Consider the following 102769-nt stretch of genomic DNA (forward strand, 5'->3'; position numbering starts at 1 on the left):
GCTCTGGGCACACAGGCAGGAGACGGGGCTTCCAGGGACCACTTGCTGGAGGCTGGAACCAGAGAGGGTCCATCTAGGGGAGGGGCAGCCCAGCACAGTGAATGACTGCAATTCCTATGCTTTTCCTTTCTTTCTTTGTTTTTTTTTCTTTCTCTCTCTCTCTCTCTTTCTTCCGTTCTCTTTCTTTTTTTGTTTTGTTTGTTTGTTTTTAACTCATGACCCTGAGATCAACACCAGAGCTGAGATCAAAAGTTGGACATTCCACCAACTGAGCCACCCAGCTGCCCCCATTCTTTTTCTTTCTATGATTAAAATAAGGCATGCTCGATGTATTAAAACTGTTTTGGTTGCAAAAGAAACTCAAGCCAGGTTAAAAATGGCAAAAAGGAATTTAATAAAATGCTACAGGGGAGTCTCTAAAATCCAAAGCCTGGACCCAGGACCCAGAAAGGTTACCAGGCGTCTGCAGGGCTTTCCCGCTGTCTCCTGCTTCTCTCCATGTGTCTGCTTCTTTTAACAGATTCTTTTTTTTTTTTTTAAAGATTTTATTTATTTATTTGCCAGAGACAGAGGGAGAGAGAGCAAGCACAGGCAGACAAAGAGGCAGGCAGAGGCAGAGGGAGAAGCAGGCTCCCTGCCGAGCAAGGAGCCCGATGTGGGACTCGATCCCAGGACCCTGGGATCATGACCTGAGCCGAAGGCAGCTGCTTAACCAACTGAGCCACCCAGGCGTCCCCATGTGTCTGCTTCTTACTTGTCGTGGTCCTCAGCCCTTGGCAGCAGCAGATGGCCCCGGACAGCTCCCAGGTTCACACTGAGTCTGGGAGTCCGTGGTCACCTTTCCAAATTTCTGGGGAAGACATTCTGATTGGCCTGGCTTGGGTACCAGTGCCTGTCCTGGTCCAATCAGCAATGGCCATGGGGGCGGGGTCACAGGGAGGCCAGTCAGCTTGTCCACCATGCCTGGGGAGCATAGCCCATGGATTTTCGTGTTGGTGTTACAAAACCTGCTGAGACCTACAGAAAGTATTAAAGTGCCCCTTACTGTTGAATTGTAAAGAAATTTTTTAAAAGATTTATTTATTTATTTATTTATTTATTTATTTATTTATTTATTTATTTGAGAGAGAGAGAGAGCAAGCAGGGGAGGGGCAAAGGGAGAGGGATAGAAAGAATCCCAAACAGACTCCCCACTGAGCCAGGAGTCCCATGTGGGGTTCTATCCATGACCCTGAGATCACGACCTTTGAACCAAAATCAAGAGTCAGCCAGCCACCCAACCGACTGAGCCACCCAGGCCCCCTGTAAAGAAATTTTGATGTTTCTTTTCAGATTTTTCTATTTTGGTTGTCTCTACTGTTATTGTTAACCTAAATGATGCCACAGCAAACAGCCTTCCCCCAGTGTCTCCTGGGGATGATTTCCCAGAGATGGCAGCTGCCTACTCTGCACCGACCCAATGACCCTGGCTGATAAGGTCCCTTTACTGCACCCTCCCCAGCCCCCCATGCCGTCAGTGGGCAGTAGGTGCTGGTATTTTCTTAACTGATTGTTCTCAACAAGGTGAACCTGCATTGAGGGTTTCAGAAGGAGAGGCCAGTGGGCCCCACGGCTGACTAACCCCTCTGTGGCTTTATTTTGCTTTTCGGCTTTGTGCATATTTATTTGATTAATTATTATTGGATTATCTGATTCATTATTATTCCAGACCTCAGTAATCCATTAAGCAAAACTATACAGACAAAGTCGAGGCGTAATTAAACAGAACTTTGACCTCCGTTGGGGGAAAAGGAGTTTATTTAACAGGAAGGTAAAATAGATTGTGGCAGCCAGAAGGATGATGCTTTTTCTTCCCAGTTTTTATTATAAGACCTTTCAAAACATAGGGAAGTCGAAAGAATTGTGCAACGAACATTCATGTACACTCTATCAGGATTCAACAATGATTCATGCTTTGGTTTACCTGTCTCTCTCTTTCTCTCTTTCTCTTTCTTTATATATGTAATATTAAGATATTTGATTATAATATTAATATTATATGTTAATATTAATATATAATTAATATTATTCTATATAATATTAATGTTAATGTTATATATATTTATTGTACATGTGAATTTTTTCCCCTGAGCCCTTTGGAAGTAAGTGGTAGACATCACAGCCTCTCACTCCCAAACTCCTTTTCATTTCTTAAGATGAAAACATTCTCCTGCATAATTACAATACTTTCATTATACCCTCCCCAAAATTTACAATTATTCTATCATCCCATTAAGCATTTCAGAGGGACTAATTCAAATTTCAGGGAAACCAACTGCTGTTGATCAGCAGTTTCAAGGAATAGCTAATATGCATCCAGTAGGAACTTAGTAAACTTGGTCCATGAACTTTCCATCACCACCACCTTTAAAAATAAGGTAATTCTGAGCAGTGGCCTCCATGTGAGGCCATGTCTGAGCAGCGTGGCCGGACCACTGGAGCTCCAGCTGGGGTTCCCCGAGCTCTCGCCAGCAGCCACAAGGGCAGACACGGAAGGCAAGAGGAAAATTGCTGGAAACAAAAGACAGAGTCACAGGGCGCTGAACTTGGCCTCAGCAGCCTCTCGGTAATGAGTAATGGCGCCAGAGAGGAGATCCGTGCCAGCCAACACCGCTCAGCCACGACGTGGCAGACAGAGCCGGGCTCCTGGCCGGGGTCCCTCCACTTACCAGGGCAAGAGCGGGTTTTTTTTTTTTTTTTAATTGTTTTCAAAACAGATTTCATGTGGTCCCAAAATGAGACCATGATTGTAAATTAAAGTGTAATTAGCCTTTACGCTTTTATATTCATTAACTCTTCTCTGTTAATGATGCTAGGCTACAGCAGAAACCCTGCATTATGAAACCACATCCAGGAAATAAAATAGTGATTTAGATAATGGCCACAATGTATTGCTACTTACACATAATTAAACAAATGCTCCATTTAAACTTGGAAACATGACTGAATGTTGATTAACCGTCGCCCGGCGATTCTGTTCGGAACTGGGGAAGGGGAGGCGCCGTGAGCTGGTCCGGAACTGAGCGTCGGGGCCAGCCACGTCCGCAGGACACGTCCGCCAGCCACAGACCTGTGCAGGGCAGGCACAGGTCTCGTGCCGGGGAGCGTGGCCACCAGTGGCCATGGCCATGAGAGTGATCCTGGGACCACTTGGGAAAACACCACCCCACGTGGAATAAGCCAGACACAAAAGGGTAGGCAGTGTGTGAGTCCCCTTCGATGAGGTCCGCGGAGCAGTCGAGGTCACGGAAACAGAAAGTAGGATGGTGGCTGCCAGGGCCTGGGGGAGGAGGGAATGGGAGGCAGTGTTTCAGGGGTACGAGTCTCAGACGAGAAGTTCTGCGGACGAGTGGTGGTGAGGGTCACAGGATGGTGTGAATGTGCTTCTTGCCCTGACCTGTGCACTTGAAACAGCTGAAGAGTAAATTGTATGTATAGACACATATTATGTGTCTATACCACGAATTTCTTGGTTTCTGAAAAGCATAAAGAAGAAGAAGAAGAAGAGGAGGAGGAGGGGGAGGGAGGGGGTGTCCCCATCGGGCTCTGCTGCCAGGCATGCACTGAAGCCAGAAGCTGCCCTTTTCCTCAGGTCAACTCACTCTATCCATTGGTCTCCTGAGACCTGACTCTGATTTTTATGGGCAATTTTTTTTTAATTACAATAAAGAATTATTTAAAATGTAAATAATTCAGGCCTATTGAATAAAAAGCCAAGTTTCTGGTTCTCAAACCCATCCAGAAAACCACTCAATAATTTTCCGTGGGTCACTTCCCTGCCCGTATCCTTTTGCAACCCTGTGTCCCTATGCTGGGGGGTTCCCGCAGAAACAGAGCCCGAGTCGGGAACCGGAAGGCAGGTGCGCGGTCTGCGAGGTGACCCAGGCAAAGCTGGCGGGGAAGTAGAGAAAGAAGGTAAAGGAGGAGAAACAACCCATAAACGGGCATGTCTGTTCCGCTCATTCATTGCTCTGTAACTGCCCCCAAGTCTAGTAGCTTAAAGCAGGGATCATTGTTACTTCTCAGGACTTCCTTGGGTCAGGAAAGCAGGCTGCAGGTGCGAATGATCTCTGCTGCCCAGTGTCTACAGCCTGGGCTGGAAAACTCGAAGGCTGGGGCTGGAATCATCAGAGGTCACTCGCTCACTCACACACTGGGTAGTGGATGCTGGATGTCCCCCCGGGGTCCTATTAGGGCTGCCCACTGAAGCCCCCACTCGTAGCCTTTCCGGGTGGCCTGGGTTCCTGAAACATGTGGTTGGGTTCCAAGTGCAACCGTCGAGACTGACAGAAAACGATTCTGCTGCATGTCTGAAGTTCTGCCCGACTTCAGGGATGGGGGTATGTCAACAGCCCGATGTATGTGCGGAGGTACCCTCTGCCACAGTCACCTGCCAAGTTTCCCTGGGGTACCACTGGAACGCAGTTGCCCTGGGGGCCTCCGGGAGGTAGCCTGCCACGCTGACATTTATTGAGGGTGACCCTTGTAGGCCTGTGTCCCGGGCTCCTGCGTGCCCGTCCCCTTCCTGCTGGGAAACAGCAACGCCACGGCCTCGGAGACACACCTGCTGAAGAGGTCAGATCCTTCCTGAGCCCGGGGCCCCGAAGCACCACGGGGAGGCGAGCCCCTCTCCGCCTTTACTCAATTCATGTCCCTCCCCAACCTGGCACCGGGACTCCCGGCAACAAACGTGTGCGGGTCTGTGTGTTATGGCAGCTCCGTCTGTTCTCGGACAAGGGCCTCCTCTTGGCTTGAAGCATCTGAAATTGCTGTGTTACTGCTTCGTGTAACTCAAAAATGGCCAAATGTTAGCAATTTCAGATGACTCAACAGAATATATGGAACATATTCTTTTCCCCCGTGGGTAGTGCCCACCTGGGGATGTACGTTCTCTTATTTAACCTCTGTCCTTTGGATAAACATCTGTGTTGTTTCCCAGTTTGGGGGGGGGGTTGGGTTTTTGTCTTCACAAATTATGCTGCAGTCAACACTCTTCGATATTCATCACGAATTTGTACAAGTGTGTCTGTGATTGATTCCACAAAGCGGCATTGTTACTCATTTAAAAGTTTGATAGGCAGAGCGCCTGGGTGGCTCAGTGGGTTAAAGCCTCTGCCTTAGGCTCAGGTCATGATCTCAGGGTCCTGGGATCGAACCCCACATCGGGCTCTCCGCTCAGCGGGAAGCCTGCTTCCCTCTCTCTCTGCCTGCCTCTCTGCCTACTTATGATCTCTCTCTGTCAAATAAATAAAATCTTTTTTTTTTTTAAAAGTTTGATAGGCGCTGCTCAAATTACTCTCAAACATTTTCTGACTATCACTTGTGTATGTGTATTTGTGTGGGTGTTTAAGCACTTGCTGATGTAGGACTTAGTATGTGCCAGTCACTGTTCTATGTTCTTTACAAATATTAATTTATTTAAACTTTGTAACAGCCCTGTGCGGTAGGTACTATTAACCCATTTTACAGATGGGGTAACTGAGGCCAAGAGAGATAACTTGCCCAAGGTCACAGCACGAGTAAGTGGTGGAGGGTGGAGCTGGGATTTGAGCCCAGGGACGCTGTTCCAGAAGCGTCCTTATGACCCCTGTGAGGGGGACGCTTGCCCTGAGAGGCCCTCTCAGACTCCAAGGTGGCCCCTGGGCTGGGTCCTGGGAGGCCCACTCTCTCCCTTTCAAGAAAGGCAAACGGCAGCAGGGGCACTGCCATAATGAGCCCTGGGCCTGCCCTGGGGTAAGGGCAGCGTGCGCTTAATAAAAAACAATTTAAAAATTAGTGACTCAGGGCACCTGGGTGGCTCAGTGGGTTAAGTGACTGCCTTCGGCTTGGGTCATGATCCCAGAGTCTCAGGATCGAGTCCCGCCTCGGGCTCCCAGCTCCATGAGAAGTCTGCTTCTCCCTCTGATATTTTCCCCCTCTCATGCTGTCTCTCACTCTCTCTCTCTCTCAAACAAATAAATATCTTTTTAAAAAATTTTTAAAAATGAGTAACTCACAGGAGTCTTCCCTTGATTTCCTTTCTTCTTACTCAGCGCACGGCTTCCTGTGTTTATTGGTCCCTGGAATCAGACCGAGCTGCCCATGAAATCTGGCACTGCCACCAGCAGCCTTGTGCCCTTCTCTGAGATTTATTCTTGTGTCTAAAAAGTGCGGGTAATAACTGGAGAAGTTAGCAAAAGCAGTGCAGTCTCCCTCGTCAAGAAGGCCTCACTTTCGGGGCGCCTGGGTGGCTCAGTGGGTTAAAGCCTCTGCCTTCGGCTCGGTCATGATCTTAGGGTCCTGGGATCGAGCCCCGCGTCGGGCTCTCTGCTCAGCAGGGAGCTTGCTTCCTCCTCTCTCTCTGCCTGCCTCTCTACCTACTTGTGATCTCTCTCTGTCAAATAAATAAAATATTTTTAAAAAAAAAAAGAAGAAGAAGAAGACCTCACTTTCACATGAGAACAGCGGCCCCCAGGGACAGCTGCTCCCAGAGACCGTGGACACATCCAGCTCCGCGGGCTGCCCGGGGGAAAGGCTCCTTCTCAGACCTCAAGGATCCCTCTGGGCCTTCGTGTCCCGTTACCCTGCCTCACAGTCATGCCAAGACTAATATAATATAAGCATAATAAGTCCCTGTCCCATAACAGTCACAGTGACTTTCCTTCACAACCAACCCCGGCGTGGTAGTTACTGGCCGTGGCCACACTTCAGAACAGAGAACCTTCAGGATGGGACTCTGGCATTGGTTCTCTGCTCTGAGGAGATGTGGTGGCATTATATGCATTCCAGGGGGTGCAGAGGACTCTGGAGATCTTACAGTCAAGGCCTATGGCGGGGTCTGGGTGACCAGGCAGATGCGGGCCTGGCCTGGGTCAGTGGAAATAAAGGGAGGGCCCATGGGGCTTCTTGGTGACTTCTAAGTGCCCTGGAAAACAGAAAAACGAAGATGAGCTCCGAGCTTTCTAGAGCAAGGTCTGAGTAAAGAGCCACGTGTTCTCTCTACGCCTGGAGAAACCCTAACGGCCTCTCCTGAGGAGGTGAGATCTTCCGCAAGACAATCTCCCTCTACCCCCCTTATTTCTAGATGCTTCTCGATGTAGAACCAGACTCAAGACCCAGCAAGTTTCAGGGGGTTGGGTACAAGGTGTGACCCATGAGGAGGCACGGGGGCACACCAGTGCCTCACAAGATGTTGCGGTCTCACGTCAACAGGAAAATGTGTATGGCAATGGACCCCCAATTCAAGGGGAGACATGTCCAAGCATGTGTGGCCATATGTTGAGAATACTGCAGAAAATCACATTGGGTCATTAGGGTCACTTGGCTGAGCTCCAGCTCTCGGGGACCCAGTGGGTCCCTGGACAGAGCTCAGGGTTGTTTTTCCAGTTTGGGAATGCACAGCTGGAATGGGTACCTTCAGCCATGGGCGGCTCCTTACCTGGGCAGCGAGGGCTCTCGTGGGAGGCAGGGCCACATGGAAACCCCAACCCTGCCAAACGGTAAAGCGGAGGCGAACTGCATTCCCGGAAGGACGGCAGGGACCGGGTCCCGCAGGGGAGGCGCGCACGAGGCCGGCGGGCTTACCCCCACTGCGTCCCCTTCCACTCACCTAGGACAAATGGAGCTCGCGGGACGGCAAGAGGCATCGTAAACTCGCTCAGGTGGGGCCTCCAGCTGCAGCTGCCGTTCCAGATGTGGTTCTTTGCTGGAGCCGCTCGGGACATCTGGCTCCTTCTCTGATCGAAGCAGTTTACGCTCAGTTGGCAGGGCCAGTAACATACCTTCCCATCCACCTTCGGGGTTCTGCCGACCACCCAGCCCCCTTTCCTAAACTAGACGCCAGGGACCGGGAGAGCCTCTCCCTTCCACAGACCATGGCACGCGTCTCCTGAGCCGCCCGGACTACCGCCCCCCAAGGAGCTCAGACGGCAGGCGGCAGGTGGGTTGCAGCAGCCCCCCGCCGTCGGAGGAGGAGGAGCCCCTCGTTCCACTTGGCGTGGACACTGATTCCGCGTGTGGGTTTCTCTGCCTAAAGCACTATCCGCTCATAGCCGGAAGGGAAATAAACATCACCCCTATATGAATGAAGGGGACTTTGTGTGCCTCGTGTACCCTGCGGCCACAGACCCCCAGAGCGGAGCCCCCCATTAGCAGCAGCCCCGTGTAGACTTGTCCCTGAGTGTCCCCTTTGCAGCCAACAGCTGCTGCTGACCGGTCTTCAGATGGGCTGGCCGGGGTCCTTTGGGACCCTCCGGTTTCTCCTTGAGGGTCACTTTCCCAGGTCCTTCCACATCGTGTCAGGCCTAACTGTATGTATAAACCTCTTAGCCCGTAGCACTCTGGGCGGCTCAGGAGGGACCCTGATGGACTCCAGGGACCCCTGTGCCAGGGCTCAGTGGTGAGAGACGGACAAGGCAAGTTCTGTCTGCTCCTAGAGTGGAGAAGGGCAGCGGGGGGGCAGCTCCGGGGGAGGAGGCAGAGAGAGAACATTATCTGCGTGAGGAAACTCATGCGACACGGCCCCATGCCACGAAGGTCCCCCGCCCACCCTGCCAGCCCTACCTGCTGTCCCCCCGCCCCCCACCTCTGTAGACCTTCAGCCAAGCCCTTTCCCTACCTGTACACAAGGGGGCAGGAAGGCTCACCCACGAAAACGTTTCCAGCTTCCAGACTTTCTCTTTCCGGAAGTATCTGTTTTGGGGGGAACAGTGCCCCCCATAAAAAAACAAGAACAAACAAATGACAACAAAGCAGGTGTTGGGGCCTCGCTACACCTGACTCAGATCTTGGCGAGCATAGCTGGCGCCCTGGCCCCACCACGGCCGCCGCCACCACCACCGCAGCCTGGGCCCTGCGCCGTGGCCTGGAAGGGGTGGACAGTGGCGTCTGGTGGCGGCTAAAGGACAGCAGGGCCCAGGCTAAGCAGAAGGGGGACACTTCAGCTCTAAACTTGAGGGCACGTGGTTCAGTGACATTGGGAATAGCCTGCGGGGTGGCTGGGCGGGGACACTCCCCACCTCAGCACAAATGAGGAGAGCCAGGCTCCAGGAAGTGAGTAACTTGTCCAAGGCACCCCAGGAAGTAATGGGGGGAGGACCCAGGGTCAGCCTGGCCCCCAAGCCCTCCCCAGGGCAGGCAGTGCGGTTTCTGCGGCTGTGGTAAGTACCACAAAGAGGATGGGGAACCGCTGAACCTTACTATCCCAGCACTGGTTCTGGAGGCCAGAAGGCTGAGCTTGGGGTGTGAGCCAGACTGATTCCTTCCGGCGGCTGGGGGCGAGGGGGGGGCCTCTCCCCAGCTTCTGGTGGTTGCTGGCAATCTCTGTGGCCCTCAGCTGTAGAAACACCTCATCTCCTCGTGTGCTCTCCGTGTCCAAATCCCCCTTTCTGTGAGGACACCGGGCTCCACCAGTCAGATTAGATTAGGGCCCAACGACTAATGGCTTCCTTATTCGAGGACGGGGTCTTTACAGAGGCTATCAAGTATTCTAACCTGAGGTGAGGCCCCTTGCACTGTGACTCTGGGAGGGAGGGCAGAGGGGAGTGAAAGAATCGGGGTTTGCGTGGTGGGTGATGTGAGCCAAACCCCTGGTGGACCAGCCTGGGACAAGGGGCCTCTGGTCCCCAGGGCGCCCTGGTGCTTCTCATCCCAGGACTCTCCAGGCGACCTGTAGATCAGCTGAGATCCCTCGAGATCAGGCTTCCTCTGGGAAGAGTGGTCAGGGCCGCAGGGCCTCAGGCCCGGTTGCAGGGTTCTCTAAGCCACCCCCGCCGCTCAGTCCCCCCAGCCCTCCCTCCCCCAGCCCCGCCGTCAGGATCTGCACTGCCCCTTCCACCTTCCCACATTCATAAAAGGAGATTAAAGATTTTATCTTGATTACCAGTGTAAAGACCCTGTCCCCAAATCAAGTCACATTCGGAGGTTATGGGGGTCAGGACTTCAACATGGGGGGGCAGAGGATGAGAGATAAATCACACCCCTAAGAGTGGCTGAGAGTCTAGATTTGCTACCCGGGCGCTGCGCGGTCCCAAATCTTGCCTGGAGGGTCCCGTTGTTACACTCACAGCAGGCTGGTCTCAGTGCGTTCACAAGGCAGACGGCCTGGCTGCGGGACGGCCGGGCTGCGGGTTCGGAGCCGGGTCTGGGTGGAGCATGGTGGCCTACGGCAGCCGCTGCCCGGGGGGTTTGATCTCTCAGCACAGCAGCCTCCTCCCTCCTAGCTCAGCTCTTATGAGGGGCCTGGCCCTGTGGACCCCTCCCAAGCTCCTGCAAGGTGGGGATAAACTACTCCTATTTTACAGAGGAGGAAACCAAGACTCAGAGGAGGGAAAGCCCGGGTCCAGGGACAAAGCCCTGGACGCCAGCCCCGGGCAGGACTCAGCGGCCAGCTGGACCAGGACCCGAACTGCCTCCCTAGCTCTGGTGGGCCGGCCTCCCCCTCCAAAGCTCTGTCTTGCCACGGGGCAGTAGGGACAGGAACTGCACATGCTTCCGGCCGCTGAGAGGCTCCGACAAGATCCAGCGGGACAGCTGTGTGCTCCCTGAGGGCAGGGCCTGCTCCTGTGTTGCCCCCTTTTGGGCCTGGCGGAGTCTGGCACACTGAGGGTACTTAGGGAGAGCCCAACAGAAGACGCACAGCTTCTATAAAGGTGGGTAATGAACAAAATCAAGGCTTCTCTAAGCTCGGTAGGGAAGCATCTGGCTCGGTTTCGGCTCAGTTCATGGTCTCAGGGTCGTGAGATCGAGCCCCAAGTCATGCTCCTTTCTCGGTGTGAAATACCCGGGAGCTACAGACACAGGGGAATTCATACCCACTCACAGGCTCACCTCCAAGCACGTCATCTACGCTCACAGGAAAGATTGGGAGCAGGGCGAGAGGCCTCCTAGATTGCCAGTCCCTGTGGGAAAGGCATAAAGCCTTTTCCACCCTCTCCCCTATGAAACAAGAGCCTTAAGGAGCTGAGAACAGAGCAGGAAAAGCCCCCAGACCCACTGCAGTTGGGGGAAGCAAACAGAAAAGCCCACCAACTCTGGGGGAGGGGTAGAAATCATCCCGGGAGTGGTGCCCGGCTGGCTCTGTCAGGAAGCATGTGACTCTTGATCTCTCGGTCCCGAGTTCTAGCCCCATGCTGGGTGTAGAGATTACTTTAAAAAAATAATAATAAAAAGTAAAAAAAAAAAAAAAAGGCTCCTGGGTGGCTCAGTCAGTTAAGCAACTGCCTTCGGTGCAGGTCATGATCCCGGGGTCCTGGGATCCAGCCCCACATCGGGCTCCCTGCTCATTAGGGAGCCTGCTTCTCCCTCTCCCTCTGCTCCACCCCCTGCTTGTACTCTCCTTCTCTGTCAAATAAATAAATAAATAAAATCTTTAAAATAAAATAAAGAAATAGAAGAAATACATCCTTAGCACAGAGGCATTAGAAAGTGAAATGACAGCCTGCAGAAGGGAGAAGACATTCGCAAGCCACATATCTGACAAGGAATTCATCTCGAATGTATATGAATGAGTGCATATATATATATACATATATATATACACATACACACACACACACACACACATATATATATATATAAAATCAAACTCAACAACAAAAAAAACCAAACACCTGATTCAAAAATGGGCAAAGGACTTGAACAGACAATTCTCCCAAGAAGAGAGCCACCCGGCCGATAAGCACGTGAGAAGATGCTCAACACCATTAATCACTAGGGAAATGAAAATCAAAACTGCGGTGAGATACCACTCCACACCCATTAAAACAGCTATTGTTTAAAATACACAAAATACCCCAGAAAATAACAAGTGTTGTTCAGGAAGCAGAGAATCTGGGACACCTGTGCGTCGCTGGTGGAAGCGTACAACGGTACAGCCACTTCGGGGAAGGTGGAAAGTCTCTTCAAATAATGAAACACGTAGTTGCCATATGACCCCACAAGCTCGCTTTGGGGGCTGCTCTACAGGATGTAAAGCGGGAACTTGAAGACACGTTCGGACATACTCACAGCAGCATTATTCACAACCCCTAGAAGGCGGGGTCGAGTTGATCCCAGGAAGGCTTTCCAGTTCGGCCATTTGTGGCTCTACAGCTGCCTTGGAAAACAGGACCCCAAGGGCCATCAGATCTGGTCCAGCCTAGGACACGTCATTACAGTGTGGCCCCCGCAGCCGTGCTGCCCTTCCAGGCTGTGCGAGCGGGTCAGCTCCCTGCCTTCCAGGACCGGCCAGGCCTCCAGATGCCCAAAGAGCTGGGCCCACCGACAGGCTGTTTCTCCAGCCACAGACCCTCCGCGCCTGCAGCCACCACCCTTCCCAATCTCTGCAGAAACTTTGGAAATGCTCTTTCCGCCTCAAGGGAGGTCTCCCGTGGGGGTGGGAGTCAGCTCACCAAGCACAAGGGCAGGATAAAGGCCAAGAAGAGCCGGTGTCCTCGAAAGTACAAGCAACCCCACTCGGGGAGTTTCTGGGGAGCAGCAGGGGGACAGTGTCGCTAGGACAGTCTCAGGGAAATTCCCGCCCCAACAGATGGTGGGAGTTGACCTGGAGCAGATGAGCACACTTGGGACACGGGGACTGTCGGGGCGTGCAGTGATGTCCCGGTGGGAACGGCCCTCCGAGACAGTCCCGCTTTACAGGCTCCACCTGGAAGAGGTCCCTTCTCCCGCTGTCTCTATCCCTCCGTTCCTGCCCCCGCAGTGTCTTCCGGCTCAGTGCTTCTGACCCTTGGTCAGATGAGTTCATCAATCTGGAAGGCAGGTTCACAGAGAGCTCCAGAGCTAGGAAAGGTCTAGAAGAGGGTCCAGACCAGTGGGAAAACAGCATGAAGTCGAGGTGAGGCTCTCTTGAACTTGGAGTTCAGACATGTGTCCTATGTGCACATGTGCGAGTGGTGATGTGTGTGTGAGAATACGTGCTCACGCATCCGTACACATGCTCGTATGTGCACGTGGACACGTGTGCGTGTGTGTGTGTGTCCGACAGGAGCTCCATAAGCCAACTAGGCCCATCTCAGATGGCTTTCCACCCCCAAACTTTTTGCCCAGGAAATGTGATTAATTTAAACACTATCCTACCTCCTTTCTCTCCCCCAGTCACTACTGATCACAACCACCCCGGCCTCTGGTCCTCTGTTTGGAAAGTCTTTCTCAGCCTGGTGCTCACCAGCTCGTGAACAACTTCCAGGTAGAGTAAAGGATTAAATGGAAGGCACAATAAGAAGTGAAACAATTAGAATTTCTGCCTCATTATCATGGTAATCTTATCAGTCGGATAATGAGGTATTAATGGAGATTTAATGTGCATCTCATAACAGAATCCCTTGGAGAAAACACACAGGGAAATTGCTGTAAATCCACTTAATGATGGAGAAGTCCCAAAACACCATATTCCAAAGGATGAAAAATGCAGGATGCAAATGAGAAAGAATCAAGGTCAATAACACCATGGGGACGGGCCTAATGGCAGATTTGGAGATATATGTAATAAAAATTGCATGTTGCTTTTAAACCTCACCCTCTGTTTTCAAATGTGCATCCCTAGTAATGAAACACAGAAGTGCAGCCAGAATGATTTGTATGTTTTGGAAACCATAGGGGGGATGGAAACATGTCTCACAACCCATCAGGTCCCCCGAGGGGAGCCATAGGAAATGGGGTGTTTTACTGAGAGGCTTCCAAGGGAAGAGGGTGGGGAGAGGAAGAGCCCTTTGGTTGGCAGAGGGGGATGCGGCCTGTGTGAGTTCAAGGTCATTTGGGAAATGTGCGTATTTACTTCCGCTCCTTCATTCCACCGTTTTGTGGGTTGCCTGCCGCGTGGCTGACCACAGGCAACTCGGAAGGACGAAGGGCACACTCAGATACAAGCCAAAAATAGGAAGCCTCATTCAGAGAACACCAGCTCTGTGCCCCATATGGCATTACTGAAATGCTATGCATGGACGATCTCATTTAATTCCCACAGCAAGGCTGAGACATAGAAACGACTAATATCCCCATTCCTCAGATGAGAAACTAGAGGCTCAGAGAAACAGAGCGTCTCCACCTGCTCCGTTTCTGAAAGTCACCACTACTGTACCCGGCTGAGCCGTAAGAAACTGCCCGAATCCGACTGGGAGGGATTCATGGAGAGGGTAATCTCACATGGTGCAGGTTAATCTTTTACTCTGGGGCAAAGGGACCCTTTCTAAGACACGGAAGCCTCTGAAAAAGGCAGAGGGAGGGACAGAAACAGCACCCTGAGCCCAGTTGCGGATTCTGAGGATGCATGGCCTCACAGAGGACCAGGGCCAAGAGCGTGCCACAGCCCCTGGACTCCGATTTCCCACATCCAAATCTGGGGGTTCAGCGAGTGGGTGCTGAGTACATGGAGAGGAAGCCCCAAAACACTCATCCCGTAAATTAAAAGCACTTCGTGAATTGGAAAATGTTAAGCAAACATTGGCTGTTTGGTTCTTGTAGTTTACTAATGATAATAAATAACCTTTGGGCTTCCCAGACGTTCGCAAGGCCTGAAGATAAAGCTAGGTGTTTTTCACTGATTTTAGGGCACATCGCTAAGGAGAGTTTTGTGGGGTTCTGAGCACAAGAGTGACTAGCTGTCTGGGTTTGCCTAGAACTGTCTCAGTTTTAGTCCCCCAAATCCCACATCCCGGGAAACCCTTCCGTCCTGGGCAAATTGAGGCAGTTGGTGGTCACCGTGCCCTAGAGGGACAGCTGGACCCCCAGGGTCATGGGTGGGAGACGTCAGGCCGGTTCCATCCAGCACTGGGAGGGCAAGCAGCCCGGTATACGGAGGCAGAGAGGGAAGGAAAAGCAGGCTGTCCCCACACGGCTACGGTCTGAGCTCTGAACAGCCCCTGAATATCCATCACCTCCTCATTCCTCAGGAATCCTGACACCCAGAGGGTCATGAACCCACTTCGCAGATGAGGAAACTGAGACGCGGGCTGGCAAAGGGACTTGCCCAAAGTCCCAAGTATCCAGCGAGCGTCCGAAGGGCTGAAGAAGGAGGATGAGACCCTGCTTGAAGGTGGAAAAGGCCCCCAGAAAAGGGGTCAGTCGAAACCAGGAGAAGGCGGGTATCAGGCAGCATTTCTGGAGTCTTGCAGCTGTGTTCCGTTTAATCACAGACTGCAAATTGAATGAAGTTAAGACAGTGTTGCCTCTTTGAATTTCCCCCAGGCCCTTTTTAATGAATAAATAGGCATGATTTGTAATTAGCTTATCCATTGTGCGAATCTTCTAGAGCACCTGAAGTGAGTTAAACATGCCCCCTGCAATTTTGTCGACAATATTAATTCGCTCCGCAAACCTTTCCTCCTGGTCCACCTTGCACGCGACCGAACGATCACGTATTGCTCTGCGGTGGACATATTGAGAAAAATTGGGATTTTTCGGCCTGGAAAATGAAGACACAGTGTCCTCATCAGCCCTGCTTCCCTGTGTGGGATTTGGAAGCTGACAAGTTTGGTTTGTTTTCATCAGCAGACACGAGATAACCCGCAGGACAATCTCCCACGTTCCCCCTCAAAACCAGCCTTCAAAATTCCCACAGCCGTGGCTCGAAGGTCTTCTGGTCATTAACACCGCCCCACTGAGGGCCCCGAGGCAGGGGCCAGCCGTGGTCACCTATCCGGGCTGCCTTTCTATGGAGCAAGCTGTCATCGCTTGCGGGGGCCGCTCGGTCCCCGCCCGCCGCCGCTGTCTGAGTCCGCTAACTCCTGCCAAGTTCACGGGCGGCCTGTATCATTTATCCTGTAATTGGGGTCGCTTGTCACGAGTTTTGCCTGGTTTCCGTGCTAACCACGTGGCCGCTGCTGAAATTCCGAATCCTAACATTTTCCTGCTCAGAGCTGGTGGGAGGGCCCCTCGGCGAAGGTAGCATTCTTGATTGCCTCCACATTTTCCAGCAAAGGGGTTTCCATTCATCTTCATCATGGGCTCAATCTGTGCACAGAGAGGAGGCGGCCGCCCTGGTGGGTCCTCTCCACCCAGTCACCTGGAGGCTCTCTCTCATCTGTTCCTCTGCGTTCACGGCCGCATTTATATTCCGCCCGCCCTGCTGCTTTCTCAGGGGTCTGCGAGGGGTCCCCAGCAACCAGGCCCTCTCCCCCCGCGGGCCCTGCATGGGAGTCCAGGTGCTAGCCTGTTACAACAGAGGAGGCGGCGAAGGTCACCCCTTCTTCTGAACAAGGCGAATGGGGAGGCGGAGACGCTCCCTCTGTCCTTGCCGTGGCCTTGACTCTGGGAAGTGGACTTGGCTCTGTGTGGGCAAGTGGGGAGGTGGGCTTTCCTGGCTCCAGGGAGCCCTGATCAGCCCCATCTGCTGGTGGCCGCTGGGTGCCAGGCTTCGTGCTGGGCATGGGGAGGCCACCCGGCAGCGGGGTCAGGATGGTAAGGAACGATCCTGGGTACCATACTCTACAGTTTGCAAAACTCCCTCTGCTTCCACCCCATAGGAGGGCCCCCTGCCCCTAATCCTGTTGGGATGATATTTTGCGGAGCGGCAGACAGGACCCCTCAGTAGCTGAAAACAAGGACTTGGGAATCCGCCAGACCTGGATCAGCTCCGAGCTCCGTCATTCACTTTCTATATGGCTTTGAACAACCTCTCTTCTCTGAGCCGCAGCTTCCCCATCTGGAAAATGGGGCTCATTGCACTACCTAGCTTGTGTGAAATAACGTGTGTACAGCACTCAGCACTGTGCCTGTACATGAACACAGTCCCGGAGCTCCAGGTGCTATTGTGACACGTTGGTGGTTCCTTCCTGAAGGATGGAGTGCGAAAGTCCCCATAGTTTGGGAATTAGACTGTCCAGCGAGGCCGTCTAGCCTAGAAGCCTGTCAGAGCTGGGCGCAGGTCCTGAACTGGTTCCTCATTGGCTACATGACTCGGGGCTGCTGCCCCATCTGTGAAATGGGAATAATAACCATGCCCTTAGGTTGCTATAGAAACGCCTTCTAGGGGTGTCTGGTTGGCTCATAGGTGGAGTGTGCGAGTCTTGATCTCAGGGTTGTGAATTTGAGCCCCACATTAGTTGTACAGATTACATCAAAAGAAAAGAAAAACCCTTTCACTATTGAGAATAATGGTTATTATTTGCTGTAACACTGGGCGGGCAACGAGGAAGCCCGGCATATGTGTGTATCGAGCGTTGGGGGCGTGCATGAGTCCCGGGGTCTGTCTAGAACTGTCCCAGTAAAGAGGTGGCTGAAAGACCGATGGAGGGGACTGGTTGGTGCTTCCCGTGTCCAGGAACCTAGCCGCTCTCCTGGGCATGGACCCGTCCTCCAGAAGGGCCTGACCGCGCCTGCACCAGGAAGTCTATTCCGCCGATGGTGTGTACCTGTCCTTGGCCACAAGATGTCACCCAAGGAACAGCAAAGCAGGGGCCTGGGAGGAAACCGGCCCGCCTAACACCAGCCCAGGAAACAGCAAATCCCAGTCCTTCTCCAGGGCTCCCACCCCGGGGAAGCCTCAGAAGAGCCTGGGAAGGCAGGCATGACACTGTTGGCCCACTGCTTTGTAGCCCCTCACCCGGGAGTTAATAGATATGGTCCTCCCCAGCGCACAGAGAAGGACTGACCAGTGCCCAGGGAACGAGGCCCCGAGGAGGGTTGTGCAAGAACTTGGGTGTGAGCGGGCTGGGCAGGCGCTCAGCAGGGTACCTGACACCCTCCATCCCGTCGGGGCGCATGCCTGAGAGGTGACGCTGTGGCCTATCCTCGGTCCCTCAGGGCATCCCCAGGCTCCCTCTTCCTGGTAACTCCATCAGCCCGTTGGTTCAGCTCCACGCGGCCCAGCAGGGCCCACCCCAATTCTTTGCGTGGCAGCCACCTGGCACCTGGATTTGGAACAGGAAGGGAAGAAGTGGGAGGAAGGGCACGACCCCAGCCCTGGCGCCCCTGGGACAGCCCCAGGGGAAGCACCCCAGTGGCGGGCAGCCTGGAGCCGGGGGACCCCATGCCCAGCCAGGGGTGAGCCGCAGGAGACATCGAGGCCCAGCCAAGTGCCCTGGTGTCTCCAGACTTGAGGACCAGCTGCCGCTGGGGAACCCAGGTGTCCTGGGCCCCAGGCCTGATCCTCCAGGGACCATAGACATTGACCTTGGCCAGGAAGCTGAGCATACAGTCCGAGTGCCTTGCAGACACTTGGGTGTGTCCACACGTCGGTGGGTGTGAGGCTCCTTATCAGTTCCTCACCAGCTGGGGCTACAGAGGTGGAGGCCAAGGGTTTTGGGGTGAGGTGTCTTCCCAGAGGATGTGAAGGTGGGGGAGGGGGAGCCTCTGTCCCCATAGGGGCTGAATTCGGGAAAGAAAGACAGACAGTGAAATCCCCCTGCCGAGGAGCTAACAAGGGCCTCTCCTCTCCTCCACCCCCACCTGCAGACATTTGGGGACACCTGCCATTTGGGGTGGGACAGTCCCCTAGGACAGCATGGGCTCCAGGGAGGTTGCTACTTTGCAGAGAAGTGTACAGGGGATGCGGCCTCCCTGGGGATGGAGGGAAGGATGGGGGCATCTGGGGAGTCTGCCTTCCTCCCTTTGAAGCTGGAGTGGTAGTGAGAGCCGCTGAGACCGCAGGGCTCAGGGAAGGCGGACACCTGCAGGCGGGCGAAGCGTGACAGTTTGGGGCAGAGGTGAGCGTTTCAAGGCCCCAGGTGCAGCTGGAGAAGAAGGACAGACATAAGGCTGAAAAGTAGGTTGGAACCAAAATAGAAGAGAGGTTTTAGGCAGAAGAGGATCTGATCAGACTTAATTCTAAGGGCACATAGGAGAAAGGCGGTCGTGAGAACAGAGGTGGGGGAAAGCAGCTTGGGCGGTGGAGGCACATTCGGGAGAAGTTGCTCAGGAGACCTCAGGAGGTTTGGGAGACACGGAGCTGGGGCAGTGGAGACGAGCCCCAGGGGCAGGACCACAGGGCACTTACCGACTGACGACGTATCCAGACCCGGGAGGGTTCAAAGGGAAGCTGCAGAAACTGTTCTGCGGTCGTTAGTATTCATGACCACGGCACAACAGATGTGGGTTCACAATGGAGCCTTTCAGTTAAAACTGGGTTCCTTTCGCGTGGTTTCTGGGCTCAGAGGCTGACTGTGCGTGTCTGGAATGTTTAGGGGCCCAGCCTGGGCTGCCCCCTTTCCGTGACCTCTGCGGTCTGTGCACTCTAACTCCATCCCTCAGTGAGAGGACAGCACAGAACTATTTCAAGATTTTTTTTTTTAATTTCAAGATTTTATATATATATATAATCATAATATACACGTGACCGAACCAGAGACTGGAGGAGTTATTGAGTAATAGAGCTCAACGCAGGAAGAGGTCACCTGCCTTGGGTCTGGTTAGAGGCAAAGCTAAGATGGGAGCCGTCTTCAGGCTCCCGGACCAGGTACTGGTCCACATGCCATGATGTACGACCAAACACCACTCAGCACCATAGCTTTTCAGAAGGTGCCAGGAGTCTTCCCGGGAGGGAGAAAACCCTCTTCGGGCTGGTGGGTGTGGTCCAGCTCTGTGGGGGAGGAGATGCTGGGAGGAGGTCATTATCTCTGCCATCTGTCCTGTCCCTGCACACTTGCCTCCATCCCCCGTCCACGGACCCACTCCCCACTCTTCCGTCACTAGCATCGCCACAAAAGAGGGACACGGGGTTGTTGGTGATCAGGAAGTGAGGTGGGCAGGAGGGAGGAAAACAAATCCAGGACTTGGAAGCCACAAAGTGACCGCGGGGCCCCGAAATGGGGGAGGAGAGAAGTGAAGGTTCTCTCACCCCCAGCAGGGCGAGGCCCAGGCTGCTCTTTGGGAGCAAAGGTCCAGTCAGAAGGCAGGGGCTGCTGGAACCGATGCCGTCACTTCACATGGCGACCCCAGTTACGAACAGAAACAAAACACAAAGAAACGAGGAGACCTGAAAGTGAGGGCAGGGACGAAGACCAGACAAGTATTTTTTTTTTTTTGAAACGAGAGTTGAACATTGGGATCCTCTTGGGTATGTTTAGCCATTTGAGGTTTGGGGAAGAGGGTTTTTACATAACCACACGGGTTGTGAGTAAAGAAAACACCGGGGCTTCAGCAAATAAAGAGCTATCCTCCGGCAAAAGCTCCTCTCCATTACAAGAGCCTGCCTTCCTCACAGCTGTGACCCTCGCAGGACTTGAAGCCAACCCTTTAAGAACTGAACACTTTTTGCCGTGGATCCCAAATTTTTCCGAGCACCAGCCACATGGAGGACTTGCTACGAATGCTGATTCCTGGAGGCCCCCCTCACCCACCCCAGAAATTCTGATTCAAGGGTTAGGGGGTGAGATCCCAAGGTTATGGACATCCCCAGGTATGTGGTGCAGAGGGGCCCCTGGTTCACGCCTTGTGAAATGCTGGCTCCCCGAACTTCCATAAGAATGTCACCTGGAGGACTTACTTTTGTTTTTCTAGAAAATACTTTTAATTCTTGCCCTTAAAAATTATAAAGACTATACATGATTTGGAAATGAGACTACCACACAATGGTCAAGTAAAAATGATCCATTCCATGCCATTTGCTCACTCAGAAATCAGCGAGGACTGTGGTTGCTGGTCACCTTCCGTTGTCCATATCCGTGAGCTCCCCATAGCCTACTGTCCCTTCCACATAAACTCCAGACCGTCCTTCCAATACCAATAGGCCCATCTCTGAGACCTGCCTGGAATGATGGTATCTGTGCCACGTCATCTTTTGACTGACATCACCTCCTTGGTACACTTCAGGATTGCCTCAACGCCCCATCTCATCTGTTGCTGGAGAAACTACCGTGACTGGCTGTGTCTCTTCCACCTGTCATGACGGGGTCCTGACCTACCTGCCCCGGTGAATGCACACGATTCCCAGATCTTCCCAGAACCAAGCTGCCAGCAGTCTCAGACTCATGTCCTTTTTTTTTTTTTTTTTCAGACTCACGTCTTAAAAGCTGATTGAGTACCTGTAATACAGGTCTTTGAAAGGTGGCTTCTAGGTTTCTTTTTTTACGTTGAGTCTTTTCCTGACTCTCTAGCTCAGACAGCGAGAGCCACGTGATCACTCAAAGATGTAAAGATTCCTGGTTCCATCTTTAATAAACCTGGATTTACAAACAAGAGTCCTAGGTGATTCTCGAGGGAAGTTTGGACAACAATGGTTTACAGAACTCCACAGAGCATAATTTTGGGTCCCACTCCCAGAGAAAGTCATTCATTTGGTCAGAGAGAGTCAGGACAGATTCCCTGACTAAATTCCCCAGAAATGGCAAAGAAACATCAGCGGCTACATATATGAGTCAACAGAACAGCCTTGCTTACAAAGCTTTTGTCAAACCTACAAATTAAGAGGAGTAAGGAAAGCTGAGGTGAAAATATCCTATTTTTTAAAAATCACATGAGAAGGGGTATCTGGCTGGCTCAGTCGGTGGAGCACGCAAATCTTGATCCCAGGGTCGTGAGTTTAAGACCCACGTCGAGCATAGAGATTTCTTCAAAAAAATCACATCAGATACTCTTTTCACAGGAACATAAAATTTAATGTTTTTGGCCAGCAATATGCTGAATTCCTAGTTAACAGAAATAAGTCTACTGTGGTTTTCATGTTCAGCATCTACAACAGGTTCAATGACTCGGAACTGAGAGCTATTCCCAAATGTGGAAGATGTTTTCAGGATCCCCACGGCCAGAGATTTTCTGGTCTCTTTGGTCAAAAAATTTTTTTAAGTCTACATACTGCATTTTGGTACCCCCAAGAAGATGGAAAACGATTCTTCTGGAATGAAATGACTGAAGCAAAAGCTCTTCAATGAATCTTTACATCTCTAGGCAGAGGACACATTCATAGCCAAGAGGTGCTTCTGAGAAATGATCTTGCTTCTCAGGATCATGACATGTCTTACAGGCGGGCGGCCCTACAGGAAAGCCTAGCTCAACAGTGTCACAGCTCAGCATCCTTCGGGAAAGCATATGGAGCCACTTACTTGGAGAGAGGGGTTGAGTGGGTACAAATATAACAGAAGTCCAAGCACACAGGTAATGCCAAGTTGGCAAGAAAAGCTGAATTCAATTTTCAGTTTTAGGCAAGTGATAGCATTAATTTTAATACTGAGCAGACTGGATGCAAATGGAACCCCCATTGAAATTTTTTGTTTCCTTCTAAACAAGGTGTGATCAATATAGGGCAAGCACCTTTCTGACAGTGGAGGAAGCCTGCAGAGTCAGCCTGTGACGAGGGCTCCTGGTCTAACAGCACCGCCCCTCAGCCGCAAAGGTGAATAAAGGCTTCAGGGAATACCGGAACGGGGACTTCTGCTCGCAGAACTAGGGCTGATGAGTAGCTACCAAACACGAGGGTCAGATACGAACTGTGTGAAAACAGTAAATGTTCACCATCGCGTTAGTAACCGTGAGTTCACGCGCATTCCCTCCTGGACCACACTTAACAAATATCCTTAGAGGTTCAAATGAAAAAGACAAGTGTGAATCATCATGGAGAAATTAGTAACATTTGAAGTCAAAGAAACTTTCGAAACTACTTCTGCATACAAAATAGTTAATGGAAACATAAAATCCAGGGAATTCTACTGCTCTCCCTTTTTAATCAGCTTTACAGAATGGTACCATACATTAGTCGTCACATTGGAAGACAGGAATTTCCTATACATATACAAGATTGTGCAAGCTCATTAACTGAGGCTTATAGAAGGTTTTATCAGTTTCAAGGAGAGGCAGTCCGACGCTTTTTAATACAGGCGAAGCACAAGAATCCGTTAAGTAAGACAGCGTATCCGCTCGGCAGGGTGAATTCTTAAGGTGCATGGCCACTGCCCACGCTGTCTGCGCTGTTAACCCAGGAGAGAGGACTTCCTCCCTCTTGAGCTTAACCTTTGCTGAGCGTAGGCCGGTGGGACACACCAGCCCCACGGTGACTCCACACCAACCATGACACTGAAGCAAACTGTTTTCCATTCTCCGAGTGTTCCCAGGAGTAATGGAGCTATTCCTGGTCATCCTACTTCTTCAGTAACCTACATTCTAAAACATGTTAAGTATTAATCTGGCAAAGTTCTCAAGCATTTTGGCATTCAAAATATCTCGAATATGTCATCACTGTTCATCTACTAAAAATTCTGTGAGCGTCAATAAGATTGTTTCTGATCCCCACCCCCAAATCATGGCAATTATGTACAGAATAAACCCACCAGACTTAAAAGAACTAAAGACCGCAAATATAGACTTTTCCTTAAAGAAATAAAGGGGATATGGAGAGACAGGAAGAGAAAGTCTAAGACACACATGAAGGAAGCTAACCCCACATTTCTATCATTTCTATGCAATCCACTAGTAATTTTGAACAAGTGTGGTCCGACTTCCCCTTTCCATACCCAATCACATCAGAGAAAGGAATCTTTAAAGCCTCCCCCATTTAAAAAATGGAGTTGACCTTGACTTGGCCCAAATTAGAATCCCGACAGCCGTGAATTAACAGTGGCACTGGACAGGCATGCGCAGTCGGCTACAGGGTCTCGGCACAGCCTCGCTACCATCCGGGGCGGTGTCTGTTCTCTTGCTCACGCACCTCGGCAAGACACAGACTGAAAGTCTGCAAAGGCTTCCAGGTCACAACAGGAAAAGAAAAACCATGCAATATGTCTATTTTCAATCCCTCACAAAGCCTAATTCTCTTACTACAGCGATTTAAAGTCTGTATAAAAAAGCTTCCATCAGCAGGTTTTTAAAGGAAAAATCAGAAGAAAGCAATTACTGCGGCTGAGATGTGAACTAAAGTGGAGAGAGAAAACGAAACATTAACCAGGTTGAAAAAGAAAATAATTTCACAAGGAAAGACAATCTGTATTCCTATTACTGTTTTCCAAAAACAGAACATTAACACACAAGTGAACTGAGCCACTCTCTCTCCATTTAACATTCATTATTGCTGCAAATTCCATGTAATAATCAGTGGCTACTGAATGTTTTCCTGTGGGTGATTTTATACTTTTGCACAAATCCTTCATACAGGTCCTGGGAGGAAGTGTCATAAGAACCAAAGAGCTACTGTTCTTCATTCCTGAAGGAGCGAAATCAAATCACTGCCTGTCCCAGGCTCTACCACGGCCAGGCCATTACCAATTCCTCTACTCAGAGACAACACTGGGGTTAGTCATGCCCCATCACACCGGCAGCGGGGAATGCTGGTTTGTCCGTGCTCCCCATGGGGGTTCCAGAGGGAAACGTCACTGCCCCTTAAACAGCGGGGCTGCGCTGCCCGGCCAGCACCTGAGGCGAGACCCAAACCCCTGCCTGTCTGAGGTATCGTCTGGCGCCAGGTCTATGGGCTTCTACCCTCGCCACTGGTTCCAGCACCGCTTGGCTCGTACCTCTTGCCTCCAGCGCAACCAGACACCCAACTCACCGCCTTCTCCTCCACAGAAAAGAGCCCTGTGCCACATCCACAGCTTCACATTTATTTCCATAGTGATAACACAGCAGAGGTGTAGCAACCATGTGGAGAAAAAAAAAATCTCTAGGAAATCCCACAATAATGCATTTCAACTATTCCAAGTCTTCTATCAACTTAACATTTATTGAATCAAATGCTGAAGTAAATGGACTCCCCCTAGGTCTTAGAAATTGTGTCAGACTGTTTGTTTGTTTCATAAAGTAGTTATGATAGGATTTGACAATCTAATGCCTAGGCAAGTTTGACAGTCCACACAGAGTGCTTGGCCTAACATTCCAAAGGGCATTCTGTAGTACTAGTTGAATTCTGATCTCTCTCTAGAGGGCAGAAACCACATCCCACGCTCCTATGCAACTTGTTATTTTGGTATTTTTAAATAAATGAATGAGAAGAGGTGGAGGCATAAAGAAAATCTGGCTTCTTTAGGCACAATTAAACACAGAGGTCTTGGAGAGAAGTAGACAGCCTCTGTACTCATCTGCTCAAGGCTGTCTGTCACAGTTCCCTTAAAAATGCCTCGAAAGGCTGCCCGCAACAAGGGACTCAAAGTATAGGACCAGGTGTGTTATAAAAGCAGCTCCCCATGTTTAGGAAATGTACAAAGTGAAACCAGTCAGTCGTGACTTATGTACAGGACTTGTGCTTGAAGCTTTGGTGTGCCTCCATGGCCAATTTCTCAGACACCAAAACCCACTCCTGATTATCAATATACAATCAAACCAAAATACAGAAACATAGACTTTTGTTCAGAAGAGGGAAATAAAAGGCACAGAAACCTGCCAAAATAGACTTTTTTCCATAAGAATAATATGGTTGGTTAAAATAGTTTATCACTAGTAAAACCTGTATCACTAGAGCAGACAATACAAATCAGTTTTTAAAAAAATGACATTCACTGAATTCCTGGTCTGTCATTCAATGTGAATCATCATCAAAAATATATTACAATTAAAGGTTTGAAAGGAGTTCAGTTTGGGGTTTCTACACTGTATCTAGTATTTCAGATAAGAAGTACCACAGTAACCTATTAGGTGTCTACTGTTCCTTCATACGCAATTTGTGGCGATTAAAGGGTCTACCTCCTTCCTCCTGTGGGCTCAAAGACGTCCGTGGTGAGGAATGTCTAAGTGAGTATACCCTCATCAAAGGCAGTCTTGTGCATCAAACTCCACACCTAGAAAGTTCAAGAAACTGTTTTCCACTTTAATAAATATTTCTGTGTCTTTGTTTGCTGCTTTTAAGCTCAGCTTAAACTTTGTCCAGGAAACCATTTCACAAGAGGGTACATCACAGCCTACTATCAGCAATACTCCTTGTTTATTAGAATCTGAAGATGTCCATATTACATCAAATATAAATATATATTATATTTACACTTCCTTCTTAGCTTTTCATCTCGGTGAGTGTATTTATAGATAATGCCACTAATGTCACCACCATTATCATTCTCAGTGCAACTGGTATCTTCCTTCCATTAGATGCATATAAGATTAGACAGCATCTAAAGAGAGGTGTACTGTTCTTTTTATTTTTTTTAAATAAAAGGAAAGAATGGGTATCCATGAGTGGAGATCTAGGAATTTTCTAGATTTTGCTCTGTTTTTTAATATTTCAAAATACCTGAAAAATGTGGTCCCTTTTTGCAGTACTAATTCTCTACTTGGGACAAGAAAATAACCAAATATGCAACAGAAAGGAAAAGAGCCCAAAGAAAAGAGAACCTGCTTGTTAGCTCATTAATCTGTTTAGTAAAGATCTGTTTTAAAATGTCTGAATGCTGTACAATATTATACAAAAACAATCTTCAGCCTTCAAAGCAGCTGGTACATTTTCTAAGAGATCTGTTTGCCCGCCTAACAGTCTGAGGCCTTGGTGGGCCTTGGTCTTGGTCACTTTCGGTCATCGATAGTTTTAATGAATTCCACTGCTGCTGTGAACTGCATCCACCAATAGGATTCCTCTCCAGACAGACAGCTGGCGTAAAAACTACTGATATACTGGACAGTGGAGAGCAAGCAGGGCGGATTTGCCTAGAGAAGTGAAAAATGAGAGAGTCAAATACTCAAGATGTATAGCTCTGCAAAAATCATCTAAGTGAACATCTTCAAATGTTTTTCTGCGAAAGAGATGCCAGTCCTTTTTGAAAATAATCCCCAAATTCTTCTTTGGAAGTGATGAAACACCTAGCCACTAAGGGCAACACTGGAATACTAGAAAGGTAACTCAGGTTCAAATGCCAGCTGGGCTATCTAGAGCTTTCCAACCTTGTAAGTCACTGAAGCTTACTGGTCCCGAAGGAGGCTGAACTAATCCCAGCAGACTTACTCAACATCCCAGGATTCCAAAATGTTAGATAAGGAAAAAAATGCCATATGGCAAGTGACTTCTAAGTCTGGATAGAATCAGCAAAGAAAGAAAAAAACTAAAAAGATAATATACCCTCTGTTGCCAGAGGTAACACAGAACATCTCTCACTTTTTCACTGTCTTCCTGTGAAAAGAACGGACATGGGTGTTTTAAGTGGCTGGGAGAAGGCAAGGCCTGTGCCTCAGAACACGTCCCAAGGGGCCCTGCACCGAACTAAGGCGCCCCACGTGGAGGAGACAAGAGCGAGGCCAGAGCTGGAGTTACGAAGGCTGAGCGCACACGGCCCCTGGGGGTTGCTGCCTGAGCTAAGAGTTCGGATTGCAGAAATACCACAAATAGGGGGAGCCTGGGCGGCTCCATCAGTTGAGTGTCCAACTCTTAATTTTGGGTCAGGTCATGATCGCAGGGCTGTGAGATCAAGCCCCACGTCAGGCTCTGTGCTCGGTGCAGAGTCTACTTGAGATCCTCGCCCTCAGCTGCTCCCCACTCATGCCCCCCGACACTGCAAATAAATAAATCTTTAAAAAAAGAGAGAGATGTCAGTATGTTTTAAAATAATATGGCACAATTATAAAACAAGAGCCCTTATTCTTCCTTCCTTCATTCGCTCAGTAATTACAACCAAGCCCCAACCAAGAACCTCAGGCACCTAACAGCTGGAAACGTTCATCTAGCAATCTGGTCCTCCTATTCTTTCTTCTGAAAACCGTAACTTCTGGACAGAACAAAACCTCGCACAAGACTCTTTCTTTCTGGGTAACACAGAGCTTGGGACTGGAAGAGCTGAGGTCCCTGGAGTGTGCGGAGCCCTGCACCAGCCTGCTCAGAAATGCCAAATAAATTCTTCTCATTAATAAGAGCGAGGGGCCCACCTTTATCAACACAAATACCAAAACAGGCACGAAGTCATCTGCTCCGGGGACAGAGTCCTCGTTGGCCAGACTCAGGAGGTTCATGATGGTGGAGCACATGCGCAGGATACACTGCACTTTGTCCCGGGGGGTCTTATAAGCACTTATTGTCCTGATTTCCGACTGTGCAGATGGCCAAGGGGCTTCCCGAAGATAAACCTAAGTGGGACCAGAGACAGACAGGCAGATCGTGAATCCAACAGCAACCACAGGAAGCCACTATAGCAACCCGGGTGCCAGGAAGCAGAAGGACAAGCGTGGTGCCTTTTCCTTTCTTCAGTAATGCCAGACTGCTGTTCCTTCCTCTCCCACCGAGATTAAAGCTTAACTTCTAAACTTTTAAATAATCTGCTTTGCATTGTCAAATAAAGTAACCCAGATATCCATTAATGGAAGAAAGGACATACAATAACACCAAATCCAGAATTCAAAGAATTTCAAATAATTCCTAAGTAGAATGGAAATTCTCTACACGTAGTAGCTGATTCTAAAAGCCCAAACAAGCTACTTCTGAAAGAAAAAAATTTTAAAAATTTGCACATTGTTGCAATAGCTCTAAAAATAACAGACTCAAAAAAATCAAAAAATAATTTAAAAACTCATGCTAATCAATATTTCATTAGTGGAGATTTTAATAAAACAACCAGAAAGCTAAAATACCTGAAATTTCCCTATTATTTTGTAAAAATTGGATGACACTACAAGGTAATTTTGACATCACATTCAGATTTAACTTCTTCCCCTGGAATAATCGTTGTCACACTCTGTGGAGTGTCACCAGATCCCTTACTCAAATGGGACTTTTCTGCAGAAATAGGACTACAAAATCATCCAGGGAGGGGGCGCCTGAGGGGCTCAGTTGGTTTTAAGTGTCTGACTCATATTCTGGGTCAGAGCATGACGTCAGGGTTGTGAAATCAAGACCCGAGTCCGGAGCCTGTTTAAGATTTTCTCTCTCTTGGGGCGCCTGGGTGGCTCAGTGGGTTAAGCCGCTGCCTTCGGCTCAGGTCATGATCTCAGGGTCCTGGGATCGAGTCCCGCATCGGGCTCTCTGCTCAGCAGGGAGCCTGCTTCCTTCTCTCTCTCTCTCTGCCTGCCTCTCAGTGTACTTGTAATTTCTCTCTGTCAAATAAATAAATAAAATCTTAAAAAAAAAAAAAAGATTCTCTCTCTCGGGGCGCCTGGGTGGCTTAGTGCGTTAAGCCTCTGCCTTAGGCTCAGGTCACAATTCCAGGGTCCTGGGACCAAGCCCCGCATCAGGCTTTCTGCTCAGCGGGGAGCCTGCTTCCTCCTCTCTCTCTGCCTACTTGTGATCTTTGTCTGTCAAATAAATAATAAAATCTTAAAAAAAACAAAAAAAAAAAGAATGAAAAAAAGAAAAAAAAAGATTCTCTCTCTCCTTCAGACCCCTCCATCATGTTCTCTCTCTACAACAAACAAACAAACAAAACACATCCGTGGGGAGCACTGTGGCGGGAGGCCAAGTGGCTTCGGGGCCCTCCACACGGCCTCCGCCTCCTCATCTCCCCACTGACATGCCGTTCCATGCCAGACAATTTTAATCCTAGACCTTTGAGAATTTTATAGTTAGAATTACATCTAATGCAAACTGTGTTTTGTAATTTACTACACTGTTTCCACGCATAGGGTATATGGACCAACTACCAGCACCGCCCAGGCCGTATGCACCTACATTACCTCTGGTATCTGAAGAGCTCTGTGATTTGCAGTCACTACTTTAGACAGTCTCTGAATATGTTCATGAAGAACCCTGCAAACCCCCAAAACACAGACGTAAATACATATTTCACATAATAAGGCACACAGAGTCATAACTGATTTTTTTTTTCTCAAAACATTTAAAACATTTAGACTTGCTTCAAGATAAGAGATTACAATTACAGCGGAGAGTATCTCTTAGCTGTAAGTATTCCGTCTTGTCAAAAAAAGATTCACACTTCGGCTCTGCTTAGAAATGCTAAGGGAGCTGTGTGGGGACAAGAAGAGCGAAGCCCTTCCTTCCCAGCCAAGGACAGCATTCCAAGGGACAGAGAGGAGGCCCAGCCCAGAAGCCACCGGGACACACTAATCAGTACAAAGCACGAGGAAGCAGAGGGATCAAAAGCCAAAAACCGAAGATCACAGAAGATGAGAGAGAGAAGGGGCTCTTGAGAACACTCAAACTCTCTCTCATTTCATAGATGAAAATAATTGGGCTTAAAATGGTGAAGGGTTTGCCCAAGGTCACACAGGGGTTAGAAGCAGGGGCTAAACCCAGTTTTCTTGGTTTCTACTGTTCTTTCCAAAACACTGTGTTAACTGTCTGCTCTATAAAACGTGCAGAAGTGCTGTGGAGGAGAGCATACAAGTAATCCGCTTCAAAGCTCCTCTTTGCAGTAAATACAGTGTGAATGTCCCTAACTGTTCATTCCGTTCTGGAAGCCCAAAACTGGTCTCTGGAGAGAAAACAGGTCCCAGTTGGTGAATTAAATACAGAAGCTTGGCTGTACCTCTGAGAGCATGAACCAGTGGGAGAGGCGGACTGGAACAATCCTAACGCATTCACAGAACATACATGCAAAATCTTAGCATTTCCATGAAAGAAACCATCTATAAACCACTCGTGAGTCACCCCAAGGTCTTATCACGTGGACCCCTTGAGAGCCCCTGGCACAGTAAGCCAGTGTTACTGCGGGGTGTGGGGGGGGGGAGCAGGGTGGGAGGGGCACAGAAGACACTTTGCTGGGGGCAGAAAGAGGGTACAGCAGTGCTCCAGAAAAATGCAAAAAAGGGAAAATGGAAAATACGAAATCATCCCCAGTCTCATTATCCAAAATATAATTCCCGTTACCACTCCAGGTATTTCTTCTCAGGACTTCTTTTTAGGATTATTTTTTAAAATCAGCTTTATTGAGAACCATACATTTCCAGATATTTTTTGATATTTAAACGTAGAGCTTTTCATTCCTAATAAAGAGGTATCGAGCATACAGAAGTCAGGCGCTGTGCTCGACGAGGGGAGAGCGCAGTGACTGTGAGCGGGACACTCCTGCTCTCACCAGCCGATGACGCCGCGGCGCCGGAGGACGCTCGCCACACAACCGCACACAGCGGGCATCAAGCAGGCGGTGGTTCTGCCCCCCCGCCCCCGGGGGACATCTGGCGGTGTCTGGAGACATCCTGGTTCCCACAGCCGGAGGGTACTACTGGCACCTGGTGTGCACAGACCGGGGACACTGCTAAGCACCCCGCAAGGCACATGGCCGCCTCCCACATAAAGGATTATCTGGCCCCAAATGTCAGTGATGCCACGCTGAGGAGGCCCGACGGACGCTACCAAATGTACAAGCACAACTGAGGCAAGTGCTAACGACAGGGACACAGGCCCAGGAGAGCCCTGCCAGGGAAGGGACCGGGTCGGAAAGGTCAGGGAGGAGGAGCTGCGGTCCAGACCCGAGGGAAGAGGAAGGAGGCGAGCGCGGCTGGCGGGGAAGAGCAGCGGACAGTGCCCGCCGCCCGCCGTCCAAGCGGACAGTGCCCGCCGCCCGCCGTCCAAGCGGACAGTGCCCGCCGCCCGCCGCCCAAACAGGCCGCGGCGACTGACACGCCCGCAGCCTCATGCCCACTGCCCTGAACAGAGCGTTATCCTTCCTTCTGCTCTTGGGATTAGACAGGTGAAAAACGGTAACACGTGCTGCCTTCATGGTCACATACTAAGTCTCAGCACAGCTTGTGTCAAACAAGGGACTGGCTGATGTACCCCTATGTGATCAACGGGGACGCAGTAAACATGGGAGTGCTCACTGGTCACGCAGTATGTCACCGTCCTGGTTAGGGTAGAAAGCAAGCTTGAAAATCCGATTCATCACACTGCGCTCGATGGCCAGCTGGGCGTCCTGAAGCTGCTCCTCGCTCGCGTTCTGCCATATGACGTCCTGGGCCATCGCACCATAGAGGAACTGCAGAAAATCTTCTACCTGAGCAGTTTTATCATCAGCTGCTGTGAGTTGCTGAAAGTCTCCAATGCAAAATAATAATTTTTTAAATACACTATCTGGATAATTTTAAAAAGGAAATTACAGAAATCATTTTAATAACTAGCTATGCAGATACTGTTCTCTTAAAGCCAAAAGTATCTAGAAACGGTTTACTTTAGAAGAATATGTGGCCAAATCATTAAAATTATGAGAAAGGTTAAGAAATATGAAATGCAAAAGTAGAACAGCAAGGGGCTTGTTATAAAAATGACATACTTGGACTAATGTATAGAATTGCTGAATCACTATACGATATACCTAAAGCTAATACGACACCATACATTAATTATAATGGTATTTTAAGTATAAATGTTAAAAAATAAAAATTTTAAAAACTTTAATGATACGCTTTATTTTTAAATATGAGAAGAATTTTGTGGATCCAAAACCTTAACCAATTTTCCCAATTTCGTATAAACTACAGGTATTCGATCCACGGTAAAAATGAAATTTACTGGTTCCACATCAAGATGATTAAGAATCCATAAAACATCTGGGAATTTAAGGGACTACTCTTAGACATGCAACTACTCAAACCAGCAATACAAAAATTTCCAAATTTCCCCACTAACACATGGCTGAAAAGATGCTTAATCTAAAGGTCTTCAGTTACCGTGAATGAATTCCCTGATCTTCTTTTCTTTGCTCTCAAGCAGCAACCTCACACAGACAGTGGTGAAGTAACGATTGGCCACCTCTTTGTCCCGCAACACCCGCTGAAGTAGCCTTTCCAGGTGGGCCTGTGTGGTCTGCAGTCCTTGCCGACAGCGAGTGAGATAAGCAATATAGGGCGCCCTTTTCCTAAAAGGAAAGGGGCTTTGCAGGACATCACATACATACAGTGCACACTTTCTTAGAGACAAAGAGTCCTAATTTTTCTTAAAGAAAGAATATGACCTCATAGACTTTGGTTTTATGCATTAGCCACATCAGGCTGCAGACAGCTGTCTTAAGGGCTAATTGTGCTGCCAGCTCAAGGAACGGAACCATTCTGAATGTTGGTGAAGAAGAACACCTACGGGGTTAAACGCTTAGCTGCCTAACTCACGACATGTTACGAAGTCCCCTGGCATCCTTGATCTATTTCATACTGGCCCATGGTCTCCCTGCTGGCAGGACCTCACACTTCACAGGAAACTGATTGCTACAGAAGACTAAAACAACAAAATACAGGTTAATATGCCACTAGATCATTAAACGTATCATCGATAATTTGCTTATACTCTAATTGTAGCGATCACTAGAGCACCCATCCCCTCAGCCTGGGGGCCTCATCGTCCCCTAAGAATCTCACTGACGTTCTTCTCCTGAAGTGTTGGCAACGGGCAGGCAGCAGACAGGAGGCAGCCATTTTTAGGCTACACTTGCTTTCCTGCTCCAGGGAAGTAGTTTTTCTGGTCACCCCCCAGAAAAGGAGCAGGATATCCTAGTTCTCCTGGCCTCACCTCTGCAAACACTGCTTCTGTGCAAAGCTGAAGGAAAGTGCACTTCTTTGTGAGAGCTGCTCATTCACAACTACATCTCCAGATAAATAACCAAATGTGTTCCTCGGAAATCTACACCCAGGTAAATACAGCCCAGGATGCTGCCGTAAGCCTAGATTCACTTGTGAAATAAAGACAGGGAAGAAGATCCTTGCCACCGGGTCACAGGTGCAGGAGGCCGGGGCAGTTACCTGTAGTCCTCAGCGATAGAGGCCAGCAGTTTTCTGCAAGTTCTGTTATCAAAGCGGCACACGCAACGCATTGTTTCTTGAAGTTGAGCCATTAAGTTCTTATCTTGTAAATTAATTGCTTCAGCTATTTGAACTTTTAAGAAGCATACAATTTCATTGTCTAAACAAAAAATGAGAGAGAGAATTGTTATTGCCGACAACTTCCACTGCACGCCAGCCCTTAGCCTCTGGGATGTCCGTTCCGCTCTACCAGGGATCAGTAGAACTAAGGAGCCCTGCCCCTCACTTTAATGAAGCATCAGGAATCAAAGTGCCCTTACCTGATGCTAAAACAAATATACTGATGGAACCACATGGAACTGCTACATAGCTTACATAGGTTGAATACAGGCAGTCTCACATGGTTCAACCCATAAATACAGGAAAAACCTACCCTCTGGGTCTGTATGGTCCGGTAAACCGTTCCTTGTTGAATGGGTGAGCACTGGGAAAGCAACAGAATCCGCAGAGCAAAGAGCAAGTCTCAGTTTCTTTTTTGCGTCTCTGAAGAATGAGTCAAAAGTACATTAATTTCTTCTTCTTCTTCTTTTTTTAAAGATTGTTTATTTGAAAGAGAGAGCACAAACGGGGCGCGATCCCAGGAAGGCAGGATCACGACCCAAGCTGAAAACAGCCACCCAACCGAATGAGCCACCCAGGTGCCCCAAAAGTATGTTAATTTCTTTATGCAGAAAACGGTCACACTTTATGAACACTTACCATATAAATTAATATGCTATCTCAGGACTCAAGTGTTTCAAGAAGTCATAAATAACAGCTACTTTTTTATTTACTGACTCCTCACTTAAAGGAAGAGGCTTTCTGGTGACCCAAGGAGCAAGGCCCTGGCAAGGCTCAAGGCTCATTCTGTCAAGTCACCACAATCAGTCAAACAGCAAATCCTCTGGACCCTGTAACACACACTGCGTCTCTATGAGGGCACTATGAGGAGAATGCAAAGGGGGCCTTATGCCAGGGTCTGCAGGGGCCACAGAAGTCCCCAGAGCCATCTCCTCACCCACACCAAGAAGGCCCTCCGTCACATCTCTTGAGAAAGGCTGATCCTGCCGCAGACAAGCCTGACAAGAGCCCTTCCTACCGCTCGACCATCTGCCACGGCAGCTGACCCTGCCACCCGTCCAGTCTCCCCCAGCATTTCTTGGTGTGGGCAAAGGGACGGCCACTTGTGTCATTTAAATCACTGACATGACCCCTGAGGGCACATGAGGAGATTGTTTTTTCAGCCCTGAATTAAAGCCTTTGCTACACGGCATCCAGAGTGCAGCAGTCTCTTCCGGATACAGCATTCCATCCTTATCTCTCTGCTCTAGACAGTCACCCGGTGGCCTAATGAATCATCTGACTTGAAGTGACTGCAGTGGTGATGAAAAGCCCAGAGCCTCAAATTCAAAATCCTGTCAAAGAAATACCTGTACGAGAAAGCAGAATCCTGGGGGTGGGCCGCCTGGCTTGCGGAGTCCGGGAGGTCGTCGGCGGAGATGTTCTGCAGCGTCTCCTCTCGAGGAGAGTCATGGGCGCTCTCACCGTCGCCCATGACCTCTGCACAAACCCACCCCCCAAGAGAGGACAGAAGCGGGTTAACCGGGAAGAGTCTCACACGAGGTGTTCAGAGCTACTCGACCATAAATTAGCACTGTGCTTTACAGTCAGAGTTCTTCAAAAAAAGCAAGCAAGCAAGCTCGCTTAAAACAGCTGACAGCAGATCACGAGGGCAGGTGTCACAAAGAGAATGACTTTTTTACCTTCTCTACCAATCTTAACCCAAGGCGATGAAAGTCTGTGACTTAACCGATAATGCTTTAATCAGAACTGCCGCACCATAGAACGAAGAAGGGCCTCACAAATCATCTTACGTAACCACCTCGTGTTACAGACCTGGAATCCTGCCCCAGGAGAAAGTGGCCTGCTGTACAGCCCTCGGCTACCTGGAGGCCGAGGTGAACCCTGCCCTCAGCTCCCCCGAGCTCTTTACTAGGGCTGTTCCCACCACCCAAACGATGAGCTGGGACCGACTCACAAATGCAGCCACAACAGACCTGTGGTTCCCACAGCTGTTTCTATGTTTTTAATTAACCAATTTAGAGAATACACTCGTGTATAAAATCAAAAGGAATAAAAATTCATTACTATAATAAAGATACTGTGCTTATGTGGGACAACTATCTTTATTAGGAGACCATTTCAAATGCTTCCGGGAAAAAATATAGAGAAAATGCAGCCAAACGTTAACAACTGATAAAGTCCCAGGTAGAGGGAATACGGATCTTCACTGTACTAGTCAACTCTCTGTCCTTTGAAACTTTTCAAAATAAGATGTATGGGAAATTCACCTCTACTCTGGCTGCCCTTTATGCTCCCTTTAAATTCTCCCTGAAGCCAACTCACATTACCAGCCAGATTCTCCCAGGGACAGTCCTGCGCACACAAAAGCAGAAACACGTGCAGGGCACCTGGGTGGCTCAGTGGGTTAAGCCTCTGCCTTCAGCTCAGGTCATGATCCCAGGGTCCTGGGATTGAGGCCTGCATCAAGCTTTCTGCTCAGTAGGGAGCCTGCTTCACCCCCCCCCCTCTGCCTGCTTGTGATCTCTCTCTCTCTCTCTCTCAATCTCTCTCAAATAAATTAAAAAAAATTTTTTTTTAAAAAGAAACATGTGCAGTATACAATTTATGCTTTTATATACTTCTCTTTCCTCTTTATTTTAGGGATTATACTGTATTTTTCTGACAGCTATTCAAAGTAGTCAAAAAGCTACTTATTCCGAACACTTCTCACTGTGATACCAAAGGTAGAAGAACACTTGACCAGGAAACACAGGTTTGAAATGTGTGAGTCCACTTATACACTGTTTTCTTTCTTTCTTTCTTTCTTTTTTTTTTTTTAAGTATTTTCTACACTCAACGTGGGGCTTGAACTCACAATCCCAAGGTCAAGAATCATTTGCTCCTCTGATTGAACAAACCAGGCACTCCTACGTGGAATTTTCTTTTTTCCAATAAAAACATGCAGTATAGTCAATGTCTTTTTCTCTTATGACTTTAACAACATTGGCCTTTCTCCAGCTTACTTCACTGTAAGAACACAGTATATAGTAACATATAACATGCAAAATATGTCTTAACTGATTGTTCATGTTGTTAAGGCTGCCAGTCAACAACAGGCTATCAGTTGTTAAGTTTTGGGGGAGTCAAAAGTCTAACTATGTGGGAGGTTGGTGCCCCTACCCACTCACCCCCACACCCCCCACTTCAGGGTCAACGGTATTCAAATCTTTATCATGATGATCACCTGTACTTTCATAGCTCGCCATTGCTCCTTCACTGGGGCTGGTTCGCTTAATGGCATTCCTGTATTTGTCCAGAATATCCTCAGCGACCTGAGCTTGCGCACTGAGTCTAGGGCTGGGATCATCTGCAGGGAAAGGAGAGTGAGAGAATCAGCTCCCCTTGGTTTGTAGCAATTCTGATGTTAGTACGACACCAGTAGCATAATCCCAAAGGCGGATTAGGAGGTAAGACTTAAAAAAGAGCACATATCTCGGTGTTAAGAGGCACCATGCAGCTGCCTGCTCATCCCGCTTCGCGGTCTCAGGGCTTGCCCAAGCACGGAACTGGGAGGATTAGCTCCACCTTCTCATCATTGCCAAAATTCTGCATGACAGTGTCGGGAAGCTCAGCGCAGACTACATGGGTGATGGGTTTCTAAAGCGCTTCCGCTCAAGTTACTGTTATTATCAGTTCATGCTGACAGAACTTCCAACAGTGCATCTTTATATGCAGATTCATGTATGCAGACATCTCCATGCTAAAGGAGGGGGAAGTACCGAATTTAGAATTAAACCCTTTTAAATAGTAATTATTTTTTTTTAAATGCCTTCCTCCATTCTTCCTGCATGACTCTCTTTCTACACCACATTTACAGCTCCGGGTATCAGTACTCTGTCTTACTGAATCTCATGGTGGCACTGCACCGGCTAGCAGAGCGTGCGACGGTGTGAGAGGCACTCCGAGAGAATCTAGCCACCGCTGGAAAGTGCTGGAATTGTACCCAGGGTACACGGAGAAAAAGTTTACCACCATCACAGATGTAGCACTGTTTACTGTCAGGACCATTATCCTGTCAGCAAAATCGGTGCCTCAAAATATGTTCCTGGAGTCTAAGATGTTAAGAGCCATCAAGGCAAAGGGCTGCTACAGATCTATGGGACAAAATCAAGTTCTGTAGTGAAACGCAAACTCCTCAGGGAGATGTAGACCAAGTAGGTAACCACAAGTGTCCACATGCTGGTAGAATCCCATTTTTCAGAAAGTCTAAAAACACATTAAAAAAAAAAAACCACTAGATTTTGTGTGTGTGTGTGTGTGTGTGTGTGTGTTTGTGTGTGTGTGTGAATAGCAGCTAAAAATAATGGCAGCTAAAATTTACTGAGCACTTATTGAGCACTTACCACGTGCCAGGAACTGTGCTAAGCACCTTATATGTACCATCTCAATTAATCATCACAACGACCCTACAGGGAGGTATTGTAACCACCTCTATTTATGGACGAGGAAAGCAGGTACAGAGAGGTTGAGCAGTGTGCTCATGGGCTCTTCTGTTTCCATGGGGGAAAAAAAATTTAGTATCCATGTCTCTGTAAAACTGCAGTCAACTGTAGAGAGAGAGGATTTCCAAACTCATTTAATCTTTCTGCCGTAATGGTATTAGAATGCATGAGAAGAGAATCCTAATAAAATCCGATCTTTAAAATGTAAACCGATAAAACTTTTCTATCATTAGAAAATCTTTCTTTGGAGGGGAAGTACTTTTTTGCTATTGGTTTTGAGTGCTGCTGAGCGTTCTGAAAAAGGAACAATAAAATTTGGCTAACCATAGGGAATGCCATAACGTTGCTTACAACCTTTATTTCTAAGTCATTAATAATTTTATCCCAGAAAAGTAATGAAAACAAAATATGCTATATATACGAAGCTGTGAGCAATATTTTCATCATAAAAAAACTGGATACAATTCAAGTATCCAAAGGCAAGAAAACATTCACAATGTTATCAAATCATATGACAGGTTATTTGTGAGCCAATACAGATTATTAAAACCAACCATGTCGACTAGAAACTGGAGAAGGTTTATGAACTAACATTTAGTAAAAGAAGAATATAAAATTACACAATACTCTGATTCAATCATGAAAAAGCCATGTACTGATATGGAAAGATTGGGAAAGAACATGAAAAAAAGGATAGGGTGACTGCATTATGGACAGACTGTTAAGAAATTTCCTTTCATATCACTTAAAAGTTGATTTAATGATAATCTCCAACAAGTCATTAATTAAGACTGGGCAGAAATTTCTGCACTAGTAGGGAAGCTAAATTGCCTGAATCAAACACAAAGAAAATGAGATAAGTAACTTATGAAAAAAACTTACTCTCCTTAGCTCCTAGATTAGGCACCAAGAACCAAGAAAAACGTTTGCCCAAAGACGCAAGCAAAAAATTAATTTATAACTTCCCCAGTTATTAATTTAACATTTAAAAAACACGAGATTTCCTTAAGAGTATTTCACTCCATAAACACTGGTGAACTCATAAACACTAGGAATGTGGTATATGTTTCCAACTCTTTTCAATCAGACCGTAGGCTCCTGAAGAAGAGGGGTCACGTGATTTGACTGAATAACCACAACACTTAGCACAGTGCCTGGCATGAGTCAGATGTTCAACAAGTATTTGCTGACTGAGTAAGATAGGCTTGACGGCTCTCAGCAGGGAACGCTGGCCTGGACACAGCTCCTTACCACCCTTCATTCCAGGAGAGTCACGGCACCAGACAAAGCAGGGATGTATGCTAGAGACCATGGCAATATATCCAAATACATGCAACCAGATACCAGAATAACATGCATTAAAATGGGATTCTACCTGTACTACGCTGAGCTATTTGAGGAGGATGTTCTTTAGAAACCTATACCATTTTTTAATAAAAATCTTCATTTTAATGTAGTAGGATAACATAGTTGAAAATCAAGATAAGAAAAAAAGAGGTGAGAAATTAATTTCCAGTCTAGATGCTCTCCAGCCATCGGAAACAGTACAAAGCTATCCAACTCGAGGTGGGGTCACTAACACTACTTCTCAAACTCATTCCTATAAGGCTACTCATTCATAATGTGCCAAACAGAAGCTGCAAAAACACAAATGCTGAGTAAGGTAAGAACCCAATCCCTAGCTGTGTCTTCCTTGGGTCAGATAGCAATGTTAAAATGATTCAAGCCATAAAAAATTAGTGAAGTATATAAATTTATGGTACTGTTTGAACAGTTTATCACAAAAAAAGGAAATGATTAGGTAGAACGAAATTTCACTGTGATCCTGAATAATCAAGAACTACAGAAGGGAATAAATTTAGAATTCTATGACGAATGTGAGAGAAAGCTATCTGACCAATGATCCAAAGACGGGGCATGCATCGCACTAAAACCATCACCACTCTTCCCTAAGAGGCCCCATGTGGCATGGTCCCACTGGGACTTCGAGTTGTAGGGTATGCCTAGAGGCTCAGCAGCGGGGGCCTCATCAGAAACAGAAGTTATGATAATGAGGATGAGGATGGCGGTGGCAGTCTGCAGGAAGAGCACACGGAGGTTCCCTGCGGCCACCACCAGGAAGCCACAGAGCTATGAAGAACACACTCCCCACTGCACACACACAGACACACTCTTCTAAAAAGGCAGCGCTTACGGCGCCCAAGAAACAGTGCTATGAAATATGTGCTCTGGGAATGAAGGAGCCAGGAAGTCCACGGTCTACAAACCTGTGAGTGTTGAGAATCTGTCAGGCCCCACATCATCTTTGTCTTTTTCTTGTTTTTCTTTCTTTCTAAATGGTATAGGAGCTGGAAATTAAATAAAGTCAGTAGCGTGACACATAACATACTGCACTACTTGGAAGACAGCAGTCATTTTGGAGTACTAACTGGTGTGCCAACATTTCTAAGTGAAAGGAAGGTGAAAGTTTAAACGCTAAGAAATCCTGAGTGTCAACGGATAACCATTCTTAAAACAGCACTGAAGGTTCTTAAAGAAGCTCTCGGGATCTGCTCTGGGGTCACGGGCCATAGGAAGAATGATTTAATTCGAATCTGTTGGGACTCAGTCAAAACCACTGCCTCTTCACCTCTGCTGGAAAACACCACATTCAAAGCTCCGAGCCTCAATCTCTCATCAAGGGGGCTTGAGTGCAGCTGAAAGCAGTGCCCCTCAGCTCCCGAGCGCCACGGTGCCGAGAAGAGGCCTGCGGGAGTAGTCCCCAGCCTCGCTCCTAGATGATCTCTCCTTGCAGAAGAGATGCTTTTGCCAACTCAAATCTCAGTATCTACTGCTACAATGCCAGGCTAGTCACCGACCCCCCCCCCCCAAAAGCAAACAATTTTATACAACTGCCTTCCAAAATAAACACTTACTAATATTCAAAATAAAAACATTCTCAATGAACACAAAAAGTTGTTTACTCCAGGAATGTAAAGGATGAATTTTCAATGTTTAATTACCAATAGCATCCCTTTTTCCTGCAGTAATCATTAGCAATTAGTCAAAAGTCCCACGTTTATTTAATGGCATATGATATTTAAACAACCATGACCTGCCTGATTTCCATTTATGAAGCCACTACCACTTCCTGCAAAGAACATGAACTATCATTTCTAAAGGTCTGCCTTTAGCATTCACCTGAGTGAAACCATTTTCTATGCTCTCAAAATGGCTACAAACTTAGGCCCAGCAAACCTCACAGATGAGGTGACATGCTGGCTCTCTGGAAGAGATTTGGGGGCTTTGCTTCTCGTTGCTCATATGACTCTAATATTTTATAAAATTACCTTTAGGCATGGCAGAAACAAAACGTTTTCTCCACCAAGGTCTGTTCCTGTCTGATTTCTCATCATCGCTATCTTTGCGTTCTTCAGTCTGTAGAAAAAGTTTGATGCTTTATTTGGAGTTGGACAGCAGGATAAATTACTAGGGAAAGGATTTCAGTTTGTCTGTGAAAATCAAAAACCACTCTTGCTTGTCTTAAAAGAAAAACTGTTCTTATTGCTGTACAGGAAACTTCTGAAACATGGAAGTATACCTTTTAGGCACCAGACTTTGATCTGCTTGAGGGTAGGTACTATCACATTAAACTAAATCACAAGTAAACCAAAACCTTAACACAGAGCCCAGCACAGAGTAGGCGCTCAATAAACACTTCTGAAAGGAGTAAGCTCAATCACATGAAGTCTGGAGGGGTAGCAGAGATGAGACAGTAGTAGTAATAACAAAACTGAGTATGGACTGTGTGCCAAATACCGAATGCTGAGGATACATGTTATTTCATTTAAACCTCACAATAGCCTTAGGAGATAAATAATACTATTAAGTCCTTTTATAGACGTGAAATAAGGGGCTAAAAAAAGCTATCTCCCTATCTACCCCAAAGTTCTCTAGCCTGCCTGTCGCAGAGCTGGGACTCAAACCCAGATGCAGACAATTTCACAGTTCATGTTTTGATCTCCAATTAGAGTGAGTTATTAAAATCACATGTCTGGGGCGCCTGGGTGGCTCAGTTGGTTAAGCATCTGCCTTCGGCACAGGTCATGACCCCAGGTCCTGGGAAGTCCCACATCGGGCTCCCTGCTCAGCGAAGAACCAACTCCTCCCCCTCCCTCTGCCTGCCGTTCTGCCTACTTGCGCTATCTCTGTCGAATAAATAAATAAAATCTTAAAAAAAAAAAAAAATCAGGGGTGCCTGGGTGGCTCAGTGGGTTGGGCCTCTGCATTCGGCTCAGGTCATGATCTCAGGGTCATGGGACTGAGCCCCACGTCGGGCTCTCTGCTTGGTGGGGAGCCTGCTTCCCCCTCTCTCTCTGCCTGCCTCTCTGCCTACTTGTGATCTCTGTCAAATAAATAAATAAAATCTTAAAAAAAAATCACACATCAAAGAAGTGAGACCATAGTTCCTTTACTAGCCTATCAAGTGACCTCAGACAAATCATTTAATTTCTCATCTTGGAAACTGTGAGGTTTAAATGAAATTATATACAAAATTGCTTGGAGAAAAGTTCAAAGTGTCAAAAAAATGCAAAATGCATTACAAAACCAAAATAGTATAGGTTTCCCATGGGTTACCATTGGGGACAAACTAGACTGACAGATCATCTTTTAAATCATGACCGCTGTTCACCCTTTCTCTGAGATTTATATATACCGTGTTAATCTAACATATCAAGAGAACCTGGCTGATAGAACATTAAAGCTGACCACAACCAGCAAAATTCTTCTAGATGGGCTGTGTCCCGTACCTCTCCTCTTGAGGAGTCCTTACTCGGGGATGAAGATGATGAGTGAGGTGCAGCCACCAAAGAAGTAGCACCAATGGCTGCGGCTGGAGGGAGTTCTCGCTCTTCATTCCCTGGACGACGGTTCCAGCTGGGGTCACTCATGGGTCGCCGGACAGATGATACTATATCAGAGCTCCTGCTGCGAACTAATCTCTCTGGGTAAGAATGCCTTTGCTTGAATGCCTCCATTTCTGCTGCAGTTAACATATGGGAACCAAAGTTCGGCAACCTGGCCTCATTTCCTCCCACAGCTCCTTCCAGGATTGGGGGATCTGGTGGTGGATGCGACGGCCTGGCATAATGAACCTTTGGCCTTACCACAGCAGAAGCTCCTAGAACACAGGGGAAAAGAAGTTTGCAACTGAGATATAACTGATTCAACAAAGGCATCAACAAAGGGTTAGGAGTCAAAAAGCTCATCTGACTAGTTTACCTTCATGTGAAGACAGCGGATCAAACATGGCAAGTACAGACTCGGACTGGGAAGGAGGAGAGGTCAGCTGGTGGGCGCCTAAAATAAATAGGCAAACTGTAAGACCAAATCAGAACTCATCACTCAGTAAGAGTTTCTACATAGTGATAAAGGTTCTAGCGTTCTTCCAGTTTTCCTTTCTTTTTTTTTTCATTTAAGATTTATTATTTGAGAGAGAGAGCACACACAGTGGGGAAGGGGTAGAGGGGGAGAGAGAGGGAGAGAATCCCTGGCAGACTCCATACCCAGTGCAAGCCCCATGCAGGGCTCGATCTCACGACCCTGAGATCACAATGTGGGCTGAAATCAAGAGTCGGATGCTCAACTGAGTGACCCAGGGGCTCCCCCCGATTTCCCTTTTCTGATCAACAGAACTTGAGGGGCATGTCAGAAAAAAAGAGAATCTAATAAATATCATATTCTGATAACTTCACATTCATGGTATGTTTTTACCTACACACATGGATTTTAATGACACATAAGTGGTCTAGCATTGCATGTTATTTAATGGCCAAATTGTATTATAGTTAATGCAAAGAGCAGAGCCAAAATACGTAGATCATCAAAAATTTCAGAATGTCACAACTGCCCTGAGGCTCACCTTCTTTCCACCTATAAAGATAAGGACAAAATAATAATAATAATAATAATAATAATAATAATAATAAGGGCGGGGGTGTCTGGGTGGCTCAGTCAATGAAGCGTCTGCCTTTGGCTCAGGTCATAATCCCTGGGTCCTAGGATTGAGCCCCCAGTCAAAACTGCTTTGCCCTCTTGTCACTCCTCCTGCTTGTGCTCTCTCTTTCTCACTCTCAAATAAACAAAATCTTTAACAATAATAATAATAATAAGGGCAATATTACCTAGAAGGAGTATATGTGCTCGCTTCGGCAGCACATATACCTAGAAGGAGTATAAATAAAAAGTTGTAGATTTTGAAATTTTTTTTTTCTTTTTTAAGATTTTATTTATTTATTTGACAGAGATCACAAGTAGGCAGAGAAGCAGGCAGAGAGAGAGGAGGAAGCAGGCTCCCTGCTGAGCAGAGAGACCAATACGGGGCTCAATTCCAGAACCCTGAGATCATGACCTGAGCCGAAGGCAGAGGCTTAACCCACTGAGCCACCCAGGCGCCCACCTGCAATACGTATTTTGACTGAAGTATATGAAGCTGGCCTTACACAGATATGTAGTTAGAAAAGGGAAGATATTTTAATAGCCTTCTCAGATAACTGTGCACATTCTTCTATGATACAACACCGAATCCTGATTAGTATTTTAAGGTTAGCTACAATTAGGAATCAGAAACCAAATCAATGAACTTTTACTCTGTTACATTAAAATTAATTGGTCTGTCTTCTACTTTAAATGATTTCTATAACATCATACATTGATCACCTGGAAAATACTGATTCAATTAGATACGCAGATCTTCACATGTTGACACACTTCAATATATAATATCAAAAAATTATATTCTCATCAGAAAAAAAACACCAGTCTCATCAGAAAAGTCTTTATTTTATTTTATTTTATTTTTTTTTTTTGGAAGATTTTATTTATTTATTTGAGCGAAAGAGAGTACAAGCAGGGATAGCGGTAGAGGGAGAAGGAGAAGCAGGCTCCCTGCCGAACAGGGAGCCCGATGCGGGACGTGATCCTAGGACCCCAGAATCATGACCTGAGCTAAAGGCAGACGCTTAACCATCTGAGCCACCCAGGCACCCAGAAAAGTCTTTAAATATCAGTAAGCTGTCAAGCTCATGAAGGTGAATACAAATTTTCTACAATTGTCATTTTTATCTGAAAGCCTGAATTTTATCACTGGCAACAAACTCTGCCAGTTGTTTTCCTTGAAGTGATAAGCTTCCTTGTTTAATTTTCAAGAAATGCCTGCCAAATACCCAAATATGAGTAACTACAGTTTGTCAGTCCTTCTTTCAAGTAAAAATGGTGTGTTGTGAAAGACAAGAGAAGAAACAGCTAGTTAAGCTCACAGCTCCAATAAGCATCTACGTGTTTCTCCTTGAGATACTTCGCATTTCAGACTGCAGCAGAAATGCATTAGGAGGGGGCCCTTGGGTGGCTCAGTGGGTTAAAGCCTCTGCCTTCGGCTCGGGTCATGATCCCAGGGTCCTGGGATCGAGCCCCCCATTGGACTCTCTGCTCAGTGGGAAGCCTGCTTCCCCCCTCTCTGCCTGTCTCTCTGCCTGCCTCTCTGCCTACTTGTGTTCTCTGTCAAATAAATAAAAACAAAATCTAAAAAAAAAAGAAAGAAATGCATTAGGACTATTTCCTATTTCTCCAGAATTTTAAACAGATGTGTACTCAGGGTTCACATGTGATTAAATAATTTTTATTGCTTCATGAAAAATACTCATACGTAAAACTTTCTTTTTTAGCTGGGAGAGAATATAGTGACTGCTCGCTCTGCTTCATGCTCAGGCCTGCCCCGGCCAATCTACCCACCTCTGCTTGTGCCCCATCAGTGCAAATGTCAATACAATGAAAAGGACAATAACCTTTTACTACTATGAAAAGAGTTTTGTGGGGCGCCTGGGTGGCTCAGTGGGTTAAAGCCTCTGCCTTCAGCTCAGGTCATGATCCCAGGGTCCTGGGATCGAGCCCCACATCGGGCTCTCTGCTCCTTGGGGAGCCTGCTTCCTCTTTCTGTCAAATAAATATAAAATCTTTAAAAAACAAAACAAAACAAAACCCATTTTTTATGAGAAAGAAAAAGTATCTAAAACTCAGCAAATAAAAACCACTGCCAGCATTCTGGTATTTCTTTCCTGTGCTTTCTCTACGATAGGTCTTTTATCTACTTTTTAATTTTTTAAAAAGATTTTATTTATTCATTTGATAGACACAGTGAGAGAAGGAACACAAGCAGGAGGAGTGGGAAACAGGGAGAAGCAGGCTTCCCGCTGAGCAGGGAGCCCAATGTGGGGCTCAATCCCAGGACCCTGGGATCATGACCTGAGCCGAAGGCAGACACTTAGCGACTAAGCCACCAAGCGCCCCTGATAGGTTTTTTAGTGTTTTATTGTATTACATATGAAATTCTTCAGGATAGATTTCCCAAGAGATACTATGTTCTAGCATTTCTAGAGTTTCAAGTTATTTCATATGCTTTAAAGGATTTAAAAAAAAAATCCACAGGGACGCCTGGGTGGCTCAGTTGGTTAAGCAGCTGCCTTCGGCTCGGGTCATGATCCCAGCGTCCTGGGATCGAGTCCCACATCGGGCTCCTTGCTCAGCAGGGAGCCTGCTTCTCCCTCTGCCTCTGCCTGCCATTCTGTCTGCCTGTGCTTGCTCTCTCTCCCTCTGATAAATAAATAAATAATCTTTAAAAAAAAAAAAAAAAATCCACAAAACAGCCACATAAATTATAAGTGGGTACATCAAAATTCACTCAGCAATTCTATTTTTCAATCCTTAGGTTGTTTCTCACTTTCTGCCAATAGGGAAGCTATGAAGAACATCAATGTAAATGCTACAAAGAACATAAGACCTTCTGCATACACAGAACTGTTTCCTGATGACTATTCCTAAAGTAGGCTAACTGAACCAAATTTAGTTTGTGAATTTCCTTTCTTTTAGGGCCTGAACTCATGACCCTAGATCAAGACCTGAGCTGAGACCAAGAGTTGGATGCTTAACCAACTGAGCCACCAGGCACCCCGGTTTATGAATTTTCAAGGCCTTACATATGCACTGCCAAAATTACACCCCAAAGTGCTCTACCAACTGATATTATCACAGCAAAATTATAAGACTGCCAGTTTGAATGTGATCATTTTTAAGTCATTCTCCTTTCCCCTTCTTACCATGAGTTACTTCATCCATGTCTGGACTAGTGACAGAATCTTTACCCCCAAAATCAGAGCTGCACTCGGATCTCAGGTCTTCAATCTTATTGGGAATATCCTCAGAGGTTGCACTTATGCCTTTAAATAAATAAATAAAGTAAAAAATAAACAGCAAGAAGAACAAAATAACCACACGAAAAGTATATGAAGTTTGGAGAAATGTAAATATTCTCAAAATTTTTATGTCCCAGTGCTATACGTGCAAGATGTTTGGTATCAGATCCTTTATTGTACAACTGCCTACATATGCTTACCTTGATTTGTACAACACAATCACAAGTATCATGTGGTATCTAAATACAGTAGCAGAGGCCACCAAGAACAGAATTAGGGAACACACACAGACTGTCTGCCAATTACTTCAATAGGCTCTATAAAGCCACACGTTAAGTTCTCAGAGATTTAAGGTTCCATGGAAATAATTTTGTTTCCTGGAATATTCCTCAACTCTTAAATAAAACATATCTCTTTGTTATCAATTTTATAAATGGAGAGGCGGGAACACACCTTGCAATCCTTATTCCTTAAAACAAGACAGACATACCCGACACAACACTGAGGCCTGGTGTGCTGGGGCGGGAACTGACCTCCCTGACATCTGTATCATCAGACGTGCTACCTAGTCCAGAGCAGCTCTCCAGCTCTTGTAGACGCTCCTCCTGCTTTAGATCCGGGGCCTCTAAACAGAAGACATGAGGTGCCACATTAGTGATTCTATTAGCATGCCACAGTTTCAGCTTGTGACCCACATGAGGGAAGCTACCAGAATGTGAATGAAATCATTGTAAACAGATTTCTAAGTCTGGGCCAGTTAGCAAAGTTGGTTAGATCGAGTGTTAAAGAAACTGAGGTTGTGATTTTCATTTCAGTATAGGCCAGTTGTTGTACAAAGGTGAAGACTCTGCCTATAGATCACTAATCTCATAAAATATGCTATTGGTTAAGAAGTAAACTCAGTAAGAAAATACAAAATAGCTTAACATTAAACCAAACATTTTCTAAAAAGTAACTTCTACGGGCACTCAATAGACAGTAAGCTAATCCTACTGTCTCCTTATGTAAAGGGCAGCATATCTGAGTCCATTAATACTATAAAATATATCAGAATCACTTAATTATTCTTGAGCCAAGTAAATCAGATAGAAGGTTATTCAGACACACAGTTACTTAAATTTGCAATCTGGTAGTTGACATTTCATTGAAAGAAAAGGTTTATCTTCATAATCAGGATACAAAATAAAGGAGAAATGTAATTTTTAAGAAAAGAGAAAGTACAAAACACTTTGTATACATTTATAATAATCCTGTACAAAATAATTCTCAAGACTTGAGAGTCTCAATTTCAGTACATTTCAAAAATATATTAGCTATCTTTTAAAGGGTCAAGTTCTCCCTGGGATGAATCTAGGCATGCTTACCAAGCATCCAACCGCTCAGGGTTCAAGTTGTACTGCTATTCCTATTTTGTGATGAGTTAGTGCGAGATACTGAACTGAGGGTCCCACACAGAACTCTGGTGAGTTGCTACCAAATACTTAAAAATAACTGAACACACAGTCAAAAAGCACCTGCCATCTTAGCCTATGCCATCCAACACTGCATTTTTTTCTTGATGGACAGAAAATGCCCTAACTGTCCACCTGAAATTCTTAGTAAGATGGTTGTGTCACACTTGACAAAAATGTACAGAGTACAGAAATTAAGATACCTTATATTTAAAACTTCTGTGCAAATCAAAAAGCAAACAACGATGGCATACTAACCTGAATCACTTGGCAATACCTCTACACTCCAAGCTTCGCTTGTTGTCTCTGATATGGTAGAACCAGTGCAGGGGTCAAGAAGCACTGACCCTGAACCTGGCAGGCACAGTAAACTGCCTAACATGTTCTCTGCTGCTGCACCTGTATAACCAGTGGGGAGCAAAGGGTTAACGAAGATCCTGATGGAAAGAGCAGTGATAATGGAGAAGGGCCAAACACTAAACTAAGGTCATCTCTACTCTATCCACCAGAAGGAAGCCAAAGTAAGTGTAATTTCAATCAATAGCACCACTAAAAACAAATTTCCCACTTTGGTCACAATGGCACAGCTTAAGCTCCTTTTTCTCCGTTTCCTCCTGTTCACCTTGGACTCTCCATAGAGAAAACATCCATCATTAGGGTCAAGTCATTTCAACCAGCTTTCATCTGGGTTTTGTAGTACATTTTTACATGTGTCCCTAAATACCTAAACTATATAGTCTTCACAGGGATTAAAAACACTCAAATGGAGATAGTTAACCACAGAAAGTTATACTGGCCAAATATGTTTTCTTCCAGCACATTAGCCACATATTTAGAGCAATAAAATATATTTGCAGGGAAAAAAAAAATATTTGCAGGAAAATACACATCTCTGTAGCACGGATTCAACTGCAAATACAGCTCATTGCTCAAACAGCTTTCTGCCAGGAAATATACTACTTTGGCCCCTGAAACAAAGTAATGCAAAACCAATGAAGAAATCTGTTTACACTACTTATAAAGACAAATAGAAAGGATTAAATATGATTATACACCCGTGTTAGAAATACTCAATTTCAGGATGCTCCACGACATCTAACTATGCCTTTCAAAAGAACATTTCTACTGTAGTGCATAGGAAACTTTTGGCAAAAGATTACTGGTGAAAGTTACCGTTTAAAGATATATCATAAAATAATTACAAATAAAATAACGTCTGGAACTTGCCTAAACATAACAGGGGGATAGGGTAAAAGGGTAATGGGAAAAGAGAGGAGACAAAACCTGCCACACGTCTACTTGGGCTAGTTGAAGCTGAATGACGGGTACAGAGAGTTCAATCTTCTCTCTTGGATTTGACTGAAATGTTCCACGATTTAAAGTGAAAATGAACATGCTGCTTATAGGACTGTATGAAATCTTTCAAAACTCACAAAACAGCAGTATCCTAAAGACGGTGAGTTTTAAAGTATGTAAATTGAACCTCAATACACTTGACATTAAAAAAAAAAAAAGAAAAAACTATAGTCCCTCTTTTGGAACTGAATTAATCCTTCCAAAAGAAAATTCTTTTCTTTTTTTTCTTTTTTTTTTTTTTTTTTAAAGTAAGCTCTATGACCAACATAGGCCTTCAACTCACAACCCTGAGATCAAGAGCCACATGTTCTACCGACTGAGCCAGCCAGGTGCCCTACTAAATTCAATTTTTAGAGAATCTCAGTACTATATTATTCTGAAAGACTTTATGGCTATAGTCTATAAGAATTTTCATCTTCAGGTAAGGTATTTAGTTTCAAATAGAATATCATAAGAATATATACTATGCCCTGAAAACAAGAAGCTAATTCAGAAGACTGTTTTTTCTTTTTGGCAGGGAAGGGGGAGTTAAATGCAGACAGGGAAAAACACTACCTATATTTAGGTAAAGAAAGAAAGACACAAGTGCCTTGTTACATACAGTTATCTCAGCTTCCCAGTCTGTCTGTCGGAGGCTGAAGTCCCTGCCCATGAAGGGTAGGTGGGTATGAATAACTAAACAGCAATCTTGCAGAAAAATTAAACAGCAGTTACCTGCAATTTCTTGTAAGCGATCTTCATCAATGTTAGGGTCAAAATCACTTCCCAAGACATCTGTACTCCAGGTCTCACTCACTGTTTCTGATATATCTCTGTCATCTGTCAGTCCCATCATGTCACGTATTTCAAACTTCCTTAGCTTATCATCAAGATTATCTTGTGTTGTAGCTATCAAAAACAAAATTACGCACTTTAAAAATGGCAGCACAGCTATTTTTTTTTAATCAACTTTAAAGATACATATTTTGTCATGAACACTGAGCATGCAATACCAAGGCACTGAATCATCTCCCTGCGGATGTACTACTTCCCTCTCTGAACAAAGTTCAGCATATGGACCCCCATTTCTGATAGACTAACTGAGGCAGTGTGATTCTGATAAAAAACTGGGATATATTTTCCTCTCCATGTATTTGCACAGGCTTTGTTACTTGCTTTGGCCAAAAGAGTAAAGAAGTGTGCCAGTTCCAAGGCTAGACCTCAAGACCCTTATAAACTTCTGCCCTTTTTTTCACCCTTGGTTCTGCCATGAGAACAAGCTTAAGCTAGCCCACTGGTGGATGAGGGACCACAGGGAACAAAGCAAAGGTCATCCTAGAGCAGCCACGTCCTCACTGAACAACCGTCCCCCAACTAAGACTGGCAGAGCTCCCTTCCCAAGCGCCGGTGACTGCAAATACATGAGTCAGTCTAGTCAAAATCAGAACCACCCAGCTGACCCACAGACCTGAGAGCACAAATAAATGTTTGTTGTCTTAAGTCACTAAGTTTTGAGGTGGTTTGTTACACAGCAATTACTCCAGCAATAATGAACTGATAGAAAAATATTTTTTTCATTTGCCTTGAATACATTCCCCTGATACTAGAGTTTTCTCTCTTCCCTGGACTAATGAGTAAAATAGTCTGTAATTTGTCTCAATTTATTAACCTCATGTTCACAAAATGGAGACACCAACCACCTACATCAGAATCACCTAGAGGGCTTGTTAAGTGATATTCTTTCAACTTCTGTCTTAAGCTATTATTTTAGGTTTCTTTCTTATTTGCAGAAAATTTAATCCTAACTAATATGACAAACTAGTCCAGTAAAATATACTACTACTTTTATTCAAGCCACACATATCCCAACTGGCAATGCTCTTTTCCTTTCTGAAAATGAACTGCACAAGGATTCCTAGAAATGAGACATGGGAAATGGCTTTCAGTTTCCCAGGTTATTTTGATGCGCACTCAGGTCTCAGAATATTGCCTCTGACCCAGCTGATCTGCAATCTACCATCAACACTCCCTTGAAGTCCACCAGTGATCTTTAAATCAACAAATCCAAAGAACTTTTTCAAATTCATCTTCCTAAAGCACAACAGGGATCCGTCTACTTTTCAGTCCTGACCCCATGTCATTCCCCTACTTGGCAGTTCCTGAGTTAAATACTATGGTTTCCCACTTCCCTGACCTGCTTGTACTATTCTATTCCTTCACCTAGAATGCCCCATCTTTAGTTTCTGCCAATGCAATGCGAGCCGAGGTTTAAGGCTAGCATTTTCTTCCACTAAGTTTTTTCCTACACTTCTAACCACCTGTATCTCCCACTCAGAATCGCCAAGGCCCTTTTATAACACTTTCAGACATTTGTATACCATCCTCTCCCTATTCCAAGTGCCTTTAACCCCAAATATTTATCTTTGTATCCCTTAAAATTTCAGTATTACAGAATTGAAATGCCAAATATTATAGAATTCAAGCAATTCATTTTAATTATTCTATGTAACTTAAGCCTAAAATAATTCATTTACCAACTAAGTATTTTTTTAAAGATTTTATTTATTTATTTGTAAAAGATTTTTATTTATTTATTTATTTAACAGGCAGATCACAAGTAGGCAGAGAGGCAGGCAGAGAGAGAGAAGAGGAAGCAGGCTCCCCACTGAACAGAGAGCCCGACGTGGGGCTCGATCCCAGGACCCTGGGATCATGACCTGAGCCTAAGGCAGAGGCTTTAACCCACTGAGCCACCCAGGCGCCCCTTATTTATTTATTTGACAGAGAGATCACAAGTAGGCAGAGAGGCAGGCAGAAAAAGAGGGAGAAGCAGGCTTCCTGCTGAGCAGACAGCCTGATGCAGGGCTCCATCCCAGAACCATGGGATCATCACCTGAGCCGAAGGCAGAGGCTTATTAACCCGATGAGCCACCCAGGCGCCCCCCAACTAAACATTTTTAACTGAAAAAATTTTGAATAAATGCAAGTTTTCTGGTCGTTAATAAGCAACCTACATTTATTCTTTCACTGAACACAGCCAACCGACATGGAAACATGTAGTTTATCCTGCAGCCGGGCAAATTCTTTGCTACTTGAACAAATGTGTTCAACTTCACTTTACCTTGTTCATGCTCTAATAGCTGGAGAGCTTCAACTCCATTACTCCCAGAAGGTCCTGCTCCAAGTTCTGATACAGACTCTCCTTCCAGGTCTAGAGAGGACACTGAATTAGAGCGATTTGATGGACCTAGAGAAATGTTTATACTGTGAGAACGTTTTTTAAAAGTCACAAGCCACCATGCAACTTTTCATGCCTTGGTAACAGACTGAAAACTGAATAAGGTGCATTTATTTATTTCTATGTATATATTTATTTTAGAGAGAGAAAGTATGCGAGCATGGGGCACAGGGAGAAGCAGAGGGAGAGAAAATCTCAAACAGACTCCCGCTGAGCATGGAGCCAGATGTGGGGCTCAATACCACAACCCCGGGATCGTAACCTCAGCTGAGATCAAGAACCAGATGCTTAACCAATTGAGCCACCAAGGTGCCCCAAGGTGCTTTTATTCATGTATTCATTTTTACTAAGGTGTTTTTTAATATTTTTTTATTTATTGTGGCGGAGGGACAGAGAAAAAGGGAAAGAGAATCTCAAGAAGGCTCCACGTCCAGCATGGAGGCTAACATGGGGCACAATCTAATGACCCTGAGATCATGACCTGAGTCAAAATCAAGAGTGGGATGTTTAACCAACGAGGCCACCCAGGTGTCAGGGTGCTTTTAATACTGCATCTGTACCTTAAAAATACACATGCCCTTTAAGCCAGCAATTGTGCTTCTAGGAATTTATCCTAGGAAACAACTCAAAAATTCACCTAACATTGCTTGTCGAAGGGCTTTTTATAATGCTTGGAAAGTAAAAACAATCTATATGTTTAATCATACAAGAATGTTTAAATAAATTATGCCCACTTTAAGTTAAAGAAAAAACCATTAAGAACCTAAGTTATTTAAGAAAGGGAAGTGTCACCGCTAGACTGTTAAACAAAAAAGGGTTACAAAACAACATAAACCTACTCTTGCTATAAATAAACCAAAATGCTGCTATTAATAGAATGGTACGGCGCCTGGGCGACTCAGTCAGTTAAGCATCCAACTCTTGATCTCAGCTCAGGTTGTGATCCTGGGTCAAAAGTTCAAGCCCCCAAAAAGTAGAACAGTGAAATTACAATGATTCAATTTCATTTCTGCATTTTCTAGAATGAATGTACATTACTTCTGTTCTAAAAAGTCAGAGAAAAAGGAAAAATTATATTTGGTTAAAATGATAGTAAACTCAACTTTCTTCATTAAAAAAAGTTTGTCCTCATACATGAAATGACAAAATCTCACTACACAATCTACAGTTTTAATTTTCTAATGTTATTCCCATTTCCACTGTATCTTCCTACTTCATAAAGATGTGTAAGTGAATAAAGAAATACAGAACATTTAAGGTATACACAACATCCTAAAATACTAGTGAGTCCATTTCTCCCATTTAGACATGCACTCTATCCCTCTAAAGGAGCTTCATAAGCTTTGGGATACCTTAATTAATACTAGAGAAACTTGGCATTATTCAAGTCTCAATAAAGACCTTTATCTTCCCCATTTTATATGATCAAAGGTCTCTTGCAATCTTTTTCTTTTTAAATTATTTTCTTGCAATCTTAGTTTACTCCAGAAACAATCCTATAGCCAACTCTTCAAGATCATTAGAGGAAAATTTCATTACTCTCCTCAGGGAGAGGAACAGATGGTATAATTATAATTTATAAGGCTCCTTTAAAGATCAGAAGACAAAGTATTACTTGAATCACATTAACTCTTTGAATGAAGTAACCCTTCACCTTCAGATATTCCTTCCAGATTATCACTGCAGAGGGAAAAGCGCAAGGTTTTATCAGGTTTACCGTGGAGTTTGTTTTCATCGACAGGGACATCTCCTTGTCCTCCATCCGAAAGCTGCATGTTTAAGACCTGAAAAATAAAACGCCACTGGTTTATCAGAACTGAGAGGTTACTGATATGAAAACAGAACAAAGTAAATGCATATTTAAGTTCTTCTTAATCTTAAATTTTCATTTTTAACAAAAAACCCATGTACGGCTCTATGCTGGGTGTAGAGACAAGCGCTTAAGATTCTCTTGCTCCTGGGGCATCTGGATGGCTCTGTCGGTTAAGCATCTACCTTGGCTCAGGTCATGATCTCAGGGTGCTAAAATCGAGCCCCATGTCAGCCCCATGTTCAGCGGGAGTCTGTCTCTCCTTCTGCCTCTGCCCCTTCTCCCCTCCCCCTGCTGTGCTTTCTGTCTCTCAAATAAATAAAATCTTTTTTAAAAAGATTCTCTTTCCCTCCCTTTGTGCCTTCCCCTACCCTCACACTCAAACAAATAAGTAAAAATAGAATTATTTTCCTATCTGCTTGAAATTAAATGCAGACATAAAATTTTACATTTTGTATTTTTAAGATAACTTGGATCTTTAAACTCACAGTGAGCAATGTACAAAGAATCTTCAGGAAAAAATCTATCTAAATGCCTAGAGAACGGTAAGGTTAACAGCAAACAAAAGGCTCATACCACAAGGAAGAGATTACCCTGCACAGAAATGCAGGCTGCTGCCTTCAGGACTGCCAGAGCTGGGAACCCGGGGAAGGTTAAGCAGGGAAGGTAAAACGCCACAGCTCCCTATCTGAAATGCAGCAGTTGCTTTTCCTCATCTAACATTCCCCATATGTTTTAAGTTTATTACATTCTAGAGTTCCTAAAAAGTTGATTCTGACAGTTTTTGCCAGTTCATTTGTGTGTGTGTGTGTGTGTGTGTGTGTGTGTGTGTGTATGGACAGAGTTCTGGACTTGGCCAGAACTCTTTCCTAAGGGTCATGGCACAGATCCAAACACAGCTGTACCAACCACTATCATCACTTCATTGACCACTGTAACTAGTCCCTTTATCCCAAGTCATGAATAGGTTTTCTTGACTAATAAGCAGTCCCTGTTGAGTATAAAATGATGCTTCTTTTTGATTTCTTCATTCTTTTTGCCTCTGTTCCAAGCTCTTCTGTATACGAATATCTTAAAAGTGATGCCCACACCCCAAGTCCATTTCTTCAAAATATTTTCTTTTCTTAGTTTTCTTTCTTTCTTTCTTTAATTTTTTAAAGATTTTATTTATTTATTTGACAGAGAGAAATCACAAGTAGATGGAGAGGCAGGCAGAGAGAGAGAGAGGGAAGCAGGCTCCCTGCTGAGCAGAGAGCCCGATGCGGGACCCGATCCCAGGACCCCGAGATCATGACCTGAGCCGAAGGCAGCGGCTTAAACCACTGAGCCACCCAGGCGCCCTCTTAGTTTTCTTTTCAATTCTGTCTACCATTTCTTTCTAACTGACCAAAAAACAGAGTATTTCTAAAGAATGTCTGGCTCGGGCACCTGGGTGGCTCAGTGGGTTAAGCCACTGCCTTCAGCTCAGGTCATGATCTCAGGGTCCTGGGATCAAGTCCCACATCGGGCTCTCTGCTCAGCAGGGAGCCTTCTTCCCTTCCTCTCTCTCTGCCTACTTGTGATCTCTTTCTGTCAAATAAATAAATAAAAATCTTTAAAAAAAAAAGTCTGGCTCTTTAAAGCAGGAATACCACTAGTATATCATCAGAAAAAAAAGAAACAAAAAAACATTTCCTACAGGTCAATGGAAAAGTCTTTTCAATTTCCATACTACAATTTCCTCACTTCCTGTCTCTTTAAGACTATGAGGAAAATTCCTTTCGGTGTAGCCCTAATCACCAATGATTGTACTATCAATGCATTAATGTGAAAGGCCCCCAGAACTGTTCACAGGGAGTTTGGCATTTAATGCACTCATAGAAGCAAGAGACCATGAATTAGAGAAAAAAAAAAAAAAAAAAAGAACCTAATTCCTTAATATTGATGGCTCTAAGTTAAATGTAACAATACATTCATGGGGCGCCTGGGTGGCTCAGTGGGTTAAGCCGCTGCCTTCGGCTCGGGTCATGATCTCAGGGTCCTGGGATCGAGTCCCACATCGGGCTCTCTGCTCAGCAGGGAGCCTGCTTCCCTCTCTCTCTCTGCCTGCCTCTCCGTCTACTTGTGATTTCTCTCTGTCAAATAAATAAATAAAATCTTTAAAAAAAAAAAAAAAATACATTCATACCTCATTTTCTGACATCATCCCTGGAGTGAGCTGGGGACCTGTCCCTAAGGAAATGACCAACACCTCTTCTGGCTGTACTTCCTGGATGGTTTCTTGAGATGATCCTTCATGGTCCATATGTAAGTCCATTAGCACATTGGTGCGGCTTCTACTTCGAGCTGCTAATAAAAAATTTTTCAAATATAATTTAGAGAACAAGACAAGATGAAGAAAATGGTACAGTAAATACAAAAATGTATCTTCTAGGACTTTTGCGCATGCACAAAAAAAAGAGTGGAGAATATGAATTTTTAAAAAAAACCCTACATCTTCCCCGTTACTCTACTAATGAGTGACATAGATTCTCCTTCAAAACTGAAACAATAGGGGCGCCTGGGTGGCTCAGTGGGTTAAAGCCTCTGCTTTCGGCTCAGGTCATGATCCCAGGGTCCTAGGATCGAGCCCCACATCGGGCTCTCTGCTCAGCAGGGAACCTGCTTCCTCCTCTCTCTCTGTCTGCCTCTCTGCCTAATTGTGATCTCTGTCTGTCAAATAAATAAATAAATCTTTAAAAAAAAAAAAAAACTGAAACAATAGTCTATGTGCACCTGACAGTGAGCGACACACAGACGAGCGCACCTGCAGGAACAGCAAACACATCTCTCAGCTTAAGACTTGGGGGGACAAGAAGAGCACTGCCTTATTTCTTATCAAGATACCGTCAACTATTTCTCCTATGATTTAACTGCCACTGAACTCATAAGCGTCAGAAAATTTCCCATAGCAATCTTTTAGCCATATAAAGTAATATATGCTAACTGGACAACCACTGACAAAATCATAATCAGTTTTTTAAAACATGCTGATTTTCCTGAAATGTACTAATCTCTTTCCAAAAATGCAGAAAAAAAAGACTTCCCTATGTTTGAATATTAAGTTTCCCTTCTGCTTTATAGAAACATTCTAAATTAATGAAAAATATAATTACTTGGGGGAGCCCTTTTCTGTAAGTAAACAAGTTTGTTTGTTTGTTTTTAAACAAGTTTTACCTTTAAGTAAAAACAAGTAATACTTTTTTTCTAAACTAACCATCCCACACACATTACAAGAACTTTTGGATTCTGAAAGATTTAGATAGTTTGACAATTTCTCTATGAGTTTAAGTCTTCTGTGGTAAGTTTCAAATTTCTTTCAGAGGGCAATAAAATTCAGTATAACTGGAATCCCAAATACAAATTCTACTTCAGTACAAAATAATCAAAAGTACAGAAATAAAGCAAAACAACTAAAAATAACAAATGTCTTTCAACTTCTCTTTGAGTGAAAGCTGACCTACTTGAACACAAATATAAAGAATTCTCTTGGGGTGCCCGGGGGCTCAGTTGGTTGAGCTTCTGACTCTTGGTTTCTTGGTTTTGGCTCGGGTCATGATCTCAGGACTGTGGGATAAAGCCCCATGTCAAGTTCCGCGCTCATCGGAGAGTCTGCTTGAGATTCTTTCCTCTCTGCTCTTCCCCCCATGTGTGCATGCATTCTCTCTCTCTAATAAATAAATCTTTAAAAAATGAGAGGGAATATGAAGAGTCCCCTACACAATGCTGTAGATCTGTTCATCAATTACTCTTACTTTCAAAATCCAGAGCACACTTCAATTTCCAAAAGTTGAACCCAGGCTCACTCCCACCTTTATTTGCTAAACCCTCACGCACTGTCTTCTCCTGAACTGGAAACTTAAATTCCACTTCATGAATAACTACGTGAATCTTGAGCAACAAACTTTATAATTTATAAAAATGCAAGTAACCAAAATCCATGTAGCAATTTACATAAAGCAAAAGCAACATGCATATGGAGCACATTTTCATATACTATTTTTTAAATGAAAGTTACATAAGAAGAGGAAGAACAGCCTATTACCCACCAAATGGGGTTACTAGAGTAATATGAGCAGTAAGATTGGTGACTGAGGAATCCCAGGCAGTGATGGCTGCTAACTGTTGTCCTGGGTTGCGAAAGCATTAAACAGAAAGAAAATCAACCCTCTGAAATAATGGACACATTTTTTTAAAAATATGAAATAAATTCAATGGCCAGGTCATAGGACTATACGAACTAACAGTGCAAACAACTGAAATTTACTTTTCACTATACCCATACTTAATGTTACTTCTAGATGACAAGAAGTGAAAGAACTAACAAACAAGAGTGAATAATGGAGGGGGAAAAAAATCCCTGATTTACTAAGAATCATTTAATTCTTCATGTTAAAAAAATGCAAACAGTGGGTGCCTGGGTGGCTCAGTTAGTTAAGCAACTACCTTTGGCTCAGGCCATGATCTTGGGAGTCCCAGGATCAAAACCCAAATCAAGCTTCCTGCTCGGTGGGGGGTCTGTTTCTCCCTCTGACCTGTCCCTCCCATGCTCTCTCTCTCTCTCTCTCAAATAAATAAATAAATAATCTTTTAAAAAGAGAAAAGTACAAACAAGCTTTAATATTAAAAATAACTGTGGGGGCGCCTGGGTGGCTCAGTGGGTTAAAGCCTCTGTCTTCGGTTCAGGTCATGGTCTCAGGGTCCTGGGATTAAGCCCCGCATCGGGCTCTCTGCTTAGCGGGGAGCCTGCTTCCTCCTCTCTCTCTCTGCCTACCTGTGATCTCTATCTGTCAAATAAATAAATAAAATCTTAAAAAAAAAAAAAAAATAACTGTGTGTTGGGCACCTGGGTGGCTAGTAGGTTAAATGCCCAACTCTTGATTTCGGTTCAGCTTATGATCTCATATCAGGCCCACACTCAGTGAGCACTCTGCTTATCTCCCTCTCCCTCTGCCTCCTGCCTTGCTTGTGTGCTCCCACTCCCTCTTTCTCTAAAATAAATTTTAAAATATTTTTTAAAAATCACTGAGTGTCAAACTTCATCCTTTTCTATTTTTAATTCTGAAAACTGGTATTTTGGGATGACGAAAGCCAAAGATTTGAAGAACATGTTGCCATATTTTTGTTGATGATATTATTTCGTATTATGTTAAATGTAAGATGGATTAATTTTAAGAAACTGTCAGTTCTTAACAAATCAGCTCATAGAAGCTTAAAAATGAAATCCCGTTCTTCAAAACGTGTAAAATAAAGTAACTATTCATGTTCACTAACTGGTGCTGAGCTCCTCATTTTCATTAAAAAATTGGCACTAAAACACTGTTCCCTTGGCTTAAACACTCTTTCTCTCCCTCTCTGGTCTATTTTGTCTAACTCCCACTCATCCTTCAAGAAAAAGTATAAGCTTCACTGTCTCCAGGATCTTCTCCCGACACCATCACCGCCCAGCCAACATGGGTGCCCCATAAACTTCCATGAACACTTATCTCCATCAAACACAGTATAATGACGCAACTGGACTCCTCTTACTCTCCCCAGTTAGACGACCAGCAACTACCAGAGCAACAGCATATCCTAATGGTCTTTGTATCCCCGGTGTCTAACAAGGTGCACCCTCCATGCAGGATAGTGATTATACCTACTCTTTTTGCATGAATTAAATGAAACAACATCTATAAAATGCTCATCCAGAGTCTGGTACAGAGTACATGGTAACGTTCAGTGTGTGTGTGTGTGTGTGTGCATGTGTGGGTAACAGATGTTTACTAAGTGAATAAAACATAATTAAACCCAATTCTTAAATAAGCTTGACAAAATAAAATGAAATCTTTGTTTTATAAAATAACAGATACCTTAGCTCCTTGACAAAAATTATTAATAATAATAATGGAAAAATTATAACTGTATTTTCATATTTACCAACAGAAACCTCTAAGTTATTATTTTCTTGTATTATTTAGAACTTCGAAGAAATGACAGGGCTATATATTTCAAATGACACTTCCAATTTTTCCTTAAAAAGTTACTAAAATATGAACAAAATATACTGTAGGTGGCATGATCTCAATTAATTGTGAAAAGTACATCTAGATAAAGCTAAAACCTACTTAAACCTTAACTGGTACAATTTTTAAAAATTATATTGGTATCAGTAAACACAAAGAGAAAGGCTTTCCCAAATTATTTAAAACCATATTCCAAAACACTGAGCGGTATTAAAGGCCAATTAAAAACACTAAATTTAAGGGAAAGCCCGAATATGAGAAATGCTCTTTACCTATAGGCAATCGATTCTTTTTATTTGCTGGAGTGGTTGCTGGAGACAGCTGAGGAGTATTATACGGGGTCATTTCCAAACTGCTGCTTTTTCCCGGCTTTGCCTGGGGCAGGTTTGCCAATAAATTGTCAAGAGCCATCCTATCTTCTCTCAGCTGATCTCCAGACATCACACTCTTCATAAAATTCACCTGGCAAAGGTAAAAGGACATTAGCTAGTGAGATCCATTTTTCACACACAGTATCTATGTCTCACACAATGTACTCATCTATGACTCTGCCCATGCTTAGATAAATGACTTTTGAGAAAATCCTATTAAAAATAAGGCCATTACCAGAGTAATAAGCTGACTATACGTTATATAAACCACAGTTCTGCTCAATCCTTCCAGAAGATTAACGGAGGACATTGGAGGGGTCTCCACTGCACGGCCCCCAATCACAACATCAAGAAAGGCAGCAACACAGCTCTGTTAAACAGGAAAAGATCACAATGAAATATTTCCTCTTTTAAATAAGGGAACAAAATTTCTAATTAAGGTAGACAAGCGCACAAAAAGTTTTTCTTCTTGAAAATTATATTAAACCCAACGATGAAAAAATTAAAATTCTTTTGAATTGACACAGAATTGTCTCCATGAAATTCTGGTACATGAAACAAACATGACACAGAACAGTCCACACTACCCTACCATTTGTGAAAAGAGGGGGCTGGGGTGACTGGGAAAACATATGTAAGAATTTGCTTGTATACATATAAACCTCTTGAAGAAAACATGAAAAACTGAGAACATCAAGAACCTTATGGGGAGGAAATAAAGGTTAGAGATCAGAGGTAAAGTGGAATTTCACTATATAACCTCTGAATTTTAAATAAGGCAGAATATACAAACTATTCAAATATGATTAAAATCTAATTTAACTGAATAATGCCATAAAACATATTTATGAAATACACTTAAAATTATATAATTATTATTGATTTGCTTTAGTGCTTTTTTTTAAACTAAACTATTTATTTAAAGATTTATTCATCCATTTTAGAGAGAGCGAGTGTATGCACGAGCACACACGCACTCAGTGGGGAGGGACAGAGGAGAGAAACAAATAAAGAATATAAAGCAGATTCCCAGCTGAGTGAAGAGCCTGACCTGGGCCAATCTCAGGACCCTAAGACCATGATCCAAACAGAATCCAAGAGTCAGACACTCAACCAAATGAGCAACCTTATTTATTTAAGACTTTTTTTTTTTTTTTAAAGTAATCTCTACACCCGGGAAACATGGGCAGCTCATCGGACTCATTTCTGCTCTGGTAAGGATCTTGAGGTCACAGGATTGAGCACCATGTGGGGCTCTGCACTTAGCATGGAGTCTGCTTGAAATTCTTTCCTCCTCCCTCTCTCTCTGCTCCTCCCTCTGCCTGCATGTGCACGCTCCCTCTCTCTAAAATAAATAAATGAATAAATAAAATATTTAAAGTAATCTCTGCATCCTACGTGGGGCTGGAACTCTAACCCCAAGATCAAGAATTGCATGTTCTACCAACTGAGCAAGCCAGGCTCCTTATCAAATTTTTAAAATAAAATAATCTTAATAGCTCTTTGGCTCTCATTACAGTGACATCTCCTCAACAGTTTAACAAGTAAGAATTAGGGCGCCTGGGTGGCTCAGTGGTTTAAGCCGCTGCCTTCGGCTCAGGTCATGATCTCAGGGTCCTGAGATCGGGTCCCGCATCGGGCTCTCTGCTCAGCAGGGAGCCTGCTTCCCTCTCTCTCTCTCTGCCTGCCCCACATCTACTTGTGATTTCTCTCTGTCAAATAAATAAATAAAATCTTAAAAAAAAAAAATTTAAAAAAAAAAAAAAAAAAAAAAAAAAAAACAAGTAAGAATTAGTAATCTTTACTGACATCTTCCTTTAAATGCTGCTAATCCAACACTGTATTCTCTATAGCTATACTAAGCGTAACTGAAAAGAATAGTTTATTCTCAATAAATTAAAGGACAAGACTTAATAAAGACAACAGTTAAGTTAACTAATACTTTGGGAATATTTTCTATAAACAGTATTTCTCATGAGATAGTATTCTTACTTTGTCAAATTTTCCAAGGCTGCTCTTTGTCCGGGGATCTCCCTCTTCAGAGCCGGTCATTGCCAACTGCTGCAAAAGGCGGCCAACCTGCAACCCAAAGCAGTGGTCGGGAGACGTGGGCTATAGATACTTAGAAATTGTTCTCGATGAAAGTGCTTTCATTCTAGTCTAAAAAGCTGTTTCATAATAATAGTTATACCATCTGACCAGGCATGCAAAGTAGGGTCCCAAATTAAATGTGTATCTTCTCTACATCAGCTTTTACTATATTTAGATGAAGAGTCATAGACAATAGAAAATTTTACTTTAACATTACATTGACGATATAAAATAAAAATAAAACACCTTTGTTTCTGATATTATACTTTTCATACATTTAGATATTTTAAAATTCACTTGCAAAACTTGATTCAAATTATCTAAATGAAGTTAATATTAAGTACATTTCCCTTTAGAGTTCACAAAATACTTAAGGTAGAATTTTTTTTCTGGATTTAAAAAATCCTACTGAACAGAGCTGCTTGGAAAGTAAATGTTAATTCACACAGCAGGTTCCTTACCGGTAAAAGAGAACTGTTAATTTACTCTTACTTTTTTCCTTATGATTTATTTATTTATTTATTGCAGAGGAGGCAGAAGGGACAGAGGGAGAGAGAGAATCTCATGCAGACTCCCCACTCAGCATGGAGCCCAACATGGGGCTCCATCTGATAAACCTAAGATACTGACCTGAGCCAAAATTAAGAGTTGGATGCTTATCGTCTGAGCCACCCAGGCGACCCTAATCTACTCTCTTTAAAGACACTTTGGGGGAAGCTAATACCATACAGTATCATCTTAATATCTGGTATAATTCCCTTTTTTACTCATTTTGACAATAAGTGATTCAATCTCTACTAGAATGATAAAAATAAAAACCTAGAACTACACTATATTAAGAATAAATTTAGTGTTTCAAAGATGATAAAAATCTTTTAGTTTTACTCCAGGGATTTTTATATAGTTAATTGCTAAACATAACATAACAGAAATGACCATGGGAAAAAAAAGCTTGTCATTAAAAAAAAAATCATCCAAAGATATATTCTAAATAAACTCAGTTTTTTCTTCATAGTATTTCTGGGGGACAGGATATGATTAAAAGATTCCCTTAAGAAATAATAACATGGGGCACCTGGGTGGCTCAGTAGGTTGGGGGACTGCCTTTGGCTCAGGTCATAATTCCAGAGTCCCAGGACCGAGTCTCGCATTGGGCTTCAAACTCTGTGCGGAGTCTGTTTTTCCCTCTGGCCTTCTCCCCTCTCATGCTCTCTCTCAAATAAAAATAAATAAAATCTTCAAAAAAGAAAAAAGAAATAATAACATGGAGGTGCATGAGTGGCTTAGTCAGTTAAGCATCTGACTCTTGATTTCGGCTTAGTTCATATCTCAGGGTTGTGAGATCCAGCCCTATGTCAGGCTCTGCACTGGGCATGGAGCATGCTTAGGATTCTCTTTCTCGCCCCCTCCCTCCGCCCCTTCCCCCCCTCAAAAATAAATAAATGAATAAATAAATAAATAACAAGATTTCAGTAGTTCTCATGATAAAGGGGGAAAAACTGCTAACATAAATCCAAAACTCCTCTTTCCGGAACTCTGAGGACCAGAAGAATTTCAATTTCAAAATTTGAAGATTTTAGAAAGGTTGATTAGTGCACACATGTAACATAGGCAGTATTAAGGGAAGCATCCTGTAATCAAATGTATTCACCATTTCTGCAGCAAAACCTGAGTATTCATTAGCCCTAAAAGGAATAACTAGCAGTGATAAACAGTCTCATGTTAGTTTAGGTCATGTTTTGCTACCAAACAATGTATAAAAGATATTTTCAATCACCCTGGTTTTGAAATCATGGTAAAGAGATGGTGGCCCTGTTCTAGAAAATCTAATCAACTAGGGGTGCCTGGGTAGTTAAGTTGGTTAAGTGTCTGCCCTCAGAGTCCCAGGATAAAGCCCCACAGCAGGCTCCCTGCTCTGCAGGAAGTCTGCTTCTCCCTCTTCTTCTGTTCCTCCCCCAACTTGTGCTCTCACACTCTCTTTCTCAAATGAAAAAAGAAAAGAGTAAAAACTAACACAAGGGCACTTGGATGGCTCAGTTGGTTAGGAGTCTGATTCTTGGTTTTGGCTCAGGTAATGATCTCAGAGTCCTGGGATCAGGCCCCATATTGGGATCCAAGCTCAGTGGGGAGTCTGCTCGAGGATTTCTCTCCTTCTCCTGCCCCTCCCCTCACTCTCCCTTTCTCTTTAAAATAAATAAATAAATCTTTACACAGGAAAAACTAACAAAATATATTTTTTAGGACTGTATTTGTTTGACAGAGAGAGAGAGAGCGCGCAAGCATAAGCAGGTAGAGTAGCAGGCAGAGGGACAGGGAGAAGGAGGCTCCCTGCAGAGCAGAAAGTCCAATGCGGGGCTTGATCCCAGAACCCTGAGGGATCAAGACCTGAGCCAAAGGCAGATGCTTACCAGACTGAAACACGTGCCCCCAAAACTAATATTTTATGACAATGGTATTTTTAATCCCAATTTAACTGCTTTTCTTTATTTTTTTAAATTTATTTCAGAGAGAGAAAGAGAGAGTGAGTGTGTGTGTGTGTGTGTGTGTGTGCACAAGGGGGTGGGGGGAGGGCAAAGGAAGAGACTCTCAAGCAGATGCCCCGCTGAGAGTGGAATTAGACCGTGGAGACAAAAGCAGGGCTCCAACCTACAACCCTGAGATCAAGACCTGAGCTGAAACCAAGAGTGGGACACTCAACTGACTGAGCCACCTAGGTGCCCCGCAACCGCTTTTATTTCTTAAGAAGCAAATATTTAGGGGCGCCTGGGTGGGCTCAGTCATTAAGTGCCTGCCTTCTGCTCAGGTCATGATCCCAGGGTCCTGGGACAGAGCCCCACATCAGGATCCCTGCTCGGCGGGAAGCCTACTTCTCCCTCTCCCACTGCCCCCCTGTGTCCCCTCTCATGCTGTGTCACTGTCAAATAAATAAATAAAAATCTTTAAAAAAAAAAAAAAAAAGAAAGAAAGAAATATTTAAGCCAGTTTGAGGAAACAGAATAGTAAGAATGTAAACATGTTGCCATCGTATTTTGTTCACACCCCACTACTCATTCAACCGACTTTCAACTGAATGCCACATTAAAAAGCGTACCTGCATCAGATTAAATCTTGCTACCTCATTAATAGGAGCATCAGAAATTATTCCATACTGTTCTGGATTGACAACTGCGGGACAAATGAAGCAGGCCAAGAGGAGATCAGTACACATTGCCCTGACCTCCCCAACTTCCAGTCTGTCTACACAGGAGAGGGTTTTGTACATCTGTGACACAATCCACCTCAAACTATGTGGAAAGCAGTACGTGTTCTGTTTGAGATAACCAATAAACTTGTTCACCAGAGCCACCAGTTTGGCCTCATTGGAATCTACCATCTCTTGAACCTTTTGCCTGAATCTCTCTGAGCCTTTCTCTCCAAAGAGCTTTTCCTGTTGTAATGGGGAGAACCTATCGATCAGCTTGTTTGGATCTGTCTCCAGGTGGTCTTCATCTTCAACAAGCAGCTGCATGATTGGCTCATGTAAAGTGGCTGTGAGGAAAAGTTTGGCGGAAAACAGTCCTTCAGAAAAAAGTTTAAATAAGATGCTGAAGGCACAGGTTCCTCTCCTCAAAAGTCGCCTGGGGTTGTCACTTTCTTTAAGTTCAAATTCAATCAAGTATCTCAAAACCTGAAGGAGGTAGCTTTCATCTTCTTGCATGATGCAGTTGCCATAAAGGGAGGTAAAAACTGTGTATATAACACTTTGTGTGTTCTCCTGATTCAGCTTCTCCCCAGCAACCAAAGAGGAGGCAATAAGACGAGGATTTTCCCTTAATCGACTCAAGAATTCTCCATAAGCAGTCTCCTGAAATCCCAATTGCTTGTATCCATCAACAAACTGTGTATCTTCCAAAATCTTGGCATGTTGGCAACATTCAGCAGGGGAAGCTTCAGCACTAAAAAATGAGCAAACAAGCAAAACAATAAAAATCAATAACAATAATATGGTACCACTGAAACATGGAAATGTAGACTGATTATAGTCCGAGTAATGAGATCACTCCGAACTGCTCAAATCTTTCAGCCCACCGACACCTGAACATGCGAAGAAAGGAGAAAACCGAAAAGTACAAAGGAGGACAAATTCCTCCTAGGTCATCAGGTTCAATGAAAAATATAAAAAAATAACCATTATTCTGATTTCTGTTATGAAAGATCAGCCCTGCTTTTTTTCAGCTTCACATAAATGGAATCATACTTCTCTGCATCTGCCTCGTTTTCTCAAATTTTTACCTCACCACCACTCTTCTTAGAGCTAAAAACTGGTTCCTGAAGCAACAGAATAAGATATTAACACAGTGAAAAAGAGGTTTCTAAAAGCGAGAGGTAGATATACAGGAAGATATACAGAATCAAAACATGGAAATACACACAGTTGACCCTTGAACAATGTGGGGATTAGGCGCACTGACCTGCCTGTGCAGTGGAAAATCCTTGCATAACTTTTGACCCCCCAAACATTTAACTGCTAATAGACTTCTGTTGACCAGAAGCCTTACAGATAATATACTCAATCAACACATATTTCATATATTATATACAGTATTCTTACAATAAAGTAAGCTAGACAAAAGAAAATATTGTTAAGAAAATCATAAGAAAAAAATACATTTATAGTATTCTATCGAAAAAATCCCTGTATAAGTGGACCCACAGGGTCAAATCAGTGTTTAAGGGCCAACTGTATATTAAATAATACCAGGAGAAAAGGGATGCCTGACTGGCTGAACTGGTGCAGCATATGACCCTTGATCTCAGGGTTGTTTGAGCCCCATGCTGGGTATAGAGATTACTAAAAAAAAATTTTTAATCTTAACATAATAATAATAATAGAAAAGTAGAGGGGCGCCTGGCTGGTTCGTGGGTAGAGCATGTGACTCTTGATCTCAGGGTCATGAGTTCAAGCCGCACATTGGGTATGGAAGCCTACTTAGAAAAAAAGACAAGATAATTTACTCTCAGCAAAATAAAAGGTTATCATACAAAGATACAAATTAAGTGGTGTGGTACAAAATATTAATGCTTAAGTTATAATTCTCTAAAAAGGCCTTAATTAACAGACAAAATAGGCAAAGACTCACCTTAATGTTGATTCAAACTATCTGAAAGCATACACTTTGTTGGAAATAGATTCATTTATTTATAGCTAGCACAGAAAAAATTAAACATCTCAAAACCAGTTTTTTTTACCTGGTTATGATAAGCCGATCCAAATTAATTCTCTGCTGCTTAGCAATCCATGCTGTACGATACAACTTTTCGGCTGTCTTAAGGACATCTGCATTGAGCCTCTGAATGAGCTGTTTCTCAGAGTTCACATATAAGCGTTCCTGCTTAAGGTGATGGGCCAAGGTGTGAATATCCAGCTTCACCATCTTCAAATGTGGAGAAGGTACAAAGGATGATCACTAAGAGTAAAAAGGTTTAAAAACTTAGACTGTTTTTCCAAAATCAAAAGGGATAAGAGAATATATTAAGAATTAGGGTACATTTAGTACTATGATTAACTCTAACTTTAAAATAATCTATATATTTTATATTTTTTGCAGAAGCATTATAGGTTCAAGATAGAAAAACTGGTAAATACAGATAAGGGGGGGAAAAAAAAGCTCCTAGTAAGAAGGCCACTGCTCAGAGACAGCCACAGTAAAAATTTGTGTATTTCCTTCAAGTCTAGTATCTATTTATTAGCACTAGAGTTTCTTTGACTGCTCCCTTTTACACTGCCATCAGTCAACTTAACCTGCTGACATGATCTTCAAAATACATCTCCAATCCACTTCTCACCACCACGTTCATCATCCTCTCTCATCCAAAGGTCTATAACCACTTCATAACTGATCGCCCTGCTTCCTTTCTTGTACTACTTGAATCTGTTCTCTACATAGCGTAGAGTATCCTTTAAACTCAAGTTAGATCACCTTATTTCCTTACTAGAAACCATTCAAAGGTTTGTATTACATTTAGAATGAAATCTAAAGGTCCTACATGATCTGCCCCTGGCTACTTCTCCAACCTCATCTCCTACCATTCTACCCTTGCTCACAGAGCTCCAGACACACTGGCTTCCTTGCTTAAGAGGCCAAGCATGCCGCTTCCTCAAAGCTTCTTGCATCTGATGATCCCTCTGTCTGGAAGGCTGTTCCTCCAGGTATCTTTGCATGGCAAGTACCCTTACTTAACTCAGGTCTCTTTGTTCAAATGGCTACTTAGAAAGGCCTTCTCAGGTAACTCCTAAAATAGAAACTATCACTTCCTGGGACGCCTGGGTGGCTCAGTTGGTTGAGCAGCTGCCTTCGGCTCAGGTCATGATCCCAGCGTCCTGGGATCGAGTCCCGCATCGGGCTCCTTGCTTGGTGGGGAGCCTGCTTCTCCCTCTGCCTCTGCCTGTCACTCTGTCTGCCTGTGCTCACTCTCGCTCCTCTCTCTCTTACAAATAAATAAATAAAATCTTTAAAAAAAAAAAAAAAAAAAAGAAACTATCACTTCCTATTCCCTTTTCTGGCCTTTTTAAAAAGTACTTGCCTCTGTCTAGCATTATACTACAGATACCTACTTGCATGTTCACTATGGTTAAAGTATGGCTCCCACACTAAAAGGTAAGGGCCAGGGGCGCCTGGGTGGCTCAGTGGGTTAAAGCCTCTGCCTTCGGCTCAGGTCATGATCCCAGGGTCCTGGGATCGAGCCCCGCGTCAGGCTCTCTGCTCAGCAGGGAGCCTGCTTCCTCCTCTCTCTCTCTCTGCCTGCCTCTCTGCCTACTTGTGACCTCTGTCTGTCAAATAAATAAAATCTTTAAAAAAAAAAAAAAAAGGTAAGGGCCACCAGGGAGGAGTATGGTTTCTCTGTTTTATTTACTCACAGCTGCAATTTCAGCACTGAGCAGAGCACCTGATTCATAGCAAGAATGGAAAAAATATTTGCCAAAGGAATGAATGAAATCACACAAATCTTGTTTACCTAGTAGTTAAACAAACTGATAGAAATAGCACACATATTTTAAAGCATTGTTATTTAAGCTATACCTGTGAACCTAGAATGCCTGCCAGACCACACTTTTTTTTTTTTTTTTTTTTAAGAGGTCCAACAGGATCTGAGCTGAAGGCAAATGCTTAACTGACTGGGCCACCCAGGCACTCCTGTTTTTAGATATTTTTAAACTTTCTTATTTTAATGAACTACTGAAGACTAAGATAAGAACATAGATTTTACCACCTAACCTGAATCTTACTGCTTTCAAAACCACTTTCTTGGGGCACTTGGGTGGTGCTGTCAGTTGAGCACCCAGCTCTTGGTTTTGGCTCAAATCGTGATATCAGGATCATGCGACGGAGCCCCAAGTCAGACTCAGTACTCAGCTCAGAGTCTGCTTGCAACTCCCTCTCCCTCCTTTCAACTGTGCTCTCTCTCTCTCTCTAAAATACATACATCTTTTAAAAAAAACAACTTTTTTATACCTTATCAATTTCCTAGCAAACTATGTCAAGCCTTTATTCCAAATCACCCATATCACGAAGGCCCTCATACTTCTCTCCTCTCAAAAGATAAAAGCATGGGCGCCTAGGTGGCTCAGCCAACTGAGCATCCAACTCTTGATTTCAGCTCAGGTCATGGGATCAAGCCCCGTGACAGGCTGTGTGCTCAGTGTGGGGGTCTGCTCACCCCTCTCCCTCTGCTCCTCCCCATCTCTCTCTCAAGTAAATAAAAAAAATTTTTTTTTAAAGATGTAAGTATGTCCACTAAAATGATCTGTTAAGATAATAACAAAACCATGTGGGTACATTAAGAAAAATCGGTGGGGCGCCTGGGTGGCTCAGTGGGTTAAGCCGCTGCCTTCAGCTCAGGTCATGATCTCAGGGTCCTGGGATCGAGCCCCGCATTGGGCTCTCCGCTCAGCAGGGAGCCTGCTTCCTCCTCTCTCTGTGCCTGCCTCTCTGACTGCTTGTCATCTCTCTCTGTCAAATAAATAAATAAAATCTTTAAAAAAAAAAAGAAAAGAAAGAAAAATCAGTGACATACAGTATATAATCGTATTAATTCAATTTACCGAAAATTCATATATGACTTTACAGACTTCCATGTGGGAACTCTAACATCCTCTAGGGGCCTCTAAGTACACAGACGAAGAACTATTAAGTATTACAATTAATGGCAACAATAATGAAATGGGCTCTTAAAGATCTGAATGTTTCATTAATTAGTTCTGTTACTTTGGGCAAATAAAGAATATTCTCTGAACCTCAGATTTTTTCACCCATAAAATACAGACTCCATATCTATCTTTATTTTATCCCTGGTACAAGAAACATATTAGGTACTAGGAATAAAAAAAGGGATAAAACCTGTGTATCCTTAAGGACTTTCTAACCTAGCAGAATGAAGCAGACATGCAAGCAAATGGCTGTCCAAAAATGTTACAGGTATGATGCTAGAAGACTGTACAATGTAGATGGAGGGGGAAGAGAAGGAACCTGTATGGCACCTAGTCTTAAAAGGCAAGCTGGGGAGGGGGTTGAGAAAATGAGTATTTGCCAGAGATAAAAAAGATGGTGGGTGGGGTAGAATTCTAGACATGGGGAGTCAACCAAGCAAAGGCACAGAGGTATGTAACAAAGAGTACAATTTAGACAGCTACCCACAGCTTGCTACCGTTTGGGGGATGGTGTCTGTGTGTTCAGTGAGGTGGGGGAAGGGAGGGAATGTGCATAATGAGAGATAAGGCTGCGGAGACAGAAGGTACATAGGAGACAGAGTTAAGAAACTTGGACCTTACACTGTAGGTGATGGGGAAAGTTTTAAACAGGAAATGAGTAAGATTAAATTTTTGTTTGGGAGCATAAACTCTGGCAGCCTTAAGGAAAGGATGAGGAGGTGAGTATGGGACCAGAAGAGAGACTAAAATTATTGACAGGCAAGAAATGTGGTGGCAATCGAAAGAACAGGACAGGTTTGAGAAATGTTACAAGATAGAAATGTAAGATTTTTGAACAACAAATGAGGGGGGCAAAAAAGGTAAAAGTTTCCAGCTCTGGGAATAAGGGTGGGTGTGGTATTAATTCACCACAGTTGAGTACTGTATGGGAAAATACTGAAAATGGTGCCTTTACACACTTCATCTTCATAATATTCCTCTGAGATAAGTGCTCTGCAGCTAAGGAAACTGAGGCTCAGGGATATGAAGTAATTTGCCAAGGACCATACAAGTGAGAGATGACAGAGCTAGCACACCATTATTATTATTACCCTGATCTCTACAAGAATGACTCAAAAATCCTGTGGTTACCTAGAAGAATATCGTATTTTTATGCTCAAGTATGTAGAAGAACTGTTAGGATCTGCAACTTACTTATACATGGTTCAGCCAAAAAAATGAGACTTTTAAAATGCAGCAAAATGCAAGCAACTGTTGAATCTGGGTAGAGGGTAGATAATAACCATTATACTACTCTTCAATAATTTCAGTTATGTCAGAAATTCTTCATAATGAAAAAATAGATAAAAATATTTTGGGGGCGCCTGGGTGGCTCAGTGGGTTAAAGCCTCTGCCTTCGGCTCAGGTCGTGATCCCAGGATCCTGAGATCGAGCCCCACGTCGGACTCTCTGCTCAGCGGAGAGCCTGCTTCTTCCTCTCTCTCCCTCTGCCTGCCTCTCTGCCTACTTGTGATCTCTGTCTGTCAAATAAATAAAATAAAATCTTAAAAAAAATATATGTTATTAAAAAAATATTTTGGAAGGGGCGCCTGGGTGTCTCAGTGGGTTAAAGCCTCTGCCTTCAGCTCGGGTCATGATCCCAGGGTCCTGGGTTCGAGCCCCACATTGGGCTCTCTGCTCAGCGGGGAGCAGGCTTCCCTTCCTCTCTCTCTGCCTGCCTCTCTACCTGCCTGTGATCTCTGTCTGTCAAATAAATAAATAAAATCTTAAAAAAATTTTTTTTTTGCTTTGGAAATTCTCAAACTGTGCTTTTCTTGCTTTTTTACTACAACTTAATTCAACAAACATATTACTGGGCTTGGCTGGAGCCTAGCCAGGTTCCCTAATCTCAAGGAGCTCACAGTCTAATTATAACCGAAATATTGTTCAAGATAGGACATATAAAATGTTTCCAATGACACAGCAAAATATCAACCAATTTATACAATTTAGAAATTAAAACCTTCAAATATAGGTTCACTTAAAAGATTAACACATGAAAGTAATGCTCCACCTAGTCTAAACCCTTTAATAGTCCCAAACATCTTCAAAAATATTTTTAATAAATCTAGACAAAACTTGTTAAGCATTTTTTTCCTTTCATCAAGTTCAAAAATTATATGCTTTAATGCTTTTCTTTCTATAATTAGTTTGTCTTGATTGAGTGTTGCCAAAAAAACAGGTAAAAACTTACCCCACAAAATAATACTTTAAAAAAAAAAACAAAAAAAAAACATGATTATACAGAGATGCCTGGGTGGTTCAGTCAGTTAAGTGTCTCTCTCTCTCTCTTTTTTTTTTTTTTTAAAGATTTTATTTATTTATTTACTTGACAGAGAGAGAGAGCACAAGCAGGGGGAGAGGCAAAAGGAGAGAGAGAAGCAGGTTCCCCGCTGAGCAGGAAGCCAGGATGCAGGGCTCAATCCCAGGACCCTGAGATCATGACCTGAGCCGAAGGCGGCAGATGCCCAACTGACTGAGCACCCAGGCGCCCCCAGTATCCGACTCTTGATTTCACCTTATGTCACGATCTCAGGATTGTGAGATTCAGCCCTGTGTCCAGCTCCACGCTGGGTGTGGAACCTGTTTAAAATTCTTGCTCTCCCTCTTTCTCTCCCCCTCCCCTAAAAAAAAACTGTCAGTAAACCACTGGGTAAATCCAAGAGATTAAAAATATAAATTAATTCTGACCTGTATTTTCATCCACATTTTACCTAAATTAAATTCATGTTCTAAGTACCATTTTATACATGTAGCACATGCCAAAGTATAATGATATTGTATCTCTATCTAGACTGTAAATGCTGAAGGAAAGAATTCACCTTTGTGTCCTAACATAGCTAATGGCAGGTAAGAGCTCAAACATGTTAAATGAACTCAATTCAGGTAGCCCCAAGTCTACTGGCTCATACATTTTGATAAAATAATACCACCACACAGGGCGCCTGAGTGGCTCAGTGGGTTAAGCCTCTGCCTTCGGCTCAGGTCAAGATCTCAGGGTCCTGGGATCGAGCCCCACATTGGGCTCTCTGCTCAGCAGGGAGCCTGCTTCTCCCTCTCTCTGCCTGCCTCTCTGCCTATTTATGATCTCTCTCTGTGTCAAATAAATAAATAAAGTCTTAAAAAATAATAATAATACTCCCACACACAAATAACAGACACTCCTTTAAAACAACAGTTGGAGAAGAGGGTTTGAGAACGTAAAAGGCAAAGTCTATGAAGTTGTTCTGCCCTTCTGAGACACCATTATAACACAATCATTATAGCTACTGGGAAACAGCTTAAATAAAATGTAGGCATAATAACTAAAAGTGGGGAAATTTCACCATACTGAACACAACAGCAAAGTACAAACATTTGCAAATAAGTTAGTTTCCTGAAAAGTAACAATGACAATATCAATACTGAACTAACACTAACAATACTCACACCAAGCTAACATTTATTTAGAACTTCATCATGCCAGGCACTGCTATTTTTTTCCTCCCTGAATCCTTATAACCCTAAGATGACTGTGCTCATTAACTTCATTTAACAGTTGAGAAAAGTGTTGACATACCTAGCAAGCAGCTACATCAAAATTCACAATGACTCAGTTCTGGTTCCAAAGCAGCCCTTGCTCTCAATTGACTAATCTAAACATTTTGTCAGTCACATCTACCTTAACTTCCAGTTCTGTTAATAACTGACTCCTTAAAGTTCCTTTTATCTACTGGTTTTACAGAACTTCATCTGGCTTCTAGTTACATCTATTTCACCTGAGTTTATGCTCAAATACCATTTAAAATACAGAGGTCTCCAAACCTTACCTCTTAGCTGAGCTTAAATTCTTTATTTCCTCTGTTATTTTTTTTAAAGACTTTACTTATTTATTTGCTTATTTTGAGAGAGAGCACTAGCAGGGGGAGGGACAGAGGAAGGGAGAAAAGCAGACTCTGCACTAAGGGCAGAACCTGGCAGGGGGCTTGATCTCACAACACTGAGATCAAGACCTGGGCCCAAATCAAAAGTTGGATGCTTAACCAACTGAGCCACCCAGACGCCCATCCTCTATTATCTTAACATCAAAACAGAATCTTAGATTTGGAAAGGCTGTTAAAAGCTATCTTCTCCTATCTATCTATCTATCTATTTATCTATCTATCTATTTATTTATTTATTTATTTATTTACAGGCTTATTAATTTATTTGACAGACAGAGATCACAAGTAGGTAGAGAAGCAGGCAGAGAAAGAGGGAGGAAGCAGGCTCCCTGCTGAGCAGAGAGCCCGATGTGGGACTCGATCTCAGGACCCTGGGATCATGACCCAAGCCAAAGGCAGAGGCTTAACCCACTGAGCCACCCAGGTGTCCCTATCTTCTCCAATTTAATTCAAGTCAACAAATATTTTCTGAATGTCTTCCCTGTACCCAAGCACTAACAGCACAGGACAGGACAAAACAGAGACAGCCTCTGTCATTGCAAAGCTTAGTCAACTATGAAGCCAGGAGCAAGTAAACTGTAAATAACTACAAGTATATAAACGTGTGTGTGTACACAGACACACACACACACACACACACACACACACGTGCTCTACTTTTTTCTTTACTTTGAATGAACTGCCCTTCTCTAGGTTAAAGCCAATCCTCACTTGATGCGGATTTCTTCCCTTCACATCTACTTAAGAACATCACTGTAGAGATCCCAACTACCCTATCCCCCTCCCATCCACATTTCTTTCTCTATGGATCATTCTCACCAATAAATAAACATGCTATTATTTTTCATCTTTAAAAAAAGAAAAGAGAAAGAAAACTCTCTATGTCACGTCTTCGCTTCAACTTCCACCTCCATTTTTTGTTCCTCCCTTTACAAGAAGATTGTATGAATGAGGTGTCTATAATCACTGTCTCCAGCTTCTCTCCTCTGATCCCCTCTTGAGCCCAAATCTTGGTTTGGGCCCAGGTTGGGATCTCCGGGTTGTGAGATCGAGCCCCACATCAGGCTACATGCTTAGTGTAGAGTCTGCTCTGCTTGAGTTTCTCTCTCCCTCTCCCTCTGTTCCTCTCCCCCACTCTCTCTCAAATAAATTTTTAAAAATATGTATACAAACAAATAAGCACACTATAATCCAATGATACATTATCATTTCTCCCCTTCTTGACCTAACAGAAGGATCTAACATGATTGACCACTCTCCTTGAAACGCTTCCTTTGACTTTGGGACATTATACCCTCACAGTGTTCCTCCTGTCAGTCAGTCTCAGTCTCATTTGTTACTTCCCACTCATCTCCCTGACTTCAAAACACTGGGGTACCCTACCCTTAAACCCAGTCTTTAGACCTTTTCTTTTCTATCTATACCCAGCACTAGGCAATCTCATTCCATCTCATGGCTTAAGAACCATCAAAATGCTGACAGCTCCCAAGTTAGTTATCTCCAGACTTTACCTTTCCCCTAAATGCCAGATCCAAATTTGCAACTACCCACTCAACAGCTCCTGTGGGTTGTCTAACTGGCATCTCAAACTTAACATGTCCAAAACTGCACTCATCTCCCTCCAATCCCCCCAAGAAAAACCTCTTTAAATCCCAGGCTTCCCCATCTCAGTCAATGGTAATTCCATCTTTCCAACTGTTGAGGCAGAAAACTTTTCTGTCATTCTCAACTTCCTTCTTTTTCTTACACCGATTATCAACTCCTGATGACTCTACCTCCAAAACACATCCAGAATATACCTACTTACCATGGTCTCTATTGTTAATTACCACCCTGGTCCAAAGTACCGTATCTCTCACCTGGGATCATTGCAGCAGCCTCCTAATTTTGCTTCAGTCCTTGCTCCTATTCTACTCTCAACACAGCAGCCTGAATGACCCTATTAGCCCAAGTCAAATCATATCACGCTTGTGCCAAAAATCCTCCAAAAGCTTCTTTGTTCAGTTCTCCATCGTCTGCCTCCACCCTCCTTACCTCTCTGATCTCACCTCTATAACCATAAGACCTTATAATTTGCCATTCAAACCAAGACACTACTAAGTAGGAGTGAAAGTGGGCACTATTAATAATATGTCATCAAGATTAAGAGATGCAAACAAGGGCATATAATCACTCTACTACTGGCCCCCCTTTCCTACTGCTCCATCTGTGTTCTCAGACTTGACAGGTATACTTTCACCTCTGTACCTTCACACTTGCTCTCCACCCAAATCTCTTACTTCCTTTAGGACTTTTTACTCAAGAGTGGTCTTCTTCAAAAACATAAAAAGATGGAAAAGCATTTCATGCTCATGGATCGGAACAATAAACGCTGTTAAATGTTTATACTGCCCAGACCACCTATACTTTCAATGCCATCCCGATCAAAATTCCACCGGCATTTTTCAAAGTACTGGAACAAATAATCCTAAAATTTGTTTGGAATCGGAAAAGACCCCAATTGCTAAGGAAATATCGAAAAAGAAAAAGCTGGGGGCATCACATTGCCTGATTTCAAGCTTTACTACAAAGCTGTGATCACCAAGAGAGCATGGCACTGGCACAAAAACAGACACACAGACCAGTGGAACAGAGAGAGTCCAGATATGGACCTGCAACTCAACTAATCTTCGACAATGCAGGAAAAAATAATCCAGTGGAAAAAAGATAGTCTCTTCAATAAATGGTGCTGGGAAAATTGGACAGCTATGTATAGAAGAATTAAACTTGACCATTTTCTTACACCATTCACAAAGATAAATGGATAAAAGACCTCAACATGAGGCAGGAATCTATCAAAATCCTAGAGAAGAACATAGGCAGTAATAACCTCTTTGACATCAGACACAATTTCTTTCAAGACACATCTCCAAAGGCAAAGGAAACTAAAGCAAAAACCAACTTTTGAGACTTCATCAAAATAAAAACCTTCTGCACAGAAAAGGAAATAGTCAACAAAACAAAGAGGCAACCCACGGAATGGGAGAAAATATTCACAAATGACACTACAGACAAATGGCTGATATCCAAGATCTATAGAGAACTCCTCAAACTCACACTCAAAAAACAATAATTACGTCCAAAAATGGGGAGAAGACATGAACAGACATTTCTCCAAAGAAGACATACAAATGGCTAACAGACGCATGAAAAAATGTTCATCATCACTAGCCTTTAGGGAGATTCAAATCAAAATCACACTAAGATACCACCTCACACCAGTTAGAATGGCCAGAATTAATAAGACAGGAAACAGTAAGTGTTGGAGAGGATGTGGAGAAAGGGGAACCCTCTTACACTGTTGGTGGGAATGCAAGTTGGTGCAGCCACTTTGGAAAAGTGTGGAGATTCCTTAAGAAATTAAAAATAGAGCTACCCTATGACCCTGCAATTGCACTACTGGGTATTTACCCCAAAGATACAGATGTAGTGAAAAGAAGGGCCATATGAACCCCAATGTTCATAGCAACAATGGCCATAATCGCCAAATTGTGGAAAGATCCAAGATGCCCTTCAACTGACAAATGGATAAAGAAGTTACGATCCATATATACAATGGAATATTATTAGGTCTCCATCAGAAGGGATTAATACCCAACTTTTGTATCAACATGGATGGAACTGGAGGAGATTATGCTAAGTGAAATAAGTCAAGCAGAGAAAGTCAATTATCTTAAGATTTCACTTGTGGAGCATAAGGAATAACATGGAGGACATTAAAAGAAGGAAAGGAAAAGTGAATTGGGGGAAATTGGAAGGGGAGATGAAGCATGAGAGACTGTGGACTCTGAGAGACAAACTGAGGGTACTGGAAGGGAAGAGGGGTGGGGGGATGGGTGAGCCTGGTAGTGGGTATTAAGGAAGGCATGGAGCACTGGGTGTGGTGCATAAACAATGAACCTTGGAACACTGAAAAAAATAAAAATTAAAAAAAAAAGTGGTCTTCTTCAATGAGGTCTTTCTTGGACACGTTATCTAAAATGTCAGCCCCTACCTGTCACACATTCATATTTCCTCTCCACAGAAAGAGGTATTTTTGCCTCATTTGTTCCCTGACAAATCTGCACTGACTAGAACAAAACCTGTCAAATCACAAGCATTCAGTCCATATTGGGTAAATAAATATATGAATGAATAAGAGGTATTTCAGTAACATACTCTAGTTAGAGATTTCATAACCAGAGTAGATATAACATAGGAAGAACAGGAATACAGTCTTTGGTGGATGAGAAAAGAAGAGGTGAACAGCATGAAATCATCATTAAATGTTCACTAAAATAACCACACAATACTGAAAACTTTAACAATAATACCTGGAAGGTTCATGAAAGACTTAAAGGAAAAACAAAGGTGTTCAAATTCTTCGTTTACTCCTTACTTCACAGAAGACAGTTTCCAAACTCCTTAGCCTAATATTCAAGGACCAATCTTGCCTTAACCCACACTTCCACTCCTATCTCACACAATTTTCCTATATAAAATCGCTTGTTCCAGCTAAATCCGCCTTTTCATTTTTATTTTTAATTCACCTTCATAGTATTTTTTTAAAGAATTTATTTATTTATTTGACAGAAAAAGAGAGTGAGAGAGCACAAGCAGGGGGAGCAACAGAGAGGGAGAAGCAGGCTCCCCGCTGAGCAAGGAACCCGATGTGGGACTCGATCCCAGACCCCGAGATCACGACTGAGCCAAAGGCAGCTATTTAACCAAATGAGCCACCCAGGCACCCTAGTATTATATTCATTGTTATTCACATCAGACCTCATCTTAATTACTTACTTATTCTAATTTCCAAAGCCTGGCTCGATAAAACCTTCCTTCCCAACCATATAGTACGGCCCCAGTGAAAAATTCCAACTCTGAACTCTTTTTTTTTTTTTTTTTAAGATTTTGTTTATTTATTTATTTGACAGACAGAGATCACAAGTAGGCAGAGAGGCAGTCAGAGAGAGAGGAGGAAGCAGGCTCCCTGCTGAGTAGAGAGCCCGATGCGGGGCTAGACCCCAGGACCCTGGGATCATGACCTGAGCCGAAAGCAGAGGCTTTAACCCACTGAGCCACCCAGGAGCCCCCAACTCTGAACTCTTAAAGCACTGCTTATCCATACTACTAATTTGAAACTTTTTATTTTTGTTTTCATTTTTGATGTCTGTATCCTCTCTTTCCAGCAAAAATGACAGGTCCCCTCAAAGGCTGAGAATATCTTTTAGATGGATGTAACCCTATTCCTGAATACCACAAGCACACAAAGAAGTACTCATATATATTTGGTAACTGCATTGTCACAAGTTGCTCTGCAAAAAAGAACATAAGTAAAATAAAAGATTTTACATTAATATTAGGCACTAACATACCTAACAATAGCAAATGGAATTTTTTCCTGAAATTTCCAAGCATTTTCCAAGGGAGATCATTTCTTTTTGTAGCCAAAAATTAGACTCTGAAAATCTGTAACTTCAGTTTCACTTACCACATTTTCTACAAAAATAAAATTCATCATAAACCATGCACATTAAATCAAATGTTAAGCTTTTCAACTCATGTTAGGAAAACATATCAGTGAAAGAACAGTGGGAAGATTTTAGTTGCAGGAATAAAGCACAATGGGTTTCTGTGTCTATGGTATAGAGCTGGGCCTGGCAGACTGTAACTATAGCTTATGGCCCAAATTCAGCTAGGGGCCCGATTCTATAAAGTTTTATTGGAACACAGCCATGCCTCTTGGTTTGGCATGGCTGTGTTCTATGTTCTACGTTCTATGGCTGTTTTCATGCTACAATGGCAGAGCTGAATAGTTGCCAGAGTCTTCCAGAGTCCACATGGCCCCCAAAGCCTAAAATAGTTACTATCTGGCCCTTTACAGAAGACGTTTGCCAATTCCTGATAAGAAGCATACCTAATCTGATGCAGAGCATAGAGACGAAGAACAGCCTGAAATGTGTGACCTAGATAAAAAATAAAAAATTAAAAAAAAAAAAATGTGTGACCTAGGACATATGCTCTAACGAGGACACACATATTACAAATGCTAGCAACTATGCCTGAATGAACTCTTATGACTCAAGAGAAGGACTCTATACTAGGGAAAAGATGATTTCCAATGTTTTATGGAATGAGAATGTTTCATGTTTTTTCTCTGTTGAAGATTTCTAATTAAAGGGATCCCAAGATAATGATAGGTATCTAATGGTTCTACACTTTAACAGCTAGACTTCAAGTAAATAATCTAATAAATCCAGGAGTAATTTTGTGAGACAGTCCATATTATACGAGAGAAGACCACCTGCTACTTTCTCATTTTAGAGACTACATCAAACAACATAGCAAAAAGGATACCAAAACTGGGGTCAGAAGATCTGAGGCATTTAAGGCTGGGCTTTGACACCTACTGGCAGTGTCACCTACTGGCAGCTTAGTCACTTCACCTAAGCTTCTGTTTCCTCATCTTCAAAACTGGAGTGTCCTTGTCCCTCTCATATGCTAAGTTATATAGTTCATATGAGGTGACTGGAAAGTGTAAATGACCACACAGTGCAAGACGTCGTTCTTCTTGTCAATTAAAAGGTGATGTCTATCATTTCAAGGGGACACAGCTCCATGTCCATCGCATAAGAGAACTGACCAAAATGAACCTCTCCACGAAACTAAGTGGGAAGCACTGAAGTCTTAACTAAACAGGTTAGACTACTTGCTAAGACTGTAGAAACTACACTTGTAAAAGGCTTATTAAAAGTGAAACTAAAGGCCAACAATCTTCAGCCTAAGAGAATTTTTAGCAACATAAATTCCACACACAAGTGTGGCTTTAAAATTTGAGAACAAAGCATGCTTTGCAAATATGTTAATGTGCCTCATTTAAAATGATCTGATTAAAAATTACAGAGGTAATGACAACTAAATATAATATGGGATCCTAGAACAGAAAGAGGACATCAGGTGAAAACCAAGGAAATCTAAATAACATGAGCTTTAGTTAACAATGATGTGTCAACAGTGGTTCACTAATTGTAACAAATATACCCTGTTAATGTAAGATGTTAGTATTAAGGGCTACTTGGTGCTGGGCATACAGGAACTCCTTGTGGTATCCTCTCAGTTTTTCTGTAAATCTTAACCTGTTCTAAAAATAAAGTCTAATTTTTTTTAAATTACACAAGTAATACACTTCAAAGTCCAAGAACTCAATTTAGCAACTTTTTTTCAGTTAAAAAAAAAGTATTCTAACTTGAGAAAACGTTTGAACACAGTAATTTATCACAATCTTCAACAACCACCATCTAGAAAAAGGATTACCAGCTATCATATGATGTTCCAGAATCGGTTAACAGCTGGTAACACATTTTAGTGTTCATTTTTTTTAAGATTTTATTTTTAAGTAACCTTTACACCCAGCATGTGGCTTGAACTTACAACCCCGAGATCAAGAGTTGCATGCTCTTCCAACAGAGTCAGCCAGGTGCCCCAACATATTTTAGTGTTTAAACTATCACACTAAAAACATGGTCTGCCTCCATTTACTGTGATCAGAAATGAAACACGGATACTTCATAACAAAATCTCCACAGGCACATTACATTTTGTACTAATTCCTGGTCAAGTGAACCAAGGCAAATACACGTCCTAGCCAGAATGTTTAAGAAAAATCTGTTTTTACATTAGTTTCCATTTCATAGCAAACTCTCTTAAAAGGCATTATAAATAGCAATGGCTAAACTTGAAGAGAATTTTTACTGGTGGTAGTAAAATATATCCATGCTTAGGAACTTAAAAGAACAATAACTGGGGCGCCTGGGTGGCTCATTTGGTTAAGTGTCTGCCTTTGGCTCAGGTCATGATCTCAGGGTCCTGGGATGGAGTGCTGCAACGGGCTCCTTGCTCAGCAGGGAGCCTGCTTCCCCCCTCTGCTTGCCGCTCCCACCCCCCCGCATGTGCTCTCGCTCTCTCTCTCTCTGACAAATAAATTAATAAAATCTTTAAAAAAAAAAAAGGAAAGAAAGAAAGAAGGTAAGAAAAGAAGAGCTACCACACATTTCAGGCTAGTCATGAACTCGGCACCGATCAGGGGCTTGAACACAGATATTCTCCTCTCATCTGTGTAACACCCCTAAAAGGCAGGTATTCTTTTTTTTTTTTTTTAATATTTTATTTATTTATGTGAGAGAGAGACAGTGAGAGAGAGCATGAGCGAGGAGAAGGTCAGAGGGAGAAGCAGACTCCCCACGGAGCTGGGAGCCCAATGTGGGACTCGATCGGGGGACTCCAGGATCATGACCCGAGCTGAAGGCAGTCGCTTAACCAACTGAGCTGCCCAGGCGCCCAGGCAGGTATTCTTACCGACATTTCACAGGTGAGGACAGAGGAAATTAAAGGATCTGCCCAGGTCAAGTTAGTTAACTGGCAAAGCTGAGAGCAGAATCCAAGTACATGTGGCTCACCAAGCTTTTACCACTCTGCCATCTGAGTGCATAATTCACAGTCAAGGCCACCTGTAATCACCCCAATCTTCGGAAAACTATTAATATGCAGGTCAGCATCTGGACGAGTCCCCCTTTCTTTGGAAGTTTCAAACTATCTGACAAAGTCAGGTTTAGTTGGACTTCAAGACTAAATAAATAACCTATATTCCCTCAAATTCTATGAAAGATATGATAAAACAAAGTTTAGAAAAGGTTACTGGAGATTAATTCCTTAAATCCCTCTTTTTCCATTTTCCAGCTCAACTCCCACCATTTCTTCACTTCCCCAAAAGCAGCTGTCGCTCCATACTACATCCGAAAGTCTCCCAACAGGAGCAGACGCTAGTATACAGGCCCGAAAGGCCCACAGCTTCCTTATGTTCAAATGAACTCCGATTTATCCTTCAAGGCCCAGCCCCCAAATCTCTTCCCTCTGCGAAGCTCTAGGGGAACTGCTCCCACCAAGAGAGTGAGTGCCTTCCTCCTTGATGACACCAAATAACAATGAACCAAGAAGTAGGAAAGTTACTCCACTTTCTTTTTCTTTATTGTTTTTTGCAGTCCAGCATGTGGCCTAAACTCATGACCCTTGGATCAAGACATGAGTGGAGAGGGCGCCTGGGTGGCTCAGTGGGTTAAGCCGCTGCCTTCAGCTTGGGTCATGATCTCGGGGTCCTGGGATCAAGTCCCGCATCGGGCTCTCTGCTCGGCAGGGAGCCTGCTTCCCTCTCTCTCTCTCTCTGCCTGCCTCTCCATCTACTTGTGATTTCTCTCTGTCAAATAAATAAATAAAATCTTTAAAAAAAAAAAAAAAGACATGAGTGGAGATAAAAAGTAGGATACGAGACTGAGTGAGGCACCCGGGCATCCCCAAAGTTACCCCATTTCAAGTCTCTTTTAGTCCTTCTATTTACATCATGGAGAAAATCTAAGCAAGGTGCCAATTTGTCTTCAACACTTCTCTAACACTTGGCCAATCTCTCCTTTTAATTAAAGGATAGCAGGCTTCAAACTCAGCAGCTTTTTAAAAATATATATTTATTTATTTATTTAGAGAGACAGAGAGTGCAAGCCAGGAGAGGGGCAGAGGGAGAGAGAGAGAATCTTAAGCAGCCTCCACATTCAGCACAAAACCCCAAGAGGGGCTTGATCTCAAGACCTTGAAACCATAACCTGAGTCAAAACCAAGAGTTGGACACTTAACTGAGCCACCCAGGCGCCCCAAACCCAGCAACTTCTGCAAGTAGTAGCTAGCTAGGTTTCTTAACATTGCTTTGTTTTTACTATATTTAAGTTGCTTTTGAGATGTTAGCCCTTCATTATGGTAATTACATAGAGCTTCTTGGTTTGTTTGTTTTTTTTTAAGATTTTTTTTTATTTATTTGACAGAGAGCAGGAGAGAGAACAGAAGAGAAAGAACAAGCAAGGGGAGCAGCAGAGGGAGAGGGAGAAGCAGACTCCCCGCTGAGGAGGGAGCCCGATGCAGGACCCCAGGATCATGACCTGAGCCAAAGACAGAGGCTTAACTGACTAAGCCACCCAGCTGGCCCAACATAAAGCTTCTTGAAAAATATTTTCAAATTGTGTCCACAAAAAAAAAAGACAAATAACAGTACAAGTAGCATGCAGATTTGGGAAAAATCATGATGTTACTCAAGGAGTAAGCATGGGAAACATTTTTAGATACTGATGCCTACACCCTGACAGAACTGCCAGTTACTTTTTCTGTTGTTCATTACATAGGAACAACAGTGCTTACATAATATTCATATTAACCTGATATGGCAAAAAAAAGGACATGACTGCCAATTACTAATGACCTACCTGCCACAATGTTACTGCCTACATTTTATCAATCAAATATTTTAAATTTGAGGATTTATTTTAACTACCCACCACTTTTCAGGAATCCAACCAATCCATATGAGATAGATATCCCTTGCAAATAGTTTTTATAAATAACCATCTTGAATTACAAGGATTTGTCTAAGCATGTCCCCTTACAAGACTTAACCTTCTTCAGTGCAGTAACAGTTTATTACTTATTTTATGTTTTGTTAATTATATGACCTAAAAATCGTTAGGTATTAAAAATAATGAACTCATTTCTTTCCGAAAAATGGACAGACAAGCACAGTAAGCTTACTACAATTCCCTCACTCATTCATTCAACAAATGTTTGTTAATCATCTAACAATGTGCTAGGCACTCATGAACAGGACGGGTAAGGTCTGCCCTTGAGGGGCCTGTGTTCTCACACTGTACATGATAATAGCAATTTTGAACTGTTTCCACAAATCATATTTCTATATACCCTCTATTTAGAATCCTTTGCCCACTCTTGTCATTGGCCAGTTAAATCTCACTTAGGGATCAGAGCCTAGCTCAAACCGAGGAGCCTTTCCTGACCATTCTCATACTTTCTCATTTGGCCTCATCTCTATCACAGCATTTTATACTGTTAGCAACAAAATGTTGTTTTCTCAACAAAATTCCCTTACCTGAAGTAGGGAGATAGTGATCTTGGTACCCCCACTCCTTAGCAGACAAACTGGTGTTTAGCAGTCTGATTTAATGTCTACATTTATATAAAGTTAATCAATAAAGGACTGAATGATAACGAGCAATGAGCTAGTTAGGAATCAGCCAAGCAACTTCTAACCAGTTCCAAAATGATTAAAGAACAATAACTAAATTTAAGCTAAAATATCTACTATTTTTCTAACAGGCATACCTGAAATAATTATTACTGTACTAAAAAAGATATTTCCTCACACTTAAAAAATAACTACTACTAAGGAAAAAAAGGAAACAATGATAGGTTAACATCTTCAGTTGGTATATTTGAAATAAGGGTAAAACATTGTAGGAAAAAAAAATGGACTTAGTACCAACTCTTCCTGGCACAAGAACAAGGAATGGAAATGCACCCTACCTTGAAATGCAAGTACTATAAAGCCAGAGTGTATCTACATCTCAAGTTAACACTATGCCAGACTTCTTGTTTGGACACCAAAATTCAAGATCCTGCCAAAGTAAATAAAACCCAAACAGATGTCAATTCTACCCCCAATACACTACAAATCTTCCACAACTAAAGAAGACAGACTGACCGCAAAAATAATGAAATTCATGCATACCCAACAACTTATGGGTTAAGCTTGGATTTTATTATGTAACTCCAATGAGAGAATATCAAAACACCTGGACAGCAAATATACATTACTTAGTAAATACTAATGTATCCTTACTTGTTCCAGTTCAAAAACCTTGACTTTTTAAAGTATTACTTGAGGGGCGCCTGGGTGGCTCAGTGGGTTAAGCCGCTGCCTTCAGCTCGGGTCGTGGTCTCAGGGTCCTGGGATCGAGTCCCGCATCGGGCTCTCTGCTCAGCGGGGAGCCTGCTTCCCTCTCTCTCTCTGCCTGCCTCTCTGTCTACTTGTGATCTCTCTCTGTCAAATAAATAAATAAAATCTTTAAAAAAAAATAAATAAATAAATAAATAAATAAATAAAGTATTACTTGAAACCATTACTAATGTAACTGGCAATATTAAACAAGATTAGGTTTGAAAGACACTAAGTAAGTTATGGTACACCTCTGCCATAGAATACTACACAATTGTTATGGAGACAGAAGTACAGAGGTCCATTACCTACCATTACAAGAAAAAAGCACAGTGCAGAACACTATGCATTGTAAGACCCAGAGGCATCTAAAACAGAACACTCAAGCAAAACTACCTGGACTCAAATCTCAGCTTTGCCACTCACTAGCCGTGCAACCTTTGGTAATTACTTCTCCTTGCCTCAGTTTTTGCATCTTCAAGTGTATATAAAAGAGAATCCAATTCGTAAGGTACATTCATACTCTTTCCCACTCTCCCTCCCCCAACTAAACAACAAAAACAAGTTAATATCTGTAAAGCACTATGCAAGCACAAGTGTTAACTATAATTTCTGGAAAAAAAAAGAAAAAGAAAAAATGTATCCTTACTTGTTCCAGTTCAAAAACCTTGACTTTTTAATATGTGCATGTATATGTGGGGAAGAAAAGCTTTCATTTTTTGCACTTCTTTTTTAAGTTTATATTTATTTTTGTTAGTACTCTCTATACCCAACATGGGGCTCGAACTCACAACCCCATGATAATAAGCCACATGCTCTTCTGACTGAGAGCGCCAAGGGCCCCTTTTCTGCATTGTTTTTAGTTTTTGTTTGTTTGTTTGTTTAAGATTTATTTTAGAGGGTCGCCTGGGTGGCTCAGTGGGTTAAGCCTCTGCCTTCATCTCAGGGTCCTGGGATTGATTCTCGCATCAGGCTCTCTGCTCAGCAGGGAGCCTGCTTCCGCCCCCCCCCATCTCTGCCCACCTCTCTGCCTACTTGTGATCTCTGTGTGTCAAATAAATAAATATATAAATATCTTTAAAAAAAAAAAAAAGAGAGGGAGAATATAATAAAAACTTGGCAGTAAGTAGTGCAATTACTTAAAACACTCAGGACCAAATTCTGTAAACAATTATATATTAACACTGTGAGGGGTGCCTGGGTGGCTCAGTCATTAAATGTCTGTCTTCAGCTCCAGTCATGATCCTCCTGGGATCCAGCCCCACATCAGGCTGCCTGCTCAGTGGGAAGCCTGCTTCTCCTTCTCCCACTCCCCCGGCATGCGTTCCCTCTCTCGCTGTCTATCAGTCAAATAAATAAATAAAATCTTTTTTTAGAAAAAGTGAAAATTTTTAAGTGCAACAAAAAGGACAGTACTTCTGGACACAGTTCAACAATAACAAGCTACATACCAATAAGCAGAACTGCAATGATGTCCTTCGATTTCCCAGAGGCAATAAATTGTACAAAAATATGCACCCAATCTAGAAATGGGTATCAGGAACTTTCACAATTAGATAAATCTCCATTACTTTAATAGTCTGAAATTCAATACCACCAAATCTAATTTCCTCCTATTCAACAATCTCTAATGACAACTCACTAAGACATATACAAACCAGGAGCTTAAGATAAACCAAATGATTCTTAAAAAACCTAAAATCCTTAGAACCCTCTGAGAAATTTTGAGAGAAAGATTTCACCACCTCACAAGCTTTGAGGAAGCTTTAGTCCCCTGGATAAACACAGCTTCCCCCATGAATACAGTGAGTATACAAAACAACCAAACAGAAGAGCAGAAAGAGAACTTTGAGCTTCAGCTGCATTTTTTTTGCTGAGCTGTAATACTGCTAAAGCCTGTTTCAAGATCCAAGAGTTTCAAGAGTCCACCCTAAAAATTAGGGAAGATATATAAACAGCAGGCTGTCATGTTCATTTCATCGCATTTACCAGAATAGTATCTGATAAAATTATAAATATTACCAAACTTCAAGCAGCATTATTATCACTGACTGTGTTTTACCTTAAAGGAAACTCTTTAAGGTCCCCCGACCCCTGCCCCGATGTGGGCCTCAATCCCAGGACCCTGGGATCATGACCTGAGCTGAAGGAAGCTGCTTAGCTGACTGAGCCACCCAGGTGCCCCAGTTTAAATAATTTTTCAAAAAGAAATCAACTGTTAGGATGCCTCCATAGAACTATGAAATGCGTAATTTTAACTAGTTTACATAATGCTTACAAAAACAGAAAGAACTCAATAATTGCTAGTTATTAATGATGCAACAGAAAATCAGAATTCAAGTTGGCCCATTACAACCCTGAATAGTTAGATATTAAAAAACACTTGGTTTTAGAGGACTCAAAGACTCCTTGGGTTCTAAAGGAGGTACTAAAGATGAAATAATTCTGCAAAAAGAATTCACCTACTCTTTCTTAAGCTTTTCAATACAGAAATCTGTATTTGTAAACATTTTGCAATTCTGCCTTGTGACTTTTAGACCTAATGTATTTTTGTCGGGTGTCATGATTTATAAATAATGGAAGTAAAATTGACAGCTGGGGTTAAAGTTTTGCATTAGAAAATGAAAGGAGACAGTTTGGAGGGTGTTAAAAATAGATGCATTTGGGGCACCTGTGTAGCTCAGTAAAGTGTCTGCCTTCGCTCAGGTCATGATCCCAGGGGCCTGATATCAAGCCCTGCATTGGGCTCTGTGCACAGCAGGGAGTCTGCGTCTCCCTTTCTCTGACTCCCTCTGCTTCTCCCCCTGCTCGTTCTCTCTCTCTCAAATAAATAAAACCTTAAAAAAAAAAAAAAAGATGAGTTTAGCCTAAGTCCTAAAAACTTTAAAAATATACATATTTGGATAAAATTAAGACAGCTTAGGAAGATAATTTGACTCTGATTCTGTAAAAAGAGAAAAAGGCTAATATCCCTTAACTAATACTTTTGTCCTTTAAATTTTCCAATTTTTTTTTTAAAGATTTTATTTATTTATTTGACAGACAGAGATCACAAGTAGGCAGAGAGGCAGGCAGAGAGAGAGGAGGAAGCAGGCTCCCTGCTGAGCAGAGACCCCGAAGTGGGGCTCGATCCCAAAACCCTGAGACCATGACCCAAGCTGAAGGCAGAGGCTTAACCCTCTGAGCCACCCAGGTGCCCCTAAATTTTCCAATTTTAATTCTTTCAAAGACTCATCGAAAATAAACTGAAAACATAAATTAGTAAGTAGAGGGGCGCCTGCGTGGCTCAGTGGGTTAAGCCGCTGCCTTCGGCTCAGGTCATGATCTCAGGGTCCTTGGATCGAGTCCCACATCGGGCTCTCTGCTCAGCGGGGAGCCTGCTTCCTCCTCTCTTTCTGCCTGCCTCTCTGCCTACTTGTGATCTCTCTCTGTCAAATAAATTAATAAAATCTTTAAAAAAATAAAAAATAAAAATAAATAAATTAGTAAGTAGAAAAAAAAGGAAGAATGAACATGTTTGATGACATGCTTCCCGCTAGTCTCTAGTGTGGGTGTACTGGCATTACAATGGAGCAAGACCATGCAAGCACCCTCTCGGACAGAGATTAATGAGCAGACATCTTGCCTGCTTTTACAGTTACAACAGTGGGCTTAAAGCCTTACATTTTAAAAATGGCATACAAAAAAGTTGTATACAAAGATAATTTTGGCCTGATATATATATATATGAAATATATATATAAATATATACATAATTATACTATTAGCATTAAGCTATGCTTTTTTTTTAAACATACACTCAACCATTCATTTATACATATTAAATATGACAACTCGAAGTATCAACAAATAGTTCAAAACTGGGTTTCAGAGTCTGGCTAGCTCAGCTAGAGGAACATGCAATTCCTCATCTCAGGATGAGGAGTTTGAGCCCCACACTGGGTGTACACATTACTTAAATAAATAAACTTAAAAAAAGAAAACAAAAAACTGGGTTTCAGCTTAGGAACAATGAAAAACTCCCCTACTGAAAATGTTTTTACAAAGTGCCAATACATATTGAAACATATTCCCAAAAATGAGAAAAATATAGTAGGCATAAAGAAAGAAATTTTAATTAACTATAATTTAAAAACAAGAGAGGAGCCTGGCTGGCTCAGTCCGACGCAATTCTAAATCTCAGTGTTTTGAGTTCGAGCCCCACACTGGATGTGAAGCCTAGTTAAAATTTAAAAAAAAAAAAAGGGGGGGGCGGCTGGGTGGCTCAGTGGGTTAAGCCGCTGCCTTCGGCTCAGGTCATGATCTCAAGATCCTGGGATCGAGTCCCGCATCGGGCTCTCTGCTCAGCAGGGAGCCTGCTTTCCTCTCTCTCTCTCTCCCTGCCTGCCTCTCTGCCTACTGTGATCTCGCTCTGTCAAATAAATAAATAAAATCTTTAAAAAAAAAAAAAAGGGTGCCTAGGTGACTCAGTTGGTTATGCAACTGCCTTCAGGTCAGGTCACTATCCTGGAGCCCCAGGATCGAGTCCCACATCTGGCTCCCAGCTCCATGGGGAGTCTGCTTCTCCCTCTGACCTTCTCCTCTCTCATGCTCTCTCTCACACTCTCTCTCAAATAAAAATAAGTAAAATCTTTGGCGCCTGTGTGGCTCAGTGTGTTAAAGCCTCTGCCTTAGGCTCAGGCCTTGCATCAGCCTCCCTGCTCAGCAGGGAGCCTTCTTCCCCCCTTCTCTCTGCCTACATGTGATCTCTGCCTCTTGAATAAATAAATAAAATCTTTTAAAAATAAATAAATAAAATAAAATCTTCTTTAAAAATTTTTAAAAAAGAAAAAACAAAAATAAAAACAAAAAATCAAGTATCTCAGTACCTGAAGCCTCTTTTAAAATGTATACATGAGGGGCCCCTGGGTGGCTCAGTGGGTTAAAGCCTCTGCCTTCGGCCCGGGTCGTGGTCCCAGGGCCCTGGGATGGAGCCCGCATCATCGGGCTCTCTGCTCAGCAAGGAGCCCGTTTCCTCCTCTCTCTCTGCCTGCCTCTCTCTGCCTACTTGTGATCTCTGTCAAATAAACAAATAAATCTTTAAAAAAAAAAAAAAAAAATATATATATATATATATATATATGAGATACAGAAATTATTGGTCCTAGTTTCTTTAAAAATGAAAATACCTTAATTAGGATTACTTAAGGAGCAAAAGCCACAAATAATTATATGCAAACACAAGTTTAGGCAGCTCATAGTGAAAAAATACCTAACTAAAATCCTTCATGCCTATGTAAAGATTAACTCCAGGGAAGGAATTATAGCGAAAAAACAGAAGTTGAAGGGAAAAAAAGTTAATTAACCATTTGAGAAAATTTCTTTCAAGTACAAGTCTTTCCATAGCAAGTAGGAGGGATTCCACTTATTTCAGGCTTTTACAAAAAAATTAAAATTAAAAGAAAAAAATAAATCATACTTTACCTTGAAGAATCCTAAAGTAATGTGTAACCAACTCCACCCAATCAATCCTAAAAAGAAATTTTTTTTTAATTTTTTAAATAAAGGGAAAATGTCTAACTATTAGGAATATATCCACTTTCCCTCTTCAATTTTCTACAATAATTAGGGGTAATTTTTCCAAATGCCATTATGAGGCAGCATCACCTTGTAAGGTGGGAAGTGCTCTGGGTCATCACTAGAAAGCAGCTCACAAACTCACAGCAGAACCAACTGGGTGAAGTGAGAAGTGACAGCATTTTAATAGTGGCCAAGAAAGCACCTGAAGACTAAGGCTTGTTTTGTTTTGTTTTTAAGGATTTTTATTTATTCATTTGACAGACAGAGATCACAAGTAGGCAGAGAGGCAGGCAGAGAGAAAGGAGGAAGCAGGCTCCCTGCTGAGCAGAACCCGATGCGGGGCTCGACCCCAGGACCCTGGGATCATGACCTGAGCGGAAGGCAGAGGCTTTAACCTACTGAGCCACCCAGGTGCCCCTAAGGCTTGTTTTAAAGTCAGGGATGTGGTACCAAGGCAAAACAATGCAAGAGAGCTGGAGCACCAAAAGATAACTAGCAATCACTGAACGAAAGGCATGTTCCCGAAGCTTTTCATATGCTCCTGTCATTAGTCAGTCCTATGACCCCCCCACTTTACAGACGAGGCATCAGATTTAGAAAAGTCAAATAACTTCCTGCCTAGCCATTCAGCTGTCATGCGGCAGAAAATTCTAAAACTACATTTGTTTGGCTTCACAGCCCGCACTCTTCATTTCCCCATGCTACCTCTCTGGTTCTTCTTCAGAATATTGACTTCAGGTTCCCTGTGCGCAATTTCACTGTAGAGAGCACTAGGAAGGGAGTGATACACCTGCAGGCAAATGATCACATACTATCGCCTGGGTGGCCTCAATTTTTCCGTATTTCTTCATTCCAAGCTACCTTTACAATCCTTCCTCCCATTTTTCCATTTCAGAGACCTAACATACTAGCCAGAATTTAAAAAAGAAAGAAAGAAAAAGTAAAAAAGACTTGGATATTCTATGTAATTTACAAATTCCTCTTCTTTGTTCCGCTTATTCCTTTGCCTTGAGCCCTTCTCCAACAGCCCTGGAGCCAATTACATCTATGATTTTTAGTCCACCACAAAGGCCACCTCCTTCAAACAGCATTCCCTGATCTTCCACTCTCCCGTTCAGTGGTAGTATCTCCAATCTAAATCTTCTTTACACTTTATACTGGCACCTCTATATAAACAATTCAGGAGTCTGATAAAGTTTTTTTTTTTAAGATTTTATTTTTATGGGACGCCTGGGTGGCTCAGTTGGTTAAGCAGCTGCCTTCAGCTCAGGTCATGATCCCAGCGTCCTGGGATCGAGTCCCACATCGGGCTCCTTGCTGAGCAGGAAGCCTGCTTCTCCTTCTGCCTCTGCCTGCCATTCTGTCTGCCTGTGCTCGCTCTCTTCCCCTCTCTCTCTGATAAATAAATAAAAATTTTCAAAAAAAAGATTTTATTTTTATTTATTTGACACAGAGAGATCACAAGTAGGCAGAGCAACAGGCAGAAAAAGAGAAGCAGGCTTCCTGCTGAGCAGAGAACCCGATGCGGGGCTCCATCCCAGGACCCTGGGACCATGACCTGAGCTGAAGGCAGAGGCTTAACACTCTGAGCCACCCAGGCACCCCATGGAGTCAGATAAAGTTTTAAAATAATCATTCCAGGGGCACGTGGGTGGCACAGTTGATTAAACCTCAGACTCTTGGTTTTGGCTCGGGTTATGGTCTCAGGGTTGTGAGATCAAGCCCCAGGAATGTGTGGTGGTTTGGTTTGAGCCTGCTGGGTTGGAATCCTACCTTCCCCAGACTGTAGGACTTTGGCAAGTTACTTAACCTCTATGTGTTTGTTTCTTCTTGAAGTAGAATCTACTTCATAGGGTAGTTGTGTGGATTTTGCAAGTCAGTGAAAGTAAAGCATCTAGCACGGTGCAAGGCACAATGCAGGAGCAGAATGCGTATTAGCCAGACACAGAATATGTGTCCCTTCAGCTGTTGAAGTGTAGCAGAACAACGTACTTTTTCCTCATTTTCTTTATTTACTTTAGAAAGGAGAGGGAAGTAGAGGGAGGCAGAGGAGAGGGAGAGGGAGAAAGAATCTGAAGCGGACTCCGCACTAAGCACAGAGCCCAATATGGGACTTGATCCCATCACAGTGAGATCATGACGAGTTGGACACCTAACCAACTGAGCCACCCACGTGCCCCAGAACCAGTTACTTTATGGATAGAATGCCGTGTGCACAGTGGTCACTCAAACATTTATTAGTGCTCTGTAAACAATTTCACATTAGACTCTGAAACTTTCATATTTTGATATAAAAATATTTGCTATGTTTGATATTTCGATATAGAAGACAGGCTGAAGAGTGAGAAATGAATAAATACTGAGTGTAAACTTCTGAGTATAGCCCCAACACATATTGCATGTATTACTCTGTGTGTAGGTGTGAAAGTCTATTTTGTTAAACCAGTGCTGTTTTCTTCAAAGATTTATTTATTTGAGAGACAGAGAGACAGCAGAAGCAAGCACGGGGTCAGGGGGAGCAGAGGGAGAGAGAAACTCAAGCAGACTCCATACTGAGCCCATCACTCAGCTGGGTCTCCTAACCCTGATATCATGACCTGAGCCAAAACAAAGAGTTGGACACTTAACCAACTGGGCCATCCAGGTGCCCCTAAATCAGTACTGTTCAAAACAAACATAATGTGGGACGCCTGGGTGGCTCAGTCAGTTGAGTGTCTGCCTTCGGCTCAGGTCATGATCCCAGGATCCTGGGATTGAGCCTTGCATCAGGCTCTTTGCTCAGTGATGGCCTGCTTCTCCCGCTCCCTCTGCCTCCTCCCTGCTGTTCATGTTCTGTCTCTATTTCTCTCTCTCAAATAAATGAAATCTTTTTAAAAAGGGAAAAAATATTTTTTACATTAAAAAATAATAATAAAAAGAATGAAGACCACGCTGTGATCGGAAGTGAAAACCAAGGACCGCACTGAGCGTGCACATCAGTGCATCAGTCATGCAACATACATGTAACCCACATTTCACTGACTGTCACTTCTTTCCAAAGCATCTCTTAGGGTTTTTTTTCCCCCTGTATGTTTGTTGGTAGTTTGTTTTTTTTTAAGGCCTGCTTTTATTGCTCACTTGTCATTCTACTTACAGTAAAGATTGATAACACTGCAAAAAAAAAAAAAAAAAATAATAATAATAATAATAATAAAAGGGGGCACATGATAATAATAAATAAATAAATTATAAATAAATAATAATAAAAGGCACCTGGGTGGCTTGGTTGGTTGAGCATCAAATTTTTGATTTTGGCTTAGGTATTGATCTTGAGGTTGTGGGATTGAGCCCCATGTTGGGCTCCATGCTTAGTGGGGGAGTCTGCTTGAAATACCTCCCTCACCCCCTCCTCCCATTCACACAAGTGCACACTCTCTCTCTTTAAAAAAAAAATCATAAAAAAATCACTTTACTGATTACTTATTAATTACAAAGGAAAAAGGGCCCCTTTACAATATAAATCTAGTAGATATTACTTTATTCAAATGATCAAATTTACATCAATAATGAAACTGACATCTAGTGCCTCTGATGTGACACACTTGAGACCTAAAATCAACTACACAGCATTCCAACCAAAAATGTTTAACCTGAATCTGATCATGCAGAGACAATCAGACAAATCCAAATTGAGGGGCATCCTACAAAACAACTCGTTTGGATACTTACTGCCATGAAAAACATCCTCCACCCTGCCCCCTCCAAAAGGCTGGAAAACCAGTCCAGATTCAAGCAGGCAACTAAATGCAATGCAAGCCCCTTAAATGCATCTTGGATCAAACACAAAACCAAGGATCTAGGGACAGTATTGGGACTATTGGGGAAATTTGAATAGGTACTATATATTAAAGAAAAATATTATATCCATGTTAAATTTCTTGAGGGTGACAACTGAATTGCAATTATGTGGAAGAAAGTGTTTGTTCTTGGGAAATACATACCCGTATTTAGAGGGTAAAGTGTCCTGATGGTATCTATACCTAACTCGCAAGTGGTTCAGGGAGAAATGTATCTACTAGTGCATAAAGCAAGCATAGCAAAACGTTAACAACTATGGAATCTAGGTAAGGAGTACAAAGGTATTATTATACTACTGTTGCAACTCTTCTGTAGGCTTATAATTTTTCAAAGAGTTGGGAAACAATACTTAAAAGTTATGGATTCAGGGGTGCCTGGTTGGCTCAGTCAGAAGATCACGCAACTCCTGATCTCGGGGTCGAGAGCTCAAGCCCCACGTGGGCATAGAAATTACTTTTTTTTTTTTTTAAGATTTTATTTATTTATTTGACAGACCAAGATCACAAGTAGGCAGACAGGCAGAGAGAGAGAGAGAGGAGGAAGCAGGCTCCTGCTGAGCAGAGAGCCCAATGTGGGGCTCAATCCCAGGACCCTGGGACCATGACCGGAGCCAAATGCAGAGGCCTTAACCCACTGCGCCACCCAGGCATCCCAAGAAATTACTTTAAAAAAAAAGTTATGGGGGCTCCTGGGTTGCTCAGTGGGTTAAAGCTTCTGCCTTTGGCTCAGGTCATGATCCCAGAGTCCTGGAATCGAGCCCCGCATCGGGCTCTCTGCTCAGCGGGGAGCCTGACTCCCTTCCTACTTGTGTTCTCTGTCAAATAAATAAATAAAATCTTTTAAAAAAAAAAAAGAAGTTATGGATTCAAAGCAAAATCAACAGAAAACAGGAATAGGTGCAAAGATGATTTAGCACTTGTATTAGGATTAACTGTTAACATCATCATAATTGCTTTTAGAATTTAAAGAAAACTTACCGTATCATCCCCATTGCACCACCTCCACCACCCATTCTTACTGCTTTCCAGAAACTGTGAAATTATGAGGTAGGGTATGCCCATTTTCAACTTTACTAAATAACTGCAAATGCTGTCTCTTGAGGCAGCTATACCCATTTAAATTCCTACATTGTTTAGAATCTGTCCTACATAGAAATTGTCCTACAGCAGTTTCTAAATTACCATTTTCAGTGACATCTTCACTAACTTTGATACTGTCAGACATTAAAAATTTTTTTTATCAATCTCATGTCAAAAATTCAGTGTCATTTATACCAACCTAGGATCACAAAGTAAAAGAACCTTAACAAAATAAGAACTTCATCCACAGACCCTTCCTTTTATCACATCACTGTAAGACATTCAGGATAATCAAACCTACAGGGCAGCATGTACTAAGAATGATCAGTTCCCATGTGAAACCAAATGCCCATGAAAGCAGGGCATAATGTTTGGGAAATAATTTGTCTTCAAAAAATGTAAGATGAAAAGGTTCAAATTCAACCCGCATACATGATACTATCTGTAAGACTTTTTTTTTTTTTAGATTTTATTTATTTATTTGACAAAGAGCGAGATCACAAGTAGGCAGAGAGGCAGGCAGAGATAGAGGGGGAAGCAGGCTCCCTGCTGAGCAGAGAGCCCGATATGGGGCTTGATCCCAGGACCCTGGGATCATGACCTGAGCCAAAGGCAGAGGATTAACCCACTGAGCCACCCAGGCACCCCATCTGTAAGATTTTTAAAATAGATATTTTATTCCTAGAAATAAATAACCTAGGTCTTATAATTTAACTCATTTACTCATTCATCAAGTATTTACTGAGTACCTGTTATGTGCCAGCCACTATTCCAGCACTGTGGCAAAGACAAAATCACTATCCTCACAGACCTAACATTCTAATGGGGAGGCAAAAATTTTAAAAACCAATTTACAAATAATATGGTATCAGATAAATACATGCTATTAAAAAAAAATAAAGGGGCAGGGAACAAAGAATAATAAGTGAGGCAGCATAAGGACACAGAAAGTACCAGGCAATATCTCTCCAAGGCACTGATTTTGTCGTATGGTGTGTTCAATTCAGAATAAACTATTTCAGCACCAATATCTTTTCATAAAATACTCTTCTTCACTCTTCCATACCCCGCTTTATTTTTTCCAGGAAAAAAAAGTTTGCTGCAATGGTTTTCCCACTATTGCTACTATTTTAGAGGGAAAAAAATCTCACACAAAGTATTGACAGGTGTTTTACAAACAGTTGCAAATTTCAAGTCCCACATAATCTAAAGAAATGTCAACAGTGATCTGTCAGTGAGAAGTCTGATGCTAAAATGAAGCTGAACTGTAAGAATTTATTTTTTTTTTAAAGATTTTATTTATTAATTTGACAGAGAGAAATTACAAGTAGATGGAGAGGCAGGCAGAGAGAGAGAGATAGGGAAGCAGGCTCCCTGCTGAGCAGAGAGCCCGACGCGGGACTCGATCCCAGGACCCTGAGATCATGACCTGAGCCGAAGGCAGTGGCTTAACCCACTGAGCCACCCAGGCGCCCCTGAACTGTAAGAATTTAAAATGGAATTTTGAGAAAATGATTTACCAATTCTCCCAACTCTATCGCCTGCACATTTACTTTCTATCATATATGAAAAGAATAACAGCAATAGGAAATATATCTGAAAAGAGACCATGTGATTTTTACTTAAAGATTAAAAAAAATTAGAATATCCCCCTCTTTGGGGCACCTGAGTGGCTCAGGTCATGATCCCCAGGTCCTGGGATCAACCCCCACATGGAGCCCCACTTCCGCCCAACTCCCTGCTCAAAGGGAAGTCTGCTTCTTCCTCTGCCCCTCCCCCCAAACTCATTTTGTCTCTCTCCCCCTTAGATGAATAAAATCTTTAAAAAAAAAAAAAAAAAGGGGGCGCCTGGGTGGCTCAGTGGGTTAAGCCGCTGCCTTCGGCTCAGGTCATGATCTCAGGGTCCTGGGATCGAGTCCCGCATCGGGCTGTCTGCTCGGCAGGGAGCCTGCTTCCCTCTCTCTCTCTCTCTGCCTGCCTCTCCATCTACTTGTGATTTCTCTCTGTCAAATAAATAAATAAAATATTTAAAAAAAAAAAAAAAAAAAAAAAGAGTATCTCCCTCTTTAAAAGCCACACTACCTATATGATTTGAAGAAAACCAGCACACATTAAAATTTCTTATCACAGGCTTACACAAGAGCTTAGAAGGCTTCTACCACTTAGAACTAGGCGGTGCCTTCCTACAAAAATCTAAAAGCCAAAGTATTCACTTCCCTTTTTTCCTCAGACTATTTTGCTGATTCCCCAGTACACTGAATGAAGTATCTACAGTCTATCTTTCAAAATTATTATTCTGACTCAGCCAAATCTTCTTTTACTTCTGTGTACAAAATTCCCTCTTTATCTATACTATAATCCTATCTGCTTTATCTTCTTCCTTAAAAAAAAAGGAAAAAAAAAAAGATTCAAATATCTTTCAGGCCAATTTATAGATCACCAAACACTTCTACCTCAGGAGTTCTTCATCTTTTTTGTACCACGGATCTTTTTGGTAGTCTGATGAAGCCTATGGACTCTCAGATTTTTATTTTGATTTTATTGATTTGATTATAATCTCAACACGCAACGTGGGAACTGAACTCACAGCCCCGAGATCAAGAGTTGCACACTCTACTGACTAAGCCAACCAGGCACCCCTCAGATTGCTTTTAAACAACTAAATATATGAAATCATGAAAGAAACCAATTATATGGAACTGTTATTTAAAAATCATGACTTGTTAATATATGTGTGGCTTTATCATCACATTAAATAACAAGATCTAACAGTGTATCTAATAATGCTATAAATTCAAAAAAATACAAGCATAAATGATATTGAGAGATCTGCAAAAACTGTAAACATGATACAAAAATATTTATAATTTTTATCGGTGACAAAGTCACAGGTATTGTAAATTCCACTGCCTACGTTCATAATTGAAAGAACTAAAAATTAGTTCCCAGGTAATAAAAACAGATGTGATTTTATCCCCATTCTAGTTCAAAAATCCCCTATAAAAATCCACCAAATGGTAAAATCCCAGGTTAAAATCCTTTCTAGTTCAAAGCTGTGCTCAAACTAACTTCTGTCACAATTTTGTTTTTTAAGATTTTATTTATTTATTTGACAGACAGAGATCACAATTAGGCAGAGAGGCAGGCAGAGAGAGAGAGGAGGAAGCAGACTCCACGCCAAGCAGAGAGCCCGATGTGGGGCTCGATCCCAGGACCCCGGGATCATGACCTGAGCCGAAGGCAGAGGCTTTAACCCACTGAGCCACCCACGCGCCCCTGTCACAGATTTTAAAATAAAAAGGATTCCTCCCTTGGCCTAGCTCTCATCTGAACATATCACCATGCCTGTTTTCCCACAGACTTATACACAGAACACTGTTTATTTCTATGGTTTGCCCAGCCAGCACCCATTTAAATTTGACAGTCAATAAAAGGTGAAGTTGAAGGAAAAGGAGATGGAAGCAACCACCAGTCTCTCACTTCCAAGACCTCCAACAGCAAGTAGAAAGATGCCAAGTATACTGGGTGTGTGTTTTTCGAAGCCGGGCTGCCCCCAGACCCAGGAGTCCAGCTTGTCAGGAATCCCCGAGGCTGACACCTTCACCAGCGGCACTCAGAAGATAGTCCACCTCCCTCTCGCCTCCTGTGCTCAGTTCTCCACCTGCCAGGTCGCTCGCCTGCGGCTCCCACCCAAAGCCGCCCGCCGTTCTTCGGTCCGTCCCCATCCCATCCCCCACGCGTCCCTCCCTCCCGTCTGCCCCAGGTCGCCCTGGCCCGCGGGCGCCGCCACATCTGTCCCCTGGGCCTAACCGTGTGTCCCCCTACCCCTACTTCCACCGACACGGGAGGGAAGGGCCCAGGGCCCAGGGGTCATCTGCACGGGGTGGCCCGGCCATTAGGCGCAGGCTGCGGCCCTAGGCCAGACCAGACCGGCCGCCAGGCAGCGAGACGCGCACTCCGCGCGACTTAACCGGAGACGCGCACTCACCACGGGGATCACACGAAGGAGGGCACCCAGGTTTCGCCGCACCGCCACTCGGCCTCGGAACCGTCGCCGTCGCCGCGAACTGCTACCGCCGCTGCCGCCGCCGCCGCCGCCGCCGCCACTACTCGCTAGCTGGCTTCCCTGCGTCCTGCGGCGGCGCTGCCGCCACGCCATGGCGCGTGCGCGGCGCCGCGGGGGCCCCTGGGACTGGTGGTTCGCGCGGGCGGCCAAAGCAGCCCTTCGGTTTTAGCCCGCACGGTCGGCCACCGGCTGGAGCGTTCGGGGGCGTCTGCGGTATCGCGAAGCGCCTTCCGGAAAACCGTTCCTCAACTGACCCGCGACGTCGCTTCTGCACAGGTTGCTGCTGGGTGTGAAAAACACGCCTGTGCAAGTCCGTGTAAAGTAAAAGAATTTAGAACATTAACATCTTCGGTTACAAGTGTCACTTGCCCCGGACACATGACTCGACTCACGCGCGCGCGTACGCACAGACACACCACCTCCACCTTTCTGTTAAAAGTTTTGCAAGTGGCCTTCAATGGTATCGGGATTTTCAGTTTTAAACCTGATTTCCCAGTCCTCGTTTTATCCTTTTACTTACTGTGAATTTGACCATACAGTTTTTTAAGTTGGCTGATTTATCTGATAAAATTTTTACAAAAATAACTCAGGTATATTCAAACGTCAAGTTAACGGAGCTGCACA

At 43.4% G+C, this 102769-nt stretch overlaps 1 protein-coding gene across 7 annotated transcripts; it reads right to left on the bottom strand.

Annotated features, from left to right (window-relative positions):
• Window positions 1-21529: 21529 nt before the first annotated feature.
• On the bottom strand, window positions 21530-102264 carry GAPVD1 (GTPase activating protein and VPS9 domains 1). Of its 7 annotated transcripts, none has more exons than XM_032308719.1 (26): window positions 102068-102259; window positions 68842-69059; window positions 66704-67547; window positions 63514-63600; window positions 61757-61891; window positions 61423-61612; window positions 57295-57452; window positions 54972-55101; window positions 53201-53326; window positions 50815-50988; window positions 49003-49143; window positions 47784-47918; window positions 47198-47317; window positions 43329-43406; window positions 42857-43227; window positions 41396-41483; window positions 40334-40414; window positions 36809-36931; window positions 34932-35061; window positions 33896-34005; window positions 33463-33622; window positions 32401-32588; window positions 31555-31768; window positions 29449-29521; window positions 27712-27909; window positions 21530-26502 (listed from the first exon to the last, which is right to left on the bottom strand). In XM_032308719.1, exons 2-26 carry the CDS (start codon window positions 69024-69026, stop codon window positions 26362-26364), a joined length of 4380 nt encoding a protein of 1459 aa, XP_032164610.1. In that variant the 5' UTR covers window positions 69027-69059; window positions 102068-102259; the 3' UTR covers window positions 21530-26361. The 7 variants fall into 7 exon arrangements, with proteins under 7 accessions (XP_032164610.1, XP_032164611.1, XP_032164609.1 ...); XM_032308720.1 differs by having other exon boundaries at window positions 55035-55101; window positions 57295-57455; window positions 102068-102258; XM_032308718.1 differs by having other exon boundaries at window positions 57295-57455; window positions 102068-102258.
• Between the last annotated feature and the right edge of the window lie 505 nt (window positions 102265-102769).

The sequence above is a fragment of the Mustela erminea genome, chromosome 12, assembly GCF_009829155.1.
Source record: "Mustela erminea isolate mMusErm1 chromosome 12, mMusErm1.Pri, whole genome shotgun sequence".
Lineage (NCBI taxonomy): Eukaryota > Metazoa > Chordata > Mammalia > Carnivora > Mustelidae > Mustela > Mustela erminea.

What these genes read in the sequence shown, in the direction of transcription:
- GAPVD1 (XM_032308718.1), bottom strand. Translation starts at nt 69,026, where the DNA reads ATGGTGAAGCTGGATATTCACACCTTGGCCCATCACCTTAAGCAGGAA. An exon ending in GGATGATGTCAGAAAATGAG is followed by an intron (nt 55,102 to 57,294) that starts GTATGAATGTAT and finishes TTTATTTTTCAG; the next exon opens with GTCTTAAACATGCAGCTTTC. An exon ending in CAGATTCTCAACACTCACAG is followed by an intron (nt 36,932 to 40,333) that starts GTTTGTAGACCG and finishes CTTTCCCTGCAG; the next exon opens with ATGATCCCAGCCCTAGACTC.